We start from the raw sequence: 139823 nt of genomic DNA, 5'->3' as shown, positions 1-139823 counted from the left end.
CTTTTTTCGACATACTATACTATGACTGTTTTCAACATACTATACTATGACTCATTTATCACTTTTTTCGACATAATATAATATGATTCTTTTATCACTATTTCCACATACTATACTATGACTGTTTTCGACATACTATACTATGACTCATTTATCACTTTTTTCCACATACTATACTATGACTGTTTTCGACATACTATACTATGACTCATTTATCACTTTTTTACATACTATACTATGACTCTTTTATCACTTTTTCCACATACTATACTATGACTGTTTTTAACATACTATACTATGACTGCTTTCGACATGCTATAGCATGACTCATTTATCACTTTTTTGGACACACTATACTATGATTCTTTTATTACTATTTCCACATACTACACTATGACTGTTTTCAACATACTATACTATGACTGCTTTCGACATACTATACTATGACTCATTTATCACTTTTTCCACATACTATACTATGACTGTTTTCGATATACTATACTATGACTTTTTATAACTTTTTCTACATATTATACTATGACTGTTTTCGACATACTATACTATGACTCAATTTGTCACCTTTTTCGACATACTATACTATGACTCTCATCAATTTTTCCACATACTATACTATGACTGTTTTCGACATACTATACTATGACTGCTTTCGACATGCTATAGCATGAGTCATTTATCACTTTTTTGGACACACTATACTATGATTCTTTTATTACTATTTCCACATACTACACTATGACTGTTTTCAACATACTATACTATGACTGCTTTCGACATACTATACTATGACTCATTTATCACTTTTTTCGACATACTATACTTTGACTCATTTATCACTTTTTCCACATACTATACTATAATTCTTTTATCACTATTTCCACGTACTATACTATGACTTTTTTGGACATACTATACTATGACTCTTATCACTTTTTCCACATACTATACTATGTCTGTTTTCGACATACTATACTATGACTCTTATCACTTTTTCCACATACTATACTATGACTGTTTTCCACATACTATACTATGATTCTTTTATCACTATTTCCACATACTACACTATGACTGTTTTCGACATACTATACTATGACTCTTTCACCATTTTTTCCACATACTATAATGTGATTGCTTTCAACATACTATACTATGACTGCTTTCGACATACTATACTATGACTCATTTATCACTTTTTTCACATACTATACTATGACTGTTTTCGACATGCTATACTATGACTATTTTCCACATAGTATACTATGATTGTTTTCGACATACAATACTATGATGTTTTATAACTTTTTCCACAAATTATACTATGACCGTTTTCTACATACTATACTATGACTCATTTATCACTTTTTTCGACATACTATATGTTACCGGCCTCAGACCTAGGGGAATCTGGGCAGGTACAAAGCCACAGGCTGGATAGCACTGTGGGTTGGAAAGAAGTGGAGATACAGAAATTATTTCTTTCTCAAGCACTGGATGTTTATTTTTCCCTCAGCCAAATATCTCTTTTTTTTGTTGTTTTAGTTTCTTTTCAAAAAGTAATTAAATAGCAATGCCAACAGATAGGCCTAGCACACACTAGGACACTGGACAATTACCAACACATACAATTATAAAATACACTATACTTATATAAATATCTCAATACTACGAGATCCTAAACTGTAGCTTTAACCATTACATTACCATGGACTATATCATATATAAATGGTCTATAATTACACTGAATACAATAAACAAACCAATATGTAACACATTGGTATAGATCAGATAAAATACAACATCCATTAATAACTATTATTAATAATTGTGAAATAGATACCAGTCTTACGGTATAACATATCAAATATACATCAACAAATGACACGATAAATCATATTATATCTTGAAACAATTGATATAGCACTTCCAAGTAGGTAGACACAGGCTACATGGCTATCTTGGTATCTGTTAGATTATTCCTTTAAAGTGAACACATACAACAGCTCAGAGGCTACATTGGATTACTTCTATGAACTACATTACAATACAAACAACCTTTTCATAGATCAAATACCAAGAATACTATATTAAGATTTAAACTGGTTACGTGACGGTGTGATAATCGATCACCAAGACAACGCATCGGTCGGCCGTTTGCGTGTGTGTTACCGGCACGCGCACATCAACTGACGGCTGCGTAGCCTCTGTAGAACATCGACCGGCTCTGGCTAACAAAAGGTATACTGAACAGAGCACCGGCAATACAACCAAAATGATACAAAGTACAGAGAGACTTGATAGACGGTACATATTACACTTAAACATACTGATGTTCAATCAACACAACACTGTTTACAGTCCGTACAGAAAGACGAGAGAGCGGAGCCTTCACTGACGGTGACGGGCTAACTTCAACTAGCTTCTGCTAGCTCGCTAGCTATAGCTGCTTGCAAATACATATAAACACTTCCTAATAACATTTCTACACAGAACATGACAACATCCATCATATAGACAACCGTACTAGTGATGTACTCTTTTGGTACATATTAACAGAGATTGGAAAGGTTTAAAAATATACCTGTGGGTTGGAAAGAAGTGGAGATACAGAAATTATGTCTTTCTCAAGCACTGGATGTTTATTTCTCAGCGCTCGAGCTACCGTCTCCACGGCAACCCACTATGGTGACACAGCGCCATCTACTGGCATGAAGTGAAATACATGAAACTGTATGTAATAAATGTAATAAAATAAAAAAAAATAGGAGGAGGTAAAAGTTTTTTTTGTTTTTTTTTAAACTAATATATATATATGGGCATTGTATCTACCCATTACACTTTCCCCTACTTTAAAAGATGTCTCCTGACATCGAGAACTAAACTGGACTACTGGCTCGAGTGGTACTCACAGACGTTACATCGTTCAGGACGTCAGGTAAGTACGGTCTTCAGGAGTCACAGGTAAGTAGTATGAAGGTACGATTGTATGTCAGTGTCAGTGTTCATGTCCTGGTCAGTGTCAGTTCTAGTGTATGTCCATACAGCTGGGGGAGGATAGTAGCACATCTCATGGAACACTGGGTAGGCAGGCATGGAAGAAGGGGTACAGTACATGGCATTTGTTCCCATTCTCCAAGGCTGGTAGGAAGGTTCTCCTGGCTGGTCATACATGAAGATGCTTCTGGGTTTGACTGGTCGGGTGGACCTCCTCAGTTGCTGATCTACCTCTCTTACTGTCTGAGGGACAGGCACAACATCTATCTGAGGACTTCCACTCTCCACAGCCTCATCCCTGTGTTGTTCCGGTCCTTCCACAGCTGGGGACGGATCTACCCTTCTTGGTACAGGCATTGGCTCTGCTGTCACCAAAGGGTCAGATGGTCCTGGCCGCCATACATCCTCAGACTCAGCTGCTTGGCTCAATGGTTGATACTCTGGAGCCACAGCCCTCAGCTCACTGTGTAGCTCGGGTTGAGGTGGGTGGTGTCTGACAGCCCTCCTCTCATACACGGGCAAGGGTCTGAGGTTGTAGGAGCACTCCCCCTCATCATCTGAGGTGCCGGCATCAGACTTGGTTGCTTCTCTGGGTGGCATATGACGTTTCTGTCTTTGGGGCTTATGCTCCACACCAATTTCACGTTCCTCATGGCTGACTGGCAAGTCACTGACAGGCAAGAGGAGGTTGCGGTGGAGCACCCGGAGGTTCTGGTCACCTGTTTCAGCTTGGATTCGATATACTGGTCCATCTCCCAGCCTCTCGGTGACACGGTGGATCTTTTGTTCCCAGTAAGATCGAAGTTTGCCTGGGCCACCTCTCTCCGACAGGTTCCTGACAAGCACACGATCACCTGGTTGCAGCAAGGCTCCTCTGGCACCTTGGTCGTAGTGCCTTTTCCCTTTCTCGGAAGACTTGTTGCTGTTCTCAGAGGCAATCCGGTACGCATCTTGCATCCGGGAAGCCCAGGTCTGAGCATACTCCTGCCGTGTCTGTGCCAACCGATCTGGGTCAAGATTGAATAAAAGGTCAATGGGCAGCTGTGGATGTCTTCCAAAGAGGAGGAAGAATGGTGAGTAGCCTGTAGACTCATGCTTTGTGCAGTTGTAGGCATGGACTATGCTGGGGAGATGGTCTTTCCACTCTGCCTTCTTTTCCTCTTGGAGCGTCCTGAGCATCTGGAGAAGTGTTCTGTTCAGGCGTTCAACAGGGTTTCCCTGCGGATGGTAAGGAGTTGTTCGGGAGTGAGAGATTCCTGCCAGCTGCTGAAGTCTCTGGAACAGGGTGTTCTCAAATTCCCGGCCCTGGTCATGGTGGAGCTTTTGAGGGTACCCAAAGCGTGGAATGAAGTCGTAGAAGATCTTTTCGGCCGCTGTTTTGCCAGACTTGTTTCGACTTGGGTAGGCTTGGGCGAAACGGGTGAAGTGATCCACTACCACCAGGATGTATTCGTAGCCTCCTTTACTGGGCTCAAGGTGAAGGTAATCAACAGAGAGCAGCTCAAAAGGTGCACTAGTTGTGATTGAGCCCATTGGTGCTTTCTCATGGACAACTGGTCGCTTTTGCTTGATGCATGGGCACTGGCGGATGACGTAGTCTTCAATGTCGCGCTGCATAAAAGGCCAGTAGAACCGTTGCCTTGCAAGGTGGATTACTTTATCAGAACCAATGTGTCCCATGTCGTCGTGCAGGTGTTTGAGCACAGTTGACTTAAGTACTTTGGGAAGGACCAGTTGTTGATTTTGTCCGGTCTTTGTCTCTCGGATTCCATCCACTCCCTTTCAACTGGATCACCTCTGAAATGGACTCATCTCCTTTCTGGGCAGCTCTGATGTCTGTTGGGTTGAACATGGGCGTACTCACTGAAGGAGGGTCGTCATCACAGGTGGAGATCTGAAGGGCGGCTGCCCAGGACACATCCTCATCTCTCTGAGCTTTATTCCCCTGCCAGATGGCAGATACAACCTCGGGCAGCATTGTCTCAGTGTACTCCTTCAGGTGGTCTGGAATTTATCGCATATGGCCCACTTCAGAGCGAGAAACTCAAGCTTACTGGAATGGAGGTGGTAATTCTTTTCAGCAGGCGTGAGTGACCTGGACCCATAAGCAATAACCCGGAGTTTGCTGTTCTGTTCCTGGTAGAGCACAGCCCCCAAACCTTCATTGGATGCATCAGTGTGTAGGATGAATGGCAAATCAAAGTCGGGGTAGGCCAAGATGGCCAGCATGATCAGCATGTCCACAAGGCGGGACACAACAGCACTGTGTTCGGGGGTCCACTGAACTGGTGTCCTGGATGGTAACTGACCACTGCTCTTGCCTTTTTGGGTGGACTTGGCTGCAACAGGACTCTTGTTGGACGGAGCAGGATGTTCTTGAAGATTAAACAGTGGCCTGGCTATCCTGGAAAAGTCCTGGATGAATGAGCGATAGTACCCCAAGAAACCAAGTAGAGCTCGGACCTCTCCGACGTTCTTTGGCTCTCTCTCCTTCATCTGCAACACAGCTTCCAGGTCTTTGGGATCTACCTGAACACCTTCACTCGTGACCAGGCATCCAACATATCTCACTTGGCGTTTGAACAGCTCACACTTTTTCGGGCGCAGCTTCACATACTATACTATACTATGACTGTTTTTAACATACTATACTATGACTGCTTTCGACATGCTATAGCATGACTCCTTTATCACTTTTTTGGACACACTATAATATGATTCTTTTATTACTATTTCCACATACTACACTATGACTGTTTTCAACATGCTATACTATGACTGCTTTCGACATACTATACTATGACTAATTTATCCCTTTTTTCGACATACTATACTTTGACTCATTTATCACTTTTTCTACATACTATACTATGACTGTTTTCGACATACTATACTATGACTATTTTACACATACTCTACTATGATTGTTTTCTACATACTATACTATGACTCATTTATCACTTTTATCGACATACTATACTATGATTCTTTTATCACTATTTCCACATACTATACTATAATTCTTTTATCACTATTTCCACGTACTATACTATGACTTTTTTGGACATACTATACTATGACTCTTATCACTTTTTCCACATACTATACTATGAGTGTTTTCCACATACCATACTATGACTGTTTTCCACATACTACACTATGACTCTTATCACTTTTTCCACATACTATACTATGACTGTTTACCACATACTATACTATGACTCTTTCACCACTTTTTCCACATACTATACTATGATTGCTTTCAACATACTATACTATGACCGCTTTCGACATACTATACTATGACTCATTTATCACTTTTTTCGACATACTATACTATGACTCATATATCACTTTTTTTACATACTATACTATGACTCTTTCATCACTTTTTTCACATACTATACTATAACTGTTTTCGACATACTATACTATGACTGCTTTCGACATACTATACTATGACTCATTTATCACTTTTTTCGACATACTATACTTTGACGCATTTATCACTTTTTTCACATACTATACTATGACTGTTTTCGACATACTATACTATGACTTTTTATAACTTTTTCCACATATTATACTATGACTGTTTTCGACATTCTATACTATGATTCAATTTGTCACTTTTTTCGACATACTATACTATGACTCTCATCAATTTTTCCACATACTATACTATGACTGTTTTCGACATACTATACTATGACTCATTTATCACTTTTTTTACATACTATACTATGACACTTTTATCACTTTTCCACATACTATACTATGACTGTTTTCAACATACTATATTATGACTGTTTTCGACATACTATACTATGACTTTTTATAACTTTTTTCGACATACTATACTATGACTGTTTTTAACATACTATACTATGACTGCTTTCGACATGCTATAGCATGACTCCTTTATCACTTTTTTGGACACACTATAATATGATTCTTTTATTACTATTTCCACATACTACACTATGACTGTTTTCAACATACTATACTATGACTGCTTTCGACATACTATACTATGACTAATTTATCCCTTTTTTCGACATACTATACTTTGACTCATTTATCACTTTTTCTACATACTATACTATGACTGTTTTCGACATACTATACTATGACTATTTTACACATACTATACTATGATTGTTTTCTACATACTATACTATGACTCATTTATCACTTTTTCGACATACTATACTATAATTCTTTTATCACTATTTCCACGTAGTATACTATAATTTTATCACTATTTCCACGCATCTATACTATGACTTTTTTCGACATACTATACTATGACTCTTATCACTTTTTCCACATACTATAATTATGATGTTTTCCACATACCATACTAATACTGTTTTCACATACTACACTATGACTCTTATCACTTTTTTCCATCATACTATGACTGTTTACCACATACTATACTATGACTTTTTTATCACTATTTCACATACTATACTATACTGTTTTCACATACTACAATTAATACTCTTATCACTATTTCCACATACTATACTATGACTGTTTACCACATACTATACTATGACCTTTCACCACTTTTCCACATACTATACTATGACTTTTAACATACTTAATTAATGACCACATACAATTATACTATGACTCATTTATCACTTTTTTCGACATACTATACTATGACTCATTCATTACTTTTTTCGACATACTATACTATGACTGTTTTCCACATACTATACTATGACTGTTTTCGACATACTATACTATGACTCATTTATCACTTTTTTCACATACTATACTATGACACTTTTATCACTTTTTCCACATACTATACTATGACTGTTTTCAACATACTATATTATGACTGTTTTCGACATACTATACTATGACTTTTTATAACTTTTTTCGACATACTATACTATGACTGTTTTTAACATACTATACTATGACTGCTTTCGACATGCTATAGCATGACTCCTTTATCACTTTTTTGGACACACTATACTATGATTCTTTTATTACTATTTCCACATACTACACTATGACTGTTTTCAACATACTATACTATGACTGCTTTCGACATACTATATACTATGACTAATTTATCACTTTTTTCGCATATACATACTTTGACTCTTTATCACTTTTTTCTACATAATTATACTATGACTGTTTTCACATACTATACCATGACTATTTTACACATACCATACTAATATTGTTTTTCGACATACTATACTATGACTCATTTATCACTTTTTTCGATATACTATACTATCATTCTTTTATCACTATTTCCACATACTATACTATAATTCTTTTATCACTATTTCCACATACTATACTATTATTTTTTGGACATACTATACTATGACTCTTATCACTTTTTCCACATACTATACTATGAGTGTTTTCCACATACCATACTATGACTGTTTTCCACATACTACACTATGACTCTTATCACTTTTTCCACATACTATACTATGACTGTTTACCACATACTATACTATGACTCTTTTATCACTATTTCCACATACTATACTATGACTGTTTTCGACATACTACACTATGACTCTTATCACTTTTTCCACATACTATACTATGACTGTTTACCACATACTATACTATGACTCTTTCACCACTTTTTCCACATACTATACTATGATTGCTTTCAACATACTATACTATGACCGCTTTACGACCATACTATACTATGACTCTTTATCCTTTTCCCACATACTATACTATGACTCATTTATCACTTTTTTTACATACCATATATCGTAACTTCACATACTATACTATAACTGTTTTCGAACATACTACACTATGACTCTTTATTACTATTTCCATATACTACACTATGACTGTTTTCAACATACTATACTATGACTGCTTTCTACATACTATACTATGACTCATTTATCACTTTTTCCACATACTATACTATGACGCATTTATCACTTTTTACATACTATACTTGACTGTTTTCGACATACTATACTATACTTTTTATAACTTTTTTCCACATATTATACTATGACTGTTTTCGACATACTATACTATGACTCAATTTGTCACTTTTTTCACATACTATACTATGACTCTTTATAATTTTTACATACTATACTATATGTTTTCTACATACTATATATGACTTATTTATCACTTTTTTACATACTATACTATGACTTTTATCACTTTTTCCACATACTATACTATGACTTTTTTTCAACATACTATATTATGACTGTTTTCGACATAATATACCATGACTTTTATAACTTTTTTTTTCACATACTATACTATGACTGTTTTACACATACTATACTATGACTCCCAAGCATGACTCCTTTATCACTTTTTCGACATACTATAATATGATCTTTTATTATATTTCCACATAATATACTATGACTGTTTTCCACATACCATACTATGACTGTTTTCCACATACTATACTATGACTCATTTATCACTTTTTTCGACATACTATACTATGACTCATTTATCACTTTTTTCACATACTCATACTACATGACTGTTTTCTACATACTCATACTATGACTATTTTACACATACTATACTATGATTTTTTTCGCACATACTATACTATGACTCATTTTATCACTTTTTCGACATACTATACTATGATCTTTTATCACTATTTCCACATACTATACTATAATCTCTTTTATCACTATTTCCACCATACTCATACTATGACTTTTTGGACATACTATACTATGACTTTATCAATTCTTTTTCCACATACTATACTATGAGTGTTTTCCACATACCATACTATGACTGTTTTCCACATACATACTATACTTTATCACTTTTTTTATATTTTTATACTTTATATTTATATTTATATTTTATTACTATTTCAATACTATACTATGACTGTTTTTCGACATACTCATACTATGACTCTATCACTTTTTCCACATACTCATACTATGACTGTTTACCATACTATAATTATACAATTTCTACCACTTTTTCGACATACTATACTATGATTGTTTTTTAACATACTATACTATGACTGTTTGACATACTATACTATGACCTATTTATCACTTTTTTTACATAATATACTATGACTCATTTATCACTTTTTCACATAATATACTATGATCTTTTTATCACTTTTTTCACATACTATACTATAACTGTTTTCGACATACTATACTATGACTCTTATCACTTTTTCCACATAATATACTATGACTGTTTTCCACATACTATACTATGACTCATTTATCACTTTTTTCGACATACTATACTATGATTCTTTTAAAACTATTTCCACATACTATACTATGATTCTTTTATCACTATTTCCACGTACTATACTATGACTGTTTTTGGACATACTATACAATGACTCATTTATCACTTTATTGGACATACTATACTATGACCCTTTTATCACTATTTCCAAATACTATACTATGACTGTCTTCGACATACTATACTATGACTTTTTATAACTTTTTCCACATACTATACTATGACTGTTTTTAACATACTATACTATGACTGTTTTTGACATAGTATACTATGACTCATTCATTACTTTTTTGGACATACTATACTATGACTGTTTTCGACTTACTATACTATGACTGTTTTCGACATACTATACTATGACTCATTTATCACTTTTTTCGACATACTATACTATGATTCTTTTATCACTATTTCCACATACTATACTATGACTGTTTTCAACATACTATACTATGACTGTTTTCAACGTACTATACTATGACTGTTTTCGACATACTATACTATGACTCATTTATCACTTTTTTCAACATACTATACTATGACTCTTTTATCACTATTTCCACATACTATACTATGATTCTTTTATCACTATTTCCACATACTATTCTATTACTGTTTTTGACTTACTATACTATGACTTTTCATAACTTTTTTCGACTTACTATACTATGACTGTTTTCAACATACTATACTATTACTGTTTTCGACTTACTATAATATGACTTTTTATAACTTTTTTCGACATACTATACTATGACTGTTTTCAACATACTATACTATGACTCTTTTATCACTATTTCCACATACTACACTATGACTGTTTTTGACATAATATACTATGACTTTTTATAACTTTTTTCCACATACTATACTATGACTGTTTTTAACATACTATACTATGACTGTTTTCGACATGCTATAGCATGACTCATTTATCAATTTTTTGGACATTCTATACTATGATTCTTTTAATACTATTTCCACATACTACACTATGACTGTTTTCGACATACTATACTATGACTTTTATAACTTTTTCCACATATTATACTATGACTGTTTTTCAACATACTATACTATGATCTACTTTGATAATTTATAAAGCATACTTTATCCACATAATTATACTATGACTTTTACACTTTTTCCACATACTATACTATGACTGTTTCAACATACTATTATGACTGCTTTTCACATACTATACTATGACTTTTATAACTTTTTCCACATATTATACTATGACTGTTTTCTACATACTATACTATGACTCATTTGTCACTTTTCCACATATATATATCATCACTTTTTTCCACATACTATAATTCTTTTACACTTTTTCCACATACTATACTATGACTGTTTTCAACATACTTATATTATGACTGTTTTCCACTAATTATACTATGACTTTTATAACTTTTTTCCACATATTATACTATGACTGTTTTCTAACATACTATACTATGACTCATTTTATCACTTTTTCGACATAATTATACTATGACTCTCATACTTTTTCGACATACCATATACTATTACTTTATCACTTTTTCTCCATATACTATACTACTATGACTGTTTTCGACATACTATACTATGACTGTTTTAAACATACTATACTCATGACTGTTTTCGAATACGCTATACATGACTATTTATCACTTTTTCGACATACTATACTATGACTTTTTATTACTATTTCCACATACCACTAATGACTGTTTTCAACATACTATACTATGACTGCTTTCTCGACATACCTATACTATGACTTTTTACAATTTTACTCACATAATTACACTATGACTGTTTTCGACATAATATACTATGACTTTTATAACTTTTTCCATATATTATACTATGACTGTTTTCGACATACTATACTATGTTTTATACTTTTTACATAATATACTATGAATTTTTATCACTTTTTCACATACTATACTATGACTGTTTTCCACATACTATACTATGATTCACATTTTCCACATACTATACTATGATTGTTTTCCACATACAATACTATGACGTTTTATATAACTTTTTCCACAAACTATACTATGACCTGCTTTTCACATACTCATACTATACTCATTTATCACTTTTTTAATACTATACTCATGACTCATTATCACTTTTTCCACATAATATACTATGATTCTTTTATCACTTTATTTCCACATACCATACTATAACCTTTTATCACTATTTCACGCACTATACTATGACTTTTGGACATACTATACTATGACTCTTTATCACTATTTCGACATACAATACTATGACTCTTTTTATCACTTTTTTCCACATACCTATACTATGACTGTTTAACATACTATATATGACTGTTTTCTGACATACTATACTCATGACTCTTTATAACTTTTTTCCACATACTATACTATGACTGTTTTAACATACTCATACTATGACTGCTTTCGACATACTATACCATGACTCATTTATCACTCTTTTCGACATACTATACCATGACTCTTTATCACTATTTCAATACTATACTATGACTGTTTTCAACATACTATACTATGACTCCTTTCTCAAATACTATACTATGATTTTAACACTATTTCCACATACTACACTATGACTGTTTTCGACATACTATACTATGACTTTTTATAACTTTTTCCACATATTATACTATGACTGTTTTCGACATACTATACTATGACTCAATTTGTCACTTTTTTCGACATACTATGCTATGACTCTCATCACTTTTTCCACATACTATACTATGACTCTTTTATCACTTTTTCCACATACTATACTATGACTGTTTTCAACATACTATATTATGACTGTTTTCGACATACTATACTATGACTTTTTATAACTTTTTCCACATATTATACTATGACTGTTTTCGACATACTATACTATGACTCAATTTGTCACTTTTTTCGACATACTATGCTATGACTCTCATCACTTTTTCCACATTCTATACTATGACTCTTTTATCACTTTTTCCACATACTATACTATGACTGTTTTCAACATACTATACTATGACTGTTTTCTCAAACAATTATACTATACTTTTATAACTTTTTCCACATATTATACTATGACTGTTTTGCACATACTATACTATGACTCTTTGTCACTTTTTTCACATACTCATACTATGACTCTCATCACTTTTTTCACATACTATACATACTACTCTTTTATCACTTTTCCACATACTATACTATGACTACTGTTTTTTTCAACATACTCATAATTATGACTGCTTTCGCACATACTATAGCATGAATTCCATTTTTTGGACATACTATACTATGATTCTTTTATTACTATTTCCACATACTTACACTATGACTGTTTTCAACATACTCATACTATGACTGCTTTCTCACATACTATACTAATGACTCATTTATCACTTTTTCGACATACTATACTATAATTCTTTTATCACTATTTCCACCGCACTATACTATGACTTTTTGACATACTCATACTATGACTCTTATCACTTTTTCCACATACTATACTATGTCTGTTTCTTTTCGACATACTATACTATGACTCTTATCACTTTTTCCACATACTATACTATGACTGTTTTCCACATACTATACTATGATTCTTTTATCACTATTTCCACATACTACACTATGACTGTTTTCGACATACTATACTTTCACCATTTTTTCCACATACTATACTATGATTGCTTTCAACATACTATACTATGACTGTTTTCGACATACTATTCTATGACTCATTTATCACTTTTTTTACATACTATACTATGAATCTTTCATCACTTTTTCACATACTATACTATGACTGTTTTCGACATGCTATACTATGACTATTTTCCACATAGTATACTATGATTGTTTTCGACATACAATACTATGACGCTTTTATAACTTTTTTCACAAATTATACTATGACCGTTTTCTACATACTATACTATGACTCATTTATCACTTTTTTCGACATACTATACTATGACTCATTTATCACTTTTTTCGACATAATATACTATGATTCTTTTATCACTATTTCCACATACTATACTATAATTCCTTTATCACTATTTCTACATACCTATACTATGACTTTTTTGGACATACTATACTATCATTCTTTTATCACTATTTCCACATACAATACTATGACTCTTTTATCACTTTTTCCACATACTATACTATGACTGTTTTCAACATACTATATTATGACTGTTTTCGACATACTATACTATGACTTTTTATAACTTTTTTTAACATACTATACTATGACTCTTTTAAAATTACATACTATACTATGACTGTTTTCGGACATACTATAGCATGAGTCTTTATCACTTTTTACGTACACTATACTATGATTCTTTATCACTTTTTCCACATACTATACTATGACTGTTTTCAACATACTATATTAATGACTGTTTTCCACATACTATACTATGACTTTTTATAACTTTTTCTCGACATACTATACTAATGACTGTTTTAACATACTATACTATGACTGCTTCTACATACTATACTATGACTATTTATCACTTTTTTTTGACATACTATACTTTGACTCTTTTATCACTTTTTTCCACATACTATACTATAATTCTTTTATCACTATTTCCACGCACTATACTATGACTTTTCGACATACTATACTATGACTGTTTTCGACTTACTATACTATGACTTTTTATAACTTTCTTCGACATACTATACTATGACTCTCATCACTTTTTCCAAATACTATACTATGACTGTTTTCAACATACTATACTATGAGTATTTTATCACTTTTTTCGACATACTATACTATGACTCTTTTACCACTTTTTCGACATACTATACTATGACTTTTTTCAACATACTATACTATGACTGTTTTCAACATACTATACTATGACTAATTTATCACTTTTTTTGACCGTTTTTGAAATATTATAATATTTTCGACAAACCTTCTGACTTTATGACACTTTTTTGCCATACTATACTATGTCTTTTTTGACATACTATACTATTACTTTTTCGACATACTATACTATGACTTTATCTCTTTTTTCGACATACTATACTATGACTATTTTATCACTTTTTTATTACTTATTTTGACTTACTATACTATGACTTTTTTCGACAAACTACGACTTTCTTTCAACATACTATACTAAGCGGTTTTATGACTTTTTTCGACTTAATCTCTTTTTTTTTTTTACATTCTATACCCGACTGTTTTTTACAGAAAAAGACATAAAAAGGACTTTATCCCTTTTTTCTACATAATATACTATGACTTTTTTTGTTATGCTATATCGACTTTTTTGACATCTATACCAGGACTTCTTTTTTTTATCATTTTCTTCAACATACTGTACTATAACTTTTTAACAATTTTTTGTAACATACTATACTATAACTTTATTACTTTTTTTCGACATACTATGCAGTGTTTCCATACATTAATATATTTGTGGCAGCCCGCCACACAATCAATGTTGACTGCCACATACTGCCTTACATGCTCTCTCTCTCTCTCTCTCTCTCTCTCCTCTCTCTCTCTCTCTCTCTCGCTCTCTCGCTCTCTCTCTCACAAACACAGCAGACCCCACTGTGAATTGCTCCTCCCTGCAGTTTAATGAATGCCACTGATTATTCTACAAACTCTAATACAGTAATGTAAGTGGTGGTATGAGCCTTAAACTTAGAATGGCGGTGTAGCGAGAAGCTGCTGCTGTTGAACGCTGAACTCTCCATCCGCGGGAGCTCCGACTGCTGTCTGTCTGCGTGGCGGGCTACGCTGCTGTCCGTCAGTACTGTATTAAATTGAGACAGTTTCATTACCTGTAAAAATAAAAACATAGTGGCGTTTAATACTTTTTCCGTGTTTTGGTACAGTTCATTTTAACACCTGATGCATATGGGAGTAGCCTATGCGTAAAACCCAAAGTTTTGAGTGTTTTAGCAGCATTGACCTGACTCCCTGAATAAACTTCAGAGATGGCGTCTCTGCTGAGCCCCGTTCATTTAACAGCATCAGTTAAACTGTGTTTCACACTATGATGGTTACATAAAACAAACCTCAAGAACAGCCTTTTTTCATCTTCGTAACATTGCCAAAATTAGGAATATCCTGTCTCAAAACGACGCTGAAAAACTAGTCCATGCATTTGTTACTTCCAGGCTGGACTATTGTAATTCCCTACTGTCAGGTTGCTCAAATAAGTCTCTTAAGACTCTCCAGCTGATCCAGAATGCTGCAGCGCGTGTTCTCACAAGAACTAAGAAAAGAGATCATATTTCTCCTGTATTAGCTTCTCTGCATTGGCTTCCTGTTGAATCCAGGATTGAGTTTAAAGTCCTTCTCTTGACCTACAAAGCTCTAAATGGTCTAGCACCATCATATCTAGAAGAGCTCCTAATACCCCTATTGTCCCACTAGAACACTGCGCCCCCAGAATGCAGAGTTACTGGTGGTACCTAGAGTCTCTAAAAGTAGAATGGGAGCTAGAGCCTTCAGTTATCAGGCTCCTCTCCTATGGAACCAGCTCCCGATCTGGGTTTGGGGGCAGAAACTGTCACCTCATTCAAGAATGAACTTAAAACTCTCCTATTTGATAAAGCTTATAGTTAGGGGAGTGAGGAGTTGCAGTGTTCACCTAACTGGCCCAACTGCTTCTCTTCATAATTGTTAGATTAATAATACATAACAAAGTAGAGGGAGGCAGGCCAGCCAAGCCAGATCCGGCAGGGGGAGAGTTCTAAGCCCGAAAAAGCTACCTCTCCTTATGACCTGTCTCTCTTAGTTACCTGTTATAGTTACGCCTGTTATAGTTCTAGACTGCCGGGGACTTCCTTCCTTTGACACACTGAGCGCTCTCTCTCCTCTCTTTTATTATACTGTTTCTATTACTGTTACTATTACTATTACTATTTGTGTGCAGCCCGTCCCAGAAATGCTTGTTACTAATCCTAGCTTCTGGGGAGTTTACTCCCCGGAGTCCTTATGCTTTTTTTCCCCCCAGCGTATTTCCTTGGAGAACGTTGGCACCAAGACCCTGGTTGCAGCTGTCGCCGTGGTCCTGCTGCACTCCCTGCTGAGCTCAGCGATGCCCTGCAATGTCATGCTGCGTCCTGCTGAACCCTGCAGCTTCCCGCTACATCCAGTCACTGTTCCATTATTAATGTGACTACTATCGCCACTGTTCATCACACCCCCAACCGGCTCGTCAGACACCGCCTACCAAGAGCCTGGGTCTGTCCGAGGTTTCTTCCCAAGAGGGAGTTTTTCCTCGCCACTGTCGCACTGCTTGCTCTTGAGGGAATTACTGGAATTGTTGGAATTGTTGGGGCTTTGTAAATTATAGAGTGTGGTCTAGACCTACTCTATCTGTAAAGTGTCTCGAGATAACTTATGTTATGATTTGATACTATAAATAAAATTGAATTGAATTGAATTGAATTTGCAATTAATCCGCTGTTTACATGCCTGCCGAACTGTAAGTGCGGTCCGCTATACTACTGTAGGCCTATTCAATATCACTGACAATTTGTTTATCAATATTTCAAAATACAAAATATTACACTTCATGTTTTGTATTCATAACACTATTGTATTATTGTAAAAATTAGCTACAACAGCAATTGCAGTTATCTTAAGTAAGTCACTCCTACATTTTTCAACTGAGGAGCAAAACGTGCTCCTTGGGAAAAATATACTGTTATGCCCTATTCATACTCAAATGAAGTGGACTTTGTTGTCAGATGTGAAAGCCCCCTTCCCTAACTGCATTTCATACCATTACATCTAAATTTTCGCCTGCAGAATTTTGTGTGCCTGAAAATGTATCAGAATGCAGGAAATTAAGTTTTTGAAGCTCAAAATGTCCTGGGGAGGATATATAACATACTATGACTTTTTTCAACATACTATACCATGACTTTTGTATAACTTTTTTTGACTTACTATACTAAGCAAGTATAGAACTGGCAGCTGCTGCGGCAAGTAGTGAGCCTTTTTACATCGGGCACACGCTCTAGCAGATGAGCTGCTTTTATATCACTTTTTTTGACATACTATACTATGACTTTTTTCAATACCAGGGTGGGGCTCTCTCAGGAGGAAGTGACCAGCGGACCACATGCCTTAAGTTAAAGCATAGTAATTATACATCTTTGGTAGACTCTAACCTCCTCTATCAATCGGTGTTTGAAATTTATTAAAATGTAGCCATTTCTTTTACCCATTCCATATAAATGTCTTTGTTATCCTCACATCAGCAACAGATCACCTGCATACCATTTTAACAGCTACTCTGTCATAATACGCACAAGTGGAAACTGCGTACAAGCTGACATATGGGTCTGACAACATTTTAAGAAATCGGAATTGGACCTAACAGGATGTGAGTGTTTCTGTGACTTCCTGTTCACACTGAAGGCTGCTGGAAACGGCTGTAGACTGTCCAACTCCGTTTCACAACGTTGAATAAAACATCATATGTCGTTTTGGGAGTCACTGGCAATCAGCCTAGTGTGTCGTCTAGGAATGAGGACATGTTGAACTTAAAGGGCCACACCAGTGTGTTTGCAAGTTTTCAATCCTTAATTACAAATTATTTTGCAAACCCCCAAGATGTTATACAGTTTTTCTACTGTTTAAGGCAGCCATTTATTTCCATTCATGATCATAAAAAGTAGTGGACACTTGAGAAAAGCTAAAACACAATAGCATCTTTGCAAAATGAGTATTGTGATGTTAATGTATTTATAGTAAACTGGCTAAAACATGCAACACCACTTGTATGTTCCTTTAATGAGCATCAGTCTAAGTTTTCCCGCACAATGCCTTATTTGTGATTTCAAGTAGTGGTTTTGTGCAATTGCTCGAATGATTTTAGACAATCGTCTGAAAAAAGTATGTGATGGTTTTTCATCTACATTTAGAGAATAGGCAAAACAGTATATCATTAACAGCTGTGCCAGATATTGTTTGTATAACAGATTTTTCCTTAAAAAAAACACGAACGATACCAGGAATTCACAGTGGAGAAGAATTTATTTGCATTTTGTACTAAGAAACTTCTCACCAAAAGAGAGAATGTGAAAAATAAATACAGAGAGAACAGCAGAACCGGTAGAATTTGAAGTTATAAAAATAAGTCAATGAAATCTATTTCTTTTTACATATCTGTAGACACCGTCACTTTTTGTTATGAGAAAGATGAACTCAAAAAAACACCAGTGACACTGTAGTACACATTCCCAACAGCTAACATGAAAATGTCATGTGATTTATGTTCCTGTTTCCAAAAAAAAGCAAAATACACCAACAAATGTAAACATAACAGAGAAGTCAAACTGTATCTGAATATTAGCTACATGCATTTGACCGACCTTCTTCAAGCAGGGAACATGCAGAGGACTGTTAGAACAGGGCTGGGTTCAATTTACTCCCAACTCAATCAGAAGGGAGAATTTTCCTTCAAATTAAAGTATTGAACTTTTTGGCCATACTCAATATTTGAGAATAATTTCTAATTCTTTTTTACTGATTATTGAAATTTAACAACCCAGCCATGTTTATATTCCGTCTGTTTTTTTCTTCAAAAACAAGAGTATACAGAACATTTAACAGAGGATGGTACAGAAAACCACATAGCATATAAACTTTGCCTCTTTCTCACTTTGCATTAACACACATCTTTGAACCCAACTGTATTCATTATTTATTTTACTTCTGAGAGCTAAAACGTCTTAGCGGTTGCACTTTTAAACATTCAAAAACTATTTAAGTAAACATTCTTTATTATTTGTGTTAATTTCGATAAAATACAATTAACAAAGATGCACATTAACGCCATTTGTGAAGTGAGATTTTCTTTTTGGTCTTCTTTACCGACACTTAAAATCTTATCCCTTAAAGCTTAACTCATGAACAGATACTGTATGTGAGAGGCACAGTAAGTTCCTCAATACAGCAGCAAGCCTCCTAAATACCAGAAACTAAACTCTAAAATCATACATTTCATTCTCTAAAATAGTTTTTTGCCCCACAAGTAATTGGAAAAATACAGAAAATTCAACAAATCTTTGAATCATAAAAATAACAAACACAAAAATATAAATAATCTCTTACTTTTCTTAACTCTTAATCGTTTTTTTTGTGTATGAATCAAAAACGGCTAAAATCACATCCAAAGATCCCTCCTCTGCAGTTATGTGTCATTACCGTGTAATATGTCAACAACCAGCGTGAAATATGTTCAAATACTGCAGATAAATGCGTTACAAACACGCTAAACCAAACATGGGAAATCCCTCCTTATAAAAAGCACTAAAACCAAAGCTCCAGCAAATAAAAACAAACGCTGCAAAATCAGAGAAGTTTGTCAAATTTACCAAGAACCAGCGATTCTTTGAGTGTCTGACTTTCTTTTCTAAAATGAAGTGTGTCGGAGTTAAAGTATCCGTTCAGACTTTAAGGCCATAGCGCTTTTTGTGCAATTGGAAATTCACGCTCCAAAATGTACATCAGGCTGTTTAAAGCTCATTTTAACAGCAACTACAAGAACACATAAAAAAAACTACAATGCACCTTAATGCAAATCCTAATCACGTAACTATAAGTTCACGAATTTAAGTCACTAGTACATTTTTCTGTTATGTCTGTCAGCATCTGACTGCACCAAACTTCTGTACATTAACTTTCTTTGGCAAACAAGCCGAATATGATTGTATGTAATATTCTATGTAATAGAAAAGAAGAGCGGTGACGTTCAACATGTCAAAAGAGGCATTTGACTTCAGCGTTGGAAGGTGCAACGATGTGTCACACTGACAACGGGCCTGAGTCCACCAGGAGATCTCTCTACACTGCTCTTTGGCATTTGTAATTCCTAATTATAGAGAATATATAGAGAATATACTGTAGATCAGTATGCCTCACAGATTTGGTAAAATATCATGTTTTTAGTTTAAAATTCAAATCCGTTTCTCGAACTGTCTGCGAGTGACCCCAAAGCCTAATAGTGAGGATCATAGATATGCTATTTTCAATTTTTAAATAAGCTTGTTTGTACATTTAAACATTATTAGTTGTTTTTCAGCAATGCAGCCGACCGTTTTGCGACTCTGCCTCTAATTTACATCACACATGATCAGTGTGACATTGTGACAAAAAACAATACGGAGGAATAAAGTTTACGGTTACTGTCCACTGACAAGATGGCTCTCCTGCTATCTCAGCATAAGCAGCACCGTTCTTTCCTTTGAGATGGCAACAGAGACAATGAGTGAGAAAGCGATTTGTAGAAAACTGCCACAGTCTGCCTTGCCTTCAAACATTTGTTTAGACAAGTAATCAAAAAGTAATCAATTGTAATATGTTACATTACTTTATTAAAGTAATTCAAATAGTAACGGTACCTATTACCAGACCCAAACGGAATCTGCTTCTTTTTTTATTAGATTTTTTTTTTTTTTACAGTTTTCAGCGGAGATCCAGAATGAAAATCTGCAGAATTTAGCAGACTGTTTTTCTGCAGGGGGTGGAGATGTGTTAACATTCTGAGTTGTATTTTATCTTTTTAAAAATGTGTAATTCGGTGGGAATTCTGTGTCCACAAATTCAGGTTAACTAGTCATCTTTAAACCTATTACATTTCAAAAGGTAACCTTCCCAACACTGAGCATTTATGCTTCTTTTCTGTCAGAATGGATGTAGTCTTGTTCAACCTGCAGATGCCTCCGGTCTATGACTGTAGTAAAGTGGGTGTGCCAGGTTTAGAGAAAGTCCCACATGTCACCACACGCCCTAACTGCACTGTCAGTGTAAAGAAGGCGTGGAGTGTGAGGGTTTACACTTTGGAGACATTGTTTGTGAGATGATCGTCATCTTCGTCGTCGATGCTCAGGTCCAACTTCAGGTTGTCCAGAGTCTGACGGATCGTCAGAGTCTCCTTACGCCTGTCGGAGAGACGTGACAGACAGACATGCTGGGTTATTTTGTGCCATGAAAATAACGTAACTGTGACAGACTGTACATGTATTTGTGCCTTTTAACGTAGTGGCAACTAATCTGCATGTTTCTTTATGCCGTGGCTACAGAAAAATGTCATCCCCCCCCCCCTCTTTCTCCTGTCTTCAGCTGTTCTATCAGATAAAGCCCCCCCAAAAAAAAGCCCCAAAAAATAATCTAAAACCACAATCACTTCGGTTGGCAGGTGACGTCAACTACTCGTAACCATAGCAACCATACCGATGCCAAATGATGCGTCATTGAGAGAAAATCAATGCACAACAAAGCCATCGGGGTGAGTGTTAAATTCCCCTTCTGATTTCCGACCTGTCCATTTGTGTGTGTGTGTGTGTGTGTGTGTGTGTTTGTGTGCAACCCAGTCTCACGGCAGTTCGTGAAATGGTCACGTTATTTAATCTATCGATTCGTGTTCACGGGGACGTTTTTCTAATTTTTTTTCGTGGTGGCCAGCACAAAAATGTAAACTAATGTATTTAAATGGGAAGCATATGTTGTGGTCACAGCACGACTACGGTAGCGAGTAGTATGAAATGCCAAAAATCCGCGTAAGGAGGTTGGTTGGGGTGGTGGATGGGTCAACCAATTCTGGACTTTCACCCCGGAGGCCGGGGATTGCGTCCCGCCTTTTGGCGTTTTGTTTCCCCGTTAACTGTGCAGTTATTGTCGCGCGTTCCCCGCGGCTGTCTCCCGGCGTGTGAGGCGTCCTCCCCCGGGGTGTGGCGTTTGCTTTCCCCGTTAATCTCCGTATAGACCATTTCGTGCTGGCCCCCACGAAAAAAACTTCCCTGTGAACACGACTCAATAGATAAAAAATAATGTGACCATTTCACAAACTGCCTTGAGACCGTGTTGGTGTGTGTGTGTGTGTGTGTGTGTGTGTGTGTGTGTGTGTGTGTGTGTGTGTGTGTGTGTATCAAGCCAGCCTACACATGATCCATGGCCAAACTGTGAGGTAGGGCGCAAGGTAGTCATCATTGCTTCTGGAATTGGTTGGTTGCGGCGTGAAAAGGTCAGCGACAACGAGGTCAAAGTTGAAATAATTTGAACTTTGAGCGCAGCGCTCGCCGGCAGTGCCTAGTTGGGCTGCGGCACCACCACCCCCCCCCCCATAGGAAAACAATAAAACGGCCGGCGCAGAGCGGTTTTTCCCGCGGATCGCGTGCTGGCGGCTTCAGAGCGCGTACTTTGTCTGCAGGTGTTGGTCGAGCAGCTGCCTCTGCAGCCGGCTGTTGGTCTCCCTCTCCTCGGCCAGCTCTCTCTGGGTGTGGCGGTACTGCGCCTCCCTCCTGCTCGTCTCCTCCTCCGCCTCGTTCAGCTGGCGCTTCAGAGAGCGCATCCTCTGGGTCATCTGGAGGACCAATCACAGAGCTACGCTTAGTTTGGACAGACAGGACTGGGCGGACATGTTATTAACAGTAACATCGGAGACACAAAAACAAATGCATCAACAAACGCTTCAAACATGTCCTCGACTATTGCTTGTTGCTGTTCGTTGTCACCAGTGAATTCAATGTGAGCTGGGTGGTAATAGAGCTCAACAGTGAGCGCCCACTTTTTGAACGGCTAGGATATGCTAGGATGAATGATTATTGCTTCATTATATTTCATATCACACAATATCTGTTCTCCTGTAACTTCCGCAAAAAATATGCGGTGATGATGTCATCGCCGCGGTACTGGCAGGTCACCGCCGGTATTGCGGTGATGCGGTTATCGCCACAAGCCCTAGTAGAGACGGTTGCTAGGTGATAGCAACAAATACAGCACGGTCAGACCCCGCACGTAGCTGCCCGTTCTATTTGCCTCGGAAAAATAAACTTGACAAAGTTACAGTTTTACCATGAGTTCTACAAAAACTTTTCTTCTTAATTTGCATGTGTCATTCTGGGGCTTTTTAATTCTATTTCTACTTATTTTTGCAAAAAAATAAATAAAAAAAAAATAAAAAAGAGAGAGAGAGAGAGAGGGAGGGAGATCCGGGGCTATCCATTAAACATTTGGGGCTGTAGCCTCGGTAGTGTAGTACTTCTCCATGAGACCGAATGAAAGATGTTTTTCTCAAAACAAGGTTGATTTCTTTCAGACGTGTGGCTTCTACAGGAGCAGAAACCTTCTTTTCACAATTTCACAGCTCGGGGTCAGTATACCTCGCATGGTTTAGACATTATGGCTAATAATCCAAATCCTTTTGGAGAAAATGAATGTTTTTTTTTTTTACCTGCAGAACCACACTGTTAAAGCTTTATGCCTGGAAACCAATTTCCTTTAAGGGTTTTAATAAAGTTGTAGCATTTCACAGGGAAAATGTCGGAAAAGTCCAAGAGAACTGTGTCCAAAAGAGTTACGCAAACTGAATGTTCAAGAAAAGCCCTAAAAGATGAAGAAGAATATCCAAAAACAAATCAAACTGCAAATATTCAAAATAAGGGAATGTCCTGAATAGAAAAAAATATATATATATATGAAAAAGAGAGCTGGGCTCTAAGTGAAACTTTATCGATATTTAGTCAAAAAAATGGGTCGGCATGATTAATTTCAAAGCAATACATCAATAAAAGAGGTTATCATCTAGTATCTCTACATGTCAAATATACATGTCCTAAACTAGGATAATACAAGTACAGCAGTTTTCTTCCTATGGCTCGGATTTATATTTTAAATTGATTCATTTTTATTTCATACCACTTCAAATACTTGAACTTGAGAAGAAAAAAAAAAGAAGTTTTATTAAAATAAAAGTAAGAGTTTCCTGGCCGCAGCAGGCAGCAGTAATACTGACTTACAGACATTAACACCAACAATCTTAATTCCAATAGCTTAAACACATAGTATATACATTAGTATGTTCTGCAATACTGTGTAATGCATGTGGGTCATGTGTCTGTGTGTGTGTGTGTGTGTGCTTGTTTTACTATATTCGTGGGGTCCAAAAACCGGGGAATACAGTATACTTGTGGGGTCTGCACAGCCTTATGGAGCCCAAAATGCTGGACCCCACAAGGTTAAAGGGCTGTTTGAGGGTTAAGACTTGGTTTTAGGATGAGGGATAGAATTAGGTTATGATTAGAGTGAGGGTAAGGGTTAAGGTTAGGCATTCAGTTGTGATGGTTAAGGTTAGTGTAAGGGGCAGGGAATGCATTATGTCAATGATGGTCCCCACAAAGATAGTGAAACAAACGTGTGTGTGTGTCTGCGTGCGTACCAGGTCTTTCTGCTCTGTAGCTATCCGGTGTTCCTCTTCCATCTGATCGCTCAGCTCGTTGATCCTCCTCTCCAGTTTACTGATGGTGTTTGTCAGAACAGACTTGTTCCTGCACACAACACAAACACATTAGCACATACCTGTGTGTCTGCACATTTCCACCTGATAAAGCAGACATTCTGTCCATTTTGAAATTAAAAACCAATGAACAGACTTTTAAAACATGCTTGAGGTGATGTTGCAATGTATAACTCTGGCTGATAAAATATAAAAACTATGCAAGATTTGAAGTAATGAAGCTAAAACCTACAAAAAAACACAGCAATGTTTTTGATCATGTGTCTGTTTAACGACCCATGGCAAATATAAGGCAGTTTACAAGTCCAATTACTCATATAGGTCTGCCTTGATTAGGTAATAACAGTGTACAGTACATATGTCCGTGGTAGTTGTTGAATGTCTTGATATATTGACTTATATATGTCTAGTAGATATGTGATTTTAACATGAATTCAAAAGCTCAACTACAATAAATCCAATGCATATGCTATATTTATGCAATATATCACTTGGTTACCATGATTAAACGTATGCACATCAGCATAGGATGGGAACATTTCCTGATACATCAGAAAGTGAAAAGCAGTTCAAAACAGAAGTGTGTAGAGTGCCTGTCCTACACTGTGTGTTTAAGCAGTTCCTGATTAAAAAAGGGAGTGAAACGCAGAGACCAAACAGTGACTAGCCTCCCACAATATCACGGTACAAGCCGGTGCCGCTTTTTTGTAACTTGTCGTCCCGTTCGTGCCTACGTCTGATACGTCGCACTACACCTGCAGACGGTGGTAGAACGGAGGTTTGTTTAAAAGGGTGAATGTGACGGACCTCTCCTCTGTCCTCAGAGTGTTCTCCAGCTCTTTGACTCTGCTCTCCGCCCGGGAGATGACGTCCTCCTGAACTCTGGAGCTGTGAAGCTCCTCCACCTCCAGACGCAGCTCACGCAGCTACACACCGGGAGAGAGCGGGAGAGAGAGATTTATTAGAGATTAGCTATTACAAGCACTTTGCTTGATTTATGTTTGTTCCTCTATTGTTGATTATTTTCATACTGAAACTTCTAAAACCATGTTCTTGACTGTATGCAGTTCAGTTCAGTTCATTAAAACATTAGCTTATCACAGATATATCAGTGTACATAGCAGTACAGCAAGCAGTATATCAAAGATATACGCTTAGAAGCAGTGTCTCCTATACACAGTTTGTCCACCTGAGGGCACTGACAAGTAGATTTTTACAATCATAATAATGATCAAATGTATTATCAATTTAAGAATCCTGTTAAAAATGTGTCTATATCGTGGTCATTTAAAAAATAATCTGGTTAGTAAATCTTTTGCTGATTAAAAACAAACAAAAGAAACTTAAATATTAGTATCTCAGTGTATCATATCAGAGAAATGGAGAGAGGTATTGAGAAAGAGGGCCTAACTGTTAAATGTAGGCATAAAGAACTGAACACACACACGCTCTCATACAAACACACACACACACAGGTTTGTGGCTCTATCTTTGTGTGGACCCGTCATTGACATAATGCATTCCCTATAGCCCCTTACCCTAACCTTAACCATCACAACTAAATACCTAACCTTAACCCTTACCCTAACCCTAACTATAACCTAATTCTATCCCTAATCCTAAAACCAAGTCTTAACCCTCAAACAGCCCTTTAAAGTTGTGGGGTGCATTTTGGCCACACAAAGCTGTCGGGACCCCACAAGTATACTGGACTCCCGGTTTTTGGACCCCACAAATATAGTTAAACAAGCCTACACACACACACACACGCACAAACACACACACACACACACACACACACACACACACACACACACACACACACACACACACACACACACACACACACACACACACACACACACACACACACACACACACACACACACACACACACACACACACACACACACACACACACACACACCTGTCTCTCCATGGTGGCCTTCTCAGTTTCCAGCTGGTCGTTGAGATCTTTCTCCTGAATCAGCTTCAGCTGAAGCTGCTCGGTCTGACAGAAACACAGCACACACACGTCTTAATAACTCTCCAAATAAAGTCACTCTTGGATGTTGATGTGACAGATTTTTTTTTTCAGTTAGTTCACTTCTTCCGGTTTCCAGTGTGTGTTTACCTGTTCGATACTTCTCTTGTGTTTAGCGGCCCATCTCTGCTCGCTCTCATGCAGCTCCTCCAGATCACTCTCCAGGTCGATCATCTTCTCCTGCAAGAAGAGGAAGAAGAAGAAGAAGGAGAAGAGTTTACAATTAATAAATCATCGTCCAAACAAGTAAACTAAACTTTTTGTTCAGGCAGCTACTGATCTGAGGTCAACTGTCTGTCATCAGCAGAACGCATTCAGGTTATTTAGAAATGGCACAGATTAAGTATCTTCAGAAATAGCAGCATGATGAATATTTCGGATTATGGAATTAGCACGCTGATTGCTAAACAGGATTTGCATGATTAATACCTCATTAACCCCAAACTCTGATGGTTTGCATGACTGATTAATTCAAATGGACATCTCTGTTTGAATCATTAGGTCATCATGTATGCAAACACACTGTGGATACTGTTTAATCTGCAGCTGGAAATACAAAAGAGTTTACTTCAAGGAAGAAACATACAGGAATTTAAAATAAGGTGTGTTTTTATTAATGAATTATCCCAAATCCAAAATCATTTTTTATCTTCTAGATTCTTTTTTTTGTCACTGTCAGCATGGTTAGCAGTCTAAAAATCCCATACAGGTTGATATACTAATATATACTTTTGTGTTGATGCTGCTCATACAGTAGCTGAGATTTAGATTGTTGAATACAGATACAGTTGAATGTATTTAAAGAAAAAGTCTGATATTCTATATTCTTCATACAGTCAACAAATTGCATGAAGAGCCCAAACTATGAATGTATCAAGTATATAAAACCATAGACTAAAAATAATGGACGTAGCAGCAGTGACGTCACCCATTTGTGGGCTGCCGTTCTGAAGCCTAGAGTTTGGTAATTTGGCCTTCGCAATATTTGGCATAAATCACGCTTTGTTATTATTATTATTATTATTATTATTATTATTATTATTATTATTATTACCTGAGCCTGTTTGACTTGTTTGGCCAGGTCATCTTTGGCCTGGTTGGAGCTGTGCAGCTCCATGTGGAGGTCGTCCACCATCCTCTCCGCCTGCTTACACTGCAGCTGGATCCTCTCTCTCAGCTGGATCTCCTCCTCCAGCGTCTGCTCCTTATCAATCAGCTTACCAGAGACCTGCGCACACACACACACACACACAGACACACAGACACACAGACACACACACACACACGTCAAAAACTGTTCTCGGCTATTTTCGGGGGGAAGAGACTGATCAGGACTCAGGGCACATGCGGGCGGTGAGAGTGTCACTTATGGCCCATTTGTGTGACGTCTTCTTCCCCAATGTAGCACAAGTACTGTAGACTTTATATTTCACAATTATTGTTTCCCGCCAGATCGTTTATAGATCTTGACATTTCCGAACGCACTTGAAGGCATCTACATTTCCCGGAGAAAGAGAAAAAGAAGAGAGCAAAAGCGACTTGTGCTTTGTTGTTGCATGGAGACAGTCAGCCGGTCCACAAACTCCCGGGGCAGTTCAGGGCTTGTGTTTGGGGTTTTAAAACTTTCTTGTGGCAGCGATAGAGGCCGTAATGTTTCCTGTGTCCTGTTCGGGACTCTCACACCGCCTCAAATCACACCGACAAGTCTGACCGCCAGTTACATGATTGGTTGTCTACTGTATATCAACGTTGTTCCACTTCCAGGATTGTTCAGGTACCTTCCTCTTTCTCTGTGTTGGCGTTCTAACCTCCGGTGGATTTGTGAGGACTATGGTTAACTGCTCCTCAGATCTCTGCAGGGTAAATCCAGACAGCTAGCTAGACTATCTGTCCAATCTGAGTTTTCTGTCACACGACTAAAACAACCTTTGAACGTACTCATGTTCCATCAAAGCATATCTGCGGGTGCTTAGCGCCGCCCAAAACGATTGTGATTGGTTTAAAGAGATGCCCACAATCCCGGAACGCTGTGTGCAGTAGCCAGACCTTCCTCTGCAGCGCTGTGGAGGAAGGTCTGGCAATGCGAGACTATTTGAATCTCAAAATAGAAAATCGAATGCCTACCCGACCAACACCCAAACAGTCGAATATATTTGGATGCAGCCCTTTTTTAACCGTCTAATGGTTAACATGTTCGTGTGAAATGGCTAGTACTGGATCAGTGAGCGTACCTCTCCCTGCAGCCTGCTGACGAGCAGCTGCAGTCTCTGCAGCTCCTGCTCCTTCTCCAGCAGAGACTCCTCCAGCTCCTCCACCCGTAGCTGCCCGTCCTCCCGCAGCTTCTGCTGCAGGCTCAGCTCGGCTGTAGCCTGCGTGGACACCTGCAGGGCCTCCGCCAGCTGCAAACACACACACACACACACACACACACACACATATACATCTGTAGGTACATAACACACATCTGGGCTTACCTGGCTTTACCAGGTCAGCTCCAAATAACTTAAATAATCATATTAGCATCCTTTATAGGAGCTCTTTTTGGTGACCACAAGCAGTTTGGACTTAAGTACGGAAGCTGATAACCACTGTGAATATTTGTATTTGGAGTTCTAATTTTACAAACAAAAATGCTGATGCTATCATACTGCTAATTGTTTAAGGGGTATTGGTATATAACAAAACAAATCATTGCAAAAAAGAAAAGAACATCAGCCTAGGGCTGGGCAATATATCGATATCAATATGCATATCGTCTTAAATTTGGGATATCTTAATATTGCAGTATGACAAGTATGTGTTGTCGTTTCCTGGTTTTAAAGGCTGCATTACAGTAAAGTGATTTTATTTTCTTACTATATCATTATCAGTCATTTTATCCACCTTATTGATGACCTGCTGCCCTTTGCTGCGTGTCATCCCCCATCTCTCCCCCCCCTTTCCTGTCTATCCACTGTCACTTGTAATAAAGGGAAAAAGCCCCCTCAAAAATAATCTTTAAAAAAAGTGTCCCCCATGATGAGTTTGGTTTATGGTATCTGCTTATATAAATGAAAACATTTAAATACTTCAAGATTTTTTTAGTCCAAGCACAGCGAGTCTCTTCTCTCTGAGCCTTTTTCTGAATATGGACTTAGGTTTAAACAGACTTATGAAAGTTCCCTGTAAAATATCTAGTGAGAGCATCTCTGTCTCTGTACCTCTGTCTCCAGTCTTTGGATGGAGCTGTTGAGGTCAGATGACCTCTTGTCTCTGGTGTCTCTGTCCACCTCCATCTCCTCCAGCTGTCTCTCTACCAGCCACAACTTCTCCGACAGCGTCTTGGCGTGCTGCGTCTGCTTCTCCAGGTTCGCCTGAACACCACGAACACACACACACACACACACACACACACACACACACACACACACACACACACACACACACACACACACACACACACACACACACACACACACACACACACACACACACACACACACACACACACACACACACAGTTCAGAGCTCTGCTTCCTCATATGCGTGGGTTTCCTCTGGGTGCTCCGGTTTCTTCCCACCATAAAGACATGCATACTATGACTACAGTTGAAAATTAGCTGACTGGCTAACGCTGGCGCATTTACAGAAATGTTGATTAATGATTAATTACTTACATATAACGTGCGTGTGTACTGTGTAAGTGTTATTTGTGATTTTGATTGCTTTGTGATCATCGTGGGTTTGTTTTTGTTTATTTGGTAATTACATTGATTTGGACTAGTTGCAGCATCCTGTCAAACTGCATGAAAGTGGTAGCCTCGTGAGACCGTCCTGATCTGGCGAGCTCCAGTTTTCCACTCGCAGATCAGTCTGGCATCTTGAGATAGAGAACATTTGGATGCCGTTCGCCAAACGACCGACCAATCGGCGTTGGTTTTGAGGCGGGTTTAGGCGCGACGCAACGAGAAGCGACTGTTCAGTCTAAACAACGTGGCGGCTTCCAAGGATGAGATGAGCGTAGCTATTGCGCAAGTTTTATCCAAATTAGAGAGTATTCCTTCATCGAAAGAAGAGCAAAAAAACGGCACTGGAGGCTTTTCTCGGAGGAAAAGATGCTTTTGCTCTTCACCCAACTGGTTTCGGCAAGAGTTTGATCTGATAACCATCTGTCTATCACCACCAACATAGGTGGTGATAGACAGATGGTTTATCCAATCAGCTAACCAGTACTAATAATTAATAATTAAAAGGTCTTGGAATTGTCATCAAAGCCTTCTATGAAACATCAAAAGAACTGATCAACTAATGACCAATCAGCTGTGAGTTCATGATGACGTCATGAGTGAGGTCCCGAAACATCCTTAGAGGAGTTTATAAGTAGAACACATGTCGAGTCTTTAAGTTCAGTTCTCCTCCAACGGAGGAGACAGCTGGGCAGCTCTGGAGCTCGGAGCTGAGCCAGTCGGAGCTTCTGCTCCAGGCTGCTGGATGCCAGCGGCTTCGGGCAGAGACCAGGCGCTGCGCAAGCAGTTGGTCTTTGGAGGCCCCCCCTTACCTGCCTGAAGCCGCTGACCTCCAGTCAGTCAGAACTCGGCTCTCCTCCGAGCTACAGAGCTACCAGCTCTGTGGGCAGCTCATTTTTGCCACTTACTGTCCCATCTGAATTGGGCCATGAATTTACACATGTGATGTTCATCAGTTTAAAAGATCATTTTGCAAGTCAAGAAAGTCTCACTTTATTGTCCCACAAATGCACTTTCGCAAAGCTAAAAACAGGTCTGTTTTTCTAAGCTGCAGGTTTTGGAGATACATGGCTTTTACACAACAGTGAAAATATGTTTCTGCATCCACAGTAACCTTCAAAAACCAGGCAACATGTTTTGTTTTTTATGTCTAATGTGATCCCTAGTGCAACAGACTGCAGTTGCAGCTTTTTGGTCATTGTGTGACAGTGAAAAATGAGAGGAAATGTGGGAGAAGAGAGTGTTTTTCTTTGGGATTTTAGAAGCTGCTGTTTACCTCGGTGTCCTGGATCTTGTTGTTGAGGGACTGCTGAAGGTAATTGAAGGCGTACTCCTGAGTGTTGGCCTCCACCATCATGTCCCTGGCCTGCTTCACCTCAATCTGCACGAGAAAAGAGTCAGTCATGCAAGCACATGGATAACGAGAGTATCATTCTATCCGTGAATCCACCCATCTGCTCGCACCTCCATCTCTCGGTATCTCTCGCCCATGGATTGGTTCTCTCTCTCCATCTCTATCATCTGCTCTCGCATCCTTTTCATTTCGTTGGTCAGCTGAGTGTTGGTCCTCAGCAGGTCCTCGTTGTTCACCAGCAGGCCGCGCATCTCAAACCTTCACACAGAGACGGTTATCAGACTGGGATGTGTCAAACTCTAGCTTATACACTGATGGGCCGCTGACATTGCACGCGTAACGTTATGCAGAGCGGATGTTCCAACACCAGCTTCCCCTATAATCAATGAAACTGGCCACACCACACATGAGAGCAGCGCGTAGTGGTGCGTATGCTTTGAGGAGATCTGCTCTGCAAGCATAAAAATAGAACAGTCTTCTATTTATATTTATTACACGAGACGTGCAAAACAAACCGCACTTTTTCATTGATTGTGTACGCAGAAATGGATCATAAAGTGTCTATAATTCTTTTAAATTAAACTACCGATAGCTGACAGTAGAGTGAACTTCCACAGAGCTGTGCCGGCTCCACAAACTGAAGAAACACCAACAATCCTAAAGCAAAAAACCTCTCCGTCTCGCCTGTGACTCACACTTCTGCGCCGTGTGTGTGCGCGGCAGGTGTAGCCAGTTAAAAGTCCACATTCCGCTCCGCGATCGATCCGCATATGTTACACGTTCAATGCAGCCAAAGCATTAGATGACAGAGAGGAGTGAAGTCAAGGAACGACAGGAGTTTCAGGGTGACTTAAAGGACACATTTTATGCTCATTTTCAGGTCCATTCTTGTATTTTGGGTTTCTACACAACAGAGATCTTCAACAGGGGGGGTCCTCAGAGTTACTGCTGTAACTTCTTTTTTATGTTAAAAAACACCCTTATTTTCTCATACTGTCTGTCTGAATACACCTGTATTCACGCTCTGTCTGAAATACTCTGTTTTAGTGCCTGTTTCTGTACGCACCCCCCTCCCATAAAGGCCAGTCTGGCTTGCGAGAAAAATATGGCGCACCTTTGCAAAGGCAGTTCTCTAGCCGTGGGTGGAGATTAGGGGTGGGGGAAAAAAATCGATACAGCATAGTATCGCGATATTTTTCGTGGCAATACTGTATAGACATAGACGCCAAGTATCAATCTTTTATGATATATGTGTTGGTCAGTTTGTCTGCTTGACAATCCCATTTTGCAGCAATAAAATTGAAGTGAGATGAACAGACAGAGAAATGTATCTTTTCAGATAAAACAGATGTTGACAAAATTTTCCTTTGGGTACATCATTTGAAATTGGGAAAAATTTGAAGTTGGAAAAAAGGTAATACATTGCAATATATCGCAGAATATAGGAAGGGAAGCCAAATCTAAACGGCTTGTTGAATCAATGAATTGTTTGTGGGTTGGTAAGTACTCTACATACCCAAATATGTGTACACAATCAAGGAAAAAGTGCGGTTTGTTTTGCATGATATGTCCCCTTTAAAACCTGCTGTGAACCCTGTTCTCACCGGGCTGCAGTGAAGTAGAGGTGAACTGAGGGTGTGGTCAGTACACTGTGACATCACTTGGGGGTGTGGTTACAAGACAAAGTCTTTAAATTCCAATTAGAAAAGGCCAGTCAAACAATGACTTTCAGCTCAGTGTTAAGTTAAAAACTTGCATTTAAAGAATGTTAGATCATTTGTTTAAGCAGTATTTAAACTGAAAGTCATCATTGTACCAATTAGAATTATTCTGGTTAAAGGTTTCCAATCTGTCACACAACCACACACACACACCAGTGATGTCACATTGTACCGACCAAACCTTGAGTCCATCTTACATTACTGCAAGGACACGACAAAGCCTCAACAAAAAAGTTTCGCAGGTACTCTTTAAAAGACAAAAAAACGAGACCAAAGTTGAAGGAAAGCAGGAAAACAAAACAGCAAAAAAAGAACCAAATGAAAAAGAAAGCAAGCAAAGAAAAATTGCATCATGACTGACCTTATCTGGTTCCTCTCCTTCTCCATCTCCACACTCTCTGCCTCCAGGAACTGGTTACGCTGAAGAGAACACACACACACCATCAAAATATTGTCTTACATATGGTAACAAACTTTATTCTTACAGCACAATTACATGTGTATGTGTGAAAATCCCGACTGCTTGCTGCCCTGGCTCCTAAATGGTGGAACGAGCTCCCCATTGACATCAGGACGGCTGAAAGTCTACACCTCTTCCGCCGCAGGCTAAAAACACATCTCTTCTGACTGTACCTTAGCTGAGAGGATGATGGATAAATAAATCAAAATTGCACTTTGTAGTTTGGCTCTTTTTAAAGGAACACGCCGACTTATTGGGACTTTGTAGTTAGATAAGTCCATACATACCCTTCCCATCTCCGTGCGTGTCGTAACTCTGTCTGACGCACCCACCACTAGCCTAGCTTAGCACACATCCTGGAGGTAACCGGTTCCAACTAGCCTACTGCTCCCAATAAGTGACAAAATAACGCCAACATTTTCCTATTTACCTGTTGTGATTTGTATAGTAACAGCGTGTACATATAACAACGTCACATGAGACACAGCCGTCTTCTAACCGTATACATACTGGGAACTATATTCTCAGAAAGGCGAAGCACTGCTACTCTCTGCTCCTAACTACGGGGCTTCTCAGGTGCTGCGAGCATATCACTCTGCCCAAGTATCAGAAGTAGCAGTGCTTCGCCTTTCTGAGAATATAGTTCCCAGTATGTATACGGTTAGAAGACGGCTGTGTCTCATATGACCTTGTTATTTGTACACGCTGTGACTATACAAATCACAACAGGTAAACAGGAACATGTTGGGGTTATTTTGTCACTTAGGACAAAATAATAGTCATTGGGAGCAGTAGGCTAGATGGTTACCTCCCGGATCTGTGCTAAGCGAGTTACAACACGCACGGAGATGAGAAGGGTATGTATGGACTTATCTAACTGGATACGGTGAATAAGACAAAGTCCCAATAAGTCAGCGTGTTCCTTTAAGCTAATGTACTTTTTCTTTGTGATTCTTTCTGTTCTGTTTGTACCTTCACGGATGAATGCACCTATGCACTTTGAATGCACTCTGGATAAGCAAAATTGAATATAATATAATGTAATGTATGAACCCCAAAATGAATCAGGTGAGGCCTACCTTTTGGCAGGCATCCAGCTGTTTGGTCAACTCCTCTATGTAGTCCTTTTTATTGGGTGCCCCCAGAGTGGCAGAGCGCATGCTGTAGTGGGTCGGTACCACCTGAAGCAACAAAATAGACATTTAATCATTGGAAAAAAACATTATAAAGTGTTGACCTGATGAAAGAGTGTGCGTGTGAGATAACGTACGGGGTTGTTGACCTCGGCCCTCCTCTTCACCAGAGTGTCGTAGGCGGAGAATCGGGGGCGGGAGTTGATGAGGGTGGATGTGGCCATGCCCATGCCCATGCCCACTGGACTGGTGCTGCGACTGTTGTAGCTGTACATGTTCATCTCTGAGGTGGAAGGAGACAGTCCACCCTGACCCTGAAGATGGTGGAGGTAGAGGGGGGACACAGAGGAGGGTCAGTACCTGGGTACAGTCAGCCTCCGGGGACTGGGATCAGCCCTGGAAGCTCACAATTTATTTATTCAGGGAAGGTTCACTGATAGGCAGCCTCTCTTTTGCAGGAATGCCCTGATCACATTCACACAGTTGCACACATTCATACCAGCCCAGTCTGATCTGCCGTACAACCACAGTCTGACCTGCTGGCCACTGAGCAGCTCCACTGGAGCGGTTGGAGGTTAAAGGAATACGCCACCGTTTGTTGAAATTGGGTTATTCACCGTCTCCTCTATATTTATATAGGTGGGCAAACACATTTTTGTCTCAGTGCATGCATTGTCTTAGTCCGGCGGTGCCGTAGCTAGCTTAGCTTAGTAAATATCAGACTAGAAAACTGCCTATTCTTCAATGTGCGTTGCTATTTTTACTCGTTAATAGGTTTCGTTTTTGTTGTTGTTGGGTCACTTTTACTCACGACATGCTACACGGTCACAAAGACTTCCATTCATTACGCTAAGCTAAGCTAGCCACGGCACCGCCGGACTAAGACAATGCATGCACTGAGACCAAAATGCGTTTGCCCATCTATATAAATATAGAGGAGACGGTGAATAACCCAATTTCAACAAACGGTGGCATATTCCTTTAAGGGCCTTGCTCAAGGGCACCTCAGTGGTGGTAATGAGGGAGGGAAAAAGCGCTGCTCTTTCACTTTCCCCACCCAGACTTTATCCGGTCGGTCTAGGGATTGAACCGACGACCTCCCGGTCACAAGCAATTTTTGGACAAAACATTGGTTTCAGTTCAAAATTTGAGCATTTGAAGGGTTTCGTTGTTTATTTGACAATAGGAGCATTTATTAAACCTAAAGAACTAAAACAAACAAAATAAGCTATATAAGATATAAAAATAAGAAAGTAAGATATAGAAATAAGAAAGTTTTTCCACTACAAACCTTGAACTCAGACATTCGGGACATGGGGTTGTAATCCATGGAGGTGGCCGTGGCGTATGGACTGTTGAACACCCTGGGGGGGCTGTCAACAACACCCCACTGTAAAGAAATCAAAACAACACAACAGTGGTTTTATACCTCCAATCAATAAGTAGAGAGACAGTTTCCCGTCCAGCGCCCGCATCGTTTAAATAGCAAATGCACCTGCTGTCTTACAGGGAGGTGTGTTCAGGTGAATTCTTGGCGTATTGCTATCTTGAGGCAGCGGGAAGTGATCGCGCCTTTGACCAACAAAAACCTGGTCTAAAGTCAATAGTGCAGCATTTCATTGTTATTTTAACAGCAAATTAGTAAAATGTGCCTAGGCTTATGCACAGCGCGCGCACACTATGCTTGTTACACACACACACACACACACACACACACACACACACACACACACACACACACACACACACACACACACAGGGAAGCGACACACACACAGGGAAGCGCAGCAGCACACAAACATGCAAAAGATTACAAATAAAAATATTACAGTGCAAATCCTCCATCATAATAGCAATGCGCCAAGGTACAAACGCGCCTGTCTTTATTTTTTGCGCCGTCAAACTAGCAAAAGTGGATTTGGACACGCCCTAAACACACCCGCCCTATGCGCTTCACGCTGTGCGCTTAGATCGTTATAATAGGGCCCGTATACGGAAAAGACAAAAGGCAAAAATCAAAGTGCGGCCTGAAGGCAAATTCAGAAGTGCAGATCCAGCAACGATTGTCGGTTTGCATGAAAATAGTTAATAAACAGAAGCGGAGACAATGCTGTAAACGGCTAGATTTATGAAAACAAGGGCAACAACTCTGTTAATATTATATATTTAACATGCATTCAGTAAGTTCCCTAACTGATATTCATATACAATTGAAATCAACTTCAACAATTTAAAATGTAATAATCAAATAGATGAACAGGCATGTTAAGCTTGACAGAGAAGCTTTTTAACACGCAAAGGCAGGAAGGAAGTGTCTGATTGGTAATGGTAGATAAATGATCACAGTTATTATAGATATTTATTATTTTACAAATGATTTTAGTGGTAAACTACAGATGGGTGAGTTTATTTACTTGTAGCAGGTGCATATATTGAACAAGTGTATGAATTATTGTAATTTAAACATGTCAAATAAGGTGTAGTACATTTGATTGAACGCAGCAGGGTAACTGTATCATTGTATAATATAATTCAGACTTTCTCAACCGAATCTCTTTTATTGTTGGAGGTCTACAATATTATAGGATGTGGGTTTTGTCCAGGAGATGGCGCTGTTCAATAACTGGAAAGGAAAGATTGTATATACTAATGCTGTAGAAGTATCACTTCAGGAAAATTATGGCATTATAAAGATTTGTATGTGAGTGAGTCTGTTTAGTTAATTGCAGTAGTTGGAAAGATTCACGCTAGATAAACTAATGCAGGATAGATTTCTATTTTTTGGGGGCATTTCCTGTATTACTGTATGTTAATCACATCGCATTGCGAAGCTTTATAAAAAAATAAAAGTACATTTAATTAGATTCCGGATAAGGGTTTGAATAGAAACACTACTTTTTGGGGGTCTTGAGGATTTTGAGATCTAAAAACCAGTAAGAAACTTGCGTATTAACAAAGTTTAAAATAACCAGACCAAACTGCCCCTTTACCAAGTAACTTTGGTTGATTATTAAGTCCTAAAGGTCTTCTTTTTTAAGAATTCTGCCAGTGCAGTGAGAAATCTACTTTTCTAGCAGTGAGTATCAGCATTTCAAACGAGCCAGAATACGATTGCTGCACCAGAATGAAAGAGAATGATAACTTAAATTGCATTTTACCAGAAGATGTTTTTACTTGCTTTAGGAAAATTTGACTTTTAGGTTTCAATAAAAATAATGAAAAACCGCAATGCTTTGTTCAAGAGATGGCACTGTTAAATAACTGGCTTTGTGTTTCTGGAATCACAGATATCGGATTATTATAAGAGCTGCCTCTAATCTCCCTGATCGGAATCTCACACTCTCACTCACTCTCTCACATATACACACACACACACACACGCACACACACACACACACACACACACACACACACACACAGTCAGTCCAGGGTCCGCGTCACCCACCCTGTCAGGCATAGTGTCCCAGTCCCGCGAGGCCAGGGACTCCAGGGACCCTTTAAAGTGGTTCATGCCCAGCCGGTTGGTCTCCCATGTAGTCAGCCTGGGGCCGTTCTCCCCCACCGTCCCGCCGCCTCCCGGACCATCTGCATCCCTGCCACTCAACCCGTTGGTCCTGTGCTCGTTGCTGAGGTACAGCTGATACTTGGGGTTCTGGCTGGTCGGCACAGCTCGGGGTGTGGTGGGCTCCTCCTCTGACGGGCTGTCGGACTGCTTGTTCGAATCAAATTCAGACTCCTGGAGGAGAAGGGAAGAAAGTGGGGAAGGAGGGATGAAATAAACCTGGATGAATTTTCTGGAGGGGTGAAAACACTCGGCACATGCACAAAAATGGTTTCTATATGATGTATAATATCTGAATATTGACTTGGCAAATGTTCCACCTTTTCACCAGCTTTGTCTGTCTGCTGTTTGATACTGGGCAGGGTGCGTGCAGTGGGTTTACCACTGATGGTGAATCTCTTGGGTAAGAAATAGTGAAAGACCTGTCTTTTATACTGACTTGAGTCATAAATCTACTGCAATGATAAAAAAACCTAAGTACTTTCAAACTGACTTTAACACCAAGGACTCGTGACTTCAGTTGGACTTCCGCCTTTCGACTTAAAATGACTTGATATTCTCCCATTCATTTTCTGAGAACAAATATAGTTTGAATCAATTTAACAGCAGTTAGCAGGAGGGAAAGTTGTGTTTGGCATTGCAGACAGACAGAGAATACACTTATTTATGACTTGAAACACTAAATTTGGGCCTTGGGCTTGGCTTGGAACATGTCGGTCACTGACTAGGGACTTCATAGCCTTGGCTATGGCTTTCTTGTGACTTGCAAAACAATGACCTTGTCCCACCCTTGCACATACTTTAGATAATAGGCCACAATACATGGCGTATACTCCTGTTTCTCACAAAGCAAATTATCAGACAGAAACTCAAGCAAACAGAATGCAAAAATGCACAAAAAGTTTTACTACCAATCACTGTAATTTGTCCCAATTACTGCAATCATGCAGTAAAAAAATCAACGCAGTTGCAGAGCGACAGAGAAGGTTGTTGTTATTATTTTAGGCCAAAGACAACCATGGCCACATGTGAAGCTCAGTTGCAGGGAAAGAATCAACGAGAAGAGAGAGTTTAATCTGTAAGCGAGGCCAGGAGATTTGAGGCCATTTTGATTAGAACGATTGAAGAGGACGTGCTTTGGAATCTTGCCGTGGTTTCATGCTTTCGAGCCACCATGCGGATTGGGAACGGCACATTAATCATGCAAGGAGATGCAATGCCATGCTGTGGTGCTGTCTTCACGCAGAGAAGATGCAGAGCTTTTTGTTTCATGCAAGGACATCGGAACGGTTGGTCAGGATTTTTGCTTACCGATCCCATGCCGGAGTCAGCTACTGAGTCTCTACCAGAGTCTGCGATTTGCGTTTTTCTCCTCGGTTCTGAATTAGTCTTCTCAAAACTGCCTCCTACTGGACAATCGATCCTGGCAGAGATCTGACTAGTATTGATGCTTCTCTGAGCTGATTGAGCCGCGTTCTGACTGGCTCCCATTAACGGAGGAGTCACAGTGATGCTGGGAACTGGACTCTCGTCTCGTCCGACGCCGCTCGGTGTAGACCAACTCGACTTGGACTTTGGAGACTTGATAGCCTCTGCAGAAGCAGACTTTGGGACTTGCCCTGTTCCAGAAGAGAGGCTCTGTGGGGAACCGGAAGAAGAGACGTGATCCGGACCAGAGAATTTACTGATCAGGTTTTTGACGCTTCCGGCTCGGTGCAGGTTTGAACTACGGGGAAGGCCTGCAGCTGCTTTCCTAGGACTGGCTCTCCCGGCCTGCTCTGCCTCTTCTTCATTGGTGGTCTGGCGAGGACTAAGTGGGGATTGGTAGGAAGGGTACTTGGGTGCATGCTGAAAGAGGTGAACACAATAACATATCCCCAAAACACTGTTAGCCAGGAGTCTGAGCAGCACATGTAGCAGGTTAGTGGTGGGTGATATGACAGACAATATACATTTACTATGCAGTTTAGACCATGGTAGCTAGCTCTCAATGAGCAGGGCTGCGGTGACTGTGGCCACAAGCGGTAGATACAGCATAATGGAACATTGCATTTTCTGTGATTTCCCAAGAATCTCTTGAGTTGGTTGCTTTAAATGGGAACTCCAGTGATTGTACACATCAAAGTTTATTTACAGGTATTGGGGAGTACTACTGCATATGTGAAACAAGTTGTATGAAGCCTTTTGTGGCTCCAGAGGGAGCTGTGCACAATCTGATTCATTGCCTGAATTGATGTCACTTGAGTCAGCGTCATTTGGGGGCTAAAGACTACTAGTTTAAAAATGAAAAATATCTGTGGGTGTGGAGTTAGAAAGAAGTTAGCAGATTGTTGTAGCCTGCTCCTCATCTCTGTTTGAGGCTACATTAGCTGTTACTAGCATAACACACCAGAATCTCTGACTGAAAATATTGGTGGCACCAAATTTGGACAAGAAAGAAGAATGCATGAATAAATAAGACAATATTTCTGGTTCTGCTGCATCAATATTTAGATTTTTTTTCTGTTCATCATGAGTCCAACAATGCTATAGGGTGCAATGCTAAATCAGTGAAGTTCTATTTTAAGCAACTTCACTGAGACTGAGTGAAACGTGTCAATAAGGGGCTAAGGTGCGTTTACTTTCTGTTTTACGTTGGTGATTAAACCATTTAAATTTGTATCTGCGACATGCTTAAATACAGTGTAAGATAGTGCACAAGTAGAGAGGAGTCAGCCGTCGGCAAACTGCCTTAGTAATGTCATTATCTAACTTTAGCCACTATTAGCTACTGCCATACCAGACCAAGTGAGGCTGTAGTGCCAAAAGAGAAGGTTGTGCTGCTACCTCCTTCAGACATTACATAGTCTTCCTTTCAACCTAGGAAGCAGTTAGTTTACACAATTGCTAAATACATTTCCAGCAGTTACAATCACAGACATCATTCCTTCACTTAAATCTAAACTTGAAATGATTCCTTGAAAGCAGCAACAGAAATGTGAATAGCGTGTTTTTCTCTCCATCTCTGTCTCCTGTCTTAACAGTGTAGATGTTGTTGACTGATGAAATGCATGCATAATGACATGAAGCCCTGTGTGTGTGTGTGTGTGTGTGTGTGTGTGTGTGTTCCTATCCTGACATAAATCCCTGTTGAGGAAGGGCAACATCTGCTCCCTCATCTAAAAAATCCTCACCCTCCCCCTGAAGCACAACATCCCACTTTCTCACAGAAATAAAAAGGACAGATAAATATATAAACAGATAGACAAAAAGTCAACTCACACACTACCAACAGAGAGGAAAAGAACAGAAAATGGTTGCATTTCTAATTTATTTGCCAAAAAGCCACTTGATTAAATCCAACTTTAATTAACATCATAACAAGGAGGCCTATGCCACTTAGAGAAATGAAATGGCGAGCGTCCAGGGGTTTAACTTTCGGGTCTCGAGGGTCTAAAGCATTGAGTGGCCTTAATCCAGGGTCTCGCCTGGCCGCCTCCCCCAGGGAGGGTGAGCCAAGGCTGGGTCGGGAGAGGAGCCGGGTCCTGGGAGGACTGAGAGGGCTGGGGTTTAGGATCGCTGCTAATCACCACGGTATTAAAATGTTTACCGGCCGTGGTGGGATTAGCTCTGAGCTGATGATTTTTAATGTTATTATTTTTGCCCTGTGAGCTGAGCGCGCTCAATTTGGACTCTCTGAGCCTCATGGAATGAAGAGACAGGGACACACTCGTTGGTGATGAAATGTGTGTGTTCTTGTATTTCTGTCTTTATGAACAGTACATTGTATTGGGATGACTTGCTCAACATTCAGGTTAAGATCCCACAAAAGGTTCACTGGATAAGCAGACAGGATCACAGAAGATTTGTAAAGGCTGATTCTTTAGTTCATATACTCTAAATAAAGGATTAAACATGTTGAAAATAATTCTTTTCACAACAGTTTATATTCTGATATGAATGCATCAATGTGTGGGGTATTCTATACGCTACAATGATTCATCTATATATGGATACGAGGTGAAGAAAATACCAGAGGCCTTTCAAAATAAAAACACTCCCCATACAGCATATGGCCTCGAGAGTTAGATCCTAGGGGTGGGGGAAAAAAATCGATACAGCATAGTATCGCGATATTTTTCGTGGCAATACTGTATCGATACACAGATGCCAAGTATTGATCTTTTATGATATATGTGTTGGTCAGTTTGTCTGCTTGACAATCCCATTTTGCAGCAATACAATTGAAGTGAGATGAACAGACAGAGAAATGTATCTTTTTAGATAAAACAGATGTTGACATAATTTTCCTTTGGGGACATCATTTGAAATCGGGAAAAATTTGAAGTTGGAAAAAAGGTAATACATTGCAATATATCGCAGAATATTGCAATATGTTTAAAATCGCAATAATATCGTATCGTGACATAAGTATCGTGATGATATCATATTGTGAGGCCTCTGGTGATTCCCACCCCTATTAGATCCATAACGGTCTCCGTTAAAGTAATTTGCGCTGTTAATGACTTCTGTCATTTTGTTTCTTTTCTTTGTTCTCCTAACCTTTTAAACCTCCATGAGACAGAAAAGTTTTCTCATTTTTTAGGAGAAACATATTCTCATATTCCTGTCCACACACACGCACGCAGGTCCTCCATTCCCTGTGGCCTCACTACAGTACAGACATACGGCGTAGAGCTACACCATCTGACCCAGATATAAAACAGCAATGCATCTTGGGAAACACAGTGAATTTTGATGTTTGGTGCAGAAGCGCTCAGGGTTTTTTCCTAGAATAAAAGTTCCGGAGAGGCAGTGAGCACGTTGACTCAGGAGGGTTTCGTTTTTTATCCGATATGACGATGTGCTGCTCAGGTTTAGTGATGAAAAGTGAACATGAAGTGTTGAAGACCCTATTTACAGACTGAAGACTTTGAAATTGAAGCAGCAGAAGCTGAGATAACTTGATTTCAGCCGGGTTATCTCAAGCTACAAAACCCCTGTATCCTACATTTCCCATAATGCAACTCAACATAGTTTTTGTTAGATCCTCCCTGTCTGGTAAACTTCCACACCTCCAGTCTGATATGCTACCCTTCCATTACATTTTGTGTTGTCCAAGCCCAAGCTGATAACCCTGATGACATCACTATGACATCATCAGGGTCACTTTATCAGACTTGGTGAAGCTCCTTCAGAGGCAAAGAAGACATTGTTAAACCAGTAGAGTGGCCGTAACGGTAGGCTACAATGCCGTGGATCCATCTCCTAGATATTATACCTAGAAAAATGGAATTGGGTGTGGAAAGTGTTGGACATGTTTGTGAGAGTTTACAAGGATTTCTTTGATAGACAGGCTGGTTTACCCAGAGATCACACCAAAAAAATCAACTCTTGGCCATCTGCACACCGAACAATAGAAACTCATCAAGATGGGAACAATAAATTTGATCATCTGTCGGGACCAAGCCTGTCTCCTCCATTTTTAGTTTGAAGACTTTCAAACATTTCATTATTTCTGCGTTTGTGGCCACCTGGTCTCGCATCGCCAGACCGACAGTATCTCCACAGCGATGACAGATCAGGCTACACTGCTTATTTATTCTGGGATAGGGTAACCAATCACAACGGCCCGAGCTGCACTGACGGTGCCCATGCTAAACAGATAGGGGAGATAGCGGAAGGGGCGCCCAATGTCAGGCTTTATCCCAGCACTGTAGCCTACATCTGCTGAGCAAGACTAGTGGCCACCTAAAAGTTTAGAGCAGGGGGTCGGGGAACCTTAGGGGGACCTCAGAGTCAATGCATGGGGGGCCTCCAAATCATTGTTAATTTTTGAAAGTTACTTCAAAAATGTAAAAAGTCTTAACATGAATCAAACATATTATTAGCAAATATAAATCCCCACTGCTTACTGGTCTATAGTCAAGATAGTCATGAAGGCCATCCACAGATGTGTGCCACATGTATGTTTAACATTAAAACATGATTTATAAAATAATGCCAACAATTATTAAGGCTATTTGAATAGCTTAGGATTCTATGCAAAAAGGGTAGACTTCAGGCCGCCCTACATGTTATTGTAGGCCCAGTTTAATATGCAACTTAATTCTATACAATATATAAAATATGTAGAAGGGGGTCCCTGCTCCATTTCTCTTTCAGAAAAGGGGTCCTTGTGTTGAGGATTAGAGGATTATGAAGACACCAAAATCCCAGTCCAAAAGGATTGGTAGGGTATTTTCTGCTGACACAAGCTCTTAAGAGAGAAACTGAGATAACATGTTGCTTCTGTTTAGCTTCTGTTTACCTGCTTCTGTTAAACGTTACTAGCTTCTGTGAATAAGCTTCTCTGTACTAGCTTCTGTGATTAGCTTTTGTGAATTAGCTTCTGTGTATAGCTTCTGGGAAACGTTACTAGCTTCTGTGAATTAGCTTCTGTGTACTAGCTTCTGTGGGTTAGCTACTGTGTAGCCTCCTAGCTTCTTGAATTAGCTTCTGTGTACTAGCTTCTGTATAATGTTACTAGCTTATGTGAATTAGCTTTTGTAAAATAGCTTCTAGGTTGCGTACAAGCTTTTTATGGGCGTTCTTTAGCTTCTGGTTATTTTTCAGCTTCCTTGTTTCTTTTCATGGTTGTTTTCTAGTTCCTTTGAATTGTTTTCCAGGTTGTGTTCCAGCTTCTTATGTTTATTTCCTTATTTCTTCGTAGCTTTCTCTTGGTGGTTTTCAAGTTCTTTCGGGCCGTTTTTCTACATTAATAGATTTCAATTTTGTTTTATGGCTTCTCATAATTGTTTTCTATCCTCTTCAGGTATTTCTTTTTCTTTTTCTTTTCCGGCAGAGTTTTACCTTCTCATGGTGGTTAGCGTTTGTTTTCTTTTTTGCTTTTAGTTCAGCTTCTTTAGATTAGTTTTCTCTTCTTTAGAATGTCAATATTTTTTTTTTTTAAATGGGATTTTAGCTGATTTGGATGTTTCCAGGGCTGTTTTGTACTTCCTCTTGGTTGTTTTCAAGGTCATTGTAGTTGTAAATATATTTTGCAAAAAATGTCTTGGAAAATATAAAAAGAAGACTTATTAACATCAACAACATATTAACATCCTAGCCACTATTAGCCTACAGTACGTAGGCTGTGTGTGTGTGTGTGTGTGTGTGTGTGTGTGTGTTTGTGTGTGTGAGACTACAACTTCTCACTTTCTTAAATTCAAACTGTAATTCAAGAGTCTCACAAACATGATTTTTACCCTCAGTGCTTCTTAGAGCACACAACTTTTCTCACTTCTTCACTTTCTCCTCACACAAAAACCTCTCTCAGTCTAAACTCACACAGAGTTAAAGCTGCGAGACACATGCATCACCTTAACATCAAACACTTAAATAACTGTTGTCCAAGTTGTCGGTGACACTTCACACACAAAAGCGAAACTGTCAATGCAGCGGAGAGAGAGGAAACACCGGCGTAGTAAAAAAAAATTAAATAAATAACCAATTAGTGGCAGCAGTCTTGTGTTGGACACGTATGTCTCTCACAGAGAGCAACACGTCAAGCTCCGTTTGGCCCGAGGCAATCTGCTTGGCAATATGTTCCTGTGTTGTTATTGGTGCCCCCCCCCCACTCCTCCTCTCTCCATGGCTGTAATAAATAACAGATATTAATAACCAACCCGCGCTCTGTCCTCGCATTAAGGCCGGCCCGATTTTACACTTTGCAAAGCCGACAATTTTGTTAGAAATCGGGCTGAAATCTGGACCAACTAATCCGGGAAGTGTCTTTATTTCCCATGGGAATAACAAAAATGAGCTCAGATGTATAATCACTGAGTAAGCCTGTCAAATATGTCTATTAGTGATATGTTAAATATGGAAAACTAAAGGCAGCTTAGTCAGGGTCCCCACATTACTGTGTGTTGTCGGTAAAGCAACACTGCAAACTGTTAAGTATAAAAGAAAATATTAAAAGCTATACACAGAAATACATGGATCATATATCTTGTAGAGCTGAAACAATTCATTGATTCAACCTTATTGACAGAAGATAATCAGCAATTAGTTTTGTTTAACTTCTTTAATCACTTATCTAAAAAAAAACAAAAAAAAAACTGACATCTCACCATTTGGGCATGTATAGGACCTGAGCATGTGTGTGTTTCAGGCCTGTGTGTAGTGTCTTCTAAAAGAGTGCAAATTGTAATTTCCCCTCTGGGGATCAATACATAAAAAAAAGTATAACGAGTATAGAGTAAGTATAAGTATTAACTGATCCGATCCCAGCTTCTCACTTGTGTGGATTCACTGCCTGTCTTTGTCTTGTGTGATTGTAAACAGTTTATTTTAAGGTTTTACAAATGACTTCTTTTTTTTTACTATTTTAATTTATTTTGTATGCTTAGCAGCATACACATGTATAAACATATTTTTAAATAAAGGTTGTTTTGGATGATTAAAAATGAGAAACCACGCAGGTGCTGACGATCCAAATAAAGAACATGTGTCTTACATCTGTTCTTAAATACTTGTTCCAATATGTGTAAAAGTAGAAAAGTTCACTTTGTGAAACAAATTATTTTATATCATAAATACTAACCAGTACATTACACTGTGGAGAAATGCACAAAGGTAGCATGTTGACCTTTTTATGCACTTTTTATGACCAAAATCCTGCATCTATGCTACATGTTAAAACTCTTGTATACAACGGAACTAAATTAGAATATTATATGTAATCGGACCCATCATCCCAGACCGATCCATACAAAAACATATTTTCCCCAAACATTTCCCCCATGAGCATAAAGCTGCAAAGCATTTTCTACACCCCAGATGTCCTCATCCGATTACTAATTGCACCTGTGTCCAACCTTTATGGAACAGACTTCTTGGTTTTACGTGCTTTTGATAATTACTGTGTGTTTTTCTGTCTCTGAGTGCAGATTGAAGGAATGTTGACAGTTAGCTCATCCAGCTGCCCCTCTCAAAAATCCATAAACAGACGACGCCTGGTCTAATTTACACATTTATAATTACTACAGCTCTTATTAAAAATTATTATTATTCTCAAGAACGATGCAGTTGGGCTGCTGAAGCCGTAACCTCTTAACTATGGGCGCTTTTGGAGTTGTTTGAGATGCTTGAGTTTATTAAATGCATTTAGAAAAGTGAATAGAAATATTCACACATGACATGCACATGCTGCAGACTGCACAGTGGCCGTGTGCGCTACAAAAGTCGCCAATCCAGGACGGATCACTGAATCTACAAAAAAACTCTTTATTAAATCTGATCTAAATCTATTAGATTTTTTTGTATCTAATCAACATGATGCGTGATTATACAAATCCTGGCTCGTTTTCTGACAGATTAACCCCAAATAATCTGATGAAAAGGTTACCTAGGCTCTTTTAGGGGCAGAGTGGCTGGTCTAGATTAACAGGACGAAGAGCGATATCGAAGGTGTCGATGGTCTGAGTCTCCCTCGCCCTCCCTGTCCACTGAGACTTACCACACTAAACGGATACAACACGGCGTCATTTGCCTCTTGCTTGTTGGAAAGCGTTCCCTGTCACGGAAATAGTGCACTATATAGTTTATTCGCCATTTTGTAGTGGGTTTAGAATTCTCTGCGGAAAATTTCAATCACTATATAGTCCACTCTAAAATACCCCCAATGCACAGCTAATTTGAGTTTACATACGATGTAGCCTACATTTTACCCGCCTATACCACAATGCAATGCAGTTTTCCGGGCAAAGCGGGCTTTCATTTCTTAACAGAAATGCAACATGCAACATATACCGTATACAACCTTTTACTATTCTTCTGAGTGCTGGCTTTGTTTCAGGGACGTATTAGAAGTATTTTGGTTTTCGGTTTGTTTACATGATGCATGGGCGCGCCCACCTCCGTCACACAAATAACCGGCGCATTTACTGACGCAACGATATTTTCAGTGAGTGTCCGAAATCTCGCTTGCTCATTCCCTATAAAGTTCACTATTTAACCCTTGTGTTGTCTTCCTGACGACCATGCAACGTTTAGTTTTTCTGGGTCCACATTTTTTTTGTTTTGGCCATCTTTTTCAACATTAGTCACTATTTCGAAGTTTTTGGTTATTTTTCCGACTTTTTTGACATTTTTGTCACTTTCTTTACAAATTTTGTCACATTTTGCGATGTTTTTGTTGATTTTCCAACATTTTAGTCACTTTTTTCAATGTTCTTTTATAAAAAAGAAAATAAATTTAAATGCTATAAAATTGAAAAAAAAACACCCAAATTCAATGAAAGTAGGGAACTGATCATTTATTTTATTTTATTTGTGAAGAGCCTTGGATGGAACCATAAAATTCATTTTTTTGACAATTTGATTGAAAGAAACGTGGTATGGAAACATTTGAAAATGGCTCAAATTTTGACCTGAGGACAACAGGAGGGTTAATAAACACTACATAGGGAATAGTGAGTGAGTGAAGTAGGGAACAGTTTCGAAAACAGCTAGGGTTATGAACGGCCCCATTCTGCCATTTTGCCGGATGTTACGGCGATCCGGTAAATGATCCGATAAATGAATCCAGACTAATAACAATCTAACAAGACTGTCAAGCACTGTCTTACCTGATGAAGGTCTGCTGACTGCAACAGTGTTAATATAGTCAGCCCAGCTTGTGGCATTTCTGGATCCTTCTTAATTAACTGGAGTAGGTTGAGAGGTTTCTACACGTGTTGATTTTGAATTGAATTTTGTTATTGCCACTGTTCATCACACCCCCAACCGGCACCGTCAGACACCGCCTACCAAGAGCCTGGGTCTGTCCCAGGTTTCTTCCTAATAGGGAGTTTTTCCTCGCCACTCGTGGTAAAATGCTTGCTCTTGGGGGAATTACTGGAACTGTTGGGGTCTTTGTAAATTATAGAGTGGTCTAGACCTACTCTATCTGTAAAGTGTCTTGAGATAACTCTTGTTATGATTTGATACTATCAATAAAATTGAATTGTCCGCTGTTATCCATTTAAACTGATACTGTATGAATTCAGCTGTTAAATGTGAACAAGCAAACTATGAACCCGCACCTTCCGAAATCGACTCAAAGGTCAATGAAATGGTCCATGTTTGGCGCAGTTTCACTTTTGATTCAAACTGGAAAACCAGGTATTTCTCAATAAAAATCTGTAGAAAGTGAAAAGGATGAGCCGGCTTCATGTTGCATTTCTATGCAGCATGTTGGCAGCCGGTCTGTCGGCTGTTTGTGTTTAAGCTTCACAAGTTAAACTGTGCTGACACTTTGACAGGTTTCCTGTTATAATAAGACTCCAAACAAGGTTTCTTCCCTCATCATTTCCTGTCACAACTGTGTCAGTCTATTATGGGATTTTAGGTTATTGTTGTTTTTTAGGGGAATTAGGCTGCTGTGTGTGCGTGTGTGTGTGTGTGTGTGTGTGTGTGTGTGTGTGTAGGTCTGCATCTGTGTGTGTGACAGACAGAGCCAGATGAGCAGGCAGATGTTTCCTCTGTCTCCACTCCGACTGTCTGAGAAAGACTGACAACAGCTGGACCAATGCCAGACACACACACACACACACACACACACACGCACATATGCACAGATACACACACAGGTAGACAAAGACAGGGACACTGTTCTACCTCAATATAAAAGTTTTAGCATTTAAGTTTTGCTTGGTTATTTCTCATCTACTAAATATTTGTTTTTTATTATTTTTGGGCTTTTGTGCCTTTAATCAATAGGACTGCTAGGTGAGAGAGAGAGGGGGAAGACATGCAGGAAATCGTCACAGGTCGGACTCAAACCCTGGACCTCTGCGTCGAGGCATAAGCCTCTCAGTATATGTGCACCTGCTCTACCCACTGAGCCAACCCATTTCTGTAAAATGTTCTAATTATTAATTATTGTAAGGAGAGATTGCCAGCAGATATTTGCTTCTTTGTAAAGGGTTACTACCCAAAAAGGTTAGGAACCACTGGTTTAAATGATAAAAACTAGGGCTTAAATTATTAGAATCTTCTTAAGTCCATGCAGCGCTGCCTCTAATGCTCATTAAAATGCTTTCGAATGTGTTTTCACAGTGATTGTGAATTGACAATGAGGTGGTGTTGATGGCGCAGTGGATAGGACGCATACCTTTGGTGTGGGAGATCTGGGTTCAATTACCACCGCGATACATCACCCAATGTGTCCCTGAGCAAGACACTTAACCCCTAGTTGCGTCCAGAGGCGTGTGAACTCTGACATAGGTAGCAATTGTAAGTCGCTTTGGATAAAAGTGTCAGCTAAATGACATGTAATGAAATCAGGGTTTTGTTTCAGACAATATTGTAGAAATAAGTACTATTAAGTAATTTGTGGGCCCATGTGTTACTTCAAATTATTTCAGGACCTCATTTTGATTCATTGATGTACAGTACATTGCCAGTTGGGTTTAATCAACCACCCAGTATGCTCACACACACACTGGACAGCTGATACGCAGTTTTAAGGATTTCTCCATATCATTGTCCACTGAACAAGCAGAGGTCAGGGTTTCGACATGGATCACTTTTCAAAATCCACGTCACAAAGTGCTTCATAAAACAGCAAAACAAAAACGGACCAGCCATAAAAACATCAGTTAAAAAAAAAAAAAGGTCCAATATGTAATATTTGTACTGTAATAAATCCAAAAATGACACCAATGCCTCATCAGATATTAAGGAAACATGTTAAACTGAAATACTATCTTTTCTGACAACAATGCTAATTTCAGTATTTTATCTTTTTGAAATTTACATTCCGTGACGGAATTTAAGTTTATGTTTTGATCTGTGTGTTGTTATCAACGGCCCAGTTTGACAGCCAGGCCGGGTTGCCAGATATACCTGTAAAAACGTAAACCCAGCGCGCTACAGCTGTAACGTTAGTACAGCCATGAAAGCAGCAAACAAACAAACAGGATCAACAGAGATAGATTCTACCCGACCTAAAAAAAAGAAAACAGCATGTTTCTAACAGTTGCGTGACCAGAGACGTAACAACCCCCTGCTAAATATTGGAGATGTATTTGAAAGATGGAGACAGCTTAGAGCCCAAAAGGACGCAGAGTTGGCTTATTTTCTCCTGAACCGGTAAGCATTAGCTTCAGGCTAATTTATCACAGCTACTAGGGACGGGCATTTTTTGTCATTTCAACATTTGTGTTCTCACATTGAATTATATAGCTAGAGTACCCGAGTTGGTTACTCGCAAAAACAATTGAGACACAGCCAGTAAAGTGATCCCGACTGGTCCAGGCTAACGCCGCCATGCTAACCCTGCTACCTGTTAACGTTACCGGAGAACCAGGCAAGCAGCCCACGGCTGTTTACAGCGTGTAGCCTCGTCAGCGGCTGGAGCCGACAACGGTGAGTTATTTTAAGCCACGAGAGGGGGGCTGTAAATCGGAAAGAGAGGACTGTGAGTTTGCAGTGTGTTTAGCGATTTTTGCCATAATTCTAAGCCAATGAAGTGTGTTCCGTCGGTAAGGTAGTGGTATTTTTAGCGTTTCGTATTGTAATTCTAAGCCGAGGAAGTGTGCCTGACTGGCGTGTGGAGAAGACGGTGAGGTTGTTGTGTTTTTAGCGGTTCATACTGTAATTTTAAGCCGAAAAAGTGTGTCTGTCAGTTGGTTACAGAGCTCCGCGTGAGCACGGGCTTTTATGACTGTCAATATAGCCAGCATCTACCGTTAGCTACTCAGCTGTGCTGTGGAGTAATGTCTGGCTATGTGAGAAAAGTGTCTAGCAACGTTGTTGTGAATGCTGCGGTCTCAGCCTGGCAACCCCCGTGAACTTCGAGTCTGGGCAGGAGGGGGCGGGGGAAACGACTCTCCAGTATTTTGAATTGGTAGTGCAGTAACTATTTTAACTGCTAGCTGCCAGTATTACACACAATATTACATATTGCACCTTTAAGGAAAAGGTCTCGCACAAAGACCTTCATCAGGCAAACACGGTACGAGACCCTCGAATCCAGAGCGGGACCAATCATAGCCGTTGGATTAAAAATGTCCAGATCTAGAGTGTTTGGAGCTTTAGCTGAACCCTAACCCGACAGAACGATAGCTAGGGTTAGGTGCGTTGCTAGTTTGGTTTGTTAGGGCCAAAAACTCACATTGTTTGAGGTTTGACCGTGCTGAGAACGCGAAAGCAGAATACGACTCGTACAACAACCTGAAGCGAGGTGAGACGGCAGATCAGAGAGAGCATGCCGATGCTGTGAGTTCAGATCAACTGTACCATGTTGTTTTCTTGCTCTGGCTCGTTCTTTCCCTGCATGCTGCCGTCACTCAGTCTGCTGCTGGACGTTTCCTCTGGGTCGGACCTGGAGGAGAAATACACAGTCAAATGTTTGAATACCTTCAGATGGGAAAGTCAACCACAGTTTTTGTCTGACACAGTCAAATTTATTTTATACTTCACATATAAAACAAGAGCCATTTTCATGTTTCGTAAGTGTGTGTGTGTGTGTGTGTAGGACACAATATGAGACCAGTACATTTCACTAGGTCAGTCTCACAGGCACTCATTCCAGTTCCCCCATACAAAAACAACTATGGTCAGAAATCCTGTTTTTTAGATTTACACCAAAATTTGGACTGGCATTCCCCATCACTTTCGAACACTATCATCCATCACATATTTTTAAAAAATTCATACAAACTGTTTCTTCTTGATAGTCACACTTGCACACATTGATTGTCCATGTCTTGTTTGTCCTTATTTAATGCCTTATGTGTTTGTATCTGTCTAGTATATGATATTGTCCTGTATAAATGCTTTTGTCCCCATGTGCCGAAATTGTGTTCAATGTTCTATGTTAGTGCAGAACAGGAACCTGCTGGAAACCAGTTTTTAAACTGAGTCAGGCCCGTTTATATTGTAACTTAATTGTTGCTTTTAAATTTTCCTGTATAATAAATGAAATGAATGAAATTGTCCACTAGGTGTCCCTATTGTCCATGTGTATTTAGGTGGGAACATTTTGTCAGGTAACAGGTGTGTTGTTAGTCAGAGGAGCACAAATACTTTTTGACCGCACCGTAATGCTACGGTAGCTCATGTTAAAGGAACATGCCGACTTATTGGGAATTTAGCTTATTCACCGTAACCCCAAGAGTTAGACAAGTCGATACATAGCCTTCTCATTTCCGTGCGTGCTGTAACGCTGTCTGATGGCTGCAGCGGCATCAGCCCATAACAGAACAGGCAGGTGAATGGTTCCAGTAATCCTGCTGCTCCGAATAAGTGACAAAATAACGCCAACATGTTCCTATTTACATGTTGTGATTTATATAGTCACAGTGTGTACAAAAAACAACGTAAAATGAGACACAGCCATCTTCTAACCGTAAACAAACCGGGAACTATATTCTCAGGCGGAAGAATATAGTACTTGGGCGGAGTGATATGCTCGCCGCAAGCCTGTCTGAGAATATAGCTCCCAGTTTGTTTACGGTTAGAAGATGGCTGTGTCTCATGTTACGTTGTTTTTTGTACACGCTGTGACTCTACAAATCACAACATGTAAATAAGGAACGTGGATTGTATTATTTTGTCACCTTGTCACTAATTGTGGGAGCAGTAGGATTACTGGAACCATTCACCTGCAGGATCTGTGCTAGGCTAAGCTAACGCTGGAGCCGTCAGACAGCGTTACAGCACGCATGGAGATGAGAAGGGTATGTATGGACTTATCTAACTCTGGGGGATACGGTGAATAACACAAAGTCCCAATAAGTCGGCGTGTTCCTTTAAGAGGTGTGAAATGTTGAGAAGTTTATTGAGCTTGATGGACACAGATGGATTCTTGCATGCTTATTTTAAAGACCATTTAGGGCGCTTTCACACCTATAGTTCGCTGGACATTGTTGCATTTTTCATTTGGTTCGGTTTGCTTTCACACTGCACTTTGTCAAACGCACCAAACACTGTAAACACACGTCATCACAATCGAGACTTTCGGATAATCGAGAATATCCGAAACTCTCCGACACTTCCTGGTCTCAAAAATAATAGAGCGTGTTAATTTTGTCACCTATTTTTAATTTAGTCTTAGTCTTAGTCTTGTGCCAAAAATTTTTGTTAGTCAAGTTTTAGTCGACTAAAAGTCTCGTCATTTTAGTCTAGTTTTAGTCAAAAGAGAACTCAAGGTATCTTTAGTCAAGTTTTAGTCGACTAAAAGTCTCGCCATTTTAGTCAAAACATTTTAGTCTTTTTTTAAATAAATTATTTCTGATAACCATTTCAGTCAAATTGTTTTTCAATTATATAAATTTATATAAATATTGAGCCTCTTCCTTATTTCACCAGTAAATTCCTGTTAAACGACAAAAACAACCACTGCAGGGGGAAAAGGATATTTTACAATAAAATAAATGCAGCACGACACTGGCGAGGCGTATTTCAAGTGAACGCAACATATGTGTTGTTTTTCAGACAACGGCAGCTCCAGACTGTCGTACGGCTCGTGTTGGAATCCTACACAGTGAAATAGAGACAAACCTTTACACCGTTTAGCTGTCAGCATTAAACTGCTAGCTAACGGCATGCTAACGTTACCTGCTGCCAAGTGTAGTGTTGACTAGCGTTCCGTGCAGCGATATTTCGGTTGACTCTAACGTCCGTTTAGGAGCATCAGAGAGAAGCGCAGGCATTTAAGTGGCACCAAAATCTGCGTTGCTATTCGGTCCGGTAGATAACAGTCGTTAAGGCACCTGTCGGTGCCGTAGCACCGGGTCTCGGTAGCTGAATATTCTATCGCATGATGAAAAAGTAGAGGCGATTGTAGATGAAAATGAAGAGAGATTTTATCTTAGTTTTTATTTTATGCAAAAGATTTAGTCTCGTCTTTTTTTGTCAACAATAATACATGTTAATTTAGTTTTAGTCAGCGTTTTTGGACATTGGCGCAGTCTCATCATCGTCTCGTCTTAGTCATGGAAAAAAAGGTCGTTGACGAACATATTTAGTCTCGTCTCGTCTGATGAAATTAACACTAATAGAGCAACATCAAATTTATAACGTCTCGGGTTTTCTGGTTCTGCTTCAGTGTTTCTGATATTTTAGAAGGAGGCGAACAATGTGAGCAGCTGACAGACAGCGAGTGAAGACGAGAGACAGCGATGATGATGTCACACAGACGACCAGCAATGTTCTTTATGGATCGGAAAGTTATCATACCTTAAATCATATAGAAGTCCGTGAATTGTGTGCAAGATTGAAATTGCAGGCTAGTAAATGCTCTGTACTTGGTTCACTTCATGTATTTGGGTCGGATCGCGTTCTCACCTGAAGTGTACCGAACTCTAGTTCACTTGGAAGATGAACTGAGACCCCCAGAGTTCGTTTGTTAGTTCCCCACCAGAGTTCGAATGAGCTTTCACACCGCCCCAAGCGAACCGGACTATCCGACCAAACGCTCCAGGGTTCGTTTTCAACGGACCGAAGGAGGTGGGTGTGAAAGCAACCTTAGTGAGCAATAAATATCCATAAAATGCAACGAGGACTATTAGACTGTGTTATTTCTCAACACTACTGAGCGGTGTACAGCAAATGCGTCAGCAAAGTCATTAGCCTTGGATTGTTTGTTATAAGTAGGGTTGGGTATCGTTTGGATTTGTTACGATTCCGAACTGGTACTTTTAAAACGATTCCGATTCCTAAACCGATTCTTGAAAAATTGAAAAATTACATCAAAGATGTAATGTGTTTACTAGCGATCACGTGCAGTGAATGGTTAATATGCTTTTACGTCCATTTTGGTGAGCCCAGAGGGAGAATATGGCATTTTAAAAGCAGCCTACATTTACGGTAGCTAGCTGACGGTAGACTACAGAGAGAGTGTGATATTTTTAAGTCCGTTTCGGAGCGACAGAGGGAAAATATTTCAGCCGACACATCAAGTCGAACCGAAATGAAGAACTGAAATTTGCGTTCTAATCCGGTCCAATTCCTACTGGTTGTGTAGGAACCGGTTCCATAGTGGAACCAGGTTCCGGTACCCAACCCTAGTTATAAGCCTCAGTGGGTTTAAATTTTAGGCTTAGCCATTATAATTGCTTTTTGAATAATGTGAAGTAAATCAAAGGTGAACTAAATCGATTCTAGACATCAGATTTTTGTAAACAGGAGGACGAGTTTGGGTACCTGTGGGATTGTTTGAGTATTTTCCGTGTGAAACAGGTCAGTCTCTGCGTCTCTTCCTGGTACCTCTGCAGGTCTTGGCTCAGCAGGTTACGGAGCGCGCTCAGTGCCTCCTCTTGGAACAACAACCTCTCCGATTGGAGCAAACGCTCGGTGACGGAGGCCTGAAGCTCCCGACAAACACACAGCTGAAACTGGGGAGGGTGATAATGGACAGCCGTTTCACCGATAGGCTTAATAGCAACTACAGCAACCTCACTGGTTTCCCTTAGAAAAAAAATAAAGACTATGAGATGCTATTGAAAGCTGTGGACCTTGAGCCAGGGTAGTGGGGTAATATTCCGAGAAAAAACCCTGAGGTTTCTGAGGTTAAAGTCATTACATTTACGAGAAAGAAAACTTGGATATTTTTAATATCCTCTGAGATTAAAGTTGTAAATTTAGTAGAAAAAACTCAGACATTTAGATTATAAATACAAGAAAAAACTCTGAAATTCTCTGAGATTAATGTCACAAATGTATGAAAACAAACATGGATATTCTCTAAGACTAAGGTGGTAAATTTACGAGAAAAATACTCAGACAAAAATCGCTTCAGGATCACCACAGACACCCCCCGATTAGTTTAATGTAGTGTATTGATGACCTAATCAAATAATCTAAGACAATATCAAAGTCTTTTCCCGTAAATTTCCAATTTAAATTGGAATATTAGCCCCCTCCCCCTGCTCCGTAATGCAAAATTACAATAGCCCTAATACGCTGTTGTGGGCTTCTTATCAATTGATTGATTCACAAGGCAATGATATTATTACAATGATCAGCTAATCTGAGTAGGAATAAACACACGTGGTCATATGACTCACAAGTCAGATGGAAGAATGAAGTAAACTGAGGTAACGGAAGGAGCGGATGTCATCTTAGGTGGGGGGCAACTTAGGCCCCGGTGGGCCACCAGACTTACAATAGACTGGGAGAAACCCTATGTACGATATCATATGTTTTCTGTTGTTACTTACAGCGGACGTCTGAAGGCTGGAGTTTCTCTGCAGCTCTCGTTCCGTCCGTTTCTTCTTCTCCTGAAGATGAAAAAGCTCGGTGGTCAACAGCTGCTGGCGGCCTTCAATCTGCAAGAGTCTGTCGAACACAAAAAGAAAAACATTTAGTTTACAAAATCCACTCCTTCACTTAGAATTCACGCGGTCAGTTTTGAAACTCCGATTGGACAGATAGTCTAGCTAGCTGTCTGGATTTACCCTGCAGAGATCTGAGGAGCAGTTAACCATAGTCCTCACAAATCCACCGGAGTTTAGAACGCCAAAACAAAGAAAGCCCAAGGCAACGGATATCCGGCCTAAATGAGTGAAATCCGGCAGGATTTCCATCGGCAACTGAGCAATCCCGGAAGCGGAATGTCGAGGATATAGACTAAGATTACTGCAACTCTCTTTTTTAACTGGCATCAAGCACAGACCCCTGTCCCGCCTCGAGCTGGTCCAGAACTCAGCAGCCAGGCTGACCGCTGGTTTTTAACATTCATTAAACCTTTATTTACACTCGAGAGATCACCGAAGGGCAGCCCTCATTTACAGGGACATTGAGTCCACTACAAAGACAGAAGAACACAGAAAAGAAAGCAACGCCATCAGAAGAACATAGAAAGACACTAAAACTTTCCGAAATTGAAAAGAAATAAAACTATTTGATAAACAATGGCAATTACAAATAGAAGTTTGAAAGTCCAAAATCAGGTATGTAAAATGTCCAAAAGGCATGCAAGTGAGTTGACCTTAAGACATAACATCACTCCTGTGCTAGCTTCACTTCACTGGCTCCCTGTCTGTTTATTTTAGGTTTTACTGATGACTTTAAAAGCTCGTCAGGGTATATCACAGAAATGTTGACCCCATACGAGCCTGTTGGCAGCCTTAGGGCGTTTTCTTTTTCTAAAAGTGCGCTATAAATAAATAATATTATCAGGGACATGCACAGACATATTGGGGGCAAGGGCTAAAAAAAAAAGGGCACTTCTAATTATTTATTTTAAAAAAAATATTTTTTAAACAAAACATTAAATATATCAAAGTGCTCATATTATGCTCATTTTCAGGTTCATAATTGTATTTAGAGTTTATATCAGAATAGGTTTACATGGTTTAATTTTCAAAGAACACCATGTTTTTGTTGTACTGCACATTGCTGCAGCTCCTCTTTTCATCCTGTGTGTTGAGCTCTCTGTTTTAGCTACAGAGTGAGGCATCTCACTTCTGTTGCATCTTTGTTCTGAGTTGCACATGCTCAGTAGCTACGTAAGGACTACTAGCCAGTCAGAAGCAGAGTATGAGGGCGTGTCACACTAGCAGCTAGGCGAGCATTATACGTGTGTTACAAAGTGACCCACGTCTGTCTCTGAAGTAAAGGCTGGACTACAATAGAGCTGTTTGGAGCAGTTGGTGAACAGTGTTTTCTGTTGGAGATGGTAAGTGCCTTTGGGGGGGACTTTTTGGGCTTTTTCACTTTGTAAACCTATAACATGCACAAAAAAGATATATCAACACAATAAAAGAAAGGGAAAAGCCAAAAAGCATAATATGAGCACTTTAACACATCTCTGACTTCCTTACCAATTTAATTTTAATCGGAACTCAACGTCTAATCTAAATTTAGATTTTTTTTATACAATAAATACATTTGTTTGACTGGAAAGCTCCAGGCTTCGTTTTAATCGGACCAAATGAGTTAGGTGTGGAAAAAATATCCATAAAACGCACCGAGGACTAATAGACTGCTTTATTTCTCAACACTACGGAGCGGTGTACAGCAAACGCGCGTGCAAGGTTGAAATTGCAGGCTAGTAAATAGCTGTTTTTGGTTCACTTCCTGTATTTGGTTCCGTTTGGAAATTTCAGTTCCATAAGTGTACACCTTTTACTGACCGGGAGGATTGACCAAAAATTTGTTCTGCACATTGGGACTCTACAATTCTGGTTAGTTACTCCTCTGGTCGTGGTCCGGCCATTATTCTTATTATCATAAAAAAAACTTTACAAACTATTGGTTTTAAGGTGCTATACAAATGAAGTTATTATTATTATTATTATTATTATTATTATATTATTGTATTACTATATAAAGCAGTGTTTCTCAAACGGGGGTACGGGGGTCACTTTTTTCAAAGTTTTTGTCGCTGTTTTTGAAGTTTGTCACCTTTTTTTTGAAGGTTTTGTCATTTGTTTTGACATATTCTTGCCTTTCTTCCTTACTTTTTTCTACTGTCTTTTTCTTCTAAGTTTTTGTCTCTTTTTTTCAAAGTTTGTCACTTGAATAGGATTTTTTTGTCACTTTTGTCGCCCTAGTGTTGCCTTCCTTCTTTCTACTGTGTTTTTTATTACTATTTTCGACCTATTCTTGCCTTACCTCCTTCTTTCTACCATCTTTTTCCAAGGGTTTTGTCGCCTTTTTCCATCATCATTTAAATGTTTTCCAGGTCCAAGCCTGTTGTTTAGTAAATCTATCGCTTACAGCGCTGTATTGTTCCTCTTTACAGAGACTTTTTTTTTTTCCTACCAAAAATTATTTGAGCTGGTTCGGGGGTTAAAAAAAACTGTTAAAAAGAGGGAACATTATTGAAAGAACCTATTGAGAACCACTGATATGAAGAATGTAGCCAGAAATTAAGGCCCAAGTAAAGCCGTGCAGTGCAGTGAGACATCAGAGTGTAGTTGAGTGTGTGTCCACTGGGAGGCACTAACCCTCTGTAACAGAGAGGCCCAGCAGCAGGGGGATGAGAGGCACACAAGTGTTTTGTTTGTGAGGAAGAAGAGGAGGCTCGTCTGAGGGGAAGCCTTTGATGAACTCACTGAAGAACCGATATCAACATGAAGATAAAGACAGATGAGTAGGAAGGACTCAAACGACGCTACGACAACACAAAGGCCCTCTGGGAAATATATTAACACTCTGTTAATGAGCTTTTCAAGGAGGCTCCACTGTGTGCGCGCTACGAGGACAGACGCAACCTGTGTCTAAAAGACGATGATCTTGGATTTACATTCTCACTCACATGTCCTGCTGCAACAAACACAACCTGAAACACTGATGAAGAAAATGTCTGATGACAACAAACTAAGCATTAGGTTGTTTTTTTCATGTTGGATGTTTATGAGTATTTTACAATGAATGAGGAACCTTTCAATCATGCTAATAACACGGATGATTCCTGAAATCAACACGTCAAACTACATTATTTTTAATGACAGCTTGCTCAGAATCATTCATTTGGACAACAGACGTTTGTAGATTAGATGAGATCAGTAAATACAGTAACATGATGATGATGATGATGATGATGATGATGATGATGATGATGATGATATGATTTTGCTCAAATCCGCTCACCAATATTGACGTATCGCCCGACCCTGGTGTCAGTGTAAAGTTGTAAGAATGTAAAACATCTTGAAAGCATCATTAGTCATTTTCAAAATCACATCACATGACACATAAAGTGTTCCGTTAAGCGGTAACTTCCGGGCCTGAAAAAAGTGAAGCCAATGTAACGGGTCTTAAACCTGCATTCTTTCTAATGGCCATCAGGGGGCGACTCCACTGTAGGCAAAAACAAGTCTGATTGTAAAGATTGTAAAGTCCATGGGGGAATGACCCTACTTCTCACTTGATTCAGTACCTCAGTACATAAACGAGGAGTTTATGGCAGTGTTGTAGTACTCGGGACCGGTCTTGGTCTCAAGACCACTTTTTGAAGGTCTCGTCTCGGAATCAACCACATTTGTCTTAGGTCTTGCCTCGGTCTCGGACAAAGAGGACTCTGGATTTTATTCTGAGACCGGTCAAGACCACAACTGCAGGGATATCACTAAATTGCCCGTGTATCGTCTGATTTATGTGTAAACATCATTACTGGGATTGGATGCAAAATTAAATATTGAGGGGGACAGATATTGCCTGTTTCTCCCACAACATCTATGCCTATGATTCCAAGATCTCTTATACAAAATAAAAAAAAAATATATATAATTTGGGGGCGATCTCTAGCTCACCCAGTAAACGCGTGCGCCCCATGTAGGCCTTTGCAGCGGCCCGTGTTTGAGTCCGAGCTGCGTGTCATCCCCCATCTTTCTCCCACCTTTCCTGTCTATCCACTGTCACTATCAGATAGAGGGAAAAGCCCCCCAAAAAGAATGTTAAAATTTTGATAATTTTAGATTGCTTTTTCTTTCTCTCCACGTTCCATTTTAATTATTTTATAGTTTTCTGTAAGTTATTGTTTAAAAACACCAACAACAATAACAAATTTGGGTAGAAATAAAGATGTTTTTCCATGATTCCCATGAGCAGTAACAGTATTACCATGACAACCTGTATGTGAACCTGAAATCTAGTGGATATGTTTCTGCTGCGTTTCAGTTCAATGTTCAGCAGAAATGAACACCTCGAGGGGAATCTTGAGGAGATTTCAAGACTTTGAAGCTCCATGCAAATGAGAAACTTTGCCACCTGTCAATCAAAATTGATCGGAACCAATCAGACGACTTTGTTAAAACGCTGCGTGTGAGGAGAGGGGAACATCATCCATCGGTATGACACTGCAGTTTCATTTACTTGGTGGACTTAGATACATGCACATGCACACGCGCGCACACACACACGCGCGCACACACGCGCGCACACACACACACACACACACGCGCGCGCACACACACACACACACACACACACAGAGTTTGTGGCGCTATCTATGTGGGCACCCGTCATTGACATAATGCATTCCCTATAGCCCCTTACCCTAACCTTAACCATCACAACTAAATGCCTAACCTTAACCCTTACCCTCACCCTCACCCTAACCATAACCTAATTCTATCCCTAATCCTAAAACCAAGTCTTAACCCTCAAACAGCACTTTAAAACTTGTAGGCCAACGTTTCCCCACAAACTGGTCGGACCCACAAATATACTGACTCACGTTTTGACCACAATACAGTTTAACAACACACAACCACACACACACACACACACACACACACACACACACACACACACACACACAAACACACACACACACACACACACACACACACACACACACACACACACACACACACAGCCAGCTGTCGGTATGTTGTGATTAGGTGCTTATATACAGAAACGTGTAAGTAGGGCTCCGTAATTGCTTAAATGTATGTGACAAACACATTTCACTCCATAATTGTAGGTGAAAAATGTGTGGGCGTTCATTTTATTTCACATTAATGTATCTCACAACTTGCAGCCCATCACATATACATTTTCGAGGTCACACAGGGTGTTTACACTGTGTATATGTATAGCACAAAAAGAATCCAATTTGAGGAATAAAATCCACTCCACAGAGAGTTTCTATGATGAACAAAGGTGACGCATTAGACCTGTATGCAAATGTACACGAATGTCTCTACTTCTACTTCATATTGTTTGTGTGAACATTTCCTACATGCAAATCTGCAATTATAAATAAAGTTTTCTATTTGTAAGTGCAAATAGAAGTTATATTCTCTGGTTTCAGCTTCGGCAATGTGAGGAGGTGCTGCTTTTCTCGGTTTTATTCCTCATCGTTATTGTGAACTATAATACCAGAGGTGGGGGAATCGAGTCGCACAACTTGACTCGAGTCGCAAATTAGAGGACTTGACTTGGCTTGGACTTGGTATTCAAGACTTGAGACTTGACAGATGACTCAAAAAGGACTTGCCTTTTTATTAATGTAATACAAAGTAATATTTGCTTTTTTGGAAGATGTTGAGAAGTTACGTTTTGTTTTCGGACACATGATTGGGTGATTTTTTCGTGCAATGCTCGCCAACCTGGCAACCAGCAGAGGTCAACGCAGCAGGCTGCCGTCACGAAGGGGATTACATTTGGATTCCAGGATTATGTAAACAATAGTCTATATCGAACAAAGTTTCATTTCCGGGATTGTTCAGGTGCCACCCTCATTCCGCCAGGATGTCCCTCACCTTCCGCTTTCGTTGGGTTGTAATGTAACTCTGGTGGATTTAGGAGGACTATGGTTAACTGCTCCTCAGATCTCTGCAGGGTAAATCCAGACAGCTAGCTAGACTATCTGTGCAATCGGAGTTTTCTGTTGCACGACTAAAACAACAAGTTCCTTCCCGAGGCTATTTTGCAGCGGCACCGTGGCTCCGTCCAGCGCTTAGCCCCGCCCATGACGATTGTGACTGGTTTAAAGAAATGTCAATAAACCAGAGTATATTTTTTTTCAATCCCGGAATGCTGTGCGGACTAGCCAGACCCTACTCCGCAGCACCGCGGAGGAAGGTCTGGCAATGCGAGACTATGTAGTCGATGACCATACTAAGAAATACCGCATAATTTACAAGATCCTCCTCCTTACATTTAAAGCTATCAACAATCTTGCCCCTCAGTATCTCACCGAGCTCCTCCATATCAAGACACCCACCCGTTCTCTCAGGTCATCTTCCTCCATCCAGCTCATCCTCCCACCTGCTCATCTGGTTACCATGGGGTCTAGAGCTTTCAGTCATTCAGCCCCCCCCATCTCTGGAACTCTCTGCCCCACTACATTCAACACTCCACATCCATAACCACTTTCAAATCTCACCTAAAAACTCATCTTTTCAGACAGGCTTACTCTCTTTAATTCTTTTTCTTTTCATTTTTGCTTTAACTGTAATGACCCCACCCTTTTTTGTTCTTTTATTAATAGTATTATCTTGATATTTTATTGCCTGTTTCTCTGATTGCTTTTTAATGGATTGAATGTTTTATTGCTGATTTTGTAAAGTGACCTTGAGTGTTTAGAAAGGTACCTATAAATAAAATGCATTATTATTATTATTATTATTATTATTATTATTATTATTATTATTATTATTATTATTATTAAGAGAACAGCGCTGTGCAAGGTCTGCAGCACTAAAATCACAGACAGCACGACCACAACATCTAGCTTCATCCGTCACTCCAAAACCCACAAAGAAAGGTACCTCAATGTCTCTTTTTAGCTAAATAATCAACTGGTTAAACTTTCATTTGAACTTACTTTAGACTTGGTTTCGAATCGATTGTGCATTCTATTGAAAAGACGTATCTGTTAAAGACAACCAGGGGACGGATTCAGGGCCAAATAACCGATTCAGTTAATTTATGTGAGCACGTTAACTTACTAGTTACACAGCCGTGTGACTTTGGTATGACTAGACTTGTGACTTATAGCAGGAACTCAACTTGACTTGCTTGATTCTCAACACAGTGACCTGAGACTCGCTTGTGACTTGCACGTGTGACTTACTCCCACCCCTGCTAAATACCTCAATCGGACTGTTGGTCAGACATTTTAAAGACTAAAAGGAAAAAAAGAATCCATTAAAGAAAAATGTTGTAGCAGTTGCAGCCTAACGGATAAAAAGACTGTTCGGTTGCGGAAAGATATCCAGTACAAAGAGGAGTAGAAGGGGTGCGAAATAGAGCAGAAAGAAGATAAACAGCAGAGGGAAAGGGAGGGAAATAAGACAAACATCTTAAAACAAGGACAAGTGAAAGGAGAAAAAAGGAGGAAGGAGGAAGAGGAATGCAAGGATGGAGAAGAAATGATTTGACAGGGTGAGCGGAAGGAAAGGCAGATAGAATGGGGGGGAAGAAAAGAGAAATCAAGTTTAGTTTTCTTCTATTGCACAACCGTGCTGTGTGCCAATAAACCAGAAAGGAGGACATGAACAAATCATACAGAAAGAGAAAGTGAAAAGGCAAAAAAAAAAGAAGAAAAACGAAAGAAACTAACAAGGGAAAGTGAAAAAAGAAACATTTTTCATCTGTTTGAGCTTTTCCACGTTGTTGATCGATTTCATGGTAGATATCAGCCGATTTTGAAGATATGAACAAGAATGAACAGATTATCCCTTAGGGAAGAAGAAGATGAAGACGGGAGGGTTGGCAGAGTTCAGCTGGGTGTTTTCCAAACTGCCAATCTGCCTGTTAGTCTTGGCAACACGCACAACTCGCCTTGCGTAACCGGACCAAAGACTGTGTTTCGGTCTATCTATGGGAAAACAGCACCAAAAACAACCCAATCACCCTTCATCTATTCCTCTACGGAGTGCTGTTGAGTCTTGTGTGTTAGCTTTCAGTCCATCAAGCACTGCTGCAAGTAATAAAGAATGGCTTGCTGTTTTTAACTGAAGCAGGTCAGGAATTCAGGCATGTTTTACTTCAGTAAACATGTGAGGCAGAAGGTCAGCACTGTTGTCAATAATGATCAAAATGGAAATTTATAGAATCCAGTTTAGTTTTTTTATTTTGCTTTTGTGCTTAAAACTAAAGGGGCAGTTCACACAAAAAGTCGTAATGGTATCTATAAATGCAGATATCCAAGTACTACATGCTTGCTCTTGTGGGAATTGTTGGGTCACTGTTAATTATAGAGTGTGGTCTAGAACAGGGGTCTTTTTTAAGCCAAGGATCCCTTAACTAAAAGAGAGACAGAGCAGAAGATACTACAGATATTGTATAAAATGAAGTTGCATATTAACCTGGGCCTACAATAACGTTTAGGGTGGTCTAAAGCCTAAACATACCTTTATTGCAGAGAAAACTAAGCCATTAAAATAGCCTAATAATTGTTGGCATGACTTTATAAATCATGTTATAATGTTACACATACATGTGGCACAGTGAATCCTTAGGAGGAACTGGATCTGTGGATGGCCTTAGTGACTACCTTACCTATAGGCCATTAAGCCTATCATCAGTGGGGATTTACATTTTCTAATATTTCTGTTGGATTCATGTTAAGACTTGTACTTTTTTTTTTTTAACTTTAAAAATGACACCCTGTTGAAGATGTCCCCACTTCACAGGCTGAAAGGTCAAAGGCACTTCATCGGTGCAGGCTGGGCTTCTCTTTTGCTCTGGATGCTTCCAGTGATAAATACTCAAAGTGTGTTCATAAAAAAGATTTCTGAGAAGATTTGATGACAAACATGACAGGAATGTCAGCCATGAAGAAGGGAGTTGAAATGGTTAGTGTGCCATTTCAGTATGTCGACAGTTTGTCTTCAGTTCATGCTGCTCAGTTACACTGAAACTCACACGGAGCCGGTTGACTGACAAAAATAAATAAAAGTCTCCTTCCTGTTTTCAGCATTTTATCCGAACTTCACATTTTTTGCTCTATTTTAGTCCTGAATAGTTTAGTCCTTTCAGATTTCACCCACCGTCTCCTTTTAAGGCCAATTTTTCTATAGATGGTAGAAAAACGATGCGTCTATGACATGACCCATAGAATGTTTGGGTTTGTCGCCATCTTTGTCTATCACTGTAGACAGAAAACAAACGTCAGCAGAGCATAGGTGATGCTGAGGTAGGATGACAACACAGGTACGTCTGAGGTAAGCTGAGACAGCTGTCCATCAAGACAAACACGCCCCCCCCCCCCCCAAAAAAAAAAGACCTTCTTAAGACAGCTCGGGCTTAGTTTTTGTACCCTGACAATACCTTTCACCAAGCGATTGAGACGACGGGAACGCCCTCCAACTCTAGCAAGACTCTCATGATTTGGAGTATTGGAAAGGAGTCTAGGTTTGGTGTAAGGTCAGCATCAATGGACCCAAGATTTCCAAAATCAGCATCAATTAATGAAATTTTGGAAATAAAATTGCTTATGGGAAAAAAACATATTGATTTTGTGTTTTGGAGCATTTTGGAAATGTTTCCCCTCATTCACTTCAATACAGCCAGTTTTCACTGATCAGCAGCTGGAGGCCATTAGAATAACAGTAGACAGTTGTAGCTATAACACAGCTGTTCCCTTAAAGCTATAGTGTGTAGTTTCTGTCGCCCCCCCATGAGGAATTCGAAGTAATGACAACCACATTGTCGGCGCATCCACATGATACAAGCCTTCCGTGATCGCGCACGCCCCCCCCACCCCCACCCTCCTCCACACAGTTGCTAGTAGCCAAGGAGGACACGGAGGAAGAGGTAGTTATCGTCACTCGAGTTTCTGCGCGGAAAAGTCACCGGACGCCACGATCTTCTGAACATAGCCATACTGAGAAATCCAGAGAGAGTTGTGTGGAGCTGATAGTCTTAATTAGCTTTGTAGCAACTCATTTGGCAATGGCTTACATTACATTAATGGACGTTAATGGAAAGTTAACTAAAGCTTTAAAATATTAAATATTAAAAACAAGTAAGCAATATATGCATAGGCAAAATCTACCTTTTATTTAAATTAATTGTTTTTCTTTTCTTTTTTTCTTCTTTTTTACACTTTAGAGGTTCCGGACTTAGTTATTTGCGGGTTTCTCGGGAAGCAAATATTGTAATGGATTATAACTATTAAATCAAGAATATAAAAAAAGGAAAGGAACATATTGTGACTGTTTCCATTCTAACGCAGTCCGTAGTATTCAAGTTTGCTGCTTCGGAGCACGGTGATGCTTTACAGAATTCGCTTTGCTCTACTCTCTGCCTCGCTTGGTGCGAGAAAACTTTGGTCCATAAGACCGCTAAAAACTGCTTTAGCTTCAATGCAAAGACACGAAGGTCGGTACTTGGCTGGGATTATGCTCTCACTTCTAACAAACACGGGTCTTGTCTGAGGACCAGGACTGTTCTGTTCCGGGTTTTTAAAGGCATCATTATCACCTTGAAAAAGAAAACACAACTAAAGCAGAAACTGTTCCTAAAAGTTGTTGGTGTGAAAGCGGCTTGATACCTGCAGCTTTTTGAGGTCCACTCAGAAAAAGGAAGAAGAAAAAAAAGACTCCCTTTATCTCTGTTGCTAAGTGTTGCAGAGTCGTAGCTCTATCCTCTTTTCCTGCTTCAGAAAGCCCAACCCTGTCTTGGCTCTGACATTACCACATAAGCCTCTCTAAAAGCCAAGGAAAACCCCCAGTAAAATGAAAGCAGGGTGACGTCTTCTTCCAGTAAGCCAAGTGGATGTGAGAAGTAGATACCATGTTGGGTAGGGCAACCAGGGGGGGGGAGACATGTAACAGTATTCATAAGAAACCATTAATCTCCTCTTTATAAGCTTTTGATCCAAGCTATGAAAGGAGCCGACCAGTCTTGGCAATGAAAACCAACGTTGCTGGGAAATTAGGAGATCTGGAAATTAACCAGAACAATGTGGGCACGTTTGTGTTTGTGTGTGTGTGTGTGTGTGTGTGTGTGTGTGTGTGTCTCTCTCTCTCTGCTGGCACACCTTGAATTCGGAGATGTGTTATAGCTTGTCTCGTCTGGCAGAACTGAGACCAGTTGAAGTGTTGTTCTGCCAAACTACTCGTCATGGCAGGAGCACAGAGAGGAGCAGCGACGGGGTGAGGCAGCAGCCACCTATCCCAACGTTTACTGTCAACACAACGCACGCTGTAACCAAATCAGGAAGAAAATCACCAGGAACTTTCACTTTCTCATATTTCACAGAAAAAGCTTTAACCAGGACTTCAAACCGTCCAACTTTGTAGGCACGGTCACTGTTTTTTTAAGCCGGCTTGATGTCTAAAATACAATTGCAGACAGAAGACGAAGAAAAAATAGTCGTTTCCGATAGGTTGTTTTTGATTCCAGGATTTAGTTGGTTTTTTTTGGATCATTGTGGCCCAAAGTAAGTTAACCCCTCCGGCCCTTTCTCCGGTGTTGTGTCCAGACGTAGATTTCCCTTTGGCCTTTAGTCGTGGATAGACAATCAGGTGCTGTTGGACGATTCAACAAGCACTTCATTTGGAGCATGCTGCCACTTTTACTGTTAAACTAAAAGTGCAATAAAATCCATGTTTACCAAAGATTTACTCCATATCGTTTTTCTAAACTAGTTTGTTTTGGCATGGATGTCGTTTTGAAACATTTTAATGGATGGAATCAATTTATTAAAATGAGCCTTGGCACGCTCAACTCACAATGAAACTTAGAAGACTTTCAAGACTGGGTGCTGGATCCTAAATGTGGATAATAATATACAAAAGGTCATTTGGACAGCACTCCAATTAATACTTTGTATTCTTTTTCAATAAGTGATAAGTTATACGCAAATAACTGATGCCCTAAAAAGGTACATTTGAGAAGATATGTGAAAATACCCTTTAAGGGTTAAAGCATTTAAACAAAGTTTTGTGTTGGATTTTGTAACGTTCCAAAATCTTAATTTTGATTTAAAGATTTTCATTTTCACTGTATGTATACATATGTATATATGTATGTTTCAATATATCAGTTATGTTTTTTTTTTTTTTAACTACTATTTATCGGTTTCGGTTTTGAAAAAACCCAGTTTCGGTCAATCCCTACACAACCCATACTACTACAGTAGAACAATGTGTTACATACATTAAACACGTTGAGCATGATGCTGTGTCTGTCATTATGGGAGGGGGGGGGAGGGGCAGTAACTCAGTCAGTAGGGAGTTGGGCTGGGAACCGGAGGGTTGCTGGTTCGAGGTGGACTGGTAGCTGGAGATTCACCTCCTTGGCACTGCCAAGGTGCTCTTGAGCAAGGCACCGAGCCCCCAACTGCTCGGTGCGCCTTTCCATGGGCAGCCCCCCTCACTCTGACATCTCTCCATTAGTGCATGTATGGGTAATGAGCATGTGTGTGTAATTCAGGTTCGTGTGTAATGTGTGTAATAACAACAGAGTGAAAAACATTGTAATTTTCCCTTGTGGGATTAATAAAGTATACATTATTATTATGAGATTGATACATTGTAATGAACCTACTGAACAGTCTAATTAAAATTGTCAAAGGCCTAAAGGGATGTTGACGTTTGTAGTGCCATGTAGTTACAGTCCTGCATTACTTTAGAGAGAAGAAGGTTCCTAAACCGTTTCTCTTAGAGGGCTACAGATATTAAATTAGACAAAAACAAGGAAATAAAGGTTTTATATATATATATATATATATATATATATATAATATATATATATAATATATATATAAAAAAGATTTTAAGTGGAGACACTGCAGGGTAACAAAAGAAATATTTTAACTGATAGAAGTCACCATGAAATGTCCCCAGGTGAGAACTTACACTAAGACAATCTTTTGTCTTTCTTTAAATATGCAAATGAGGCATTGTGTAATGCTAACTTTGACTGAATTTAGGAGAAATTTAAATAGGCACAGTGGAGTAAAATAAACGCCTAAATATGTATTTCCCCAATAGTCCGAAAGAAGACGTTGCAGAAGCAAAATAGCCCCAAAACTCAAAATTGAAAAATGATGTTTTAGTCTGTAGCGTCTCCCCTTAACATGGACATTCATTCTTGAGTTTTGGAAAAAAAAAAAGTACTTATAAACACATACATATACAGTACATAACAAATCAATCCAAGCGGAAAGGCTCAACTGGGTCCTGACAAAGATAGACTTACGAGAACACACGCGCGCGCGCTCACACACACACACACACACACACACACACACACACACACACACACACACACACACACACACACACACACACACACACACACACACACACACACACACACACACACAATCATGTTGTTTTCTCCAGCAGAGCAGAACCTGTTGTTATGAGATACAGTGAAACTCCCACATCTGTGTTTGAGCTGCCTCCTACTCACATGTTTTAAGCTACATAACATGGTCCTGATTTATAGAAAGAGGAGAGTCCAATTTCAGAAAGAAGAAGTGAGGATTTTGCCGAAATGCAACATTTCTATATTCTTTAAGAATATGCGAATACGGTATGTTTCAATAAAAACAACCGGATTCGTATATGGGCTTTTATTTGTATATATATACTGTATATATTAGTATTACAGTCAGTATACCCTGACCATACCTCCTGTTTACAGAATAAATATTTTGAGAATCATACACAAATTCCGATGACCCGAAACATGCATGTTGACAGTTACATTTCATGAGCAACCTTAGGAGAGCTTCTTTAGTAACTAGGATCATATTTTGTGGTTTTGAATTATTTACTTTTTAAATTTTCCATTCAAGAGTTTTAAGAAAATGTAATATAATTAATTTTTTTGTGTTGTAATGTTACTTTTTATTTTTTATTTTCATGTTTTGTAAATTATAGAGTGTGGTCTAGACCTACTCTATCTGTAAAGTTTTGAGATAACTCTTGTTATGATTTGATATGATAAAGAAATGTAATTAAATAGAATATCTGTGCTTCATTATTTATATATCTGGAAATTTTTACTTAGGGCTGGGCAATAATTCAATATGATAAGCTATCGTCTTTCAATGGAATCATATCGTGATGGAATTATACTTCGAGATACGTGATATACAATTACATTGCCTGAATTGATAATAGCAAGCACATACTAACTCAATTTTCTCAGAAAATCTGTTGTGAAACATTTTGAGGGAATATCATTTGAAGAATTTCAGATTTGTGTTAACATCACATTATTTTTTTTGTGCATGCATGTAAAAGTCAGTATATAGCTGGAAATTATGTATTGTTTCTGAATCATTAAAGTTGAAACTGTTTACCACATTATTGATGATTATTTATCTAAAATCTCATTGTAAAAAATTTTTTGTGAAAGTACCAAGTAGCTAACCTTACAATATCGTCACCAATGTATTTGGTCAAGAATATCGTGATTTGGATTTTCTCCACATCGCGACCCCTACTTTTACTCCACTACAATTCCCCGTAAGAGTGTTCGTTACTCGTTACTACAAAAATAAAATCAGACGAAATTTGTCAGACTGCCAAAAAAAGCAGGTCTGACGAATCCTTGCTCGTAGATTGCAAGTTAACGCACGCTCCATTCCAGTCGGCGAAGGAATAACAGATAGCGTCATGGAAGCACCTGCTGCAGGAAGCTAGATACCTTAAGACTTTTAGTAAAGCCATATTCTAAAAAGGGTGACTTTAACTTCAAAGTTACCATTTTCCGGTAAAATACTTGCACTTTTACTCAAGTATTGTTTTCAAGTACTTTATACAAGACTGGCTGTGTAAGGCAGCAGTGCTAAACACTGAGCCGCAGTGCTAACCACTGAGCCACCGTGCCGCCACACATTTGTATTGTAATGAGCCCCAGGGTTGAGTTACAAGCAAGAAAACAGCTCTTCAAACACAACTCAGGTTCAACCCTCAGCAAACCTCCCTGCTGAAGTGTAGACACTGTAAATATCCTCTGTGTAGAGAACAGACATATGCAAAGAAATCAAGGCTCTGTTAGGGCTGGGTTTAAAAAAAACAACCATTTTCCTATTTGAATCGATTATTTTATTTGAATGATATTGATTCATAAAATCCAGAATCGATCTCTGTCTGTTTCATATGAAACTAGAAGACCTTAGGAATCCATTGATACCAACTGTGTCATGCTAGCTTGTTGGGAAGGGGGATAAAAAAATTAAATAAAATGTACATTTTGGAGAGGGAAAAACTGGCATGGCCGTTTAAAAAGTGGTCCCTTGACCTTTCATCTCAAGATATCTCAATAAAATGTCACTCAATACTGCACTTTATTGTTGTATTATGTTGACTGCTGTACTGGGTTTATGTTAGGCCTAAATAAAAAGTAAATTAATGTAAATGCTTTGGGGTCAGTTCTTTATGTAATCAGATACTTTTAATAATAATGCAGGTTATAGGGAACCTTGTACAACTGCAGAATCACAAAACTGGTATTGTAACTGAAATATCCCAAATCAACATTGAATCGGAAATGTAATCGAATCGGGACCTTTCGAATCAGAAATCAAATCGGGAAATGAATGGTGATACCCAGCCCTACTCTGTCTTCTCTCTTATTTAGCCTCCTGCAGGGATCTTTAACAGGGGGTCATCGGAGTCAATGCAGGTGGGCCTCCAAGTTATTGTTAAATTGTTTTTAAAAAGTCTTAACATGAATCCAACATATTATTAGCAAATATAAATCCCCACTGCTTACTGGCCTATAGTCAAGGTAGTCACTTAGGCCATCCACAGCCACATGTATGTTTAACATTAAAACATGATTTATAAAATCATGCCAACAATTATTAAGGCTATTTGAATAGTTTAGGATTCTATGCAAAAAAACGTATGTATAAAGGCTTTAGGCCGCCTTACAAGTTATTGAAAGCCCAGTTGAATATGCAAGTTAATTCTATAAAATATATGTAGTAGGGGGTCCCTGCTCCATCTCTCTTTCAGTTAAGGGGTCCTAGGCTTAAAAAAAACTTTGAAAACCCCTGAACTACTGTATACAGCATCTTCATGTACCATACACATAGCATCAGTGTTGTGACTAACACGTTACAAAAGTAACGCAATTACAGTAATGTATTCCCTTTATACAACGCATCACTAATACAATTTCAGTCAATTATACCCATTACAATCTCAGGTACGCGAGATCCAACGCATTTTAACCCGACATTAAGTGGTGTTTTTTGTTTTTTTTAAGAATTCACCAAAACATTTCGGCACAGAAAAAACGTCTGTGAGTGTCATTTCCTGTTGCTGGAATTCGGTGGTTGAAATGACTGCAGAGACGCAATACATTTGCGAAATGGACATTTTCTTCAGGAGTTATTACGCTGCGTTGAAGCGAGCTGTCCCGTCACTGTTCCCGCGGTCAAAGCCAGAACCAGAGACGGTACGGACAACATCTGTGTCCCAAAAGGTAACGGTACGTCAGCGCGGACAGCAATGTGTCCGAGCAGCTGACCGATGTAAACATGTCGGGAATTAATGTTCAAGCTTGCTACATGTAAATATTAGCATTAGGCCTACGTTTTATCAGCAGTCGAAAGTAACTATACCGTAAGCAACTTCAGTGCAATTCTAAGGTACTTTTAATTGGAGTATTTTCATTTTCTCCTACTTCATACTTCTACTCCACCACAATTCAGAGTCACGTAGGCTATTGCACGTTTTACTTCACCATTTATTTTATAGCTTTAGTTACTTTGCAGATTCTGATTAAAAATACAAAATATTATGAATAATCTATGATGTATTAAAGTGGATAAAGATGAGACTTTGTTGATGCTGTGGTGAAATTCACATGCTACCTGCCAAGTCATACTTCCACCGTTATTTTGGTGAAAGTAACTCAAAGTAACGCAAAAGTAGTGTAAAGCATTACAATTCAGAGACAGCAATATTGTAACAGAACTAATTACTCTCAAATGACAGTAAATAGTAATCTATAATGTATTACATTTTGGAAGTAACAAAGCCCAACACTGCGTAGCATGCCATTGACTCACTGTGTGTGTATGTTGCTGAGCTCCTGCTCTGTCTGTCTCTGCAGCTGCTGGAGGTGAAAGGTCAGCTTCTTACTCAAAAGGGCAAACGTCCACAGTCCTCCTCTCCCTGTGTTCTCCTCACACACCGAACCCTGATCACAAGACAAGACAGAGCGCTTATAGAAGCTTTGTAACACACCCTCACCCTCGCCCAGCCATACTGGAGGTCCACAAAGCAATGGCTAACTGGAAAGCAAACATTTCATCACTGATCCCTGACTGTAGGTTTAAATGTTGTCACTCTGTTAAAGCTTTAGCTTTAAAAGGTACGCAACCTTTTTCATAATAATGAACGTCCGTTACATTAAAGCCATTGCCAAATGAGTTGCTACAAAGCTAATTAAGCCTCCACACAACTCTCTCTGTACATCTCAGCATGGCTGGGTTTAGAATTTGGTGTCGTCCGGCGACTTTCGGGCGCAGAAATTCAAGTAAAGATAAACACCTCTTCTGAAACGAGAATCGTGTTTTATTCATTTTTTTATCTTCTGTGTCCTTGTTGACTACTAGCAACTGCGTGGAGGAGGGGTGAGGGGTGGCATGTGATCACATAAGGCTTGTATCATGTGGATGCACCGACAGAATTGTTGCCATTACTTAGTATTCCTCATGGGGGAGACAGAAACTACGCACTATAGCTTTAACTATTTCAATTCAATTGGGCTTAATTGGAATTAAAGTTTCAACAACAATGTCGCCAAAATGAAATTTGTCCAAATATTCGGACAGATCAAAATAAACAATAATATGAACATTAACACAATATAAGGATTGATTTGTATTAATTATATATACAGTATAATATGTGTGTGTGTGTGTGTGTGTGTGTGTGTGTGTGTGTGTGTGTGTGTGTGTGTGTGTGTGTGTCTGTCTGTTCGGTCGGTCTTTCACTGTCCCTCAGGTTGTGGCATGTTTGTACATATTGCTACTACATCTAGCTGGCCTGATTATCATGCTAACATACAGTGAATTGGCATGTTAACATCCATTTAGTTACCAGGGTGAAAGGGAAGGCCCCTACGTACTAGGCCTTAGAGAAAAAAATACAGTCTGCTGACAATAAAAACACGAGACAGACCAACGCTCCATACCTCATCACATAACATTTAGTCAGGGAGAGCATTTGATATGAGAATATATGTGAGGGATAATGTAGAGCGAGCCGGTCATTATTGCCAATTAGAACCCCGACAGGGCCATGCAGGACCCAGTTATACTTCGCAAAGGTCTGTTCTACATACAAACGGTCTGTTATACAGAAAAAAAACTGACCGTAGAATGCTGCGATTGACCAATCATGATTAGGTAAATACATTTTAAAATAAACTCATGCTTCAGCTCTCGGTAGTCGGCTGTGTCAGTCATAACAACATGTGGAGTAAAACTTAAGAGAGTGATTTATTACTGACAGACAGACAGAAGACAGAAAGACAGCACAGTGGAGGTGAAAGGAGACCGTCAGACTCAAGGATATGACGAGTAAAGATAAAGTTGGTGTGGGTAGCGCCTAAGCACGTTGTGAGTCTGAACTCGTCGAGGTGACAGAGATCGTCAGTGAGCGGCTGTGGGCTGAAAGACAACAGAACAACTGAGTCATTCTGGCAGAACACCAAGATCACCCTCATCCTCCCCTTTGTCTGTCTGTCTGTCTGTCTGTCTGTCTGTCTCTCTGTGTGACTCAGTCTGAGAGACATACTCGCACTCTTCACACAGAAGCCTGATTCAGTCCTCACCGTCCACATTGGAGCTTACGAGCGTAATTATAAAATGCGTCTTTCCAGACATTATAATTATGATACAATACAATGAGCTAATATAGGCCGCTTGGTGTCACTTTTTAAACGCAGCGGGTAACCCTTCAGGGACAGCTTTCAACGCGCAGGGTAGTCCTATAGTCTTCAACACGTGGTTGACAAGTGCTCATATTATGCTCATTTACAGGTTCATAATTGTATTTAGAGGTTATATCAGAATAGGTTTACATGGTTTAATTTTCAAAAAACACCATATTTTTGTTGTACTGCACATTGCTGCAGCTCCTCTTTTCACCCTGTGTGTTGAGCTCTACAGAGTGAGGCTTCTCACTTCTGTTCCATCTTTGTTGTGAGTCGCACATGCTCCGTAACTAGGTAAGGACTACTAGCCAGTCAGAAGCAGAGTATGAGGGCGTGCCACGCTAGCAGCTAGGCGAGCATTATAACGTGTGTTACAAAGTGACCACGTTTGTCTCTGAAGTAAAGGCTGGACTACAACAGAGCTGTTTGGAGCGGTTTGTGAACAGGGCTTTCTGTTGGAGATGGTAAGTCCCTTTGGGGGTGGACTTTGGGCTTTTTCACTTTATAAACCATTAAATTCACAAAAAAGATATATAACACAATAAAGGAAAGGGAAAAAGCCAAAAAGCATAATATGAGCACTTTAATTCACAAAACACTACTTTGTTAGGTTGAGGAAAAGATTGTGGTTTGGGTTAAAGTTCCCATGACATGGGGCTCTTTGGATGCTTTTATATAGACCTTAGTGGTCCCCTAATACTGTATCTGAAGTCTCTTTTATATAGACCTTAGTGGTCCCCTAATACTGTATCTGAAGTCTCTTTTATATAGACCTTAGTGGTCCCCTAATACTGTATCTGAAGTCTCTTTTATATAGACCTTAGTGGTCCCCTAATACTGTATCTGAAGTCTCTTTCCCGAAATTTGTGGTGGAGGGTGGGGGTGTGGCCTTGACCAACTGCCACTTTGCTCGTTTGAAAGCCATAATGTCTCTCTCTCATGGGTGGGCCAAATTCTCTGGACGGGCAAAGCAGAGAAAGGGCTTTCATTTTCTCAAAGGCAGAGCAGGATACCCAGGGCTCGGTTTACACCTATCACCATTTCTAGCCACTGGGGGACCATAGGCAGGCTGGGGGAACTCATATTAATGTTAAAACTTAATTTTCATGCCATGGGACCTTTAAAGTATGTTTGTTACCCAACTAATGCCGACCTTACACCAAACGACTTTTCAAGCGATTCCACTGTCTAATTTCCAGTATTATAAAATGTTATAGACCAAATCGATTAATTAAGAAAATAATCGACAATGAAAATAATGGTTAGTTGCAGCCCTAGTGAGTAGGGATAGACCGATTATCAGCCCTGGCCAATTATCCAGACGTTTTTTGGCAGTATGCAGATTATCTGTATTAGCATTTTATTTGACCGATAACGTTAATGAATTAAAAAGTGCGCTACTTTGGCTCAGCTACAGCTCTGTGTAACATTCCAAAATCTTAATTTTGACTTAAAGATTTTAAATTTTACTGTATATGCATATCGGTTCCAAATATCGGTTTCATTAACTACTAATAATCGGTATGGGCATCGGCCTTAACAAAACAGTATCAGTCGATCCCTAGTGGTGAGCATACTGTCTTTTCCAGACATCACACTCGTTTTACAAACGTTTTAAGGGAAGTTTAATTTAAACCCACAAAAGGCTTTTTGAAAAATGACATTGATTTAATAGAGCGGGGGAACCCGTTGGATTTGAGCCGTCTTTCTGAGCATGGCCTCGGGAGTGATCAACAACGAGGGGAAAGGAGAGGGAGGAAGACAGACAGTGAAAAACAGAGAGGGACACAGATTCCCACATCACCAAATCAAGCGAAACACATAAAGGGAGTGCTGATATAACAAATCGCTGTGTGGACCGTTAGGAGGAATGCCGTTAAGGCAGTGTTGAGCAATTAGCCCTGAAACTTCTAGCAAAGATCCATGTTTTTGAAGACATCAGGTTAAAAAAAAAACACAGACGGGTTTCAACGTCAGCAAAGACAGAATGACACTTGATAGCTCTGCTTCACTGGTGATAATCGTCCAACTGTTTTTACTGGAGGCGTCATGTTTCACATTCAGGATAAGCTGCTTTACATTTGTAGAAATGTAACTCATTAAAGAGTAGAGCTTGACCGATAAAGGATTTTTAAGGCCGATATCGATACAAATATCTGCTGATTTAAAAATCCGATATTCCGATGTATCGGCCGATATATATATTTTTTTAAATCCAGAAACTGATTTCCCTAACATTAGTTATTTGTAGTTATTTATGAGTCCTCACTAAAATAATATGATAATGCAGTTTAAAAATACACTTGTTTGTTTTATTGTCACAACAGAACAGAGGAACATCAAAATATATTAAAGTTCTGATAAATAAAATGTATAAAAATTAGTGCTGTCAGTTAAACGCGTTATTAACGGCGTTAACGCAAACCAATTTTAACGGCGTCAATTTTTTATCGCGAGATTAACGTTCTTTTTGGCCCAGCAAACTTTGTAGTTTTTTCACATGCTGTTATAACAACAAGTAATGTTAGAAAAACTACAACACCACACCGGATCTAGCTAGACCGGAAACAAAACAACAGGCACACTGGTTTGCACTTGCTTGCGAGCCGGTCAAAGACTAGTACACACCTGCAAACTAGTCGCTTTTCGACGAAAATCTGCGTTTTGAATGGGGTCCGAGACCCGGTGCTAATACGATACCGGTGCCTTAACGACCGTTATCTACCGGACCAAATAGCAATGCGGATTTCGGTGCCTTATTTAGGTGCCACTTAGATGCCTGCGCTTCTTTTCTGATGCTCCGAAAATGGACATTAGAGGGAACTGAAACATTGCCGCACAGGAGGCCAGTCAACACTACACTTAGCAGCAGGTAACGTTAGCCTACCGTTAGCTAGCAGCTAAACACGGTTAAAATGTTTACAGCTAAACGGTGTAAAGTGTGTCTGTATTTCACTGGAGAGGACTCCAACACCGGACTGTAGCTGCCGTTGTCTGAAAAACACAGTCATAATGTCATGTTGCACGCCTCGCCAGCCTCGTGGTGCATTCACTGTAATTGTAAAATACCCTTTTCCCATCCAGTGGCTGTTTTCACCGTTTTGTGCCCCTTTTTTTTTTAGATCAACTTTTTATTGTTTTACATTTTTGAACAATACAGAACAGACAAATACAATTGAACAAGGTACTCCTTTTTTAAATATATATATATATATATATATATATATATATATATATATCTCTATCTATCTATCTATCTTTCGGTTCAGGCACCGTTTTAAAAGTATTGTATCATGTTGATAAGAACATTAAAATGAGAAAAAAAATAATGGGACAAAAAGAAATCAAGGGATATTTAAAATAGATAAAAATGTGCAATTAATTGCGATTAATTGCGTTTTATTGCGAGTTAACTATGACATTTATGCGATTAATCGCGATTAAATATTTTAATCGTTTGACAGCACTAATAAAAATACAAACTTGAGATATGAAACCTAAAGGGTTAAACACGAGTGTTGCCAACAGGGACGTTGTGGAGTGCCCTCTGGTGGACAAACTATGCAACGCCCAATACTCATTACATGGTTGAAGAGTGTTTCGTCCATTTTTATTAAATTTTTTAAATATTAATTTATCGGCCATTATAAGTGCCGATACCGATAGTTTGGAAAATATCGGTATCGGTTTAAAAAATCTATTAAAGAGTAAAGTGTTTCATGAAGATTTGTCCAACTGGAAAATTTGACTTTTAGGTCATGATCGAATTCACCATTAAATACTGTTTCATTACGTACATCTGGTAGGGCTGCACAATAGATCGTCATCGCGTTATACACATCGCGAAAGGCTGCAACATATCGCGATAGACACAAAACAGTTAGTATTTAGTTGAAAGAAAATATCGGTAGAAAACCTTAAATTGTCATTCTTTATTTTAATGGTGCCTTTTATATTCAATATAATGTTGCGTTTGTCCATAAAATAATGTTGGAAATGATTTCCTTTCATTTGTTTTGAATTCAACAGGCAATTTGTTGTATTGTAGAAGAATACAGAAAGCAGCAGAAATGCTGAGTACTAACTGAGTACATCTGAGTAATATCTGTTTAGGTATCGCGAGTAATATCTTCATCGCGATATTCAACAACATAAATCGCATATTTTCCTCATATCGTGGAGTCCTCTATCTGGCACCTGCGGTCAATCATCCTTGAGGTATGAATTATAAAAAGGATTATCAAAAAAGTCCTGTACATCAAAACCCATTTTTATACCCAATGCCATTACCACAATGACTCATCAACATTGATTGTCGTTTAGCTCAGGAAAAGGATCTCCCTCCCAATTTATGTTTATCGGTGTTTTAACACACGAAGTGCCAGAATTTCATAACTAATAGAATTGCCGTGACCGCCAGATTCCAAACTCCATAATCTCTCATGATAAATACGTAAATTGCAATATTAATGCATCTATTGTGTTAGGATATCTTTAGAAAAACGTAATAACACTGAAATGTATATTTTAACGAGTTTAATTATACATTTGAGTAGTAATACGTGTTTTAATAATTCATATCGTAGCCTAGTAAACCGTAATTATTTCATACATTCATATCCCGAAAAATGTGGTGTGGAAATTCTTCTTGAAATTTGAACATTTATAACCTAACCTAACCTGGCACTGCCTCCGTTATGGTGTCTGCTGCGGTGCGCAGCACTGCTCGGATGGGCGCCGCTGCCCTTTTTTCCTCCATAAACTCGGCTCTCAGCTCCTCTGCCAGTTGCTGCATGAATTTCCTCTGGGCAATTTTACTGCTGGTGCACTCCTTGGAGAGGATGTGAGCAATGATTCCAGCCAGTTCAAGCATGTATAAAGTCATATGAACACATAGACGGCCACTGGCCATCTACGTGTACCGCGCCTTTCCCAGAGCGAGAGCCCGGCGCATGCCTTCTGATTCAGAACAGAGTCCATCCACGCCGTAGTAGCCTATGTTACCGACCCTGGCTTTGCCTTTGGCCCATCGGTGATGCCCACACTTGTTACTCGAGACCGCTAGTCTTACGTTTTTCTGACAGACTATGATTATTACTAAGCAACCAAGATGAAAAACAATACCGCGAAAATCCGAGCGGTCATTATGACCGTGTATGGCCAAAATAGGTAAAAGTGGTTGTATTTTCTTTGCCTTTTGTGTAATTTATATAAAAAACTATTTTAAATGAAAATACAGACTCTTTTAGGAAAAGTCAGGTACCAGCAGCATTGTATTTTCTTATTCAGCAAAGTTATTACACATATAAATTTCAAAATTACCGTCATGGCCGTTCTAGTGTTAAGCCCCCAACATCTCCTTCCAGGCAGTGCTAACTGGAAGGCACTAGGATTAGGCAATGGTTAAGGTTAGGGTTAGGTGCCTTGAAGTCAACGGTCGCAGCGCTGCCTGGAAGGAGACGTTGGGTGCTTAAAACAGCATCAAGCCCAATTTATGTTTTCATCTCTTTAACATTTTTTTAATTATATGGAAAATTCCTGAAAAACTTTTTGCATTTTTACCACAATACACCTTGTCATTGTACTACACTTCACTGGTTTGTAGTGATTAATCAACATTATAATTGGATTATAATACACTGTGGCAACATGATGCTTTAACTTTTCGTGTTGTACTCAAAGTAGTTGGCAAGTACAAAGTAACTTTACATAAGGGATAATATAGCCTTCAGTTTGTAATGATTTCTCATCATTTACCTGTTGCTCCTCAGTGAATGGGGATTGTAGGACGTGAACTTTGTCTTCTATCAGCTGCCGTAGTTTGTCTAGCGAAGCAGGGAAGTCCTCTCTGTTTCTCTGGAACTCTGGACACTTTGAAAGAAAAGAGAGACGGACAGAGTATTTCATCAACTTTCATCACAGTAACCCTCGCACATCAACATCAATCTGATTGGGTTTCACAACCAACAGCTTTGGCAGCAACCAAACACCCCTGGGAGTCTGATCCTATTGGCTGCTGATAGTAGTGAAAACATCTTTTAAAGCTATAGTGGGTAGTTTCTGTCTCCCCCATGAGGAATTGTAATGACAGCAAAACTGTCGGTGCATCCACATGATACAAGCCTTACGTGATCGCACATGCGCCCCGCACCCCTCCCCAATGCAGTTGCTAGTAGCCAAGGAGGACACGGAGGATTAAAAAAATCAAGATGGACTCTTCGGAAGAGGTAATGATCTTCACTCGAATTTCTGCGTGCGAAAGTCACCGGACGACACAATCTTCCGAACATAGCCATACTGAGAAATACAGAGAGAGTTGTGTGGATTTTATTAGGGATAGACTAATTATCGGACCGTTTTTTTGGCAGTTTGCAGATTATCTGTATCGGCATTTTATTTGTCTGATAAACGATAACTATAATTAATTAAAAAGTGCGCTACTTTGGCTCGGCTGCAGCTCTGTGTCGGTCCCTCTGCTTCGGTTCCACTCACCACTGAGTCTGACTTAATGTCCCGCCCACAACACTATCCGACTATCTGTTACTGGGTATGTTGAAAATTTCTAGTTTATTAAATAATTGCGCAAGGCATTTAAACAAAGTTTGGAGTTGATAAGTAGGAGTTTGTAACATTCCAAAATCTTAATTTTGACATAAAGATTTTCATTTTCACTGTATATGCATATTGGTTCCAAATATCGGTTATCGGTTGCATTAACTACTTATAATTGGTATCTGTCTTAAAAAAAAAACAGTATCGGCCCTTCCCTACATTTTATCTTTTGCCATTGGTTTTTACTTTGACTATCAGTGACTGTTAATAGAAAAGATAATAAAGCCAATATAGAAAGACACCCAAACCTTCACAATTGTACCTAGCTTAAAATGAACTACAGTTTTTTAACTTTATTAAAAAGTATCAGTTCAGGCACCGTTTATGCACCAGCACCGTTTTAAAAATATCGCTTTAACACCGGTATCGGAAAAAACCCAAACAATACCCAACCCTAGACATGACACTGTCATGAACACATGACACTGTCATTACTAACTAACCCTAACCACATGAACCCTAACCCTAACCAGTCATGACAAAAACCGAACAACACTAACTAAAAGAAGCGTTATGTCATAAACGACTTGTTTATAATGTTTGCAACACGTTCATGACAGTGTCATGTCACTCTTATGTAGATACCTTCAAGTAAATTGTAACCACTACCTCGCTCTGTGGAAGTTACTGTTCAAATCTGAAGCAGCGTGCGTGTCATCGAATAAGGTCTGATATCTCCAATGACTGGGCTGACTTTGTACCCAAAAAAAGCACAAAAAGAAAAGTAAAACTAGAACACCTACTGTAAATGTTACGTTATGTCAAAGCAAAAGTGGAGAACTTCTATAAAACTTTATATTTTTAAGTTGGTTTCAGCAGTTTAATGTCAAATTGCTCTAAAGTACAACATCAGAAATGTTCAATAATGTTGGCAACAACAAAAACAAGTCTGCCTACTGAACAGAAGCTTTTCCCACCACCACTGTTTGAAACCCCCCACAGAGAGACACTGTAAGACTGTGCTGCAGCGGCTTATCCGGGTGGCTCGTATGCATGTTTTTTTTTTTCTCAAAAGGTGGAAATCAATCTTCATACATACATAAAAACTACAGATGGACAGCAGGCAATTAATTTCCTAACTCGCCATATGAGTAGGTACATTCACAACATGAGTGGGCTGCGCGTTCGTGACACAGGGAGTCTGTGTTGTCGGATTAAATGCAATCAAAACAAGTCCATTGTGTTTTAATCCCTCTGAAAAAGATCTTGTTGTTAAAATGATGATGGAGGTAAGACAAAAAAAGTCCTACACATTCTGGATTCAACTAAATCAAATGTCAGTATGAAGAAAAACAAAACCTGATGAATGTGGGATGGCATAATTCTCTCCTTTGTTACTGTCCAACCCTGTCTCCTTTAAATTATGTTTCTATACTGATCATTTGTTTTCCTAATTGCATTGGGAAAACAAATTCGTACTCTGTAACGTAGTTTCTAAGAGACAGGGTTGTACTGTCAGAATAACATCGTCCAAGGTTTGAAATGGAAATTCCTGCACAAATGCTGGTATCTGTAGCACTAATTCAGCATTCTCTTAACGTTGGTAATCCCAGTTAAAAAAGCGTCCTTAATGAACACTATTTCCCAAAAGCCCTGAACTTTTGTGGGTTCGACAAAAGCGGCTGCGTTAACTTTAGACAAGACAGCAAAACGCTTTATAAAAAGGGCCAAGACTTATTAAATGAGACTCCTTTTCCACCCAAAATGTATGGATGTGTAAAAAAACAAGTTTAGATGTTGTAGCCTACGTTGCCAACCATGCTTGTAAATCTGCATGGGAGCTGTAGTTTTTCTGACTTTCTTGTAGCTGACACGTGCGGTGTGTGCCAGGCGTCTACTAGCTAATTATCTAAGGCTTAAAAAAAAAACATAGCTAGACTTACAGTTAGCACTTTAAAAACTTACTTTTCACTAACACTAATAATTTTGTAAACGCATATTATTCCAATACCTAGCCTTAAAGAAGACTAACTTCACTATTGCTTCCAAATTACGAAAACAAACTAAACACCCGAATACTTCGTTATCAAAAAGGCTAATTGTAGAAACGTGTCTAAGAACAACTATTTAAAAAGCCAGTTTTTGTTTGAACTAATGCTTAAACAATATCAAGTATAGCTAGGATTCCCAATGCTGAGGCTTTAAAACTATATACTAACTATATAACTAAATATCCCAATACCAAGGCCTAAAAAAAAATAGGTTAGGTAAGCTAACTATGGCTAGCTAAATTTGCATGTGCAGACGTCAACTGATGCATGTCAAATGCAGGTGTGTTGCAAGTAAGACGTTTTTTTAAACAACAAATGTCATTTTTCGCTAAGTCACCCAGTAATTAGGCTATAACCAACTTTAAATATTGTTACTTAAATGATTTCAAAGGATTACGTTTGGTAAATTCTTCAATACTAAAGCCTTAAATAGACCAAGTTGAGCAATGTTCTTCAAACTAAGAGTTTAAAAGGAACCACCTTTAGCTAACTGTCCAAATACTTGTTAGCTCGCCCATTGTTTCAGCAGAAACTTTTAAAAATGAAATTTTATCTCACTGTTCTGATGCTATGTAATAGCTTCGGAGCTGTAAAAGGTTTCTAAAATACTCACTGCAGGACTTGGAGAGAGAGAAGTGTTCATGATGACAGATGGACTTGAAACTAATTTCCTGACTGAGCTCAGACCACAGGGGGTTCCTGCGTGCGTGCGTGCGTGCGTGCGTGTGTGCGTGTGTGTGTGTGGGCTGCACTGCTGTGTACATAGAGATGACCCTAACTACAACCTCCCCACTGACCAGAATGGGCAAGCAGATAGAGACAGCATGTGAGTTTGCTAGTTAATATCCGGCCAGAGTTTGTCAGGGTTTCTGTGGTTGACTGATTGGTTTACTTATTTGTGTGTGTGTGTGTGTGTGTGTGTGTATGTATGTGTGTGTGTGAGTGAGAGAGAGACAGAGAAAAAATCATAAGCTGTGAAAGAAGGGAGGAGTCCAAGACTTCTTAAATGAGACCCCTTTTCCACCCAAATTCGCACATTTGTGTCAGTGTGTTACTATTTTCCAATGAAAGTAGCTAGCACTAGCTACAAAAGTCGCTAAAAGTAGCCAGATGATGTCATATGCTCATTAAACTGGGCCAAACGACACCAAACATAAAACAGGATGAACTACTGTAAATATCTGGAACAAGATGTGTCTCAATTCCAGACTGCATTCAAAATACATACCATATTAAAGCTTAAAAAAAGAGCATATTTTGCTATTACTGTCCAGACACTAAATATGAAACAATATAAACAAACTAGTCCAGTCAAGTCAGCGCCATGGAATAATAAACCGTGACTAAACCTGAGGTTGGGTTTGATCAGAATTCTAGTCTTCACACCCCCACCCAAGTAGCAGGAGTCCTAATTCTCACCCCAGGGTGTGTCTGGGTGGGGCCTGATGACTGTGGCAGGTTGCCAAGTCAGACACACCTTGATAAGCAGGTATTAGAAAGGCGGGGCCTCCATGCATGTCTGCAGCTCTCTCTCCCTTTTTGTTGACTTTTTTCTTTTCATGCTCTGTTTCTGTATCTCTCACACACACACACACACACACACACACACACACACACACACACACACACACACACACACACACACACTTATGTAACAAGATTAAAAGTCTAAAACCCAGCCAAATGCTGCAACAGTCTAAACATTTCTACGGAAACTGTTGGACAGAACAAACGAACAAAAAGTAGTTTGTCCTGATGATGACGTTAAGATCTAAATGGTTCATCCTCTGGGGAGCAGGAATGAAATCAGATAATTTCAGGACAAGAGGCAAATTACATTTTGATATCCATTGTCTAAAAATTTTGATTATGTCATCATGGTGTAGCAGTAAAGGTCCGGTCACCGAAACGTATTGGGATTCCTCCTTGGGGGGAGCATGATTATTCACAGCACATTTGATGGAAATCTGGCCTGTAGCTGTAGAAATAACCTTTCCATGGACTGGACTGTGGTGCATACTTAATGACCACTCTGTGAATTGTACTATGGTATTCAAGTTGAAGTACTGTAGACTAAGTATGAAGTAGTGGAGGTGAAATTTAACTTTTTTTGAAAACTAGTTAAAGTTGCAAAAAGGTTGTTCAAGCTAACTTGTTAGCAAGCAGCTGCATACGTACACATCCAGCAGACACAGAGCATCATCATCCCATTTACAGTAGAGTCATGTTTGTGGCCACCTGATGTAGTCCAATGTTCACTTTTCTTTTAGCTCTGTTTAGGTCTTACCACTTCTTGGAAAAACATCCGTCTCTTTAGGGGTCTGCCCATTGGTCTGAAGGCCCATTATTCTGAAACCCCAATAATTCAAAAAATGTCCTATTGGACCGAAAGCCCATAGGCCAACGCCCTGTTATCCTGGAAACAAAAGCTCACTGCTCCGAAGGCCCGTTACTTTGAAAATACACACTCTGGAGTTGGAGTTCACTGACCTTACTATTTGCCAGACTATTCTTCTTCTTCTCGTAGAATTCCGGGAGTGTAGACGCTGCTAAACTTAGAACTGTGCACAGGTCAAATATGAACTAAATACTTACATACAGTCCTGTGTCACGCAGGAACTGAAGAAAAAAGCCTGAACTCCCAAGTCCTGCCAGTCTAACAAAGAATACTTTTCTTTCTGCCCTATCCTTTTTACATTCTAGGAAAACCTGCCTTACGGTCTCAAGACTCCCACATTTACACAAGCCAGAAACATGTGAACAAAGAGTAATTTAACCCACAGTGCCCCAATCTCAATCTACACAGATTAACGGGACAGAGAAGTATAGAAACATCTCTTCTTAACTTTAGGTTGTATAGAGAAGTAGTGTCTACCCCTGACTTCCTTTTCGCACCCTCTCTGCCATTCTTTTATTAAGCCCTCTTTAATCATTTCTCTCAGTCCCACTCTCCCCAATGATACATGCACATCTAGACCAGACTCTATTGACATACTGCTCGATTTAACAGATACTTCATCATGTTTGTCTGTTGATCAGCAGGTAGTGTACTGTACTGTAAAACCAAAATTTCAGGATAAATACAAATTAACAATCTGCAGTGCAGTGCAAAAACTACTTCAGTAAAAATAAAACTATAGTAAAAGAGTTTCTTTTTCGTCCCTGAAACACACAGCCAGCAGCTCAAAGGAGCGTCCCATTCTTTTCAGATGAGACACTGCAGACTCTCCCTGTTTGAACAAATAATAATATGCAGTCAAGTGAGGTTGCATCTCCTCCATCAAGTTATGAATCACTCGATCACCTCTTGTTATTAACATAGTCTGTCTTACACTGTATATCCTTCCTATGTGATGTGCAGACTTTAAAAAAACAAAAAATCATCTTTATCGTTCATTTCTTTCTCACTTTAAAAAAATGAAAATCCCACTTCACTTTTCTATGCTAAATTCATGTATACTATTTTATAGAAATTCATTTATATAGGGCAGTCAACTCCCAAAAAAGTAGAATTACCCCCTTGCGGTTGAACGCCTCCACCAACTGCAGTCAAGATGCAGTTTACATCATCTGTCTGTTCAGACTCATTTAATATATGTAGTGAAGACTTGAAGCGATTTAATACAAAAGGTATTAAGTGTATTATCTGGCGAAACATGGATGCTTCACACACACACCTTCAACCCAGCAGCACAGAAGATCTTAATCACCACAGTTTCAAGGTGGGCCCCCAAGATTAGTGTCACCAAAAAATGTCATAATGTTATCCTTTTAGACATGTATGTCAATTGTGACAAATGTTGTCATAGCTTGGAATTGGAGGAAGGAATTGGAGGAATTATCTTTAGTTATGGCCAAAAATGCATTTTGTGAGGTCACAGTAAAGTTGACCATTGAACTCCAAAATCGAATCAGACGTTTGTGCCCAATTTGAGGAAATTCCCTCCAGGGGGTCCTTAGATATTGCGTTCACATGAATGGGGTGAATGAACGTACGGACAACCCCAAAACATAATGCCTCCAGCAATGGCTGTCGCCAGCATGGAGGCATAAAAAAAGAGAAATGGCAAAAGTGTAGAAAATTATTTAAAAAAAAAAAAAACGGTAAATCCAAAGAAGAAAAATCCAAAATACCACGGAAGTTTAATTCTTTTTCCAAAAGTACTTTTAAAATACATCAGAATGCATCAGACTAAACATGTTCCATCCTTATCATCTGTCTATCTTATCACAGGCCAGAAGTCTGTGGACCTGCACTGTCATGATAACCCCACAACTCATAACTCAGCAAACAAATCTGTGTGTTGTGAAATCCCTGAGGGAACTCCTTTACCCAGCATGCTTTGCTCATGACTAACAACTGTGGTATGTCACCTTGTGTGCTGGTGCACTTTGATCCAGCAGCAGCTTTAAATTGGGATTGAAGAGGAGACGCCCTGCAGGCTCATTGACTGGCCAGGAATGTTTCATCCTGATGGTAACAACTTTTAACGAAGGCTCTTACTTCACTAACATTGTAAAAAAAAAAAATTATTATGTGAATTTACTGCAGGGAGCTAAAACAATGACTAAATGTGGTTTAGAAAGAGTGTTTTAGAAATATGTTGTATAACTATAATATAGAATATGTATAACTAGGGTGAGTAATCACAAACTTTCTTCTTGCATTTTTCTTCAATAAAAATAAATGGAATATTGTGAGTGCTTATTTGTGAATGGATCTTTGCCTCTTGGCTGGTAGCACCATTAAGGACTTTTAAGGTAAAGCCAACACTTCCTTCTTTTGCAAAAATATCATTTTCACCAGGCTGAGGAAGAAGCACTATAACTACTACCCTTTTCCTAAATGTTACACCCAAAATATTCAAACTGAGATGAAAAACAGTGTTCAATTTACTGTAGCAACTCCGCTAACAATATCATTTTTTTTAACCAGTTTTGTTAATTGGGGATTTTATTTACTCAAGCATAATATACATTTTGTTTATCAAATTGTCAGAAATAACAGGAAAATGCATAGATTTCTGTCAAATAAGGTAACAGACTCATTGCCTTTACTATACGCGAACCGATCATGCTTACCCCTGTGCGTAGTCCCCTCCCCCCAAAAAAGTTTCATTCTGATCCAGGAAGAACCCTGATGTCACTTTGGAAACATTGAGAACATAACTAGAAGTTAAGATGAAATGCAGTTTACATGAGTTTGTAGAAATTAACCGGACATTTGCTGCCCCACGCTACATTAGAAGACCAAGGAAGGTTGGTCCTACTGGGCCAACTCTGAGTAGTTTCCTGTATCTGTGTCACGTGGGCTCCGCCACGGCTACGCCTCTTTAGGAGACTAGCGGCAGGTCCTGAGTGTGTGGAAGCGAACATGATCACAGATTATGAGCGATCCTTTCGCCCCATTGTCACCAAAGTAAATATTGGACCCATTTTTCACAAGCCACATATCTCCAGAACATTCTGGACACTAAAATGGCATTTTTCCAACAGACACATCAGGATAAAATTAACTCTGAGAGTCTGAGACCTGTTTCTGTCTCAGGACCGAACTACCGCGAGGTCTGGCTACACAGAGAAGCTAACGTCGGCTAACGTTACGCGAGCGCCCTAACAAAACTATTCTCCGTGATGCTAAATTATGTCTTTTATGCTCTGTAAATATCTAACGCTAGCAAAAGAACATATAAATAAATTATTCAAATGTAACTTTTCATTCATCCACACGCCGTTCACTACATGTTCAAACGAGGCCACGCCCCTTTGGGAGACAGGAAGTGTGTACCGTTTCATACCATTGCCGCTGTTTGAAGTTAGGCATGCATGGGCCACTTGCCGGTTTTAAAAGGTATACCACGGAATGAAAAAGTCACGGTTTCAAAACCAGTAAAATTTCCTGTTGTGGGCCTCTGGGTAGCTCACCTGGTAGAGCGGGCGCCCATATATAGAGGTTTAATCCTCGACGCTGCGGCCGCAGGTGCGACTCCGACCTGCGGCCCTTTGCTGCAGGTCATTCCCCTTTTCTCTCTCCTTTCAAGTCTAAGCTGTCCTATCCAAATAAAGGCCTACAAATGCCCAAAAAATTAGTCATCGCTGACAGAAAGTGCCGGGTAGAAATCCCTCTGCCTGCCAGCTTAGAGTATCACGGCCCCCTCCACTTCCTGTTGGTGCGTGTGTCTGTGCATGCGTGACTGCAGGAGATGAAGCCCCCGAAGTCTTCCCACGCGTCTATAAAGACTGAAGCCGGCTATGTGGGAATTTTTCGGGTACTGATAAAAGCACAGACGCCCACCAAACAAATCCAATGTAACGCAACGCTGTCTTTGAATGAACGTTTCTGCTAAATTAGAACTTTTACTGTAGTGTTAAAATAAATTTGGTATCCCCTCTGTTGTTGAAGTCTTCCACCATTGTGTACATCTGGTTTTGCGTTTATCTGCGTTGTACAGAGAGAGCACGTGTATGTGTGTGCGCAAAGTACACACACACACACACACACACACACACACACACACACACACACACATACACACACACACTCTCCATGTGTGCATTGAGAAAAAAATTATCGTAGCATTATTTATATTATTCATTGTAGGGGTAATTGTAGTGTATTTTTACATAAAAGCAATTAGATCATGTAATATTTTGTTTGAATTAAATGTTAAATCCAGTGCGATATTACCAAAAGGACACACATTTTTAGACCAGAGTTCACTGTCATTACAGATTCTGGTTAAATGAGGATGTTTGTCTTTATTTTTCTTATTTTTAGGGCAGCAGTAGTTCTTGCAGCAAAGGGGGATCCACATAAAAAAAATATATATATGATTGTTTTATTTATTTGAACTTAATATGGTATGGTACATATTTCAAAATATACCAAATATTCTATATGCAGTTTAAAATAAAATACAGTGTGTTCAATGGAGGAAAAGAGTTAGTTTTTTTACACAGACATTTCAAAATAATACATTTTAGAGCTGTAATTACAATACCGTGAAATCGTGGTCATTTTTGCTGAAGGTTATCATACCGTCGGAATCTCAAGTAGGCATGAGCCGGTCCCATGCCTACTTGAAATCTTTAGTATAAATGATCTTTGCCTGGGCCTAATCAAAGTGGATTGTGCAGTATGGCATGCATCTCTCTCTCTCTCTCTCTCTCTCTCTCTCTCTCTCTCTCTCTCTCATCACCAACTATATAAAACAGTAGAACTAGTTTGTCTCTACTTAATGATGCGGTGAAGATGTCACCTCTCCTTTATTTGCAGTTCCTGCAGCCTCTGTGTTTTTTGAAAAGCACTCGTACAGCAAATGTGTTGAATTGAACTGCCTTCCCTTTGTCATTCTAAGAGACTCTGTGCATCTAGTGTAAGGGAAGATGAAGTGAAAGGAAAATCTAATTTGGCACCGAAATGCAGATCACAGCCGAAGTTTCCACAAATTTCAGTCTCAGGATTTTCAGCTTTTAATGCCACGTTCGAAATAAGGGAAGGTAAACCGTGCGGGAAATTTGGTCTTGACACATCATCACAGACATGGCAGATTTACTAAATAACCGATAAAGCTTTTTTTTTTTTTGTAAATAATAATGAGACGTGTTCTGGAAAACACCATTATGAACACTAGACTGATTAATGGCATGTTTTCACTGCATACAGGTATTACCTCAGGTTATTTTAGGCTTGGCCCAACACAGCGCGCGCACACACACGCACACATGCACACATGCACACACACACACACACACCTGCAGCATCGCTACTGTGCTCAATTGTCCTCACTAGAAAAAAAGACAGCATTGGCCGTTTGTTCAAGCGCTTAATATGACCTATTAATGAATGTGCTCTGATATTAAGGAGAAATTCTAAAGCAAAAGGTCAAATGTTAAGGTTTAATTAATTGTAGAAGCAACACCATAATCATTACAATAATTTCAATAATTCTCCAGCCCTAGTGTATACAAAAAGAAGGTATGCGCCCGCAGACAGACAGACAGTGAAAGTAGGAAAGATATGCAGATGATGAAGCCTTTCAAACTCTTTCACTTTCTTATCTCTTAGTTCACTTCCATAACTAGAACATCTACAAAAACAACAACAACATCTACTCTCCGAACACTGCAGCTCCCCTCCCACCCAGCATCCACCCAGCCTGCACCCACTCGGGCTCTCCGACGAGGCTTAATGAGTAATAAGCACTGGGTGACCACAGTCTTGGAGTCAAGCCAACTTCCCCAGATGCCAAATTGAAGCCTGGAGGTACTGCATAATGCAAAACAACACTCATTAAAACTTGCAGGGGGAAAAACAAGGAGTGATAAAATATAAAAATGCACTAAGATGCATTTCAGGAAAAGCTTGGTGGCAGTTTTGAAATGACTGAGATGAATAATTAGAACTCTAAGGCATCCATTAGCAGGATAAATGTAGAAAATGGGCTCCAAAACACACTCATGACCCGAAAATGTAAACCGTTTGCCCTGAACATTATGTTAAGGTGGGGGGATGTGAGCTTTGGAAAGGCTGATGAAATGGGCTGAAAGGCTTTCACTGCAGAAACATATTGGGAAGCATTTAGAGGAGTTCAGCAGGGTAACTCGTCAGCGTGCAGTTTAAGTCAGGAACGAATGGAACAAAAAAATGGATAGTGCAATGGCAAAATGTGATACAATGAAACGAAGATAAATGTGTTCGATTCAACGTGTTATTTGGTTACACTTGCATTTCTTCAATTTTGTACAGGGTCATGCTAGCTGTTCCTCCATGCTTGCAGTCTTCATGCTAAGCAACAGGTGCTGGCTCTAACTTCATATTCAATCTCTAGTGCGTAACTTAAAGGAATACGCCACCATTTGTTGAAATAGGGATTATCACGGTCTACCCTGGCTGTAGATAGGTGGGCCAACGCATTTTTTTGTCTCAGTGCGTTGAATAAATGGACTACAGATGGAAATTAGCCTTTGGGCTACAATCTGGCACTTTTACGTGTACTGCTGTACATGTTCATCAAATGTGCATTGTCCTGAAATAATAAAATAAATAATAAATAAAATTAGGTTGTTTTTTTTGTCTTTTGTTGGCTCACTTTTACTCACAACATGCTAACTGGCAACATAGGATTCCATTCATTATGCTAAGCTAACTAGCGGCGGCGATACCGGTGTTGCACCGGACTAAAACGATGCATGCACAAAAAATGCGTTGGCCCACCTATCTACAGCTAGGGGAGACCGTGATAAGCCGGTGGCGTATCCCTTTAATAAAAAATAACTGAATAAAAAGGTAGATTTGGCCTATGCATATCTTGCTTACTACATGTTGTTTTAAATAATATTTTAAAGCTTTAGTGCGTAACTTTTTGATATTAATGAACGTCCGTTACGTTAAAGCCATTGCCAAATGAGTTGCTACAAAGCTAATTAAGACTACCAGCTCCACACAACTCTCTCTGGATCTCTCAGCATGGCTGTGTTCAGAAGATTGTGACGTCCGGAGACTTTCCCGCGCAGAAGCTCCAGGGCTGATAATAAAATCTCTTGTGAAGAATCCATCATGTTTCTTTAATCCTCCGTGTCCTCCTTGGTTACTAGCAGCTGCGTGGAGTAGGGGTGGGGGCGCGCGATCACGGAAGGCTTCTATCATGTGGACGTGCCGACAGTTTTGCCGTCATTACTTAGAATTCCTCATGGGAGCGACAGAAACTGCGCACTATAGCTTTAAGCATACAGACATGAGTAGTATTCTCTAATACTATACTGATACTAATCTAATTCTCAGCAAGAAGGTTTAGTATTCAAGCACACGTCACCATGCATTATCACTTCCTAAACAAAGCTACGTGTCCGCAGGCTGTTGTGATTGGTAGAGAGTTGGGAGAACAGACCATTAACCAGATGATTTCCTTGAAAGAGTAGCGCCCAAGTGAATCATGGGTATTCTGGGACGTGTGAGTGTCTCAGCGCCTTCAGTTGTATGGCCTACCCTGAAAACTTCCATCCAAATCACCTGCAAGTGGTCATATAAAAGTATCTTAAATCTTTCGGTCAATGCATTCCAGGAGTTGTTTAACGTAGGCGTGCTCCCACTTCTGGTTTAGAAATATTGTACAATAATAAACATACGTAATCAACGACCGCTTCCTTGGGATAATTTGTCATTTCTTTGACGTTCATGCCAGCGGAGTGTTTCAAAACACGTTCACGCCATGGAAGATCTTATCTGGGCTTTAATTTGTCAGTTAAACCAGGATTGAAAGTTTTTTTATTTTTTAACTTTGACTCCACTGTGATTTGCGCAGAAGATGCTGCATCTCAGCAACAGAAGGGCCCTCCTGAGACACCCTGCCTACCACCTGTTCATTCTGTGCTAAATCTAAATCCTTGGAATCCATTTTTGAAGATGCCTTCATTTTTCTATTTTTTTTCCACACTCTTCTTCTTGTTCTTCCTCCTCAGAAAACACATTCCTCTCCTGTGATGAAAGTGGCACGCAGAGCTGACAGTGTCTGATCAGATCCACCAGAGATCCACTTACTGTGGACGTATTGAAGACGTTTACATGCACACCAATATTCCACTATTATTCAGAATATGACAGTATTTCGAATTTGATTGAAGTCATGTAAACAGCATATTCCGGTTGGATATTCCACATAAGGACTTTTTCCAAATATAGCATTTACCGATTAAGACGTGGGATATTCCAGTATTGTATGCATTCTTTGGACATGTGTAGCCTACAGCGCATTCGGAATATGCAGTTTATGGCCTCTTGCCTATTTACGGCTTATGGTCAGCTCTGTGCGTTGTTATGGTTGCTGTACACAAACCAACCAGCCAACAGTTTGCAGGGCTGCAGACCAGACATTATCAAAGACTTTGATATCAACAGGTTGTTGCACATGCGCTCACATCGCTACGTCGACCTTTTCAAGAAGCTGGTTGAAGGAATAAAAGATGGACGCTGTGTTCGCTCCGTCCAACAAGTCCACCACACGTGGAAAACTTAGAAAAAATTCACTTTCATTAGCCATGGAACAGCTTAGTCGGAATATCGTCTTTTTTGAAATAAGGGCAAAAACCGGAATATTATATGCACATAAACCTAGTCACTTTGTCACTTGGATCTAAAACCCCATGGCAACACAAAACAACCCTACTCAGGTGTTAGATACTTGGAACTGAGAGGACCTCTAATGTGTGGCCTATTAAAGAAGCAATTTGTGAGATCTGCCTCTGTTTTTATTTAGTCTCCACTTTTGATGCCCTGACATCACATGTCAATCAAACCTAGTGGGCGGGGCTGCACTGTTCTCCGTTTTGGTGTGTTCACACTTAACGCAAAGCAAATGTGTCATCAAAAGGTGTTTGCTTGTGGTCTTGCGGACAGACCTGACAGTATGAATTCAGACTTTTTACAAATCAGCATCACAATGTAGTTTTTTCGGCATGCTTTTGATCCGTTTATTGCAATTAAATCAAAGCAAAATTTGTTTATTTGTGGGTCCTACTGCTGTAGTAAACCAGTTTAACTCAGCCGACCTGTTACTTGCTAGATACAGTATATATTTATTGATTTTGACACACCAATTATAAAACTGCCACTCACCGGAGACAGATGGACAGGAGCTCCGCAGCTGCCAATCGACAAACGCTGCCAATCATGATAAGAGAACTATTGTGAAACCGTTGGTCCTATATCCCACTGAGACATGTCCAAAGTCTGCTGATTTACAACTTTGGTGACTCACTTCATTAAATTTGAATTAAGTAAGACAAATGGATGATGCAAGTTCATGACCTGTCTCTACTTGCATTATTTCCCATCACATCATGTACAAATGCTGTTATCATACAATATGTTGGGGCCATTAAACAAAGTAATGTCTCGCCTATGTGTAAAACTTCATCTAGGACGTCAAAGACATGACATCACAGCAATGAAAATGTATGCAAGAGGACTATCAGGGAAAGGTGAGTTTCTGCCAGGCGGGACTGTTTTATCAGATTACCACATACCAACATTCTCCCTCCCTGACTGTATTAAACACTGATATTTGAATTGCACAACACAAACATAATATGGCCACCAAACACATCACAGTTTAACAAGGGATTCACAGGGATGGTCACACACACACACACACACACACACACACACACACACACACACACACACACACACACACACACACACACACACACACACACACACAAAAATGTATGTTCCGAACTGTGACGTTACCATTCCAAACAACTCTGTGTGTGTCTTTGCCATTCAAGGCTCACACCCTCATTCCTAAAATACCTGTCATCTCCATCCACCTTCCTACTTTCCCATGATTCACTGTTGAGTTGCAGTTTGTAACATTATGGCACACTCCGTCAACACTCATCCTCTACACTTCTCTTATGTGGCCGATAATCAAAAATCAAGATGTTCAGTGCTAGCTGTACAAGACTGGTTTTTAGGATGGTTTTGTATCACGTTTTTCCTCATTGTGAGAAGACTAAATCGTGACCCATAACCCTTTTGATAAGTCATATTAGGTAGGCTGCGTGGTAACACTTTAGTCTACTGTGATGAGTGAATGATAGAAGTTTTCATGCAAACACCTTACCATTCAGGATGTTGTTGAGTGATACTTGACACAATGCTAACAATTTACTGTACAGTGACATCCTCCACTTTTTCAGATGAAAGAAAAAACACTAACCTTATCAGAGCATACACTCCAGTGCTTTATGCTAACAATTTAGCACTCAACAGTATGTAAGGTGATAGCAAGTATTTAGCATTATCGGTGCTGATTTATAGCAAGCTCCATGCTAACACTTTAGCATGCACTGTGATAGCAAGCGCCATATGCTAACACTTTAGCATACACTGATAGAAATACACTTTGTTGCTTTAGATTTATTGCAATATTGACGTCAAAGTGTCTTTGTAACACTAAGGCTAGTCCTCACAGTGCACAATAAGCTTGTTGCTTTAATATCTTTGATTACATTTCTACACAGATTGATCCCACAATTTGTATTTTTAGCGAAGCAACATTTCATAACTGCCAGAAAGCTGATAATCAGAAAAGAAATCTCAAACTGAATTTGACCATTGTCGCTGTACAGAATAAAACAGTAGATTGATGTCAGAGTTGTATCACAGAGCTCAATGACTAATGAACCACACAGAGATGCTACTTTAGGGCATCATGGGAATTATTTCTCCTGCTCTACATAGATTCCATTGCGTTAATGATTGATGGGCACCAGATGCCACCTCGGGGTGTTCCTCATACCAGAACTTGACATTTGTTTTACAATAGAAATGAATGCAGCACACAATTCACTTGTTCAGTGAAACTTTGGGGCGGCAGAAGCTAAATACTCGTACTGCTTCACTGAGTCATGCTCTTGTTCCTGCCTCATGTCTTCAAACTGAGACCGAGAAATCTGGGCAGAGGAAGTGAACAAGACGTGCCATGCCCACAACGATTTTACGAATTTAGGACTTCAGTTTCTTTAAAATAAATGGATGGCACATCATTTTTCAGATAAAGGAATTTTAAAACCTACAGTTTAGCCTAACTATTAATTACAAAAATGTTAATTCTTTGAGCTGAGCTCAAAGGAACTGAGCTCCACAAACATCTAATGGTTTTAAAAGGCGCAGGTATCTGCTGTAGGCTGTGTCTCGGTCACAATGGCATGTGTAATTACATCTGCAAACATGACAAGAAAAGTATGAAGAGTATGAAGGCAAACACAGAAATACTTTTCTCCTTCCTCCTGACAGCTGACAGACAGACAACACCCTGAACATAAACTCATCACACAGCACCTCGACATAAGTGTCACTGTGAGAAAGTTTACTTTTACCAAACCTCGTACCTATTCCAGCAATTCAACTGTGAACAACGAAGTATAACATTTGAAAATATTTGTTTTTTTTTAAAATATGTACAGCTTTAAATAACGAGCAGTGTCTCCTTGAAGTATCATATTGTGTGTGTGTGTGTGTGTGTGTGTGTGTGTGTGTGTGTGTGTGTGTTGTAGTGAGAGAGAGTGAGAGTGTGTGCGCGTGCGTGCGTGCGTGCGTGCGTGCGTGCGTGCGTGTGTGTGTGTGTGTGTGTGTTGAAGCCAAGCCTGAGCTCATCATTTGAATATGACATATCTAAATACTAAGGCAGGGATCTTCAACAGGTGGTCCGGGACCCCTAGGGGGTCCTCAGAGTCAATGCAAGGGGGCTGCCAAATTATTGTTCTTTTTTTATTTTATTTTTTTCAATGAATCCAACATATTATTAGCAAATATGAATCCCCACATGATAGGCTTTACTGGCCTATGTGAGGCAGTCACTAAGGTAGCAGTTCATCCTGAGGATTCACTGTGCCGCATTTTAAAATGAAAACAGCAGGCCCAGTTTTAATATGCAACTTCATTTCATACAATATATAGTAGGGGGTCCCTGCTCCGTCTTTCTTTCAGTTAAGGGGTCCTTGGCTTAAAAAACGTTGAAGACCCCTGTACTAATGGAGGTTTCGGTGAATGGGTGTACACACACAGATACACACAAGCACAAACACACACACACACATGCACAAAGACCGGTATCTGCAGGAATGGACGCAGGTTTTCTAAAAACAATGACATAATCTATGATCTCATTGCTTATTAAAGTCTCTTCTCCCTCACTCACACACACTCACACACACGCACACTGACAGACCCACCCACACCCGCACAGAGAGAGTTGTTATTTCTTGTTGGTCTGGTTGGTTAACCGTCTGAACTGGAGTCAAGGGAAAGAATGCAGTCCCATTAAAACACGTTATAGACATGGAGAACGAAAGAGAGAGAGAGAGGGGTATCATTGAGAGTGAGAGATCTGGCTCAAGATAAACCGATAAAAACTGTTTTTACATGATCCACTGTCATCATGTATAATGTTCTAATGCTGTTCAGAAAGTCATATCCTGCAGATACAGATTACTTAAATATCAACGACTGACAGGAGGGAAAATTGGAATGACCAAAGTGGTGTGAAGAAATCAACAGAAAGTAGGCGAGAGTGATTTGGGGGAAAGTGAAAGAGAGAAATGAGTAAATGCAGGAAAAAGAAACATTCATGAGGAGAGAAAAAAAGTGAGAAAGAGACAACCTAGTCTCCTGAACTTCACATTTACTGCAGTATATAATTACAAGTACAGATATTTTGACTAATGCCTTCCTCAGTGTGTGCAGGCTCAATCCCTGTCACAGTCCAACCTAATCTAAACAGGTAAATTGTGTCAGGTGTATATTTGTTGGGGGGTGAAACATGGATGCTTCACACACATCTTCAACTCAGCATCACAGAAGATCTACACAACCACCACAGTTTCAAAGTGGGCACCCAAGATTAGTGTCACCAATTCAGTGTTCGACCAAATGTGAAATATGGTCACAATGTCTCCTTCTGTTCATGAATTATGGCACTGAATAACGGCCAAAAAGTAAAGTGAAGTAATACAAAAAATAAATTAAAGTGCAACAACAAATATGTGTCCCCGTCAAAAAAGTGAAAGAGAGGATAGTAAAGGACGAAAAATCCCAACAGAATAGAGAAGAGACAGTGAAGAAAAGACAAAGAAAAGTGAGTGTCAAGAGACATGACAGAACACAAAGAGTAGGATAAAGTGAGAGAGAAAGAGGGAGATAAAGACAACTAGAGCAGAAGAAAATGGAGAGAAAGATAAAGAGGAGAAATATACATAGAAAAAGACAGGAAAGAGACAGTGATTCAGAGATGCTATCAGCTGATATTAAGTAAGGGTTTCAGCATTCCTCAGCCTGGGAAAACACTTAAACATGCATGACTGACTCTTGTCAGTGAAACATTAGCATCATAACAATGTTTGAGGACCACAGCACAGGGGCAGTCTATTAACTTATTCTATTTAACTGCTTTCATTTACAGTATTTGAAGCATGAGGTGAGCGCAGTTCTCCCTGCTAACACAACACCACACTTCTTATCCACATATCTGCCTATATTTAGAGTGTTAGAATTAAAGCAAAACCTGGATACATTTACAAATGTGTCTACCTGAGGTCACCATATGAAGTGGTGGATAGTATTGCTAGTGCCACTGTTCCGTAAAGTAGCAGTTAAGCAAAAATTTGCTGGAGATGAACAACTCCGCAACAATCTGACATATCTTATCTTATAAAGTCATCTTTGGCTAATGTGTTAGCACACAGTTACACATCAAGAAGACACAGAGCAACATTATTATCACATTGGAGTCATGTTTGTGTCGACATGATGAACCAAAGTCTAATGCTGACTCTCCCTTTAGCTCTGGTTTGGTCTCCACCAGCTCCTGGAGGAAATATCTAGTTCTTTAGTTGCTACGTGTTCCACTTTCTTCTTCTAAATGCATTGTAAGCTAAAGGCGGCTAAAAGCTCTATAAAGAGTTGATGATAATTCTCATAAAAAAATGATTTGAATGGAGCAATAACACCAACAGTTCCATCATCTGCTAAATTTTATATAACGACTGACTGGAAACCACTACATAGTTTTTATTTAATCCAAGAACAAAAAACAGTCCAATTAGTCTATGTCCACAACGTTCCACTTCTGGGATTGTTCAGGTGCCGCCGGAAAGTCTGCTGGATGCCTTTCATTTCACCCGGATATCAGTTACCTTCCGCTTCTTTGTGTTGGCGCTCTAAACTCTGGTGGATTCATGAGGACTATGGTTAACTGCTCCTCAGATCTCTGCAGGGTAAATCCAGACAGCTAGCTAGACTATCTGTCCAATCTGAGTTTTTTGGTTGCACGACTTAAACAACCTTTGAAAGTACACATGTTCCACCAAAACAAGTTCCTTCCCGAGGCTATTTTGCAGAGGCACAGTTGTTCCGTGCAGCCCACGACAATTGTGATTGGTAGAAATGCCAATAAACCAGAGCATGTTTTTCTCCCATTCCAGAATGCTGTGTGGACTAGCCAGACCCTCCACCACAGCGCTGTGGAGGAAGTTCTAGCAATGCGGGAGTCCAATAGAACGCAAACAATCATTGAACAATTACCCGACTTGCTGGTTGTGTTTAAACCCATGAAGGCTGTAATCCTGCCATGGTTAAAGGTCCATACGCAGTCGGGAAAGGAAGTGATATTGTTGTTATTGTTGTCATAAATCATCTGATATCTGACACCATGGCCCCAATAGGAGCCACTGTAAATTACATTACTGCCACCTGCCCAGCTCTTATCGGAGCACAGTGCAGAGTACAGTCAGACTCACCCTTTGACTGAGCACAGATATAACATTTCAGAACATATTTCATCATTGTGACATTGTTTCATTGACAGCAGGGCTGCCCCCTCTGTTGATTAGTCAACTAATCATTGTTTTGGTCTTATTCAACTAGGATTTCTTAGTCTATTTTCAGTGTTTATTTTTTGCACTTATTTAAGAAACTTCTGTCCAATCTGAGTTTTCTCTCGCACGACTAAAACAACTTTTGAACATACACATGTTCCACCAAAACTAGTTCCTTCCCGAGGCTATTTTGCAGCGGCACCCATAACGATTGTGATTGGTTTAAAGAAAAGCCAATTAACCATTGCACATCCCCCCCACCCCCATCTCAGAATGCTGTGTGGACTAGCCAGACCTTTCTCTGCACTGCTGTGGAGGAAGGTCTGGCAATGCGAGACTAGGACAGTAAACAGTAATTGCCACAAATGTGGGCATGCACAGATTTTCTGTTTCAGTTAGATGGAGATTTAAAGCTCAAGTAACTAAAAGTGGAAACAAAGGCATCAACTGAGACAACAATGAAAAGACTATATATATATATAAAAGATTGTCATGGTGCTTTATTATGGAAAGTGATTTTATTTTTTATGGTAATTCTTTCTCCTATAGGATGAGCATAATGTTCCTGTGATGTTCCTATAGTGACTGAAACCAGATTTTTAAAGTATGTGGCCAACCTAACATTCCAGCCATAACTGATAGTGTTCACATTAATATGCATAATATGACAGTTTCTACTTTTCTGGAAACAAGATTTTTTTTCAGTTCATCCTAAATGTGTTGGATGGGGGCTCTGTGCAGGACACTCGTGTTTTTCAATACCAAACTGGGAAAACCATCTCTTTATGGGTCTGCCTGTTGGTGCGAATTAACAGAGGCCCGACCATACGATATCACAATACCTATGTCACAATACGATATTATTGCAATTTTCTATTTGCGATATGCTGCTATTAGATGCAATGTATTACCTTTTTTCCAACTTCAAATTATCCCCAAAGGAAACCTTTTTCAACATCTGTTTTATCTAAAAAAATTTATTATTCCAGTACCAAAAAGTTACATTTTACATGTCCAATTTATATAATAAAAGTTTGGTACTTGGCATCCGTGTTTTGATACAGTATTGGCACGAACAAAAAAAACATGATACTATTCCTATTGGATTTTTTGCCAGTATTGTTATTAAACAGGAATGCTTTAAACACAAACTGTTGCCCCAAAGTTGGAATATATGATTGTATGTTGTAGCTTTAAGGTCCCCCTACATTGGAACTATGAACCATGAACAGAAACCACTACACAGATGTGGACAGGGGGAATCCACATTCCTTTGGCCACATTAGTTCACACTGACTTTATGTCCTACTGTACATAGCCTATCGATAATATAACCATGTGGGTTGGTAAGCACTAGGTAGTAGTGTGAACACTGACTTTACCCAACTTTTGTTTGTGGTAAAATATTTAAATAAAGTTTATTTGGATCCCATTTTTGCACTTATTTTGGCATTACATGTTTGTTTGATAGAAAAGTCCGTTTTTAACTTAACAATCTTTTTTTTATTCCCTAGAAGGAAATTATCCTTTTCTATCCAAATATCACTAGATGGTATTTTAGTTATTAACAGAATGCCTGTGTTAGTCAATGACTTCATCAGAGTTAACAGTAGCCTACTTTCTGTGATTGAAGCGCCTACCTGCTGCTGTCCCTTTTAAAAACACTTGAGCGAGGAAGACTAAAGTTAGTTTTCCACCACAGCCAGTGGAACTCCAGCACCAGGAGACACTGCCGTGAACTCAGTGAAAGCAGAATTACTGGTCTCTATCAACAGCAGTGAGAGTGACGCAGCACTCAGGTTAAAAAATCCAGCAAGCATACCCAGGTAAATCACCAGCACCTTACCTAAGCAATGGTCCCTCCGCGGTGCTCTGCTGCCGACTGACAGGCTGCACTTTCAGAGACTGACAGAGCTTCGCCTTGTGGGCGGGTCCAGGGCTCCACCTGCCACACACCGGAGACTTGCGTAATGAGCGTGTGCGCTTTACCTGGCCGCCTGTTGGAGCTGATGTACAGGAGGGAAAAAGAGGAGGGAAGGGCGCCCGGATTGCTCAGTTGGTGGAGCGGGCGCCCATATGTAGAGGCTTACTCCTCAACGCAGCGGGCCCGGGTTGGACTCTGACCTGCGATCCTTTGCTGCATGTCGTTCTCTCTCTCCCCTTTAATGTCTTCACCTGTCCTGTCGAAAATAAAGACCGAAAATGCCCCAAAAAAATTATCTTAAAAAATAAAAGAAGAGAGGAGGAAAAATGCAATTCTCTGGCCGAAGTCCACGGAGAAAGTTTTAAGAAAACATGTGAATGAATATCTCTCTCTCTCTCTCTCTCTCTCTCTCTCTCTCTCTCTCTCTCTCTCACACACCATTTTTGGAGATGTAGTGCCCAAGTGTCTCACCAACTATTGTAACTTTCCCAGGAATGTTCGCCTCCCTTGTGGCCTTTTGGTTTCCTGTTCTCCTCTCTGATGTCATTGATGGTTTTTTATTAAATATCAATCCTTCTCAACTTGAATGCTGAAAGCTGGTTTTTTTCACAAAAGTTAAATTGAATGGTTACTTGAGGGTGAGCATTAGAAACTTTGCACCCTGAGCAGATGAATATATGAAAACACGTTCCTAGTGTCAAAATCTGCACCTACATCATTCAGCACAATGAAGCTTGGATAATAAGTAGAACACATTTTTGAGTAGCAGGAAGTTGTGGAAGAAGTATTCTGATCCTTTACTTAAGTCAAAGTATTAATACCACACTGTAAAAGTACAAGTAAAAGTCCTGCATTGAAAATGTTACTTAAAGTGACTATATAGTAACTTTTAAATGTTTCTGAAACTGTGTAATGTTCTGATCTGATGATCATAAAGGACCTGTAACAGCAAACGTGACTTACAGTGAAAAGAACACTATTTTTTTATAGTTTTTATTTAATGCCTTTGTCTGGGTCAGATTTTTCCCGCGAAGTCGCAAAATGATTTGCAGCAGGTAGACGGCGCTAAAGAGCACACGTTCTGATGGGTCGCAGATTTCGGCATAACACTGGAAAAGCCTGTGTTGTATCCAGCCAGGTAAAGGGTAGCCTTTTATATATTTCTATATATTTACAACAGAAGGAGACAATTACAGGATTGAAATGATTCAAAAACGTCCCTGAATTGGCCCTCAGGTATTGAATATGTCTATTTCATTCATAAAATAACAGTCTGCGCAATGTGGTTGTGCATCTGTAGCCTACATTGAATTGCGTCCCCCTTCCATTTAGCGCGGACATTTTATTACTTTTAGTCCGCGTTTGTGTTGGCTTACTATTTTCTTCTACCTTGTCCCCCTCTAGTTGTGTAAAGCGTCCATGGGTTTGTTGAAATGCGCTATATAAATCAGAGTTATTATTATGTTGGTTGCTACAACAAACTCTTATTGCTTTGGCTCGTGACACAATGACAGCGATGCCCGGTTTAGCTAACGAGACCTCCAAAATAGGCTAAGTTACTGTATGCAACACCTGAAATGCAACGATGCATCTGTAACGTATTCTCTTACTGTAGGGGTCGGCAACCTTTTTGATATGAAGTGCCCTTTTCAAAATTTCTTGTTTATTAGCGTGCCATGTCAACATTACGTTTAATTATGACATCACATCAAAATGTAATATCCAGGGAATCTGTAATTTTGTTCCATTTGAAAACATTCATTTCCCATAATCAGGACATTGTAATTATATGTTTGATATGAGTATGATATAAGGCTGCCATCCTTATGAAAACATCCACATCTGAGTTGAAATCATTAATCTTACGAACATTACACCAGTCTTGTTCATCATCTTAAACTTCACTCAGTTATAATGGCAGTAAATGTCAAAACAGGAGAATTAAGAGTAACAGACATATGAGAACTATACAATAATGCTGCCATGCTTATGAAACATCCACATCTGAGTTGAAATCATTAATTTTGTCAGCTATGTAATATGACTATGTAAAGTCATATGTGCTACATTAAACAGAGGCCTACCAGTCAATTTGATCCCTGGCCCTGCTTTTCGTTGCTGAGCTGCATAATCTGGGGTTCGTATTTAGTCACTTTAAGTTGCACGCAAGCTTCGGAGTGGTCAGTTGTCAAACGACTGTGGGAGGGGCTGAGCACGCTTTTCATATGTGAGAATATTTGCTCACAGAGATATGTCGATCCAAAGACCGTCAGCAAAGCCAATGCAATGTTCCTGAGACAGCAAAATGTCTCTGGTACAGATTAGTTGGGTCATCTATAGCAGTTCTGTGACCGTTGAGAGAAAAAGTTTGTTTTTTCACTGGATTTGTCATCTATAAAGGTTGAAGAAAAGAATTAGCCGGGGATGCCCCTCACAAAAATGTGGGGAAATTTTGTGAGAGCCCTGTATCCAAAATGGCTGCCGTCAGCCGACTGGAAATGAACTTTTTAATGGTTTTGCCCACAGTGTTGCATAATACATGATTTCTGAGACTATTTGGGTCAAGAAATGATGTTGATTTATGGATTTGACCTTCAAATTCAAGATGGCTGCCAATTTTCGGCTCTTCAAAGCGTAACTCTCGCCAAAGTGCAACCTAGGGTCTTTTTGTGAATGTACCCGAGTCAAACTTTCATTTAAAAGCATAATTAGGACGGAAACGCCACTTTTAAGATTGACCACATTTTCGTTTTTCGGTCAAATGGCCTTCTGTATGGGAGTGCTAGGGGCGCTACTACGATCGCTTCAAAATCACTTTTTAAAACACTAAGAAGGCTCGACACAACATGAGACTTTGCTTGAAGTATCACCAGGGGCTCTACACATGAACTCCAACATTGTGTACCCAGAGTTTACTAAAAAGAAAGGTTTTGAACAACTCACTTTAGCAGTTGTTGTTTACGCTATCCGCCATTTTGTCAGTCAAAAAGAGTCGATCTCCGAATGCGAATGAACAGACTCCGTAGGAGGAAATGGTATTTTTATATGAGGCTCCTAAAACAATGAATTATCCGTGCATTTATATGGAACTAAGCTTTAGGAGCTTTCCATCTTTACTCTCCTCCCTCGACTATTTTTGACTGGCTCGATGGACGGCGACCGGAAAAACAACAGCTACAGTGAGTTGTTCAAAACCTGCTCTTTTTAGTAAACTCTGGGTACACAAACAATGTTCTCATTGCTCGAGTTCATGTGTACAGCCCCTGGTGATAATTGGAGCAAAGTCTCATGTTGTGTCGAGCCTTCTTAGGGTTTTAAAAATAGTGATTTTGATGCGATCATAGTAGTGCCCCTAGAACTCCCATTCAAAAGGCCATTTGACCGAAAAATGAAAATACGGTGAATTTTAAAAGTGGCGTTTCTGTCCTAATTATGCTTTTAAAATGAAGGTTTGACTCGGGTACATTCACAAAAAGACCCTAGGTTGCATTTTGGCGAGAGTTACGCTTTAAATGTCAACTTTTCAAAATCATTATAGAGCCTTAATATTAGGCTCAAATGAAAGCTCTGCTCATACGGAGTTCAGTTATGGACAGTAGAATTACAACATACACATAGGTCATCAGATGTCTGGGGTGGAACCAATCAAAGCAGGGAGACAGAGGAGATTCTTTAGCTTGGAGTTGTTTTTATTAATATTTTTGTAATTACACTACATTACATTTGGCTGACTCATTTTTAACCACAGCGACTTACAACATGGTAAACAGTTTAAAGCTTTTTAAAACAATTCTCCCAACTATTTAAAACTATTTAAAACAAATAAAAAATATTTTTTTACGATATTTATTATGATTTATTTATTGAATTAACTAAAAATACATCTGAATCTGTTGAATCTCCACACTGACTCCTCTCATCAACACGGCTACTCTCATCTGCAGTCATGAGGTGTGAGCTGCTGGGGCAAAGGGGGGCAAAGGGGGGCAGGGTGTGACCCACTGGTCGACACTTTCCGTTCACCAGTTCCCAGCCACGACCAATGGGACAAGGATGCTCTTGCAGGTTGTAATGGAGCTGGCAATATGTAAGGTAGTTTGTCCTTTCCATATGAAGACTCAAAGAGTCATCAGGTGGGAGACGGATTGTACACTTATTCTTCAGTTTGTGCCATTTGGAAACTCTTTGGCCTGCCCGCAGCTCACATCTGCGCTCTCAGCATAAATGATGGAGAGGACAAATGCCTTAATAACCGCTCTGACTTCACGTTTTAATTCCAGACTCTCACCCTCTCGTCCCCAGGAGCTCTCTTGCCTCGGAATTGATCTTCACCTTCTCCAACACCTTCTTCTTCCAATGCCCATAGAACCCTGAAGTGTGGTTACTGCCAGTGATCACACGGAGAGGTATGATGATATCTGCAACCTCTTCCGAGAGCATGGCACAGCAGTTGATTAACGCATGCTTGCGTTTAATCAGCAGCTCAACGCTGACTTGCTGCGAGACGGAAGCTGCTTGGACATACACATCTGTGTCCTAGCAGTCTAGAACAACAGGTCCAGTGTACTTACTGGGTCTCACTGTTCTGTCAATCTACTAAATGTTTAGCTGGACTTCTAGACCGTTATATTGTTGGGTAGTTTAATTTATAATAGTCTCTCATTGCCAGACCTTCCTCCACGGCGCTGCAAAGGAGGGTCTGGCTAGTCCACACAGCATTCCGGGATGGGAGAAAAACATGCTCTGGTTTATTGGAATTTCTTCAAACCAATCACAATCATCTTGGCTCTGTGGCTCCGGTCTGGATTTACCCTGCAAAGATCTGAGGAGCAGTTAACCATAGTCCTCATAAATCAAGTTTAAAATTCCAACACAAAGAAAGTGGAAGGAAACAGACATCGGCCGAAAAGAACAACAGGGGAACCAACAACCAATGCGGTCATTTTTTTGTCAAAGAAAGACTGGATGTGATATCTGAACATGTAAATCTAAACTTTAATAAAAGGGGGGGGGAATGTCTTTCCTAGAGACCAGACCGGAGACTGATTTTCCAGCACTCTGAACACACTGTGCTACACTCAGGGCTTTAAATTAACACTCGCAAACCCGCCAAATGCATGTAAAAATTTACTTTGGCGGGTAACATTGTAAAGTTACTATCCAATTTGGCTGGTAATGAATAAATAAAATAACGGTGAGTCGGTTTGAATCAGCAGGCTGCAGAAATGTTGCCAGATTGGTCGGTATTCCGCCAAGAAATTTGGGCAGTTGTTTGTGTGTGTGCGCGCGTTTGGGCTTGGAAACGTAATCTTTATCCGACAAACCTGCTTGTTGTACTAATCCTACATTTCCCATGAACACTTATGTCGTGACGTGTTGTGCAACCGTTGGCTGCCGGTAGACTGGCAGCTTACATCTGATGTTTGGAGTCTCCCGTGGAGAGGACTGACTGTTGGTTTAAACAGCCGCCGGTTGCTATAGAAGTGTCAGACTGAACGCCGAACTGCTTTGTGTTGGGCAACCCTGACAACTACGCCTCACATTCCTCTGTGCTGGAGGCGAGAACACACCCATTCAGCTGGTTACACTATGGACCTTATCATGTACAAACCAATGCACACGCCTTGTTGTGAGCTTTACAGCAAGGGTTGAGACAGAAGCAGTATAACCATAATTCTGTGAAACTGTGGGTGTTTCGAAGGAAAAATACTATTTTTGTTTTATAAACGCATACTTGTATGTGTATGTGTTCAAGACTCTAAGAAGAATTCCCTTTGGGACAATAAAGTCTATCTTATCTTATCTTTTGAAATCCAGTCTCACCCACATGAGTCTGAACACATGTGTAAAGAAACACACTAAATCACACGCAAACACACTTAATCAATAGTCGCTGATAAATTTTCCTTTGATCAACTAATCATGATTGATTTGTCTACTTGTTGCAGCTCTCCTTTCTCAATAGTAATTTTTTTTTAAATCAATTTATAGAATCTAGCTTTATCAAAGTTAATTGATATTTAAAGATCCAATATAATACAATATTCACAGTGAATTTTTTTTTAGACTTGGATTGCTTTATGTTATGGTATTGTTTCTATGTAACAGGATATACAATTGTTTTTATTTATTGTTCGAAATGGTCTATTCACCCTTGTATTTGTTTATTTTGCACAATAAAATCAATACAACAGTAACACAAGAAAATAAAGTAATATAAAATAGAGATTGTGCAGGTGAGATTAAGCCCCTAGGGGCTTATAGAAGAAATCGCACTTTAGAAAGAGAAGAAATAAATATATAATGAGCAACAATGAGCAACCCTGAAAACAATAAATAACTAATAGGCTCTGAAAAAGGAAAAAAAATGATCCATCATCTGTAGCTGCTGTAATCTTGTCAAAACGCCCACCATCACTGCCTTGCAGTCCATCTGCAAAGAACCAATGAAATGCCTTCCTGCCCCGCTGTGCGTACTCTACCCCTCCCGTGTACGAGCCTGAGCTCAATGAGCGTCTACTGGAGAATGGAGGAGAAAACTCAGTCAAAGCTACCACTGCCTCGGTTACTTGCAACCACCTGCCTTGCTAAAAAAGGCAAATGAGACATGAAGCAGTTTAGAGGAGTGAACTTGCGGTCCTTTCTCCGCTCTCATACTGAGGCAGCGGCGCTCGCGCAGGTCTGTGTGTGAGCGGAGGGCAGGGAGGAGATGCTGCTTTCAAATCTTGCTAGCTTTTCTACATAATCAACCCTGCCTTTAAAGCTATAGTGCGCAGTTTCTGTCGCCCCCATGAGGAATTCTAAGTAATGACAACAACACTGTCTGCGCATCCACATGATACAAGCCTACCCTGGAAATCCAGAGTTCTCGCGAGAGCACAATTTGAATTTGCTCAGCGAGTCACTCTGGTAATGAGTAATGATGCTCATTACCCATGCCCTTGTAGCCGAGCTGCACCAATCACATCGGTGTATCTGATATAGGCGGGCCAGAGGCGAGCTAAACAGATGACGACAGCGCTGCGCCATCGAAGTCCGGAATCAGTCCGTAAATATTGGTCGTAGTGTTATCCAATTTCATGCAGTGAGATTTTCAAATGCATGCTTGGTGCCGCCCCTCGAGTTGGGCCATTTTCATTACTCAAAGCCAGACCCTTAATCTTTCGGATTTGGGTCTGGATTTCCAGGCTACCTACAAGCCCTCCGTGATTGCGCACCACCCCCACCCCTCCTCCACCCAGTTGCTAGTAACTAAGGAGGACAAGGAGGATTAAAAAAACATGATGGACTCTTCAGAAGAGATCATTAGGCTCGTTCGAGATGAGCCAGGTCTGCGCAGAATCGATCACCGGCGATCGGCGCCCAATGCATGCTGGTTAGATTTATGTCCGACTTGATCCCGACTTGCTCTGACGTCATGCACACGTGGGCAACGGTAACCTCACGAGATCAAGGCGGCCGCAGTTCTGAGACGCAGGCAGCGCAGTGGGTTTTCACAGGCTGCAAGACCCAGGCGGACCCAGGGCATACTGGGAAACGCCGGCCTCTCAGCTGATCTAACAGCTGATTGGTTCAGAATCGACTCAACATGATGACGTTTTATATAAACTTTTCATTGATTTGGAATCGGAGGGATTTTAACTGATTTGTCTGATTTAAAGGCTTATTCTGTACAGAACACCTGTTGTGTGGCTGATAGTTATGTTTCGAAGTCAGAGAGACTGAATCCGTTCAGATTACAGATCATCTACAGTGTAAATCAGCAACAGATCGCATGTAGAGCATTCTGACAGCTACTCTGTCATAATAAAAACAATTGGAGACTGTGTAGGAGCTGATATATGGGTCTGATAACATTTTATTAAATCGTAATCGGACCACCACTGTTTCTGTCGCTTCCTGTTCAGCCTGAAGGTTGCTGGAAACGGCTGGAAAACTGTCCGACTTGAGAGCGGATTTTTGTAACGGCCCCCGGTTGCTGCCGCCTGCTCTCGTCCACTTTACAGGCGAGGCGCAGTTCATCTCGAACTAGCTAGCACTCCACCAATCAGATTGGTCATTGAGTCCTACTGCCCGCTGGCCGATTCAACAAGTCAAAACTGGCCAAAATTAACTGACAACGGCACGGAACACACCGAAAAGACTTGAGTCACCGACCTCGCCAGACCGTCCGACGGCCGATAATCGGGTTGGTGCGTCAGCGCCTTTAAGGTGCTCTTGTACGTTCCTGTCCTGTACTGCTGCTACAGCCAACCGGTCCAGCTTATGCAGGACCGCGGTTGTTAGGTTAGGAGAAGGCAGGTAACTGAAAGAAATCCAGGGCATGTTGATCTTGATTCGTAGTACAGGCCTCTGGTGACAGAGTCATCTACCGCTCTGGCAGTGACAATGTGGGTGTGGAATGATTCCTAACATTTTTATAATTGTCACAATGATGCAGCACATAAAAAATGTATCGGAGTAAAAGTATTAAACTCATCAAACATACGTACTGAAGTAAAAGAGAAATAAGGAGAAAAACAAAATAATCCAGTAGAGTACAGATACAGCCTTTTAGTACTTAATCTACAGTAGTGAAGTAGTTCTACTTTGTTACTATACTATTTTCTGTTTATCAGTAATCATCAGTTTGTCTCCCCAAACCCCCCCACCCGCCGCATCAGGTTTGAAATTCATCCCCCAAAGTCATCCCTTCGTAGTCATTAAAAACACTTTTTACTTCACTGACCTGCCCATCATGTCATTACAAAATCATGCCGTGCAGCTGTACTTTGTTTTACCGAACTCTGTATTGAATTGTAGATTGAGAATTAATTAAGATTCAAATAAAGGAAGGATTTTGTTGAATTGTGCCTCAAAGGATGGCCATAAAAACATGGAGTCTTGGGTTTGAAAATTCACTCAATGTAAACATCACCTTTCATTTATTTTCATCTATTTTTTAGATAATTTAATTTAAGATAATTTTTTTTGGCATTGGCATTTGCACTTTAATTCCACAGGACAGATGAAGAAATGAAAGGGGAGAGAGAGAAGGGGAATGACATGCAGCAAAGGGCCACAGGTCGGAGTCAAACCCGCGGCCGCACATTAGTTAACATTTCTGTAAATTTGCCAGTGTTAGCCAGTGTTAGCCAGCAGGCTAATTTTCAACTGTAGTCCTTTGGCCACATTTTTTGAGACCAGACCAACAGGAAACAGCATGACATGAGTACGGGTTACAATTTACAGACAGAAGTCAACAAGCAGTGGTGGAAGAAGTATTCACATACTTTACTTGAGTAAAAGTACTATACCACGCTGTATACTTTCATTGAAAATGTTACTTAAGTAAAAGTATGTAAGTATCATCAGGAAATGTAAAGTGTTAAAAGTAAAAAGTACTCAATGCAGAAAAATCCTGACATTTTAGAAAGCGTAAAAGGATCCAAAGAGTTCTGTGTCTAATCATTGCAGCCGTTATATTGTTGGGAAATTATGGAGGAGGCAGCGAAATGCTCCAAAATGACGGACATGTTCCCAGGCATCAACGAGTTAAGACCACAGGTGAAATAAGATAACTTTGCTAAGCACCGTGTGCTAGGCACAGATGGGAATTAGCACCAGCTACCAGCCAGCCCCCCCCCCCCCACCCGCAGGGCCGGTGGTCTACGAGATTTTTTGGTCCCACTCCGCCCCTGTCAAGTAGTCTACTGTACTTAAAACCCTTGTGGTGAATTTGGGTCAAACTGACCAGTTTTCAGTTTTTGTTTTATATCAGAAAATATGGGGACGTAGAAATAAGCGCTGAAAAAGTCTAGAAGAAAAATGTAATAATTTAAAACGTTGGAAAAAGCAAAAACAAACTGTGAAAAAAAGGCGTAAAAAACGTTGAAAAAAATCTTTTCTCAAGGTTGACGGGAAGACAACACAAGGGTTAAGTACATTACTTCAGTCTTTTCTTTTCATGCCCCTTTCTACTCCGCTACATTTCAGAGAGAAATATTTATTTTATACAGCTTTATTTACTAGTTGCGTTGCAAATTAAGACTTTTGCACCCAAAACACATGTTGTTTATGAAATAGGTTTTATTATAAATTAAACTACCCGAAAATGTAACTACCTACAAGTGCCGGTGTGTCTTTCATCCTCAGAGGGTTAACCCTTGTGTTGTCCTTCCGTCGACCATGCACAGTTTTTTTTTTCTGGGTGAAAAATAAAAATTAAAACTTATTTTTAACGTTTTGGTCGACTTTGACACTTTTGTCGCTTTTCCTGATATTTGTCACTTTTCCCGAAGTTTTTGTCACCTTTTGCTAAGTTTTTGTCACTTTATTCGTTTTTTTTGTTCACTCCTTGGCATTTTTTTAGGCCTTTATTGACAGGACAACTGAAGGAATGAAAGGGGAGCGAGGGGGGAATGACATGCAGCAAAGGGCTGCAGGTCGAACCTGGGCCCGCTGCTTTGAGGAGTAAACCCATATGGGCGCCCGCTCTACCAACTGAGCTAGCCAGGCACCCTTTTTGGCGTTTTTTAAATTGTTTTTGTTTTTTTTTCCCACGTTTTTTAAGCTTTTCCCGACATTTTTGTCACCTTTTTCAACATTCTTTTATGAATTTATTTTCAAATGCTATGAAATTGAATGAAATTAAAAGTATTGAACTGATCATTTATTTTTCTTGTGAAGAGAGTTGCATGGAATCATCCACATTATTTTTTTTGACAATTTGGTTGAAAGAAACACACAATTTCTGATATAGAAACTTTTTAAAATGGATCAAATTTGACCCGAGGACAACAGGAGGGTTAAGTAACATTTTCCATGCAGGAATTTTACTTTTACAGTGTGGTAATGGTACTTTTACTTAAGTGAAGGATCTGAATACTTCTTCCACCGCAGGTGTTGTGTCACCTCAGGGTGTGACTGCAGCTCTAAAGGAACATAGTGCAGATGGGAGCGTCCCGGTGACACAACCTTTACTAACACACACACACACACACACACACACACACACACACACACACACACACACACACACACACACACACACACCTGAAATAGCTTACACAAGACGTCTGAGGGGATGTTCTTCCAGGTTCTTTCAGGTATGCGAACTACAGCATACGTCAGCATTATTCTCAAAAATGTTTCTCTCTCTCTTTCTTTCTGACTTGCTTTTGTATAATTTGTTTTCTCATGTTTTGTAAGTGTCTTTTCTTTGTGTGTGTGTGTGTGTATCATAGAATTGAAACCTTTCATTTACATTTTCTTTCATGTTGCTTTGTTTTTTATGTGTGTAAATAAATAGAATACAATAGAATAGAACTTTATTGAGCTCTGGGACAATAAAGTGTATGGACATAGTGCTACAAACTGTTGCTTCAAAACATAAACGTAACAGAAAAACCATTCTAAAATCAACATGAAATAAAATCAACATAAACAGAAGATCAACAAAGCGTCCTAGGACACAAAAGAAGGACACACATGACAGCACAGACAACACAACATCCTAAAAATTTACTGTTATAATTAAAGTGTGAAGTAAAAAAAGTGCTGGTGTATTTATACAGTTTAAGACAGTGGGAATTTCATCCAGGTGCCTTTAATTCTCTAGCCGTGGGTATAATGCCTGAAGATGTGAAGTTTCTGCGGAGAGAGTTAGGGATGCCAACAGGCAGTAGGGGAGGAAGTATTCAATTCCTTTACTTAAGTGAAAGTACTGAAACCACAGACATGTCTTGCATTAAAAAATGTACTTAAATACAAGTATTTAAGCAGGGTTTTCCCTAAGGCTTTGGCGCAGCACCAGAGACGTCCCAGTGGTCCCCAGTGGACTTCTTCAGCAAGTTTTGTCATTAAGCTTTTTGAGTGTTTTTTATTTTGTATTATCTGCTCTAGCTTTTCCACTGTTTTACACACAGACATGATGATAATAATAATAATAATAATAATAATAATAATAATAATAATAATATTAGGAAATTGCATTTTTTTAAATAGAAAAACTTTTCTTGAGGACCCTTAAACCCTCCTGCCAAAAAAGAAAACACCTAAGTCTTCCACAAACCGAAGGAACACACGGTTATATAATTGAAACCTTTCATTTACATTTTCTGTCATGTTTCTGTTTTTTTTATGTGTGTAAATAAACACATACATTTTAAGAAAGTGGGAATTTCATCCAGGTGTCTTAAATTTTTCTTCTTTTGTGGATAGTTGCTGAAGATTTTGATTTTCCGAGAGTGTAAAGGATGCCAACAGGCAGTGGTGTCCCATTTTCTCCATGAATCAATTGATTGTTTGGTTCTAAAAAATATTGCACCCAAGACGCGCCGGTGTAGACACCAGCGTTTATTTCCGTCATCAACCACAGACGAAATAACTGCAATTGCCGCTGTGTACCTGTTGTGGAAGTCCCAGTCTGGGAAAACCAAACGCCACCCTGTCTGGGTTTATACAATAATCCGTAGAGATTAGCATTTGAAAGACTGCCTCCAACGCTACTTGAGAACCAGAGTTTGCCGTGGTGTAACGGCTATAGGATCAGAAGGATGCCAATCTGTTAAAAGTCTGAATTCATGCTTTGTCAGGTCTGTCCGCAAGACGGCAATAAAACGTTTTTTTTTTAAATGCTTGTTTCTAAATGGCTTTTGGATCGACCGGGGCCATGCTATGCAGGAGAATATGTCAATGCTGATAGGCTTTCGCAAATCGGCATCACATTAATTGAGCAAATGATGTGAATTTCGTGAACTTGCATCGCCTGGTGCGAATTTGCCTCTTTGCATTGGCTTTGCATGTAATCACACCGCACGGAATGTTTGGTGTGCACACTTCATGAGGACCTTAAATATATGTAATATGTTGTCAAGGCAATCCATCCAATGTCACGTCTAGGTAATAGCAGGCTTGGACCCAAAAGTGCAGAGTGTGGAGGCATGGAGGCAGTAAGGTTTATTAAAATAAAAAGGCTTACAACAAAACGTGTCCTGAGGCAAGCAGGAAGGGAAAAGTAATTTCAAACACAAAATCCCCAAAAACACTTAGTGTCAGACAGAGTTGAGGGCTTGGACCCAAGTGCAGGAAGGAGAGGAGGAAGCAGCAGTTTGAAATAACAATTTAATTATAAACACAAAGAGAACTTACAAAACACGCAAGCTAGTAATGTCCAAACAAAAGAAAAACCAAGGAACACGAAAGGAACGGGGGAAATCCAAGAACACGAAAATATAGCTTACGCTGGAAGGAACTCAGACAAAAGACTGACGAAAGCACAAGTACTAAATATAGATGTAAATGAGGGTGAAACAAGGGACAGGTGACACAAAGGCTGGGGAACAGGTGAAAGACATCAGGGTGGGGCAGATAATGTCAAAAGGTGGGAAAACACAAGACAGGAAGTTAAACAAGACACAACATGGGAGAAACAGAGACTACAAAATAAAACAGGAAACTAATCATGAAACATACACAAGGTAAAAACACAAGACAGTAACTTGAGACGTAAAACAACAAGGAAACAGAATAAATCAACACAATAAAATGGGACAAAACTACAACTGAAACCCACAACCGTGATAATTAGAAAACTGAAGACTTCCCTAGGGTGTTCGCCATTTTGTATTGGTGTTCGAATTCTCCGCAGTTAATTTCATTCACTATATAGTCCACTGTAAAATACCCACAATGCACTGCTAATTTGAGTGTACTGTACATACGATGTACACCACATTTTACTCCAGTCTACCACAATGCAACACGTTTGTGTTTTCATGGCGGAGAAGAAGAAGCAGGAGTACCCACGGAAACTGAAAAGGAAAAATGGAGCGGGCTTTCGTTTTTCTAAACAGTGGAAACGTTGATTCAAAAGCGCTTTTGCACACCTCTTTTCTGGGGCAGGTGCGTCGGAAAAGGTAAAGGTTACCAGGAACACTTGTCGAAGAAGTCCCGAACACTGTGCGTTACGCGTGCAAATACTTTATTTCACAACGTTTCGGTCACACAGACTTTCCGACAAGTAAACAGTGGAAACGTAACATGCAACATACCTTATATACAACCTTTGACTATTCTTCTGAGTGCTCAATTTGTTTCAGGGACATATTCCGTGTCAAAATAAACCGTCGCATCTACTGACGATACAATAACGATATTTTCAGTGAATGTCCGAAATCTCATTTGGCGTTCCCTTTGTAGTTCACTATTTAATAAACACTATATAGGTAATAGTGAGTGAGTGAATTAGGGAACATTGTCGAAGCCAGCTAGAGACTAAATACACAAGGTAACGAGGGACAGGTTACATGAGGGCTGATGAACAGGTGAGACACATCAGAGCAGGGCAGACAATCACAAAGGCGGGAAAACACACAAGTCAGGAAGTAAAACACGACATGACACAGGAGAAACAGATTACAAAATAAAACAGGAAACTAACTGACATGACAGAGGCGACGAGACACCAAGGACTTACAAACACAAAGACAGGCTGACAAGGAAAGACACGCAGTACAGCACTACAGAGACACATGAGGGACACACACAAGCACAGAAAACTCAAAAACTGTTGCACAGTCTAAAGTTATATAAAACTAAAAGTCCAAAGGATGCTGGCCATAGAGCAGGACCGTCCATGACATCTAATTGTCAAGATATTTCACTCTGAACCACAAATGTCTACCTCATGGTTGCGCTAGAGGAAAAGCCAATGGGATGTATCCCCATGGGGACGAAGAATGTCTGTACAAAATTCTGCAATCCATCTAATATTGTCAAGATATTTCACTCTGTACTGAAGCGGAGGACCAACCGACAGGCTGACATTGCCATCCCCCAGAGCAATTAACCTGAAACTGACCGCTCTGCGGAGGGATTTTCTGTCTTCAGTCTTTATTTAACCAGGTGGCTCGGATGAAAAGACATTTTTGAGGAATGATGAAAAAATCATAATCCTAAAACTAACTAAAAAAGTACTCCATTCAGCAGTGTTTGAGGACAAAAACACTATCATAAGCAAATAAAAGGGAAGTGTGAATGTAAGCCAGCAGGGTCAGAGAGATGATTTGCTCTGGGTTTATTCTTATCTGCAGGTGAGTTGTCAGCTGACTCTCAGTATCACAGTAAAGGCACTGACCACATTTACATGCACATAATATTCTGTTTTTGCCCTTATTCCGAAAAAGAAGATACTCCAAAACTGTTTCCATGGCTAATGAAAGTGAATATTCCGCTAATATTCCTGATTACATGTAGTTGTGCAAAACAGGATTTTCCAGCAGCGGCGGACTTGTTGGACGGAGCGAACACGGCGTCCATCTTTTATTCCTTCAACCAGCTTCTTGAAAAAGGTCAACGTAGCGATGTGTGCGCATGTCCAAAAACCTGTTTATATCGAATCTTTGATAATGTCTAAAAGTAGCCGTGTTTCTTTTTCTTATCGGGTCTGCAGCCTTGCAAACTGTTGGCTGGTTGGTTTGTGTACAGCAACCATAGCAACGCACAGAGCTGACCATAAGCCGTTAACAGGCAAGAGGGCTGCGGTAAAAACCCAGATTGAGACCATTGACATATATATAAAGGACCAAAAGACCCCGTTGCTCTGGACGGAGACCAGTGAAGGCTGTTAGAAGCACTTTTCCGGTGATCTCTTGCTTTACTGCGCAGCCTCCAACTGACGGAGACAACGTAAATGTGACGTGAGCAACGTGTCTGAAAGTTGGAAGTCTTCTGGTAGCCGTGCCAAGAGAAATCTCAATCATTCCCAATCTTACAGAGACGGAGAGCGTAGGTATATGTAAGGAGATAACATAAGCACAGGCTAATTATTGCTAACTAACATGCTAGTTAACATTAGTAATTAAACCTAAACAGCTAATGGAAGTCCAAACTGCCTGCGAGCTTCTCCTGTACTATACGGTAATTCCTCTACTGTGTGACAGTAAGTCACTTGGTTATGACACAATCGTTAGCCTATTTTTACAAAAACGTCTGCTACGGAGCCATAACGTGAGGTACAAGGTAATGGAGCCTTTTATACATTGTCGTGTTTCTTTAGAACTGAACAACGGACAAATAGAGTCTTTAATCGCTTCAGATGTAAAGTTATTCGCAGTCAAGTGACGTAAAAAAAAATGGCGGTCAGTGGAATGCTAACAGGAGGTGATACCTTTGTAGCAACAAAATGGCGCCATCGGAGGTTTGAGTTCTGATTGAGACGCATATTCCACGCATAGACGCACTCAGTGATGTTGTTGCTTGTAAAGGTCACAGAGATACATTAGTTTTGTTACATTATTAGACAGAGGGACTTTGGTGTTTCAAAGGGGTTAGTTCGGAGTACAGTTTTTGTCAAAGGAGTTTTGTGGCTTTGAAGAAAGCATAGATAACAGTTTGAGTTCCCCGTAGGAAAGGGCTGTCTGACGGCATAGTGAAGCGGTGAAAATATTCTGAATATAGCGTACACTCAAAGTGATATCATCATGACAATTCAGAGATGACCAGGGTCAACCCGGGAGCAATGCATAGAAATGGTCGGGGCTTTCACGTCATAGTCAGTGAACAGCTAACATCACATACTCCAGTCCATCTGTATACCAGCAGAACTAATGTTTTGTAGCTACTTGAAATTGTCATTGTACGGTGGCGAGAGAGAGAGAGAGAGAGAGAGAGAGAGAGAGAGAGAGAGAGAGAAATAAAGCTTATTTGATGATTGTTTCGCAGTGATTACGTTCTGATTTCTCTTCCTCTGCATATTTATTGAAGCAGCTGGACAAGGAAGTAGGTTACTCTAGTATCCATTCTTGACTATTTTAGGACAAAGGGAAAACATTTGTCATTGTTTGATTCCATTAAAAGTAAAGTTGGGCTTTGCTGTTGTCTTCACAACTCATTTTAAAATGGACAGAAAAAAAAAGAGATTTGCGCTACGCAGCAGCTGCACTGAACTGCAGTCTGCAGACGTGTGTGTGTCGGTGGTGCAGAGAGAATTTAACTAAACTTATTTTCATATTTTGACGTTCTAATGCTGGGATTTTGGAGGCAGTTTTGCCTGAAAAACTCAGCTACCGCTCGGCATAGCGCTGTGCATCATGCTTGCTCTGCTGTTGTTGAAGCTGCCTGTGCAAACCCAGCGTAAAGCCCAGTGAGAAAAATTCTGTGTTGTTTTATCAAAGTGTGCCCCACTGTCATTTCCCACCAATCATATAATTTGTCCCGCCCCCGTCTGTTAGTAATATGTCCTGCCCTGTCTGTTAGTGACCCTGGTCATGGCCAATTCACACTACAAATCGACCCTAGTCGACCCGGATCCGGTAGATCCAGGAGGGTTACCCCATTCAGACCGGCAGTCGACCTGGGTACAACCCTGGTTGAGCCATCAGTGTGAAAGGGTTATGACTACGGATGTAACTGTCCTCCCTACGGGTTTATGAATAATGGACCTTTTTCACAGCAGACATTTTGACTTGTCATAGTAGGAAAAGCACAGCTGAAATTGATAACCTTAACGATGGCTAAATTCCATCAAGTGGCCCAGTAAAATATTTCAGTGAGTCAGCATGCACAACACCAGGGCCTCTCCTAAGTGGATTCTCATTTAACCGTAATGCAGTTGTCCTGTGCATTTATTGTAGGAATAAATAATTTGAAAACATTGCCACTGAACGTAATAAGAGCTTTCTCTGATTCGCCCAAGATCAACATTTTATTAAGCTTTGAGTTTGAAATTTAATAATGGGCATTTTTTTTTACAAAAGAGCACACTTGGTTATTGTCAAAATGATTTAATTCCGGAAATGTAATGTTTTATATGGCTGATAACATACATTTAGCCCAAACAATATCAAAACAACCTAAAAAAAGCATGCTGAAAGATGATCTGTGATGACAACAGTTATCCACCAGCCACACCTGATGACTTGTGGCAGCAAACTATGCGAACCAACCGGGTAAAACAATTGATCTCTGACTGAACAGGTTTAAAAAATGTTCCAACATTCCTGAAAAAAAAAAAAACACCTGTCAGATGAAAAGCAGCAGAGCTCTGATCAGTGTTTATAAGTGAGACGAGGTCAGACCTCCATCCTTAGGGATTTATTGGGATCTTTTTCCTCTTTAAAAACAGAAGGAGTGTGCCCTGCCTTAGTAAAAAATGTACACTTCTAGCTCTCAAGTAATAAGGACTTGAATCCCTCAAAACTAAGTGAAAGGACCACAGGAAGAGTAGCTGATGTTCTGCATCAGCTAATGGGGATCCTTATAAAATCAAAGTATGGAAAGGGCCAGTGTGTAGGATTAGGTGGCATCTAGCGGAGAGGTTGGGGATGCAACCAACTCAATACCCCTCCCTTTCCAAGCATGTACAGTAGTAGAACCTACGGTGGCCTTCAGGTAACATAAAAATGTGCAAGGGCCTCTCTAGATCTGTTCTGGACTACAGTAGAAACATGGCAGTTCAACATTGGCAGGGCTCCGTGCAAAAGGATAGGTGCTAGATTGTAGTTACCGAATGTGGTTTCTGAACGTAACTGGTGTACTGCAACACACGGACGGTTATTTGAACCAACAATGCAACATTGTAGTGAATAAATATGAGGCCAAAAGCCAAGATTTAACCTAACCCAAACCATGTCTTTTAACGTAACCTTAACCAATCATAGCTAGCAAGCTGCCAACTTAAGAGTTGACGCTTGCGCAGTATGCCAGTTATGTTCGGTAACTAAAATCTAGCATCTACCGCAGCAGTTTATACCAACCAAATATGAAACTAATCCGATAAACCCCTTAGGAGGAGTTGGAAAAAAAAATGAGAAAATAAAATATGAAAATGAGCGCAATGTGGGTACCAAATTTTGTGAATATTGGAGCAACTTTGTCCACAATAATGCCTTCATCGCATGAACCAAATTGCTGTATAGACTCACAATGCTCAGAGGTTTTGATGTGCGCCAACTTTCGTGAGTTTGAGTATATTAAAAAAGGCATCAAAATGCGTTCTAAGTTTTGAGAGAAAGTTTTTATGCATCCTAAAGCCCTTAAAACACTTGATTATAAAATGAAAATGAACACATGAAATCCAAGATGGCTGACTTCTAGTCAAAAAACAGGTCTAACGGGTTCTTGAATTTTCGATTATACCAAGTCCGTCAAAAATGTGAAAAATAACCTTTTCAAAAACAATAGGTTCCTGGCACCTTCAGTTCACTTCTGGTATTGTGATACCTCAACGATACATTTCTCCTTGTCAGCATCACAGAAGAAGACATGCGATCACCAGACAAGAGAGTAGTGAAGTGGGAAGGGTTATTTCAGGCATCCCTGGTACCAGAAGTAAAAGTCTTGTTTATTTTCTCATACTCATTAGGTGACTGACACAGCCTCAAGGCTAGGATGGACATGGAACTCTGGTTAAATCATCAATAAAAAAGATGAACCTGATAAAACATTCATCAATTTTAACCAGTTCACTTTAAGATTCTGGATACATTTAACGAATTGAGGAACATGGTTTATTCCCAACTGCAATGAATTTTGAATTTGCAACATCTCTGATTCTTATGTCTGACTGGCTTCTTCTTCATGGCAACGGTGGCATTCTGGACCAGTAAAAGCTTGGATAGATTGCACAGACTCAGACAGGAATATAGCAAGTTGCAGTAATCTTCATGGCAGATGAAAATGATAAATATTTTTTAAATGTTGCGAAGGTGCAGGAAGCAAGATTGAACAAGAGACTTTGCATGATGAAAATTAAGCTTGTCGTCAAAGATTACATATAGATTTCTATGGGATTTAATACAGGAGGACAGAGAACATGTGGGGGACATGTGATTAATGGATAATAGTCTGGACCTATGACACTAACTTCAGATACAGTGCCTTGCGAAAGTATTCGGCCCCCTTGAACTTTTTGACCTTTTGCCACATTTCAGGCCTCAAACATAAAGATATAAAACTGTAATTTTTTGTGAAGAATCAACAACAAGTGGGACACAATCATGAAGTGGAACAAAATTTATTGGATATTTCAAACCTTTTAAACAAATAAAAAACTGAAATATTGGGCGTGCAAAATTATTCAGCCCCCTTAAGTTAATACTTTGTAGCGCCACCTTTTGCTGCGATTACAGCTGTAAGTCGCTTGGGGTATGTCTCTATCAGTTTTGCACATCGAGAGACTGACATTTTTGCCCATTCCTCCTTGCAAAACAGCTCGAGCTCAGTGAGGTTGGATGGAAAGCGTTTGTGAACAGCAGTTTTCAGTTCTTTCCACAGATTCTCGATTGGATTCAGGTCTGGACTTTGACTTGGCCATTCTAACACCTGGATATGTTTATTTGTGAACCATTCCATTGTAGATTTTGCTTTATGTTTTGGATCATTGTCTTGTTGGAAGACAAATCTCCGTCCCAGTCTCAGGTCTTTTGCAGACTCCATCAGGTTTTCTTCCAGAATGGTCCTATATTTGGCTCCATCCATCTTCCCATCAATTTTAACCATCTTCCCTGTCCCTGCTAAAGAAAAGCAGGCCCAAACCATGATGCTGCCACCACCACGTTTGACAGTGGGGATGGTGTGTTCAGGGTGATGAGCTGTGTTGCTTTTACGCCAAACATAACGTTTTGCATTGTTGCCAAAAGTTTGATTTTGGTTTCATCTGACCACAGCACCTTCTTCCACATGTTTGGTGTGTCTCCCAGGTGGCTTTGGGCAAACTTTAAACGACACTTTTTATGGATATCTTTAAGAAATGGCTTTCTTCTTGCCACTCTTCCATAAAGGCCAGATTTGTGCAGTATACGACTGATTGTTGTCCTATGGACAGGGTCTCCCGCCTCAGCTGTAGATCTCTGCAGTTCATCCAGAGTGATCATGGGCCTCTTGGCTGCATCTCTGATCAGTCTTCTCATTGTATGAGCTGAAAGTTTAGAGGGACGGCCGGGTCTTCCGTAGATTTGCGGTGGTCTGATACTCCTTCCATTTCAATATTATCGCCTTGCACAGTGCTCCTTGGGATGTTTAAAGCTTGGGAAATCTTTTTGTATCCAAATCCGGCTTTAAACTTCTCCCAACAGTATATCGGACCTGCCTGGTGTGTTCCTTGTTCTTCATGATGCTCTCTGCGCTTTACACGGACCTCTGAGACTATCACAGAGCAGGTGCATTTATACGGAGACTTGATTACACACAGCTGGATTCTATTTATCATCATTAGTCATTTAGGTCAACATTGGATCATTCAGAGATCCTCACTGAACTTCTGGAGAGATTTGCTGCACTGAAAGTAAAGGGGCTGAATAATTTTGCACGCCCACTTTTTCAGTTTTTTATTTGTTAAAAAAGTTTGAAATAGCCAATGAATTTCGTTCCACTTCATAATTGGGACCCACTTGTTGTTGATTCTTCACAAAAAATTACAGTTTTATATCTTTATGTTTGAGGCCTGAAATGTGGCAAAAGGTCGAAACGTTCAAGGGGGCCGAATACTTTCGCAAGGCACTGTAGATCTGCGAGTCGTCCGCATAGAAATATATCAAAAAGCTGCAATAAGATCCCAAAGCAATGAAACAGAAAGCTTCTGCCATTATCAGCTAAAATATACTAGATACTAGAACTAGATTAAAATACTTCTCATCCAAAGACATAAGACACTTCATTGTCATTGTAGGCATACATCCAAATTACGGTTGGTAACTTCCAGTGCCCAGCAGCAATATAGAACAAGAAAAGAAAATAAATAAGAAAAGCTAAAACAAGATAAAGCAAGAAAATAAACAATAAAATAATATTGCACCACAAGTAAGTGTTGGGAGTAATAATCTGTTGAGTTTTTTTTAAAGATTTGTATTGGATGAAGTTACAACAGTCTGGATCTGGGAGTATATCTGAAAATAATTGCTGCTTGTGTCGACACATTGGACACATTTGAGTGTTATCATGTGCCAAACCACTGATGGTGCATTGGTTTACATAGGACCTGTTCTGGGTTTTTAAGTGGATTTGATCATCTTCTGTAGACTTAGACATTGGATCATCAGCGGAGAAAAAAAAGCTTCTTGTACTTGGAGGTGCTGGCAACTGCAAGACAGACATCTGGTTTGTGGAAGTGACACCAGCTCATATAAAAATGGATCATATAAATATTGTTAAACTGACGTCACTCCCTGTAGCCTGCAGGCAGAGAGAGACAGATGAAACTACCTTGATGAGTCAAAATGAAGAGTCATCCTAAACTGAATGGCACAGTTTACTGCAGAGGCATCATCAGATCAGGAGGCAATCCCTTCAACTGAAGAACCAGATCCTCCAAACTCATGACGTGATGTGTAACCTGTCCAGGCGTGTTACAGCAGGGTGGTGAGAAACGAGGACTTCATTTCACTCTGAGGTTAACAGAAATCCCCAGAGCAACAGAAAAGCTGTATAAAGTCCAGGTTTAACTGTGGTATGTTGATGTTGCAAAATTGAAGGAGATTGAAAATGAAAAAGAAGATGGATGGAAGAAGATGAAGACTTTCACAGCAGTTATTTCAAATCTGTGTAAATCTCCAGCCAATATGCATCCATTGAAACAGATGTAAGGGCCTTAATTAATTTGCCCAGTTTGAAATATGCTTATCCTGTTCAGTGTCACAAAAGACCTTCAATCCATCCCAGCATGCATTTGGTGAATTGCATTCAGTGATACACCCTGGGCAAGTTTTCAGTCCATGACACATATAGACAAGCATTTACACCGATGACCAATGCGTTATGTAGCCCCAAAGTTCTGACAGAATTGTTGTTGTTTTTTAAACTTTGTACTCGCAAACGGTCATCTTGTATGCACACGATATAGCCTAGCTTAGCATCAGAGGTGTATAGTCCAGGTGCCAGAAAGTTGAAATCCTGTCCAGCAGCTGTCCCAACCATCACTAAACCAGCTCCTCTACCAGGTAGATGAGCTCGTTAGTGAAAACACCTGTTCTAGATGTAGAGGCAGATCCAAAAACATGGCAGGATTTTTACTTTCTGGCACCTGGACTATACACCTCTGCTTAGCATAAAGACTGAAAGCATGGGGAAACAGCTCACCTAGCCCTGTCCAAAGTGATAAAATATGCCTATCAGCACCGCTAAAGCAAACCTATAGACACATATTTGTGGTTTCAGCAGGTGTTACCAGAGGCACAATGGTGTGTACACACAGGTGTCTGACATATTGTGAATCCACCTCTGGGTAGATTATTTCACTGTATAGCCAGCTAACAATAGCAGAGCATGACTGTCTTAAGGCAGTGCTTCCTTCTAGGGCGTGTACGGCCCTGGTTGGGGAGGAATGTTTCAACTCAACAAAAGTCTCTTCTGCTGTTGTTCCAGTCTAGATCGACGACGTTTCATTTACGGCAGGGATCTTCAACAGTCCTCAGTGTTATTGCAGGGGGCCACCAACATATTGAGACAAATCGGCCTATTTGTGATTTTATTTTATACACGCAACATTGACTTTGGGTTAGGCTTTACTGGCCTGTAGGTAAGGTAGTCACCCACAGTTAAACTTAAGGATTCACTGTGCTACATGTATGTTTAACATTAAAACATGATGTATAAATATATGAACATGTACATTTTATATATTTTAATACCTTCGTATTGTATGCACCAAAAAAAGATATGTGTAAAGGCTTAAGGCCGCCCTACGCGTTATTGTAGGCCCAGTTTAATTTGCAACTCAATTTTATATAATATTAGTTGGGGGTCACTGCTCCGTCTCTCTTTCAGCGAATGGGTCCTTAGCCTAAAAAACATTGAAGACCCCTGATTTACGGGATTGTTCCGGTGCCGCTGGAGGTTCCGCCCAATGTCCCTCTCTTTAGACCGGATGTTCGTCACCTTCCACTTTCTTTGTGTTGGTATTTTAAACTCCGGTCGTTTCATTAAGACTATGGTTAACTGCTCCTCAGATCTCTGCAGGGTAAATCCAGATAGCTAGCTAGACTATCTGTCCAATCTGAGTTCTCTGTTGCACGACTAAAACAACTTTTGAATGTACACATGTTCCACCAAAACAAGTTCCTTCCCAATGCTGCGTCCAGGGTTTAGCGCCGCCCAAGAAGATTGTGATTGGTTTAAAGAAATGTCAATGAACCAGAGCACGTCAATGCCCTCCTCTGCAGCGCTGTGGAGGAAGGTCTTGCTTATTTCTGGGTTATGAAATAGAGGAGTAGAGTTAAATCACTATAGCTAGCTAATCATGCACGACCACAACCACAAATATGAAGTACATATGTCACAAAGTAGACATTTTCGTCCTTTAAATCCCACACGTTTGGTTAGATTTTAAAATTGTTTTTATTTGGGTAAAAAAAGCAGCAACAAAAGTACAGTTTATTTTATTAGACCAAATATGTCAACACTCAAGGCCCGCGGGCCAAATCCGGCCCCTCGCAAATCCGGCCCCCTCGCAAATCCGGCATATTGCCAATCTTGATCCGACCCGCATATCAATTTGGGATCACAATACATTTTGGCCCACCTAGTTATGCGTCAAATTGTAATTACGCAACACTTAAAGCAGAACTTGATAGATTTGCCAACTTCAGAAATTCCCACACAACCGGTCAGTGTGGTGGCCTGCTTTTAAAAATGTTATCCTTGTTTTGCTTGATTTGCTAAACACTACGATAGCTAAGAACGTTTTTCCTGACATTTTTGGGGCTTTATATAAACACAAACTGAATTTAAGAGGACTAAATGGGACATGCAACAATACAGTCAAAGATATTTGACTTTTTCGATTAAATAAAACAATGTCAATAAACTGTATATTAAACTAAACTATAATAAAATGTCTGGCGCTTAATGAGATTCTCATTTTCCAGTGTGGCCCTCAGTGAAGTTGTGTTTGACACCCCTGTATTAGATGGTTTAAAAAAAAAAGCTTTAAAACAGTGTCTTTTTTTTTTAGAAGGGACTGAGTCTTTACCCTGTCATGCGGGGAAGGGGGTCGTGGCACCTGGTAGGTACGTCCGTGCAGTGCCGGTGGCCAGGCGTTCGTTACTCCTCGCTGTCCCTCAGCCTGCTCCTTAATCCTGGGTTCAGCTCCGCTGTCCTTCCACGTCTCACTGCATTGGTCGTCCTGAACCCCCAAAGGGTGTCTCAGCAGTTCCTGACCACCGTCTAGTCTTCCACCACCTTAGGTCACTTCCACATCTTAATCTCCTTTGCTCTCTTCTGCTTTATTTAATGGCGGGCTACAAACCAACTTTTCAGGTGTATGCAGCCGCTAACTACTGTATCTGGAGAATGCAACAACATGACCCTGTTAAGTTCACATTCTAATGGAGAGAGCAAAATAATAATGATATTTTTTTTTAAACTACTCATTCTATTCATAATCTTGTTTCATGTAAACATTTTAGCTAGATCTTTTCATTTCAGTTTGCTTTTCTCCTATTTCCAACATTCCCTCCCTATTTCTACCACTTTGTCTTTCAATCCTTTCCTTTCTACATCAACCTTTTTACACCTAATTAATACGTGTTCTACTGTTTCCCTTCTGTCACCTACTTCACAATTTTCTGATTCTGCCTTTTTCAATAAGAATAATGCACAACCCCAGAACACTAGCTCCCATCTCACCTCTCTCCCCTGATTAGGAGAGGCGCATCAGGTGTGGTAGAGAGTGTCCTCGTGCCAATCGCAATCCTCTGCCTTGATTAAGAGATGCGCCTCAGGTGCGTTTGGAGGTGTCCTGAGTGTATGTGCCAGGAAAGCAAAGGCTGCGTTTCAATAGTGGTTCAACATGCCCTCCTATATCCATGTCCTCCTCATTCACCTCCCCTATGCACTTGCCCTCGGGGGAATCCCTGCCACCATCTTAAGTGTCGTTCCAATTGTCTGAAAAACTGAAGTGAACTTGGTTATATCAAGCGTCGGAGAGCTGAGGGAGCGAGTGAACAACGATGGGGTATATCCCATGGCCCTTATTTGATGCTCCTCAACTCCTCGGTCCTCGGCTGAACCGGAAGTTGTTCTGTCCCTGCTCGGTGAAGGCCGTCTCAAAGCTCGTATTTCCAGTGTTGTGCCTGAACGCGTTCATTGAACAATAGTTCATGAACTTGTTCATATTTTGGCCCGAACGTGAATTGAACGTACCGTATTACTGCCTGATGAACGTTACTGTGAACTTGTTCATTCTGGTGTCTGTGAACGCCACGCTCTCTTAGTTTTACTTCGTTCAATAGGGTGCCAGATTTCTAGGGAGCCTTCCAGGTGAAAACACACCATGAACAGGCCTTAATATGTAGCGGAAAAAACACCCAATCTGGCAACACCAGCCACCAGTGTCGCACCGCCGCATGCGTCATCAAAACACAAAGCAGCGTGGAGGCGACGAAGCAGCAAGGAGGCTTCGTATGATCATTTAGACAAGTTTTATGACAAGGTCGGTGAGGATGCGAAAAATCGTAAATTTCTGGGCAAACTTTGCCCGCCGGCTTTCAAAAAGAAAATCCGCACTTCAGTCACATCCACAGCAAACCTGAAACGGCACGTTGAACAGATTGGAGACGCATAGTTTCCGTGTTAAAACTGATAAAATAATTGCTGTCTGTGGGTCTATATATTTAGCTCGTTGTAATGCTTCCATACTTAAACTTCCATAGTAAAATAACCATATTTCCCAAAAAAATGAATTATTCCTTTAACTGTGTCACTTTTTTTTCTTCTTTTTTTTTGTTGATCTGAGCAATATGGAAGATTTCCCCAAAAATAATTTCCCTGCACTCTGTAAAGAATGAAAAGAACGAGGCGTTCAAAGCGCTGCATTATAAAAATGGCACATTTATTGCTACAGAACGGTCATGAACATGAACCTCATTGAACCACTACAAGATGAGAACCAACAGGCAATGAAGGGCAATCTGTTGGGCTGGTACGAGGAAGAATAAAACCCTCAGCACAGAAATCAAAAAGAACCTGTTCCCCCAATACCTCCACTGATCTGGAATAAAAAACAGAGTGTAATAATAATTACAACATCAACAATAACAGCAACCATAAGGACAATAATAATTAAAAAAACTAGGTAAAAGAACACAACATTAACCAGGAAATAATGAAGAAAATGGAAGTGTAGAAAAATACAATGAACTAAAGATTCGAGGCACTCGGCCACACACTAGGGAAAAGTGTGACTGCTGTGTTTTTGTATGTTTTTAAAAAAAATTTATTTCTGTTTTTTTTTCTTGATATTTTGTATCGTCATCTGTTGCCGGCTGGGATGGGACCTTCAACCTTTCACACGGGACACCTCACAGGCTCGCCTTCTGTAACACGTGGTTCAAACAAAAAATATAATAAAATAAAGTAAAAATTGTTTTTTTGTCATTCACTTTTGAACATTTCCAAAAAAAATACAAAGTGTAACATATTATTGTAGTTATTCTGTTTTCATACAGTCATCTGACGTTTCTTTTTTTTTTCTTTTACCTATTCATTTCGGTATTAAGGGTACAAAAGGATTGCCCCTGCAAAAAATAAGCCAAATATATTTTAATTTATGATTGATGAAACTTTAAATTTCACTTCTAAAATAGGGTGCACTAAGTCTACTCAATAGCAAAAGAGCACTAGACAACGGAAGCTTTAACAAAAAGCAGAGGCACTGATAATAAGTAAAAAGTAATAAGTCTGCTATGTGTATTTTTAAATCTTTTCCATCTCTTTACTGAATTGCATCACGAGGGATAACAAGAAAGAAAAAAGGCCACAGTTCATATATTTTTACCTTCACAGAATGATTATCATACTGAAAAATGAAGCAAATCACAAATCATACTTACAGAGAGAACAAGATGAACTGAATAAGTGGATGAGTCGACATCGCCTCGATCGACTGTCTATGTGCGCTTGTTGTTCATACTGAGTCCATTTTACTTTATGCCATGGGGATTTATCAACGTTTAAAAAAATTGTTCCCTGGTATTACTAATTGTGCTTAGATTACTCTTTTACTTTTAGAAATTCCGGGCCTGTTCCTGACCTCTGGATCAATGCCAACATCTGATTTATCAACACATTCTCATTCTCAACGCGACAAAAAGCGATGCTTGGCCAGCTGCCTTTGGCGTTTGTTACTGACGCAAAAAGTCTCCTTTACCTCCTTTGGGACGTTTGGCGTTGGGACTACTATATATCGACGTTGTTTCACTTCCGGGATTGTACAGGTGCTGCCGGAAATTCCGCCGGATGTCTGTCACCTTCAGCTTTCTCTATGTTGGCATTCTAAACTCCGGGGGATTTCTGAGGACTATGGTTAACTGCTCCTCAGATCTCTGCAGGGTAAATCCAGACAGCTAGCTAGACTATCTGTCCTATCTGAGTTTTTTCTGTTGCACGACTAAAACAACTTTTGAACGTACACATGTTCCACCAAAACAAGTTCCTTCCCGAGGCCATTTTGCAGTGGCACCATCATTGTTTTTCGGGGCTTAGACGATTGTGATTGGTTTAAAGAAATGCCAATAAGCCAGAGCACGTTTTTCTCCCATCCAGTAATGCTGTGTAGACTAGCCAGACCCAAGGAAGGTCTGGCAATGCGAGACTAGATCGGGACGTACGGTTAACTGACATGCGGCACAAGAACGGGACAGGTTTAGAAAAAGATCATGGGTGGGGTTACAAAATGTACGTTTCAATGACACGTGGGACACAGCATGGGACACGAACCCCCGTTCTTCTGGGTGAAAGTCCTGTGTTGTTTGACCCATCCACCACCCCAACCAACCTCCATCCGCAGATTTTCGTTCTTTCATATTACTCCCTACCATTGTCTCTCATTTAACAGCGCCACGGTCGAGCTGCTGCTCTGCTCGGTTTGTTCCATACAGACGCTAAAGGGTGATTTTTGCGTTGGTATCTGATGCTTAGAGCCACTGACCAAGCGTTGGTATTTTTACGAGTTGGGAGTGAGAATGGTTGGGTTTATTCACCGATTCAAACATGTCTTCTGTTGTTGTTACTGAGGGCAGTTTTAGCCAGTTGGAGAAACAATTTGTAGGAGGGATTTACAATACAGATGTTATTGTCTAGAGAAATTGCCACAAAAATGGCGACAAGCTCGGATGAGATGGATAGAGCTGTGCAGGTTGGAGTCAGATGTAATAAAATGCGTAACTTTTCAACAAAACTGTACAGTAGCCATCCATCCTAAACTAATCTCAAACGGCCAGTTTCCCCCAGCCCCTACATATTTCTAGTGATTTGCTTGTGTTGCTGGAAATCTGTCTGGTTTACATGATTATTGCAATAGCTGTAGAAATAACATATATAAAAGGAGATATGGTGGTTTTAGCAGCAGTTAGCATATGTGTTGATTTGCCAGGTTTGAGCTCAACTGGCACTCGAACAAAACCCGGCTGACTCTCGGATGGATCAGTGTATAGCTTGCTAGCCATAGGATACAAAAACTTTGGAGTTGTTGGAAAGTGTATTTCTTCTCTTTTCTTGGAGTTAGGCTGGCAGTTTCCCCCTGCTTGCAGTCTTTATCCTAAGCTAGGCTACACAAATCTTGGACATATACCTCTGTAATGGATGCACAGAGATTAAACTGATATACATCTTCTAATCTGACTAGAGAGGAAAACCAACTGAAAAACCATGAACATTATCCAGAATTTACTGAAAAGTAAAATGTCAAAAATGGATTGATTTTGCTGCTGCTCGTATTGACTGTGGTATACTGAGCACTAAGAGCGCATGATTTAGTACATTGGAAATATTACTTCATAAAACAAAGCTAATTAAGACCGCAAAAGAAGGATTATCTAAAAAATGATAACATCATTATTAATCTATTTCTTCTCATGGTCCTCATTTCCGAGGCCCCTTTGAGATTTTCCTTAACTGAACTTATTTAGTAAAATACTGGTGAGTTTAACAAGGTAAGCTAAGCTTTAAATGTAAGATAGTTTAGTTTAAATAAAGCCTTCTGATTTATAACTATTAAACTGGAAAACTATTCAATGGCTTAAGTGAAATACTTGGCAAGAGATTTGAAATATTGGCAGGGTTTTTTGTTCCTCTGGCAGTGGACATTTGTATAATTTAAACTTTGTTATGTTGAGGTTAAAGGTGCTGTAGGTAGGATTGGGAAGATCCAGGACTTAGCCAAAAATTATTAATATCAACAACTTCTCAGTCCCTTCCCCCTTTCTGCTGAAGCCCAAAACAGTCTCCTAAGCCCCTCCCCCCACAAGAGAGAATGAATGCGTGTGCATGAGCACTGATTGACACGCAGTTAGACACCCCCCCTGGCCCTGATTGGTGCATCTGAACAGGGAGCGTGGATTTTTGCAAATTGCACTACAGGCTGTAGGTGGTGCCAGAGGAGCCAGATTGTTTTTTAAATTACCTGTTTCATGTAATTCTACTTGAACATAGGGTAAGTTTCAGCAAATATGACAGAAAGTTTGTTCTATAAGTCTTACCTACTGCACCTTTAAAGACATTAAAACAGCTCCTTTGATTGTTGATTTTGTCATTTCTTTCTTTCACTGGAATTATAGTACTAATCTGCAAAGCAAGTGCCATGTTAACTTCCATACTGGTCATTCTTTTATAAAATGTTTAAAAGGTTTTCAAGTTATCTTGTGCACCAAATTGCAGATTTGTTGTGCTGCTGATGTTGGATCACGCTCGTGTCTGGAGTATAACCAAAGTGTACATGAGAAATGAGAGAAATGCTTCCTGTTTCTAACATTGCTGGGAAAACAAAGGACAGCAGTGGCCATTTTGAATTCAACTCATTATTGCAGTAAAACTGGTACAGAGTAACAGATTACAAAGCTCATGGCACAGTCACTGAAAAAGAGAAATGAGGTGTGTACTGTATGTACAACAAGAAGGGAAATGAAAAAGAAGTTAACATTTTGGCTAATAGACACATCAGGAGGTAACATAAAAATGAAGATACTGTAATTCGGGAGATGACTTGATTATACAACTAAGAGAAAATACGAAATGAAGCATTTAAAAATAACATTACGTAAAAAACACATTTAGCACTTACACTGACAGATTCAATCCTAGTGTTTAACCTATAGGTCCGATTCAAAGTAGCTTTTTTCCTTTTGACAAAAAGCTCAATTTTAACGGCAAACACTAAAAAACAAACGACTGAAACTGCCTTGCACATTATCTGATATCTTTTTGGGGAAATAGCTGATACGATTGTTTGCTGACGATCTGCTTTTTTATATTAGTGACATTCCAATCTTTTACAAAATTCTCATATATTAATCTTGAATCAGGTGCTGAGGGTGTTTCCTTTAATCAACATTTACAACCCATCTTGAAGAGAATAAATGCACTGGAGTCAGAGCCGGGCCCAAAGCCACCAGGTAGAACCAAAGTGAATAGAATTTGTGAACACTCGTTGGGTACCTCAGTTAAGTTTTTGTCATACTTTATGTAATTAAAAAAAATCATGGATTTTGTCATACCACCCTATAACAATTTCTGATGTGTATTACATTATAACCAATTTTTATATGTTATGCATTTTTAAATTTTCAGGTACATAACAAAATCAGGTAGTGTACTTTTGAATTATGACACCCTGTGTTTTTATGAATTACATTCAAACTTTCCCTAAGAATAGCAGTTTACAGAACATGTATTGTTTTTTTTGCCAGTTTACCAGCTTGTTTCCCTCCTTGTAAATCAAAATTAAATGCCGCAAAAAAAGGCCTCACTCTGGCTCTGACACGAGTGATTCTTGTTGCAAGCAAAGACAATGGTTTGACTTACACTTGAGATGGTCAGCAACCAAAACCACATACAGTACTGAGCACCACTGACCCAAACTAAAAGTTGGCACCTGGCTACTGTAACCGTACAAATACAACCTCACTAAAAATCCAAACAAGTTCATCGTCATCGACTCTCACTGGCAAGTTCTCACCCTACAGAAACCCCACAGAAAATGTTTTATGACTATTTACACATTTCTCTGCAAAAAAATAATAAAAAATACATTTAAAAATGGTAATGTCATGAGGCATGGAGGATTAAACAAATATTATATATCTTTTATGATTTCTGATTCCTCCCACAAACCCTTGAAAATGTCCCCCTACAGATATAAACATAAGGTTGAAAAATTTAAAATAAAATGATTCTGAACTTTTGACCTCACTACATTTTCAATGTGACACATTTTTTTTCAACACACACTGAATTTTACTTTTTCATATTTTAACAAAAAAACCGATACAACATATTTCTAAAACACAAAATAACAACAGTCTACATGTAAAAATATAACTTTTACATACACAATTTCAAAATAATGGTAAAGTTTGCCATTTTGTTGCATACAATTTACAAACGTCTGTGTGTTGTTGCCTTGAATAGATAGCAGTGAATAGAGCGGATGGTACTACGGTCCCATTTTGTCCTGCGCAGGGTGCCGTACTAGTCAGAGGGTGTTGTCATGGCAACAACAGAGAACACAACAAAGTCAGTTGGAAATTTATAACACTGAGGGGCCTCGCCAACTTCTGCCAGTTCAGTCTTTGAGAAAAGAATTCCTCCCCAAGCAAACACGCATTTGCAACAGAAAAAAACTGAAAATGGCACCCTCCTTATATATCGTATATATTTTTTTGTACATTTATATATAGATTGATTTATTCAAATAGATTCTTTTCCAGTTTCCGTGCCTTCCTGTTGATTGGGTAGGATTTTAACTGCGGCAAAATTACCACAGACAGAACCATGCTGTCAGATAGCGAATTGTGTTTTTTTTTTTTTTCTATTTCTTTTTGTTTTGTTTTTTTAACATTTTCTATAATAGACATGTAAACCAGAACAGACAAAGAAAAAGTAATAAGAGAAAAGATTCTTCTTAAAAAAGAGAAAGAGAGAAAAAAAGAAAATCTGCTTTACAACATACGACCACACACTTTGTACTGAAGACTACATTGGCTTACGGACAAGCCGATCAAATATTGATAAAAAGCTGATAAGCTATAATACAAGAAGAGACGCGTTGTTCATCATGGAAACAGGGCTGGGGCTTGGAACAGGAAGGTTGGGGGGGTTATGGAGAACTTTGGGGGGGACTGGGATCTGGGCTCGGTTTGCTAAAAGCGTCTGTCTCATTGGCTCCAAGCCAGAACACGCTGTCTACTTACATATAAGCGTACAGTACATTAAATACAGTTTACTTTTTTATCCAAAAAATACTTTTTTTTCCTTTTTTTAGCTTTTTTTAAATTCCCAGGTCTGGTAAAAAACCTGACTGCATAGAACCTAACGACTAAGAACAGGTTTCCCTAAGCTTGCATCCTATTAAAAGACCAGGTAAATGTCCTCCTCTGGCAACTCGAATGATATGAACTCTAAAAAGGCACATTGGTAGAAGTGTGAATGTTCAAATTGCATCTGTGGGACCGCTCGGGTGGGGCACGAGGCTGGGAAGAAGGGCTAGGGCTCTGGTTTAGGGCTCATAAGGCTAGGGTCAGCAGAGACGACAGAACTGGGACTGGGTATTAAACACAGGCCTGGTCGGAGGAAAGTTCACACTGGGGCAAAGGGGAAAGGGGACTTTTGATTGACACCACAAAACAATGGACGTGCTTGCAGATATTCCAATTACTGTTGCCTGTTGCCAATGTCATGCCAATAATGACGTTAAATCAAACCCTCAAGTGTAATATTGCTTAACTATTACTTTCCACAGTAACGAGTTTAAGGGATTACAATTTTCAAAACAGTAATTTTATTACAGTTACTAATTCAAGTAACGCTGCATTACTGCGTTACCTGAATGTAATTCTGTTTTTGTCCAAGGTTTTTTATATGATGACGTGACGTCGTAATTTAGTGAGCGACATGTCAGGGCCAGTGCAGGTCACGTCTACCCTGGAAATCCAGAGTTCTCGCGAGAGCACAATTTGAATCTGCTCAGCGAGTCACTCTGGCATTGAGTGATAATGCTCATCAACTGTGCCCTTGTAGCCCTGCTGCACCAATCAC

The 139823-nt window shown here is 39.7% G+C and overlaps 2 protein-coding genes across 14 annotated transcripts in view; both read right to left on the bottom strand.

Moving 5' to 3' along the window:
• Positions 1-19355: 19355 nt before the first annotated feature.
• Positions 19356-87194, bottom strand: LOC120545814 (cingulin-like protein 1). Of its 3 annotated transcripts, XM_039780422.1 has the most exons (23): positions 87129-87194; positions 83670-83783; positions 76039-76169; positions 58808-58925; positions 57792-57982; positions 53883-53967; positions 40947-41483; positions 39519-39809; positions 37365-37463; positions 36211-36387; positions 36020-36121; positions 34842-34900; positions 32870-33017; positions 32682-32786; positions 30881-31033; positions 29912-30079; positions 28735-28908; positions 27771-27860; positions 27564-27647; positions 26444-26562; positions 25559-25667; positions 23541-23704; positions 19356-22283 (listed from the first exon to the last, which is right to left on the bottom strand). In XM_039780422.1, exons 1-23 carry the CDS (start codon positions 87156-87158, stop codon positions 22175-22177), a joined length of 3357 nt encoding a protein of 1118 aa, XP_039636356.1. In that variant the 5' UTR covers positions 87159-87194; the 3' UTR covers positions 19356-22174. The 3 variants fall into 3 exon arrangements, with proteins under 3 accessions (XP_039636356.1, XP_039636357.1, XP_039636358.1); XM_039780423.1 differs by lacking the exon at positions 40947-41483; XM_039780424.1 differs by lacking the exons at positions 57792-57982; positions 76039-76169; positions 83670-83783; positions 87129-87194 and having other exon boundaries at positions 58808-58926.
• Positions 87195-136568: 49374 nt separating this feature from the next.
• LOC120544931 (transcription factor 4-like) overlaps positions 136569-139823 on the bottom strand; it is a 403968-nt gene continuing 400713 nt past the window's right edge. For all 11 annotated transcript variants that reach the window (XM_039778818.1, XM_039778815.1, XM_039778816.1 and 8 more), the window contains one exon: positions 136569-139823. This exon is cut by the window's right edge and continues 2313 nt beyond it. The gene's annotated coding sequence lies outside the window, so the exon portion shown is untranslated.

The sequence above is a fragment of the Perca fluviatilis genome, chromosome 17 (assembly GCF_010015445.1).
Source record: "Perca fluviatilis chromosome 17, GENO_Pfluv_1.0, whole genome shotgun sequence".
NCBI classification, from domain to species: Eukaryota; Metazoa; Chordata; class Actinopteri; order Perciformes; family Percidae; genus Perca; species Perca fluviatilis.
Note: the sequence above shows the minus strand (reverse complement) of the source record. Positions and strands in the feature narration are given on the sequence as shown.

Excerpts from the sequence above, each read along its gene's own strand:
- LOC120545814 (XM_039780422.1), bottom strand. The coding sequence starts at position 87,158 with ATGAACACTTCTCTCTCTCCAAGTCCTGCA. Across the intron at positions 41,484-53,882 it reads CAGAGCAAGAAAACAACATG|CATGCACCCAAGTACCCTTC; the intron begins GTACAGTTGATC and ends CACCTCTTTCAG. Across the intron at positions 39,810-40,946 it reads CTGACTCCGGCATGGGATCG|GAGTCTGAATTTGATTCGAA; the intron begins GTAAGCAAAAAT and ends CTTCTCCTCCAG.